Source organism: Pieris napi, chromosome 14, assembly GCF_905475465.1.
Source record: "Pieris napi chromosome 14, ilPieNapi1.2, whole genome shotgun sequence".
Lineage (NCBI taxonomy): Eukaryota > Metazoa > Arthropoda > Insecta > Lepidoptera > Pieridae > Pieris > Pieris napi.
In genome coordinates, this window is record NC_062247.1 from 9,866,425 (window position 1) to 10,005,779 (window position 139,355).

General features: G+C 33.1%; 12 protein-coding genes across 13 annotated transcripts; all 12 read right to left on the minus strand.

Moving 5' to 3' along the window:
• Positions 1-334: 334 nt before the first annotated feature.
• LOC125055839 (endocuticle structural glycoprotein ABD-4-like) lies at positions 335-8,598 on the minus strand. The gene is made up of 4 exons (XM_047658480.1): positions 8,473-8,598; positions 2,857-2,981; positions 2,252-2,426; positions 335-640 (listed from the first exon to the last, which is right to left on the minus strand). The coding sequence occupies exons 1-4, from the start codon at positions 8,482-8,484 to the stop codon at positions 542-544; spliced, it is 411 nt and encodes a 136-aa protein (XP_047514436.1). The 5' UTR covers positions 8,485-8,598; the 3' UTR covers positions 335-541.
• Positions 8,599-29,859: 21,261 nt separating this feature from the next.
• On the minus strand, positions 29,860-31,340 carry LOC125055837 (larval cuticle protein LCP-22-like). The gene is made up of 4 exons (XM_047658478.1): positions 31,206-31,340; positions 30,742-31,133; positions 30,437-30,608; positions 29,860-30,069 (listed from the first exon to the last, which is right to left on the minus strand). Exons 1-4 carry the CDS (start codon positions 31,215-31,217, stop codon positions 29,977-29,979), a joined length of 669 nt encoding a protein of 222 aa, XP_047514434.1. The 5' UTR covers positions 31,218-31,340; the 3' UTR covers positions 29,860-29,976.
• A 10,335-nt stretch (positions 31,341-41,675) lies between these two features.
• Positions 41,676-44,216, minus strand: LOC125055838 (larval cuticle protein LCP-30-like). The gene is made up of 3 exons (XM_047658479.1): positions 44,085-44,216; positions 42,543-42,772; positions 41,676-42,063 (listed from the first exon to the last, which is right to left on the minus strand). The coding sequence occupies exons 1-3, from the start codon at positions 44,097-44,099 to the stop codon at positions 41,709-41,711; spliced, it is 600 nt and encodes a 199-aa protein (XP_047514435.1). The 5' UTR covers positions 44,100-44,216; the 3' UTR covers positions 41,676-41,708.
• A 3,785-nt stretch (positions 44,217-48,001) lies between these two features.
• On the minus strand, positions 48,002-55,045 carry LOC125056207. Of its 2 annotated transcripts, none has more exons than XM_047659212.1 (4): positions 54,792-55,045; positions 54,139-54,275; positions 53,086-53,534; positions 48,002-48,232 (listed from the first exon to the last, which is right to left on the minus strand). In XM_047659212.1, exons 2-4 carry the CDS (start codon positions 54,157-54,159, stop codon positions 48,076-48,078), a joined length of 627 nt encoding a protein of 208 aa, XP_047515168.1. In that variant the 5' UTR covers positions 54,160-54,275; positions 54,792-55,045; the 3' UTR covers positions 48,002-48,075. The 2 variants fall into 2 exon arrangements, with proteins under 2 accessions (XP_047515168.1, XP_047515169.1); XM_047659213.1 differs by lacking the exon at positions 54,792-55,045 and adding an exon at positions 54,402-54,695.
• A 6,233-nt stretch (positions 55,046-61,278) lies between these two features.
• Positions 61,279-64,312, minus strand: LOC125056076 (larval cuticle protein LCP-30-like). The gene is made up of 5 exons (XM_047658993.1): positions 64,219-64,312; positions 64,095-64,138; positions 63,737-63,871; positions 63,181-63,309; positions 61,279-61,777 (listed from the first exon to the last, which is right to left on the minus strand). The coding sequence occupies exons 1-5, from the start codon at positions 64,231-64,233 to the stop codon at positions 61,378-61,380; spliced, it is 723 nt and encodes a 240-aa protein (XP_047514949.1). The 5' UTR covers positions 64,234-64,312; the 3' UTR covers positions 61,279-61,377.
• Positions 64,313-71,306: 6,994 nt separating this feature from the next.
• Positions 71,307-74,915, minus strand: LOC125056222 (larval cuticle protein LCP-30-like). Its single transcript, XM_047659251.1, has 5 exons — positions 74,827-74,915; positions 74,545-74,591; positions 73,901-74,125; positions 72,939-73,034; positions 71,307-71,929 (listed from the first exon to the last, which is right to left on the minus strand). Exons 1-5 carry the CDS (start codon positions 74,839-74,841, stop codon positions 71,392-71,394), a joined length of 921 nt encoding a protein of 306 aa, XP_047515207.1. The 5' UTR covers positions 74,842-74,915; the 3' UTR covers positions 71,307-71,391.
• A 19,156-nt stretch (positions 74,916-94,071) lies between these two features.
• Positions 94,072-94,849, minus strand: LOC125055816 (endocuticle structural glycoprotein SgAbd-8-like). Its single transcript, XM_047658435.1, has 2 exons — positions 94,716-94,849; positions 94,072-94,487 (listed from the first exon to the last, which is right to left on the minus strand). Exons 1-2 carry the CDS (start codon positions 94,725-94,727, stop codon positions 94,116-94,118), a joined length of 384 nt encoding a protein of 127 aa, XP_047514391.1. The 5' UTR covers positions 94,728-94,849; the 3' UTR covers positions 94,072-94,115.
• A 3,076-nt stretch (positions 94,850-97,925) lies between these two features.
• On the minus strand, positions 97,926-100,390 carry LOC125055815 (endocuticle structural glycoprotein SgAbd-4-like). The gene is made up of 4 exons (XM_047658433.1): positions 100,271-100,390; positions 99,494-99,633; positions 98,609-98,729; positions 97,926-98,135 (listed from the first exon to the last, which is right to left on the minus strand). The coding sequence occupies exons 1-4, from the start codon at positions 100,277-100,279 to the stop codon at positions 97,977-97,979; spliced, it is 429 nt and encodes a 142-aa protein (XP_047514389.1). The 5' UTR covers positions 100,280-100,390; the 3' UTR covers positions 97,926-97,976.
• A 1,352-nt stretch (positions 100,391-101,742) lies between these two features.
• On the minus strand, positions 101,743-105,479 carry LOC125055813 (endocuticle structural glycoprotein SgAbd-1-like). Its single transcript, XM_047658431.1, has 5 exons — positions 105,440-105,479; positions 103,984-104,231; positions 103,515-103,605; positions 102,611-102,686; positions 101,743-102,118 (listed from the first exon to the last, which is right to left on the minus strand). Exons 2-5 carry the CDS (start codon positions 104,229-104,231, stop codon positions 101,811-101,813), a joined length of 723 nt encoding a protein of 240 aa, XP_047514387.1. The 5' UTR covers positions 105,440-105,479; the 3' UTR covers positions 101,743-101,810.
• A 7,695-nt stretch (positions 105,480-113,174) lies between these two features.
• LOC125055814 (larval cuticle protein 1-like) lies at positions 113,175-114,500 on the minus strand. Its single transcript, XM_047658432.1, has 3 exons — positions 114,365-114,500; positions 114,169-114,290; positions 113,175-113,488 (listed from the first exon to the last, which is right to left on the minus strand). Exons 1-3 carry the CDS (start codon positions 114,458-114,460, stop codon positions 113,275-113,277), a joined length of 432 nt encoding a protein of 143 aa, XP_047514388.1. The 5' UTR covers positions 114,461-114,500; the 3' UTR covers positions 113,175-113,274.
• Positions 114,501-116,564: 2,064 nt separating this feature from the next.
• LOC125055817 (larval cuticle protein 1-like) lies at positions 116,565-117,572 on the minus strand. Its single transcript, XM_047658436.1, has 3 exons — positions 117,439-117,572; positions 117,243-117,364; positions 116,565-116,878 (listed from the first exon to the last, which is right to left on the minus strand). The coding sequence occupies exons 1-3, from the start codon at positions 117,445-117,447 to the stop codon at positions 116,665-116,667; spliced, it is 345 nt and encodes a 114-aa protein (XP_047514392.1). The 5' UTR covers positions 117,448-117,572; the 3' UTR covers positions 116,565-116,664.
• Positions 117,573-122,214: 4,642 nt separating this feature from the next.
• On the minus strand, positions 122,215-139,022 carry LOC125056090 (origin recognition complex subunit 3). The gene is made up of 13 exons (XM_047659027.1): positions 138,937-139,022; positions 138,791-138,828; positions 138,547-138,690; positions 138,086-138,264; positions 137,585-137,693; positions 136,453-136,661; positions 135,088-135,235; positions 134,067-134,192; positions 132,578-132,892; positions 131,430-131,786; positions 129,557-129,790; positions 128,241-128,419; positions 122,215-122,349 (listed from the first exon to the last, which is right to left on the minus strand). The coding sequence occupies exons 2-13, from the start codon at positions 138,815-138,817 to the stop codon at positions 122,253-122,255; spliced, it is 2,124 nt and encodes a 707-aa protein (XP_047514983.1). The 5' UTR covers positions 138,818-138,828; positions 138,937-139,022; the 3' UTR covers positions 122,215-122,252.
• Between the last annotated feature and the right edge of the window lie 333 nt (positions 139,023-139,355).

Below are 139,355 nucleotides of genomic sequence, written 5' to 3' on the forward strand. Positions count from 1 at the left end.
ACATTCAAACATTGTTTATCTATGTAATCTGTTTTGAATTTGTATATTGTCTAAGTGTTTCGTTTTATAACATGTATGTTAGCTGTAAGATTACTAATAAATAAATAAAAGAAATACAGCGCTTTAAACCGAAGTACGAATTTGATAATTAAAGAGAAAAATGCATTTTCAAAGCTCAATAATTTATACAATCGCTATTTATAGTTCTTACATCAGGCTATTGTCTGTTATTTTTTAATTTAACGGAAATGGCCTTAACAACCATTAACACCCCATCGATAAATATTGTCAAAGACATCTATTGTCTCAAATATGTCATCAATAAAACAAACTGTTATTTGCAATGCATCTTTGGCACTGATTTTGCGTTTAATAAATAATTAATACATAATTTCATGACATCAATATATGGTCTATCACAGATCGATTTTTGAGCATTTATTTTTGTTTTTTTTTCTTGCTTACTTATATTAGATTATGTACACGGTGCAGATTTGTATGCCCGTTGTCGAGTATCGGTTCTTTAGCGTGGGTCTGTGGGTTAAGCTCTTGATGGTGGTGGAGGTGGTAAGGTTGCGAGATAGTCCAAAGCCTTCTGTATTGCTGGCGGAATTGGTGGTGGTGTTGGTAGATGGGCACCCTGGAACATGCAATTAAGGTTCTCAAATCAAATATATGTAAGAACTAATGTAATTTTTTTAGGGTAATTTTATTTGAAATTTTACTATCGTTATTATAATTGAATTTCCAAAACTAAAATAGCATATGTTACGCGCTGCTAAACCTAATGTTTGAGGTATAGTTTGAGTTAATTTCATACAAAAACAAATAAAAATACAATAAGCAAATCAGTGGCGCTGAAACCTCTTTAGGTCTGGGCCTCAGATTTCTATATCTGTTTCATAATCATTTGTCAAAAGGCAAGTAGGTGATCAGCCTCCTGTGCCTGAGACACGCTGGCGACTTTTTGGATCTAAGGCAAGCCGGATTCCTCACGATGTTTTCCTTCAAAGTTCGAGCGAATGTTAAATGCGCACTTCGACAGAAAGTCCATTGGTGCACAGCCAGGGTTCGAACCTACGACCTCGGGGATTAGAGTCGCACGCTGAAGCCATTAGACCAACTCTGCCCACAAAAACAAATATATTTTCCATTTATCAACTTGTTTGTTAGTAACCAATACTGAATTGACCCTTAATTTAACACAATATTACATTTATATGAGAAATAAACGATGATTATAGTTTAATAGTGTAGCAATAATTTATAACCTAACACGGCAAAGTTATGAAAAGGTCTTTTCGGGACATTGCGATGAAGTTCACTTAACATTGTACTTAAACATTCGCATTGTTCGCTTCTTTAAAGGCAAGTGTTGAAGTTCTTTGTAAACATTTGATAATACCAGATCGGCACGTAGAAAAATTGGAAAAGTATTATGACTGACAATACTGTATTGGTGGTTTTAGGTATTTTTATAGGCTAGAGGTCAAGTTAACGCAAACGAGGCTAAGGGAAGCCCAAAAGCGCAATCATCGCAGACCATAGTCACCCATTTTAGTGGGTGCGTTGCCGGCCTTTGAGGGAGGAGTATACTCTTTCTTTAAACCATTGGAGGAGTCTTGAGTGGAGTCACAGTTCGCTAGATCGCTAACTAACCGTGGAAGACTTTCAGCCATCAAGATGATGTGGATGAAATTCTAAGGTCTCACCCTCGTCTAAACATCATTTTTCTCGTCTATTCTCCATGGGAGGGTGACTCCAAACAACAATAAAACAGTCGAACATTGTTACTCTTCTTTGCCGATGAGTAGGAATGTCTACCGATACAGATGTAATGGCGGGGAATAAGTGATACCTGTATCTGAATATATATATATATATATATATATATATATATATATATATATATGTATATATAATATACCTGTATAAGCATATTTTTTTAAAATAAAATAAAAAATAAAATATGTTTATTATGGAACATAAGATACATATTGTATCACTTATTTCACGTCATTAAATTTGAATTTGTAGGCATCCCTACTCATCGGCAAAGAAGACAGAGGGTGTAGGCCGAGAGAAAAAGCCGGCGTAAAAAACTCTCGGTACTCTTTTAAAATATCATTTAATTAATTTACAATTTACAATTTACAACTTTTTTATCAATTTACAACCAATGCTGTTATGATATTGAGAATTGTTATAGTTTAATGATAAGTTTATAAGTATATATTTTGAATGAGCATACCTCGGGTCTAAATCCATTTTCATCGTCAGCGACATAATTGAGATTGATGACGGTCCCATCAGGGGCCGTGTAGCTGAACGCTCCCTGTGCCACAATTACGTCGTTGCTGTCAGGGCCGCTCCCCTTCTTCAAGGTCCCCTGCTCATCAGCTTTGATGCCATTTTCAGTCTCGTAACTGTAAATTACAATAATTTACGCTATTTGTATTCATCAAGTATTACGTAACGAATTTTGGGGGGGGGTCCTTTAGTAAAACGTTGCGATGCGGGGAGGGGATTGAATTACGCCTTATGGTTAATATTATTTTCGACTTTCCAGTACTTTATACCACATAATGGTAACTTTTAGGTGTAAAGATTCACTAGGTGGTCATGAAACGCCTACCTTCTTATATATTAGATTATTAAGGATTTCAACATAGCTCACCACCGACTACCTTTGAAGGCATGCTGCTATACTGCATTCGGTCAATTTGAAATCTATCCACAATCCTGGTTCAGTTCAAGTACAATACATTAGTATTTTATAAAGAAATTGTCTATAGAATTGAAAAAGACACGCACTCCCTTTTCTATGATAAAGAATATACAATTAAAAAAGGATACCTGTAAACATAGGATCCGTCTGCTTGTTGATCGAATTCTTGTTTCAGAATTGCTATGACTTGGTCGGCAGGCTTTTGCGGTGCTGCCAGCGAAGCAGCCACCACGCACAGTAAACATATAAGTTTCTGAAAGAGATATGACTTGTATATAATATTCTTTAATGTAGAAACACATGTAAACATTTAAATACTTAAGTCTCTCTCTAACTAAACTTAACAGAATCAATTGGATACGCCTGCTAAATATTAAGAGCAAAAATGACAGAAGTAATAAACATAAATACAGTATTTATTTTTAATAAAACTGTGGAAATGTAGTAAAAATGTTTCATAATTTTTAAATACGCTAAAGCTCCTAAAACTGCTTCCACAACATTATTTACGTAATATTATTTTAATTTAGTCACGAAAATTGAACCCAGCAAAAACAATTATCTATGAAAAACTCTATTGCATTTTTTACTGAGCATTTTGGCTATATAATATATACCTAGCTGTAACTCGTGATTTCTGGATGCTAGACGTATTTCATAAATCTTCCCCGATAGACTATCCAACACAAAAAAAAATTAATTCAAATCAGTAGTACCTATGACTAGGGCTTAACATAGTGCCAAACACTTTTCTAGTTATAGTATTAGAATAGATACCAAATAAAAAATATTGACAATACATTCGTAAATCGTAATAAACAGTAAAAACATTTGAATATTTCGCTAATAGCGTCACAAACAGCATTTAGGTCACGCATGAGTAGCGCAAACATGCTAAGTCCATGCTAATTGGGACCAAGCTAAACAATAACTCGTAATAAATGCAAGAATCCTTCAAATACCATTTAAAATTATACCTAAGTGTTTTGCTTAAACAGTATTAGTGGTTAAATACGAAAGTTATGGCAGTTCGTGTAATCTATTAACAAACCAATTTATTTTTCTTTCAATGTGGCTATGGTTTGCCTTCTGTGTCTGAAACCGTGTTTCGTCGGAAAATTCGGTTATTTTTACAGTTGACTAACGTCATGTTTACATTTACATTTAAGTTCATATGGACCTATGTAAGCACAATTAAATCATAATATTAGAATATTAAAAGTACATTCTAAATCTATTATAACGACATCGATGGAACCACTTATATTTTGTCGTAATAACCGATAGTCGTAATAGCCGATGACGTTGTTATTAAAAACCTAATACTTATTATTGAATGTGTGATTAATATACTCATGTATAAAATAAAACTATATTTTATTTATTTCACATGAAAATTTTAATAAAAAGACATTATGTTCATATAATTATCATTTTTCTACAAAAACAAAATCTGTAATTTTTTTATAAGGCGGTCTAATAGAATTCAGCCGGCACCTTTGATTTTCGTCAATATAACCGGTATGTTCTAAAAGATGTCGTCGTAAACGGTTTTGACTGCATTAAATTATTAGAATTTCTTCAGAATAATTTTTCAATTGATATTTCTGCATTGGTCAACAGTTGTTACGCTACACTAGCTCTAAAGGTAGAATCGTATTCATAAAATACTTTTATAGAAAACACGTTATAGAAAGCAAAAATCAAAGAATTGTAATATAACGCGTTTTTATCAAAGTAGGTTACTCATTTAAACATATATTTTCCCAATAATATAATATTTAATTTCTTTAGTGTGGACATCGCGATGTGGATAATTCACAAACTAAAGCCAAAGTAGAAGATCCAGTATTACTCCTGACATTAAACTAAGTTCACACACATTGTAACAACTTTTGACCTTGCGCACGACATTTAGATGGATCATTAGGAACCTTAATAGAATTTAACTGAACAAAGTTAACTCAAAATCACGCAAAAAGTGGATATTGAGTTTTGGAGAACTGCCGCCATTTATAAATGCCTATTTCGTTTTGTTTATAAAGCTATAAACCGAATTGATGCACATACCACCTGATTTATACAGATTATTGTGCTGGTTTTTTTATAATTAATCAATCTGAATGTACCACTTTCTTTGCAAATAAACGATATCTTATTAATATTATGTCACGGTCCTTGTAGGTCATAATAATAATGCACTCCCGGTCACCTTACTTCAATCTTCAATTTCATAATTATTTCAAATAAGTGAGTAATTTTAATTCTTCGATTATATGTTAAATTTGCGTGAAACTTAAAGATATGTTGTCATAATCTCCAAGCACGCCGATCTCACGTGAATTTATGTATATTAAGTGTTGACCTTTTACAAAAACAATAAAGAATCGATCCAAAATTCGGATGACATGTTATATAAAGTGTTGAGTTACAATGTTATGACTAGTTTTCAAATAGCAAAAAATACAATACTTTAATTAAAAATAATACATTTCGGTACCCGCTGTGAGAATTTAGCGGTTAGTGTTAAACAACGTTAGTTCTGGCTCAGATTTCCGGCTCCATAATATTTTGTTATCGGCACCGAAAGCTGTAGCAACTCTACATACATGTAAAATATTATTTAAAAACGAGGGCTTAGGATAAATAAACAGAGAAACATTTGTCCAAAATCATAAAAAGTCATATTGACTTTATGTAATGAAGAGACGAAGAGTAAAATCACAAAATCAAAAATGGAACGCCTACATTTTTTAGAATCAAATTGTTATCAACAAAAAATACAGGCGCATGAGTTTATAAAATCAAATAACCTCTTGCTATTTCGATTAGTCCTTTTCGTTCGTTCGTAAATTCGTTGTGTTTTCAAAATATTTATTAAAGTTTTAGTAATAAAAAATAAATCAGTGGCGCTACAACCTCTTTAGGTCTTGGCCTCAGATTTCTGAATCTGTTTTATGATCATTTTTAAATCTAATAGGCAAGTAGGTGATCAGCCTCCAGTGCCTGACACACGCCGTCTTTGGGTCTAAGACATGTCTGACTCACGATATTTTCCTTCACCGTTCGAGCAAATGTTAAATGCGCACATAGAAAGAAAGTCCATTGGTGCACAGTCGGGGATCGAACCTACGACCTCAGGTATGAGAGTCGGACGCTGAAGCCACTAGGCCCACACTGCTCAGGAAAAAAAATTCAGGATTACAAATTGAAAAACTTTCCAAATCCGAGAATGCTAAACTTTGAGACAAAGTGTTGCCATATGACCTAAATAAAACGACACTATTTAATACCATTGTATTACAAGTCAATGCCCACTTGTCTAGTGCGGTATTCAAGTGTCAACTAAGAGCCACTTAATAGATTCACATTTGCAAATGAGTGGAAACGTGCAAAAACGTTAATGAGACAGAGACGGTTAATAAGCTGTTTTGTAATTTGTGGGAATAGAATTCGCTAGAGACCTTCTAAAGACAAAGGTTTTCGTCAAATTAGGCAGTCACACGCCTCAACTAGATTGTAATGTCTAATCTAAAAGTTGAATTGTTCTTAATAACGTACCATAGTTAATTAAAATAAACGGCCGTACTAATTACGCTAATAACAATTATTAGGGAACAGATCATGTGGAACATGGTGTAATGTTTGCAGCTCCTTACAAACGTTGTGTAAAAAAAAACATGGCGATTAAAAGAATGGCGGAGAGTTTATTGCCAGTTCTTCTCTTTCGTTCTACGCCCTTGATTTGAGAACTGGCACTAAATGTAAAGTTAGAGGCATTTCATACACGTATCTTTTTTTTGACGTTCATAAGTGTACATTGTGTTACCCATAATATGATTAAATGATTTTTGACTTTTGTATAAATAAAGAATTATATCGCGTTTCTACTTGTCGACGTCTATCTGTTAAAACAAATGAAAAATAAGGAATACATCACGCTTAAAATATTTTCGTAAAATTAATTAAATACTGTCCCATTTTAAAGTTATATGTTGTTATTAATTAAACATGGTCGTTTAATAATAAACCAAAGATTCTTCGTAAATTGTTATATAAATTAGTTACTGGCCTTCTAGGTAAACCTCAAAAGCCACTTATATATAATAACATATATTCAATATATTGTAATGTGGCTTCTTCAATATACAAGAAAATACTATAAATTATGTTCTTTTTTTAACATAGAAGTTTTTTAAATAGTTATTAAATATGAAAATAAACTTTTTGCACAAAATCACCCTCCGAAAATTCCGACTTTTTTCTTTTTTTGTTATGTAATAGGAAGCAAACGGGCAGGACGCTGGACAGTAATATTGCCAGAAAGCTCGCAAGTGCGTTGCCGACCTTTTAACAACCATTTTCAGCTGATGCAGTTAAAACTAAAATAATATCTGAACTTGTGAGTTTTGATTAGTAAAGCAAAGCAATAATCACATACATTTTTTGCATATTTTACCCATTGTAAGATTTAAAAGTGCAATCAGAAATATTATTAATAGTAATATTTTCCGTCGTTATATTATATTCTGTAAATTTTATGGCCTATTATGTCTTCAATATACTTCTTTTAAGATAGTATAGATTGATAACTAGCCGAAGTGAAATCGTGTATTTTGCTGTGCCCTTTACGATTGCATTTTATGTAAATAAATTTATAAGGATGAGTCTGTCAGTAAGGTAAACTGCTTGCAAAGGTTAGGTATTGTAAGTGCAATAAATGCCCTGTGTTGCGTACTCGCGACAAATGCTCCATGAACTATGTACCTACTGTAATAGGTTATTTTTATTATCTATTCGTTACGATTTCGTCTGCGCAGGAGTGGTATTTCGAGTAGCTTATATTAGCGTGGCGTTGAAAAAAACTTCTGAGGATATTGACTGTTTAAGAAAACATTTCCATCATACATGTGTAACTCTAGCGGTTTTGGCAGCGCACGCCAGAATAGCTCGCAGATGGTAGATTTATTCTTACTTGATATTTTGGACAATTGACACAGTATCTTTTTAAATTGTAGCCTATGTGTTAGTCTAATGTATAAGCTATACTACTGTAAAGTTATATTACAATCCATTCAGTAGTTTTTACGTGAAAGAATAACAAACATCCATACTAACAAACTCTCGCGTTTATAATATTAGTAGGATTACTATTAATTTGCAGACATAATAAAACCCTAAAGTACTAATTTAATAATTTATACATCTATGTAGCCCTGCAATTTATTGACGCATTAATAAACAAATATAAGACTCAGAAACGAGACTTAGCGCTTAGTGTGACTCTTCACTATAATTCGACACACTTTAAGTTTTGTTAATAATACATAATATATCAGAAGCTTGTAACAACATTTTAAAGTATTTTAGTGTAAAATTCTATCGTTTCTAACATATTTTAAAAACATCTTATATATGTTTAAAGAGATATTTGTTACCTAATTTTATTATTTACAGGTTTCGACCTCAGATAGATATAAAAAAGGAATAAATTCATAAACATTTTTGCATCATATATTAATTTTAAGCTAATATTTTGATGATTCATTAGAAAACGAACCGTCGTTTTTAATTCTTCAATTGTTTTTGAAATACAATTGAATTTGAATTAAAATATATTAGAACTATCAATATTATGACTTATGCTAACCATTTGTTATTGCCAAAAATTTAATATAAAAAAAATGATGTCTAAATGAACAAAGCAATATATTAGTGCAAGGGGTAAAATTGTATCTACTCACCATTTTTAACATCGCGATGGGTAACGCCGGTAGGGTTTATTCTATACGGCGACGCGTGCGCCGGATTGTACTTAGCATGTAATCGCCTGTCCCTTTTATAGATACGACGTTTGTCTAACTATTGCAAACAGCAGGGGGAGCCTGCAATGACTGCAAACAGGGCCGGATTCAACGGAAAATATTTCTTAAACATCGAAGGTAAAAAATAACGTCGCTGTGGAATGATAACCTCGTATGTCCAGAGAACGAAACATTAAGTACAGGAAACGAAAAAAATGTTTCATTCCGTCAATGTTTGTTAAAATATTATTATGAGTTTTTGTCCATAGTTTTAGATGGTAAAAGGATGTATTTATAACATAAATAAGTCCTTACTTCATGATTATACCAGTTAAATGACATAAGAGTCACAGATTAAAAAATAAATGTTTTTTTAACATACGCGGTTATCATGCTACAGTGACGATAATAGCAAAAGGAAAAAAAATAATCATAAACAACCTTTAATTTTTGACGTCTTATAAATCGATGGAGCCGGCTGCACGCACGAAAAAACATGACTCATACGGTGTTACCTCGCTCTGAGGCGTTCCATTTAAGGCTTGAAGTGCAAGCGAGAGCGCAAAGCGACAGAGAGGCACAATCGGACTCCGCGCTCTTCAGCGTTCGACATCTGTCTCTCTCCTGCTTGAGCGAGCGATTCGTGACGTTATCACGTTCAACTATAGTCAGTAAACCGACTTTACAGACAACCGATTTTTTTTAATAGACCTCAATTCTTCTAGCTGATCTGATCAGCCCTCTGTGCTTATGTCGTCGGTTTCTGGATCTAAGATCGCATCGTAATATATATAATATTACGATGTTTTCCTTCCACATAGATTGTCCAGATAGAAAAAGATTCATTAGTGGACTGGGATTAAAACACGACCTCAGGGTTGAAAGTCACGTTTAAGAAACTAGGCTAACTTTGCATTTTTAATATATATGTGTATGTGTGATTTACGTTCCATAAAAATAGTATATTTCTATTTATTTTAGTTGTTTCTTCTACTTTTACTTTGGGCAAGGAGACTTTTCTAGTACATAACTACTTTTTATATGTGCTGTATTTATTATGTTTCCTTATGAATGAAACTGGAGATATAATTATAATGAATTCGCAAGTTCGGTCCACTGCAGTGTTATCGCGTTCATGGTTACAATGAGTAGGTATCAAGAGCCTCATAAAATTGTAACCAAATGCCGTAAATATTACGTATGTTTAACGTCGAAATAATAGACAATTACTGCGTTCAGACGTCCCTGTACAACTATTTCAATTTACAAACTTAAGTTTATATTATTACTTAAACAGTTAATGTTTTGTCAACAAAAACACTTTAAATTAGACGTGACTATACCATGTAAGGAGGGTTTTTATTTAATTTATTTGGTTTCCAGTATTCCCACAGCCACGCTAACAATTATTATATGTACAATTAAACAATACATCTATAAACGTAGGCTTTACCCTTATTATAAATGAGCTCAGTATACATTAAGGTTAACAAAATACTAGCCTGATATAATAGAAAAAAAAAAAATAGTGACAAATGACAAGGCAAAGTGACATCACGCACAGACTAAAAATAAGAATGTTCATAGCCACAGAGGATATGATATATTTAGAATCGTGGCGTATTTTTCTTATAAATACAAAATAAAAACAAAAGTACAAAAACTGAAATTGTTTACTAATAATCTTTTTTTTACTCGGAATTTGAGTAATGTATGACGATAACATTTTAAATTTAAGGACCAACAGGGACGAAACATTTAATTTTGTATTTATTAATTTTTAATTATCATTATCATAATTACTATGTAGATTAAGAAAGTTGGAAATAAATATTTTTATAAATAGTAAAAATACGTATAATATGTGTTTATGTTTGCAGAGACTAGGAAAACAAGTACTTTAAAAAAACTTGTCTTTGTATGGAATAATGTAAATAATTGTTTTTACTATGAATAAAAAAATAAATGTAACATTATTAAATGAAGCTCATGTTAGATTTATTTGGTAGATTACTATCATTTCCCTATCAAATACGGTAACTGTGAATATAATTATAGATTAATAGGAATAATTATTTACTTAGATAGTAAAACATGACTTAATTGTCTAACATGGAGTCTCAAGTACACTTTTTTATTCAAGCAAGCACCTGAACGATCGCAAACACTGTCTGTCGGTTTGGTGGCTTTTGTTGAGTCTATCAATGTGAAGATTCAAGAATATCCATAGCGCTAAATCACCTGCATCATGAGCACACCCCACATACACACTCTCACCTACATACGCCCCCCCCCCCCCCCCCCCTCACACAATCACGTAACACAGCCGAATTAGGTATTACTTAGTTAAATGTAATTATTATTTTTATATATGTTTTCCTATCGTAAATATTTGAACCTTTTTGTATATATTATGTATTCCATATTTGGCTACTAAAGTTTTTTTTATATATAACTTATGTAAACTGTAGGATTATATATTACGAAATAAATAAGTAAATATAAAGTTTTTACTATTCGATTATATAGGGATGAATATCAATAACAAAGTTTATGCTGCTAGAAACAGAATTATATAAAATATTGGACTGGAAAACGGACTAACGTTTATATGCGATTTTTATTGTTATATGAATAGATTTATACTTTTTCTCTTGCCTATAATAATAATAGTTTATTAACATCATAATAACACAAAACAGGAGATATGTAAGATTAAATACATATTTTTTTTTTATTTATCCTAGCCACGCAATCAGGCAGATTTGTGACCGAGTGGCCAAGCAGCAGGGGAGTGTCAAAATCTCCCCTTTCTTAAAAAGGGACATTATTGCCTTAAAGGGTTGGCGTCTCCCGCCGGGCCCGGGCGACAACTACTAAACAAAAAAAACTATCAAAGATTTATTGCTATAATCTTGTCGATTGTTTCTTAAATACAAATTTAGTCTGCGCTATTGGTTTTTTTTACTTCACGTTATCAAGTAAATTCTTGCGACTATTGTACTGAATATTTAGTTAAAACAGGTCAAAATTTTACACAATAAAACTATTAATGTATTGTTCTGAAATACAAAAGGCAATTGTATTATGCATCTATGCGAAATTCATCCTTTAGAGGTTACTGAGTGATCAAATGCGTATGAAAACAATCACTGTGAATTATATATAGTGTCGTAAATAATGGTGGTTTATATTGGACAATAATAATGTATGTAAAAGTATTTTTAGTGGCATGTACTGACTAAAAATTAAAAAAAAAAATGCAATTGTTATACAACACGTAGCCTATGTTAAATTGTTTTTAAATATTAAAAAAAATATTTAATTTTACAGAAGCTATACAGTACAGTATATTAAAATTTTACTTTTTCTTTTAATTAAAGCGCTGTTCAGAATGTGATATATATGTTTTTGTATTACATTTATATATTTATTTATATTAATGAAGTCGAATGTTGTGTCGATCGATCGATATGTATCTGAATATAAAATTATGGAAACATGACTAAATAAAAATAAAAGTCACTATAACCTTTTAGGTCTAAGCCTCAGATCTCTGTGTATGTTTCGTAATCATTTGATTTTCTAATAGCCATGTAGGTGATCATATTTATGTGCCATGTGTATATGTGTATTATGTGGGTATAAGGCATTTCGGTTTCCTTATGTTTTTTTCCATTGGTGCACGGCCGAATGTCGAGGGTTGCGGCTATCAAAATAGCCCGCTCAAGCCATTAGACCAACGCTGTTCTCACATTTGTTTTAAACGAAAAATAAAAGGTAAAATCTGCCTATAGTCATGTTTTTTATCGTTTTTTTACGTTACCCGGCAAACGTTTGTTTTGTCATGTATACGTATATTATTTCTAGAAAACATTTTTATAGTGCAATAAAAGTAACTATCTACAATAATAAAAAATAGGGCTTGTTCGTAGAGCGGTGAAAATTAGGGGTTGTATGTATTTTTGTATGCTGTATCATAAAAATAAAAAAACAAAAAAATCTAAAGAATTTAAAAAAAAATTGGGGTTGACACTTAGGGGTTTAAAAGATAGATAGTAGCCGATTCTCAGGCTTACTGAATATGCATAAAATTTTCATAAGAATCGGTCGAGCCGTTTCGGAGGAGTTTATAGATTAGATAAAAAACTATACACAATAAAACATAAATCAAACCTGCAACAATTTAATATACGATGAGTAATGACATTGTCCCGTAATTTATTCGTCCAACATCACAAGAGAATCCAGTTGCCGGTACAAAAAACCTAAGTGCATAGTTGTCGCTATATAGCATGCGCACGAGTCACCTACAACACCTTCATAATCATTTATGGACTTTTTATAGATAGGTATTTATCTAAAAATGTCAGGACAAATTATATTTCAAATTGGCCTTTAATTTAATGTTAGGAATCAAACGTTGGCTATTTTTAAAAAGACCTTAAATATTGTTAGTTTGTAGCTACTTCGTCAAATTCGTTTTATAGGCAAGTAAGTCCAAAGGGATCCTTTTCTGATATACGACTTTTCTTTTGGGTTTAAGATTAGTTCTTTACGATGTTTTTGTATATTGCATTTATAATGTTTCGCATAAACAAAAAAAACTTAGCGTTATTCGTATGTATGTGTGTAGTTGAAAATCCCTCCCTTAAGGCAATCTATCGCATACGATAACAAATGGCTTATAAGTAAATTTCTCTTTTCATAAAGACACATTTGCTCAAAGCAGTTCTACTTCTGCTTAAAGAAGTTCCATATTATAACTTCTTTAAAAAATATGACTATATTTAAAGTATGAAATCTTCTTATTAATAAATTCTTCTTCTGTAGAAACTTCCATACAATTCTTACAATAAAACAATAAAGAACAATGAAGACGTTGAATCAATGTGTCTGAAAAAAAACCTAAATAATGTATTAGATGTGCCTATTATATCAACGACTAACCCTGATCTTAAATATTAATTAACACTGAGTTAGAATTGTGGTTTGCGCTTCCTTCGCACCCTTGATACTTAAACCTTAACCTACATCAAACATTTTAACTCTTCCCATTCTAATATCTGTTCTATTTACAAAAGGAATTAATATTTTTATCTGATTCGGTTATCACATATAATTGTGTGCATTTATTTTGCGGAGTTATACAATTTTTGTTTGGTTTTTACTGTTAAAGAATAAGTACTTCATCAAACGAACATATACTTTTAATATAATTAGCACTATATATTTCTTATACAGAGATATTTAAATATATAGGATAATTGGGATATCTTTGATCGTACACCAGTTGCATAATCTACATTCGAGAAATTAATTGAAACGTATAGTCCTTTTCATGAAAGAAGTCCCCCAGACGCGGCGCTGCAATCGCATGACGTAATGTTGCCATTTATGAGTAAAAAATTTACCTGTTTTATTTACATTTAGCAGATGTAATTTATCAAATAATATTATTTTCTGCATACTTCGATGAAAAAATATTTCTGTTATGTAAAAAGTACATTTTTATCTACTTATATTAGCGGTGTTCTACCTACTTACAGGGAAAAGATGAGAAAATAGGGTAAAGAAAAGCTATACAATTTTTTATTCAGAGTTTTATTGCATAATTGTTGGGTTACAATTTTTTTCGAAGTACACGCCGCTGTTATACCTTCGTCTGTAATTCTTGTTACAGTTTTCTCTGACACACCTGCAATTAAATTATGAACAATTAAAAATAATAATAACTTTAAGTTTATAATGCTTATGTAATATATAATATATGTTTTAATTTCAGTTACCTAGTTTCATCACTTTATGTATTTGTTCAATTTTGTCGCAAAAACGAATTTATATCATAAAAGTCTCATCAATACAGCAAAAAATTATTAAATGGCAACTCTAAAAAGTACCTGTTATGGCGGGAACTCTCTTCCGAACATTGTTTAGTGGTATTAAAACACCTTGATTCTTATGTTCCGCTTCACAGAACTCTTTCACCTTTAATATAATTTCTCGAGCCGAACTTTTTACAACTTTTGGCATTGTAATCAATCTTTAAAATGCACTAAGCTAGTTAAAAATTCACAAAAATCTACCACAACAAACGAACTTGATAACATCGACGAATGACAACATTGCCGACCTGTCAAATTTAGTTCCAAAAATCACCGCGGGACTTCTTTCATGAAAAGCACTATACGAATCGTTTTCAGAAATAAATATTTTATATGTTTAGTGTCTATGATAATTTTATTTTATTTATAGGTATATGTCAGAGCAATGGCACTGGTATTATCTGCCATTGTCACAGAGCTTGTAAATTAAAAGTCAAAGTTTTATCATTTTATAACTGTTAATATTTGTAATTTATTCGATTTTCCAATATAACTAGACCTACAAATTAACAAAATATTTATTAGTCTGTAGTAATGTTTTTTTTAATGGCTTTTATTGTAGTAATAGTTACTTCAGTCGTTATTATTATTGTCGCAGCAATGGCGTTAGTGTCAGCTGTCATTGTCATTATAATTGAATAACATCAAAGTCAAATTTGATCAAAACCTAACGGTTTGACAAATCAAATAAACCACAAGTATTAACATACTGGTGGTTTATTTGATTTGTCAATGTTGCTAGTAATATTGGCAAATCGAATAAACTACACATATTAAAGGTTATAAACTGATAAGACTTTGATTTGATTAATTTACGAACTCTATGACATAATGACAATGGTATGATGATATGAATGGATGATGATACCACCGCCATTGCTCTGTCGTAATTTCATCAATTATAGACACAGCTCTATAATTAGGGAAATAAAAATATCGTGTACAACAGAGCAATGGCGGTGGTATCATCTGCCATTGTCATTATGTCATAGAGTTGTACCCTGAGGTCGTGCATTCAGGAATTTTTAGACCCAAAAATCTACGACATACAATGAGAAGAGTTTTGTTTATAAAAAATAAAAAAAAACAGATGCCATTTGAGGCCAAAACGATAGAAGATAGTATTTTAACACCGCTGGATTATTATTACAAATTTGACAATTGACATTTAGGGATGACAATACTAAAATTATTAAGAGCCAGTAAACTGATATGTATCTATTGTATACTGTTTTACAATAAGTCAGTATCATATTCATACTGCAATCGTGTGGCATTAATCTGTATTTGTATTGGAGAACGCAAATACATTCATAAAATTGTCTTGCCCATCCTTGATTTATCTATAAACATGATAATAATAAGGAATGTTTTATGACTCACAAGCAGGTTAACAACAGATGCAAAGAATATTGTATTCAGCGCTAAAATTTTATACGACATATTTTTGCCCCTTGTTCATAAAAAAATAATCAGATTACACCGTTTTATTAACGTAGTATTTTGTCTTATTTTATTTCAATTTGACAGAATGAGATGAAAGACTACTAGTTATAAGAGTGCTATATGAAGGGAGTAAGTCCGTTTTTTCTATGCATTAAAATTGGTTACCATGACAACAAAGACAGTCATCAGACGTTTGAATCCCGACTTTTTTAAACCCAATGCGTTATCTCCGTATGTTAAATTAACACTTATTGGTACGATGAACAAATCTGTATGTCGAAACTGAAGACAATACAACACTTGCATCAATGCTTAAAAAATGTGTCTAGCTCCTTCTCCATTATAGGAGCACATACATTCCATACAAAATTTGTTATTTGGCCGTGTAGTCCATACATTTATCTCGATTTGAATATTTCCTCGAAGATTTTTGTGCTTAGCAAGTTGAACTATGAACTTTGTGTAGATTTTAGTAGCTAGTACTGCAGTATTTAGCCTACATAATGCTTATTCTAATAATATTCAAGAATTCTTAATTCAAACTTTGCTAACCTTTAGATAAACGCCATATCAATTTAGACATTTACTTTATGACCGATAAACTTAAAAGGCTTTTTATTACCATGTTCTTAAAACATTTGATTTCAAAAAAGTTACGTTAGTTTGTACAAATATATATTTAGTAAATACGGTAATTTACATAAAGGAATTCGAATAGGATGGTTTTTATACGCTTTATATTAGCTTCACCTGTATGTATTCATGTATGTATGTAACCGACTCCTTCGGACTCGATTTTGACCCACTTTTAACGGACAGATTTAATTCAAACTTTGCGCACCTGTCAAAGATCGATGACAATGCAATAATCCGAAAAAAAAATAATAAAAAAAATAACTAAAAAATAAAATATAAATAATAGTTTAAAAAAACTAGAACACACGCTTTATATAGAAAACTAAACTAAAACTGGGTTGCTCGATAGACGAAAAATATGGCACAGAGCGCCCCACGCTTTTTCACAATAATACCAGTATTTTTTGTTCATTACCATTTTCAGCCTAAATTAGGAATTATTTACATTATTCTTAATTAATATTTATAAAAATTTATTATTATTCAAAATGGCTTAAGTGATGTTAAATCGCCACAGTTCAGTTGCAGTTAGACGTATTTAATATTCAGTGTAAGACTAGTGGCGTAATAATAGGGTGGCAGGGCTGGCAAAATGCCACGGGTCCCCGACCCTAGAGGGCCCCTGCCCAAGAGATATTATGTTCTATGGATGAATGTGAAGTCTCCAATACGCATTGGGCTAGCGTGGGGACTACAGACCATTCCCTCTCGCCTAAGAAAGGAGGTCTATGGCCATTAGTGGGACATATACAACGTGTAATTGAGTATGCTGAAAATCTCGAAGTTTATTACCACGGGCCCCAGATGGTATAGTTACGTCACTGTGTAAGGCACAAGTTATATGTGTCACTCAATCAGATAAGGCTCTGCTGCTGCTCTGGGCGATTGTTGGGGGCGCCTTGGGGTTTTCGTGGGTACGCACAGTAGTGAGTCCCACATAACCCGCAAGTTGAGCAGTCGCGCCGCGAAGTGATATGCGGCGTTCCGAAGAATAAGCTTTTTGTTTTGGAAGCTGTAGATTAATATGAGAGAACGATGTTCTCTTCTTTCATAATCAATAATAATATTAAGATTGAATACATTTATGTATGTATATATTTTGTTTTTAACTAGCTTATCCCTTTGTTTCCTTTGATGTCTTTGGTAATTTTTTCTCGCATGTAGTATCCCTACGTATTACTTGGAACTAGAATAAACTTAAAACTATTGTCATAAATAAATAAAAGTAACGGATGCGGTGGACTAAGCCTATTGTAGCTACTATTGTACTATAATATTGTAACTACATAGATGAAAATTACTGAAGAGTATTTTAAATAAAGGATGTAGGTAGATAAAGGTAAAGATGTAGGAATGTAGGTAACATGTAAGAATATTACCTACCAAAAACGCTGCCACGAAAAGTTGCATCAACCCATTGGACTTAGGTTCTTCAAGAGCGTACCAATTATTAAAAGGCCGGTAACGCACTCGCGAGTCTACAGACTAGACTCTCCATCGGCGGCGGTATCACTAAGCACAAGGTGAGGTGCGGTGACACTGTTCAAAAATATATCCGGAGCCATGTTTTGTTTTTGAAACTCCTTAGATTTGTATAACGTAGGGTATAGGGCCAAGTGACATATTCCAACTGACAATGTCTGTTTGTGTGTTGTGTGTTTGTGTGTGTGTTTACATTATGCGGTTATCCGAGCCTCGGGGATGTTCCACCACTGCCAACTTAGTAAAATAATGTCGTTTTTAAATATCATAATTCCTTTTTTAAAATTTTTGGCCTCACCCTTGAGCTCATAGTTAAAAAATTTAAAAAAAATTATGTAAATCATTCTTGACACTTGAACACACAAATTTCATCAAAATCTATCCAGCCGTTTAGGAGTTTCATTACGAACACATTTGCTGTATAGATAAATAAAATAGATAACGACTGCAGCGCCATCTGCCGGGCTGATTTTTGAATCTAAACCATCCAGGACGCCGCCCAAACGCATACAAAACAATTCAATCAAATCGGTCTAGCCGTTTAAGAGGAGTTCAGTGACACACGTACAGTAGAATGATATATATAAAGATATATTATCGTAGATCATATCAGCACATGATTTAGAAGGGTTATGACATATTTTATTGTTTATGACATTATTAAGATGTATCTGTCCGTGAGAACATCCGCTAACATTTTTAATAAGTTTATAAAGTTAGATGTTCTATACAACCCGGACTTAGAAACTATATGTCAAGCGATAAATATACTTTATAGACAACTTTAACAGGTAGGCCAGCCTTGCGATTCTGTAACTCACTTTTCGAACTCTCACAGCGGCGGTCGCGCTCAAATCAGTCGTGAAGCAGTCATTTTACGATTTGGCATTCTGATACGGAGGGAGCTTGTAGTTTATTGTTTATCAGAATGCCAAACCGTAAAATGACTGCTTCACGACTGATTTGAGCGCGACCGCCGCTGTGTGAGTTCGAAAAGTGAGTGACAGAATCGGAAAACAGGTCTTGATAGATTTGATGATTTGAAAACAAATGAATGCTTGCTCTTTACTTCAGTAATGGTATAATAATAAATATGTGTTTGATTATGCAAATGCAAGATAAAAACTATATTACACAAGAATATTTACAACATCTCTACGCCTGGAATGCCGTTTGTTGTACCTTATATTAATGCAACTTAATTTAATTTCAAATTCACACAAGTATTTAAAATTTTCTTAAGCTACCTACATAGCAATAATTAAAAATTAATAAATAGAAAATCAAAACACATTTAAAAAGCTTGGTCCCTGTGGCAGTGTACCTTTAACAATGGCAGCATTTCCTCCAATAATTATTCGTATTAGTAGTAATTAGTATAAACATAAACGTTTTAACCTTATACTCTTATTAAAAGACGTGTGCATAATGATGTTTGACATTTTTGTGTCTGTTTAATTGACAATTGACAAACACACGACATGAGCAAGTCCTAAATTGTACAATGAATTGCTTTGCTGGCGATATTTTCCTTTAAAGTACGTGCAAGTGTTCATTTGACATTTAAAATTTGTGGTCAAAGGGGGTTGGAACTCACTGCCTCATTTAGAACAACTTTTTCCTATCGGTCCATTTATAAAATATATATATTTCAACACACTTATATGATTGCCTATAACTATCAATGATGAAATAGTTTTTTTTTTTATATTATGTTCAAAATTAATTATCTTCATTTATACAATGACAGGATTCGATCTATAATTAATAATCTGTCTCGATGTTTGACAGGTCATTGGCTTTGTGGGGTCATCAGATGGTTATAAAAGAATAATAAAAATTTCAAAGCATCAATAGCTTTAAAAGCTGAATCGATGTTTTATTGTAGTATTGACTAAATTTTATTAAACGAACGAATTCTTTTAAATGTTATTTCTGACACATCCTTGGAAAACCTCATACATATGTAATTTCTCAGCCCGGTTTATAACTTCACTAAATATTTATGATTAATTAAAAAAAAAATGTTTGGTATTAGAAGTACCTATGTGTAAGATCTGGGAAACCTTTTAAGTAAAAAATACCTGTGTCAGGGTTCCCAGCTCTTCCATAATAAACTTAATAATTGATTCCCAAACAAAGTTATATAGTTTCTGAAAGATAATATTTTAAAGCGATAAACGAAAAAATATACTATATTCTGAATTCATGTCAAATAAATATTATTTTAAACATAAATGTTCATGGAATACTAGTTGTTTAAAAATATTTTTTTATTTATTATAAATCTAGTAATAACTTTATTTATAAGGTTAAATATTTAATACTATAAATCATTTTACGAAAAAATTGTGACATTAAAACTGTTGAGAAAGATATGATATACTGCATCTTAGAATGCTAAGGTCAAACAAGATCGGACTGATTCTGATTGTATATTCTACTCGTGATGAGCCTATAGATAATAAATAATAGATTATTATCACATAGTTAATGACTTTATTATATTTTACTTTTTATACTATAGAATATACACAGGACATATATTATGAGGATATTGATATTTTCCACCTCACCAAAGATGTGAGGAAATAAATGAAGAGGCGGGAAGACTTTGATTTTATGTGATGTATTTAACATTCGCTTGAACGGTGAAGTAAAACATTGTGAGGATGACGGCCTTTGACTCCAAAAGTTGACGGCGTGTGTCAAAGAAGGCTGATCGCCATCGATAAGTGATTCTGAAACAGATATAAAAATCTGACGGCCAGACCTAAAAAAAAAGGTGGTAGCGCTACAAATTTTTTTAGATTAATAAGCGATAAATACTCATTTTTACACGGGGTATGAAGATTTAATTATTGGAAGTCGGTGCTAAGATTCCTTGGGTATATCATTTAACCCTTTAAACATCCTGATCGGTGCACAGCATTACCTATTTATAACCTCTTCCATAGCTTTTATTAAGTCGGTAAGAAATATTTTACGCCTTCGTCAGCCGTTATGCAATGTCGTTCTAAGGGTTGTCGACTCATTTCAACATGAGAACTTTATGTGTAGATAGTATTATAGAATGATAAAAAGTAATAAACATATAGAAGTTATATGTATATTTAATGTTTTTACATAATCCTATACTTATTGAAGTTGTACTTCTTTAGGCGCGTTATGAAAAATTGATGAGAGTGAAATTTTACGATTGCGCGCGCACCTATGACACAAAATTGGCAGTGTGATATAGCGTGCGCGAGCGAGATGGGAATAAGACAAACTACAAGTAAAAAGAAATAGAAAATGCGTGAAGCTAACTTCACGCATATTCTAGCTTAGCAGCTTAACAAGAATTTTGAATGACCATGACAATTGACATCTGACAATGACATTTACCTTTTAAACAAATATATAGGAGTTTTAATTATTGTTTAAAATTAATAATTATATCGCACCCCCAGATCAACACTGCACTAAGTCAAAACAGGACTTATTTGAGTATCGACTAAAAACTGTTCTCTCATGTTAGATGAAAAGTTATTCCTAGGTGTTTTAGATATTGTGTGATGAATCAAATGCTTATCAGTATGGCATTAGTTAATTACTGTAAAAAGTTCACATAAAGTGTTAAATCCTTACTTTTCAAGTTAATTCACTGTTGTAAAACTATTGAACCAATAAAATAAAAAATATTTCTATTTACTCCGTTCTTACTGATTGATTCTGAAATAATGCAGTGTAATCCTATCATATATTGGTTGTAAATATTCAGCAAAGAATTATCTGTTTCAATTTCAAGAATGTATCCTATATATAGAATGTATAAAACGGTAAATAAAATAACGATGTGTATGATAATCAGCATGCACTTTTATTATACACTGTTACAGTGTCATCAGCTATGTTATGAAAAAAAACAGTCTTACATGTTTGTGGTCGTAAGAGACCCATAGATCAAAGCAAAAAAAACACAATCTTAAACCAAAGAATATACAAAGATTCAAATAAGAAAAAAAACAAAGATAAAGATTCAAAAGGTAAAAATAAAACTTTGCTAACACTCGTGAACATGGCTGCGATAATGGCTTAGCTACCCACATAAAATAATCCAAAAACTGGACTAGATGTTATTTAAATAAAAAGTTAGCCTAATAGGAACATAGAATATATATTTATTTGTACCTATGTACAAAGAACTCTAAGAGCATACCTACTACTTACTTTAACAAGTCTTTTTAGTTTAACAAGTCTTATTTAAATCACAACAGTGTAACATCACAGGTTTACTTACATAATAATTATCTATGGACTGCCTTAAAATTACTATAAAAAATAAAATAATACTTAGATATCGAAATTAGGTTTCCTGTAAGTGCTGTGCTACTCTAAATTTAATGCTGTCTTGTAATAAGAGTTGACATAATTAGTAGGAATAATATTTTTTTCAATTAATTCCATTATATCTCTCTTTTTGTTTTCAGCCAGAGGTTGTTTTTCTGTATATGCTTTAAGCAATTGTGGAGAAAAGTTTTGATCTTTGTAGCGCCTTGATCGATTTCGAACACAAACTTTCTTAAAATCAGTCTCACTGTACGATGTTTTATAGAAGAAAATCAAAGGATGTTGCTTTTCAACGCGAAGTTGCTTAATGTCAATCCACTTGACTTGGTTATTGTCCTCATCCACATTAAAATTATTGCCCCAAGATTCCTGAAGGACTTTAAGGTCATAAAAGTCATTGTGTAAAAGTTCTTTTACATGATACGGCTGTCCTGTTTTTTTCGCAGTACGAATTAAAGTAGCATATTGCTGTGGGCAATAAATAGGACCAGATTTTAAGTGTCTTTTAATCTGTTTTTCTATTACACTGTGGACGTTGTCCCCTTCATTTTGAGAATGTCCGCGGATCAAAAATTTATGTGTTATGGAATTAACTCTTAGCATATTGTTAACTGCGTAAGCATAGACAGATAGTAAGTATTTGTTTTTTTGTTGCCCACAGCAATTGTCGCTATAGAATATGATATCCACGTCATTATTAGGATCACTTTTTGCAAGAATCAACTCAATGTATGCAAGGACACAACTACCGATCTCATTTGCACCACGCTTCGCTTCGGTTTCATCCCAGAAAAAACAAACAACATCCTTTGCATTTAAGTCGCTTACAGTCAAGTTAAGACAGTTAATACGTGATTTATAGAAAAACAGGGAAACTTGTCCTTTAGGAACCTGCATAACTGCTTGGAGGTCGTACACTGCTACAACGACATTTTTATTGTTTTTATCAGCCTCCTTTTCCAATCTGGCCAGTCCTTTTTCTTTCAGGTGGTTTTCATAATTTTCACTTAACCTAGCCTTGTCTTCACTATCGGCATTTTTATAACTTTCGCAAAGGTCACATTGATCCTTCTTTGGAACATAAAATGAAATGTTGAACTCCTCATTGAATATCCTACTAAAAGTTGAAGCTGATGCAGGGGGTAAGTTATTTTGCTCTCTGAGGTTTTTATAATCTCGATACAAGTCTGCTAGGCATTTCTCGCATGAGATATATTCTCGTGTGGTTTGAGCTCTTAGGTAATGAGACTCTATTCTTGGGATAGAGTTTATAAAATTGAACACACTATCTTTTACTTCAGAGTCTATTTTGCGCTGATTTCCATGCTTCCCACGAGCATCAGCGTCTATAAAACCGTCATCTCGTTTCTTTGAAAGGGCTGTCTTAATGTATATGTCACATACGCTCAGTGTAGCCTTAAAAAAATCTTTGCAGACCCTAATCTTCACACCATCTATTTCAAAATAATACGCCGAATTCAAAGCTCTTAATTTTTGAGAAGTAATGTACCTATATTTTGGTTTTATTTCTTGCGTGTGCCTGACAATGTATTCTCTTTGCCTCTCTAGATCTCCCAGAATCCAATATTTTTCGAAAATATCTTGCCTTGCCTCTTCGTTTATTTTAATTTTGCATTTTAATTTACATTTATCGCCACAAGGTGGACGGATTCGACGTTCTGCGATCTTTTTTGTGGGGTTTGATAGAGAAACATAAGATTTACCTGTATTGCGCAATGTTTTAGCAATCTTTGATTTCCAGGCAGCAGGGTTTCGTACTCGTTTTCTTCTTGGCTTGGGGTCTGTTGGAGCAGGTTCAATGGAAACAACTTGGGTATCTGCTGCAGATGGGCCTGGTCTATTGGATTCATTATCAGATGAACTGTTCGAGCTGCTAGAGCTTGATGACGATGAGCTGGAGTCTGAAGAGGTACTTGAGCAGGAAGACGAAGATACTCGTCTAGGTATTACAGGTGGCCGGGATTTTTGTCTTTTTTGGATAGAAAAAGTAGGATCCGTATCCGAATCATCTATAAAATCACTTTCATTACTCTTATCAGGTGTTAAAGACTTTTTTGAAGCTACAATAGGTGATACCTCGAGAGCTGATGCTGCAATAGGTGATACCGTGATAGCTGATGATGTGACTGGTGATACCACGAGTGATGATGGTGATGCATTTGCTTCATTTTCAGCACAAATTTTTATTTTTCTTTGTTGAGCAGTTGACCCAGCTTCTTTTGAGGTTGCTTCCATTGCTTTTTCAAGCAACAATAGACCCCGACCCTTCATCATCTGCCAAATAACATAAAATATTAAATTTAATTCATTAATACTGCATTATCTCTAAAAACATGTTAGATCTTCTTTTAAATAAATTAAAAAACAAATTTTCAAAAGTATTCTTTTAGTTTAGATAATAAGTAGTAATTCTTAGTATTAAAAAATAAAATATTGCTCTTTTTACAGAAATTATAACATTATTCAGATTTACCAACAATAGTGCATCATTGAACTAATTTTCACCTTTATCAAACAACACTGTACTATTTTGGAATAATTAAAAAAATATAACATACCTTCGTCACCAATACAGTATTATTTAGAAATACTATCAAATCAGCAGAAACAGGAAATTCACCAACACTGTATTAAAACTAAATAATTCGGAGTAATTTTCTATTTACATTTAACAATACTTAATTATTACGAAATAATTCACTGTTTCGTAACGTCACTACATGCTGCTTCCATAGACGAACATGTCCCAACTGGAATTAGATTCATATTCGCGGTACGACTCGGTAGTTATTAATTCACTAATAGAGACTTAGCGCGACATCTGTTGGCTGTTTTTGCAAATATAGATATGGCTGTCTTAGTGGTATGCGCGGACAAAAATTGCCTATTGTTCTAAATAAATAAGTCGATTTTGGGATTTTTAGACTTAATTCAGTATTGTTCTGGGTGTGCGATATACCTAGTTATTTTCATTATACAAAATATTTGTGAAATAATATAAAATTATGTGAAAAAACTGTGCTAACCTTCCTGAGTGCTTCAATACAATTGAGGTTAACTATCCGTATGTATTATCGAGTATTATTGTTGATTAAAACTGAAACATGAACCATTATTCATTGCTTTTGTTTATTGCGTTTGTTACAGCAACTTTTTAGAAATATTCTACGACCCTATATATCAATAATTGAGAACAAAGATTTAAGCACGAATACTAATAAGGAGAAAATGAAGGCTTGGAGCGATATAACAGAGAAGTAAACATTTTAATAAGTACCTGCATCTCAAAAAAATGACCACATTATTTAATCAAAACATCAGATTTAATCTAGCAAATATAAGGACAAGAGACAAAAAACAATTGATGAATCAGTGGAAGTGCACTAAATTGAATACAAAAAAAGAGTTGTCATCTTATCGCCGTGAAACATCAAAAACTGGAGGTGGAACAAAGCCACCATCACCTTCTCGAGACACAATGGTTTGAAGTAGATTTCAATGAATTTGATTGTGATGGTGTCGAGGTAGGAATGTTAATTATAAATATGATGTATGGTGATGTTCAAGGTTCAACCTTTCAAGCATAGGCATATGCTTACAACATTACTTTATTCCCCTACAGGGTAGTTAGAGATATTGTAATACCTCAAAACATCCATGTTGCACTTGTAGTACCGAAACTCTGTCCTGCCAGAAGTGAGCCCATTCCCACTTATAATGGACAGTGGGTATAATACACCTTAATACCTGAGTGCGAACCACTCACCATGATACTTAAATTAATAGATGTTATTTATATATTTCAGGTTATTACAAATAAAATCATTTTGGAAACAATTGATATCCCAAAAGCAAATAAAGCCAACAATGACAAGGTAATAAATCAGTTTTGACATAACTTGAATACTAAAAAAGCCAAACAAAGGTGTGCACAACAGTGACAACATAACTTAACAATTTCATTATTTTGTAGGATTAAAGAAAGGTTAAAGAAAATCATGTCGAACTGAACAACAAGAATCCCCAAACAACTCCAAAGAAACCTACAAGGAAGACACCGGTATTATATTTAAATTATCTCTATCTCTAAATAGAATAAAAGAAAGTTGCTATCCAGGTCTGTAGCATGTGCTACAAATTATATTATTAACACATTTATATAATTATATTAATATAAATGTGTTAAAAAATTTATAATATGAATTATAAAAAATTTTAAGTTTTGCATGGACAGAGCTTAAATTAATATTCTCTTATTTGTTGCAGAAAGCAAGTAGTTTTGGAGAAGCCTCGTAGATGCACAACCAAGTAATGATTAATTTAAAATTACAAACCGAAATTCTGATGAAGACATTAGAGTCACTTAAAAATAAATAGTATAATGAAATAAAAATGTTTTAAAGATAAATAGTGTTTTATTTGTTTAATGTAAGAGAATAATAATAAATATTTATTTAATTAATTTTTCAAATGTAAACTGAACTTTATTGACTTTAATGACTCCTTTTCCAGTCTTTGATTATTTAATTGTAATTAATTATTTGCATGCAATCAAAAACTATTTGTAATAATGCCAAAGAAGTATAACTTCTTACGCGCGTACATAAGTACACGCACCCTTTTTTTTTTTTTTAATGTTTATAAGTAGTTGTTAACAGTTAATAATGAATGCTAAATACTGTGATATTATATTTAAAGCTATCGACACTGGCTTATGCATCAATATCTATTTTTTTTTCAATAGTTTTATCTGTGGTTTTCAACTAACAGATGAGAGTTTTTATTTATTTTTTTATAATAAACCGAATAAAAATACTCAAGATTTGGCCTAAAGGTAGATAAAGGCCATAAACTCCAAAAAAAAGGTGAGAGTTTTCGTTTGAACTGAAATTATTCTAATTGAGAGATTTCGGGATTTACTGAAATATATGAATAACTCCACAACAATTTATATTGTCGGACGTCATGGATAAAGGATCAGATTAGTAAAAAAAAAATTAACCATCAGAAAATCTCGAGTGCGTCGGATTAACCTAGTAACAGTTAATTACATGCTAAAAAGTGTATATTTTACTAATCTGACAATTTTCAAGTGACGTAAAGAAAGCACAAGAAAGTTGTACAAAAAAACGCCATCTCGACATTCTTAAAATTAGAAGCGTATAAGTGATTTTTTACTTTTTTATGTATAGCTGTAAGATTAATTTTAAATAATTTGTTCCACGCCTGAGGTCAGATTTTAGTTCTAAAATTAATTTATCTACAAGGATCTTAAAACTATAATAAATACTAATGCTTCAGTTCATGATTTATAATGTGGTCGAAGACTATCAAACCTGTTATCCAAATTTCTGTGGAATTGCGTAATCTTTGAACTTGACTATTAGCGGTCACCTGTCTGCCCACACAAATTCACTTTGTGACATCTATAAATTCAACAATAAAACGAAGGTTTGAGGTGTATTTCAACACTAGAAATGGGTTATGGTAATCTTCTGGTGGCATTTGAAATAATCTTTTAAAAAAGGAACAACAAATTTAATATTGAATAAATTGTCTGCTTCGATGCTTTCTTGTTTATCATACGCGAATAATCAAATAATAAATAGAGGGAGTTCTGAGAAGGTCTTTTTTTTAAGGACAGGGGGGCAAACACGCAAGTTGGTCACTTAGAAATAAGTACTTACCTATTGGACACCTGCAACGCCTAGAGAAATAAAAAAAATAATGTTATATATAGTCCATATATAACATTATTTTTTTTATTTTATGTTACGGATTTTCAGATGCTATATAGAGATTATTTTTTTATAAAGCAAATAAATTATTTCGCGGTTTCGCCCGTCGGCACATATTTTATTTTTGTCGACACACGTCAACAAAAAGATGGTAAATTGATTCGAAGTCTACATTTACTACCAGTTCGCAAGTCAAGGGCGTAGAGCGGGCAAAAAGAACTGGCAAGAAACTCTCCACCGCTCTTTCTAATCGCCAAGTTTTGAGTCATACAAATTGTTTGAACTGGAGCAAATCCCAAGGATTGATATAAATTTAAATAATCGTCAAATTTATAAAAAGCTTTATTCATTAATTTACGTTTAATAATAAATATGGATATAGATATGCCACAGAGCAGTTTTACACTAGTGGCTTCAGCGTTTGAATCCCATACGTGAAGTCGTAGTCTGATCCCCGGCTGTGCACCAATGGACGCATTTAACATTCGCTCGAACGGTGAAATAAAATATCGTGAGGAAACCGGCTTGCCTTAGACCTAAAAAGTCGCCGGCGTGTGCCAACACAGGAGGCTGATCACTTGCCTATAAGCTTGACCATGAAACAGATACAGGAATCTGAGGCCCAGGCCTAAAATGGTTGTAGAGCCACTGGTTTTTTTACACGCTTTATATTAGCTTCACCTGTATGTATGTATGTATGTAACCGACTCCTTCGGACTCGATTTTGACCCACTTTTAACGGACAGATTTAATTCAAACTTTGCGCACCCGTCAAAGATCGATGACAATGCAATAATCCGAAAAAAAAAATTAAAAACATAAAAAAATTTTAACTGAAAAATAAAAAATTAAATAAATATAGTTTAATTTAGATATATGGTGCTTTCAAAGTTTTTTTTTACTCTATAAAAAGCGCAAACATATTAGATGTTAAAATGTAAAAACTAATGATCAATTTAAATGGAAACAATCGTCGGTCATGACATAAAGGTCAGTCTACTTATTAATGAGGATACAATTCGACTGATTTATCGGAGTTTTTAATCCGCCTAGAGAATGAAGGCTAACATGGATATAAATTGTGTTGGATTCATCTTTATTTTATTGCCAATACCAAAAACGTTAAGTATTTTTAATACATAAACATTTTATTCATCGGTTCTTAATATATTAAAATTATTTTTTATTTAAGTATTAAAAAAATAAGTATTGTAATACAGCGAGGAAATGCTGCCACAGGGACCAAACTTTTTAAATGAGTTTTAAATTTCTATTTATTAATTTTAATTATTATTATTATTAAGTAGGTTAAAAATACATACATTTGGACAGTTTATTTCCATATAACATGCGAATTTAGTAGTTAAAGTTACTGCGATAATTGGTGATATTATTCTAATATAGATAATGTTTCATTAATTTTTCAATATAATTTTTTTGTGTTCATTCGATAAGAACAATGAAAAAAACGAGTGAATATTAACGGACCAACTAATTTATGGTTATGACTTTAAATATTATTTAAGATTAATAGATACCTGTTAATACCAGATTTGGGATGTTCAAAAAATTCTTTATTTTATAAAACATATACCAAATAATTTGTTTCAGGTAAAATCAATTTACGAAATTTATATACTGTATCTATGGATTTCTTTAGATTATCTATGTCTGAATCTAATATGTTTTTGAAATACAGGTCATCCAAACCAGGTCAGCTCAGGCTCTGAATCATACCTGTACTCTTAGTAATTCTTAACTCAGTAAGAGTTAAACAAAACAAATGATACAGATAATTTTATAATTTATTTGTTTGTACATGATAACAGATAAAGAAAATGCAACAACAGATAAATGGCACTAATTTTAAACTAGTTGGATGTGATTGTCATTGTTGATCCTGTTTATTCCCGGGCGACGGGGGCGTATTTAGCGATGTAGGCCAGAGCGCGGGCGATCTGGGCTGGTACTTCTGGGGCTACGGGGATAGCGTTTCCCTGAAAGATGCATTAGTAACGTATAGTATTAACTTAATACATAAGTAGATTTCGAAAAGGATTCCGGTGTTTCATATGTAACCATGGCAAACAGATTGCACTACGTGATTTTAATAATTGTACAGTAAAATCAGGCTGGCTTTCAGCACGAAACACATGCCTTATTATTTACTTAGAATCAAGGTGAATATACAATTAAGTGTATCCTATTAAAAAAAACAACGGTAGGGTAGTTTTTAAAAAATGGAATCTTTTAACGGAAAGCTTAATAGTCCTTTTTATAACTTTACATAGTTGGCAAAATGCTTTCGTTTCGATCAAGTTTCTTGTTACTGTAAGAAGAATTTGAAGAGAAATTTTTACTTACTTGGGGCTGGTAACCGTTCTCATCGGCGACGTAGGTCATTGAGATAACTTCTCCCTCGGGAGAGGTCCAGGAGAAAGATCCTTGGGCCACAGCGGGGGATACTGGGGGGTTACCGGCGAAGGTACGTGGGACACCCTGGGCTTGAGCCGCGATACCGTTGTTGGTCTCGTAGCTATAAAACAAGTAACAATTTAATATGAATTTCTGTAAATATTTCGCGCAATTGCGATTCAAAGTTACTACATTTTCTTAGCGCTTATATTACTTTTTCTTAATGAATGATCATAAGAAGAATGTGTACTTACAAGTAGTTGTAGCTGCCGTCAGCTTCGACTTCGTTGCCGTACCTCACGGTTTCAGCGGAACGTGCATCAGCAGCAACCTTAGCGACAGCAACGACGGGGTATTGGACTGGTTTTGGGGCTGGGACGGGGGCAAACTTGCCGATGCTAACGGCAACTGGGGCCTCAGTAACGGTCACAGGGCGGACGGGGTAGGGAGTGGAAGTAACGAAGGGTTTGTAGGTAGGCTGGGGTTGGTAACGGTTGTATTGGTTGTATTGGCTACGTCCAGGGAATTGGTTGCTGAAGGGGTTGTACTGGTTGAACTTCTTGTACTGACCACTCTGGTCGTTTGGTACATATTGTCCCTGGTTAAATTGAGCGCTGGCAACTGCCACAACGCAGGCGATAAGTACCTGTTTCCAAAAAAAAAACACTGTATTATAAGTTCTTAATTTAAAAATAAATACAATTTAATATTTACTCACGGCGAATCTCATTTTTGATTATTTTGATTGTTGCCTAGTTTGGTTGAACTAGTTCGAATGCCGGTAAAAAATCCGCGCACGCTTATATATGGCTCAAGGAACCACCTACTACGAATACGAATTGCAATAATATTTTAATTTGTCGCGGATCAAAGGAATAGTTTTTTTTACAAACAACACTGGATTCATCTGTATAGCGTGTTATTTGATCTATTTTTAATAGAACAACTTCGTTTTTTTAACAATATTATTTATTACACTTTAAGATAAAATTATTTTAAATACGTTTTATAGTATCTGAGAGAAATAATTTAAAGTTGTCAGCGAGTATACCTTTTTTAATTATTTATAAGAGAATTAAAATTATTAACGTTTTTCTTTACCCCGTCTTATTTGTGTTCACAATTAAAAGGGTTTTCAGAGCCTTTACAACTATGGGAGGCAGAAGTATATGTATTTTTGTTTGTAATATCCTTACTTAACTACAAAAGTAATTATATTCTGAGAAAATGAGATAACTACGTACGTTTTATCTATACTAATATTATAAAGAGGAAAGGTTTGATTTTTGTTTGTTTGAAATGAATAGGCTCCGAAACTACTGGACCGATTTCACCGTTGGCAAGCTACACTATTGTTTCATATATGTTTCATTTTCAAAAAAATTTTGAATGCTTACTAAAACTTGAATAATCTAACCCAAGGTGTAAAAAAATAAACAAAAAACTTCCTTCAATCGTATGCGCTGCGAAAACTATTAATGATAGAACAAAATGATGAACATTTTTTCAGGACACATCACTATCTATCTATAAAATATGTCGCGACAGCATGTCTCTATCTTTTATAGCTACGTCACAATAAGCGTCCTTTTATTAATTTTTTTTTATTAAAATACCACTGCTAGAAAAGGTTCTTTATTTGTACCTAGGTATTGATCCTTATCAAAATAATTACCAACGTTTCACATAAGCTACAATTTAATGGCATAACCACCAGAAAAGCATGGTGGATTGGTGTTCTCCTGCCGTTTTTCTTGAATAGTTTACTACTATGTAATAGAACAAAAATCTTAGCCACAGCAATGCTTGGCCGAGTCTACTAGTCTGTAATATCTATATAATGTTATTTCATTTACCTGATACTGACATTGTTTTAAATAAACCGCTGCTACTTTAGAATTCACAGATATCTCTTGAAAATTATTATCAACCTATATTGGTTTGTTTAAATTTGATACTTGGACATAAGTGGGCGGGCCAAAGGTTATATATATGCATAAATAGTCTAGACATCGCCTCATATGAATCAAGGAGATGGTTTTTTACCTTTTTAGGTGATTTATCTTTATTTTATATTGTCATTACACACCCTAACATACCCTATTTTTTGCATAAATTGTTGTCTTTAGATAGAATCTTACAGCCCTGCGATTCTGTAACTCACTTTTTGCCCGCCGATGCGAAAACCGCTGTGTGAGTTCAAAAAGTGAGTTACAGAATCGCAGGGCAGGACGGTATTAACCACAGAATTGCAGAATTTATCTGTTTGTTTGAGGTGCAGCTGATTTCTGTAATACATATAATAATAAAGCTACTTTAATTCAATACTGTAAGAATTACATATCAAATAGGTGTTAGTTTTGTTGTTATACTCTTAGTCTTCGTTAGTAATTCTTATTTCCGTTTCTTTGAGTAAAGGCCTCCTCGTGAACTTTTAACTGAACTTTTAATTTGGATCTGTTGTACATAAAGTGTCTATATCCTTGCTATATAAATTGTACTTTTTAAATAAAATTGTCCTTTTGGATTCATTACTTAGGGAGCGTTCAAGTATTACGTAACGCAATTTTTGGAGACTATTCCCCCCCCCCCCCCCCATGTAACTCGCCGTAACGTTTGTCAGTACCCAAGTAGAGTACTGTACCCAAGTATAGTAAAACGTTTCGTGACCACCTAGTGACTCTTTAGTTACTATTATGTGGTGTTAGTCGAAAAAAATATTAACAATAACGCGTTATTTAATCCCCGCCCCGCATCGTAACGTTTTACAAAAGGACCCCCCCCCCCCCCCCCAAAATACGTAATGTAATACTTGAACGCTCCCTTATACGTCATAAAAGCTCTGTCATATTCTTAACTATTTGTAAGTTTCTTTTTTAATATTGGCGTTCATAATTTTAAATAATTACCAATGAATAAATAAATTTATTTGATTGATAATAATTATAAATAGTCCCACTAATACACGCAATGGTCATCGTTATTATTCACATAGTGACATTATTTACATGCATGGGTAATGGGTATATACATGTATAGATTCTTTATAACTTCTACAATTTTTTTTATACCGAAACATTTATATATTTATAAAAAAAAATTATGTACCTTAAATAACTATACAACAGAATAAAGAAATAAACTTTCGTTAATAAATTTAACATTTTTACACGCTTTATATTAGCTTCACCTGTGTGTATGTATGTATGTATGTATGTAACCGACTCCTTCGGACTCGATTTTGACCCACTTTAAACGGACAGATTTTATTCAAATTTTGCGCACCTGTCAAAGATCGATGACAATGCAATAATCCGAAAAAAAAATTAACTAAAAAATAAAAAATAAATAATAGTTTAAAAAACTAAAAAACACGCTTTTAAAGCACATCAAACTAAAAAGTGAAAAATAATTCCTAATTTAGGCTGAAAATGGTAATGAAAAAAAATACTGGTATTATTGTGAAAAAGCGTGTGGCGCTCTGTGCCATATTTTTCGTCTATGGAGCAACCCACGCTTTTTCACAATAATACCTGTATTTTTTTAAACTTTTTAGTTTGATGTGCTTTAAAAGCGTGTTTTTTTATTTTTATTTAACTATTATTTATTGTAATCCACCCTAACGAGCTCATTTATCATATCTTAAGGCACTTTTCTAACAATAAATACACATGCAATACAACCATTAATTTGCAAAGATGTGAATTTCAATTATCGCTCCAAGCACTTTACATTATGTGTAAATAACAATCAATTGTGTGACTAGGTAACCTTACTAATCATATGTTAGAATCGTTGACGTCTTCTAAATGTTTTTACTATAAAGTACTTGAATGATTTAAGATAAAATTGCTATTAATAGATTTTTTTTTATATAATAGAAATATTACATGTAGCAGGTACGCTATAAACCCAAGCAGGCGCTTGATTGGAACCCGCAAGGAAAGCGGAAACGTGGCCGTCCCAAGCAAACCTGGCGCCGTACAGTCGCAGACGAGGCAAAGAGAGCCGGAAAGACTTGGAGTGAGGTAAAATACGAGGCTCAAGACAGAACGCGATGGAGACTCACTGTGGACGCCCTCTGCCCCAAATAGGAGTTATAGGACATTAAGTCAAGTTAAGTCAAGTACGCTATAAAATGCTATTGCATCTTAATTTAATGTATGAATCTTATGGTTATGTGATTAAGATTATTTCTTCATTATCAGCTTCTTTTTGTGGTCCATTTCTGGACGTAGACCTTCTCCATTTTCCTCCATTATGCCCTGCAACCACTGGGAGCAAAGTCCTTGACGATGTCGTCAGTACTCCTGATTGGTGCGCGGCCGCGCGATCTTTTGTTTTGCTGAGATCTCCATTCAAGGAGCCTGCGTAGGAGATGCCCACATTCTCTTTGGCATTGAGTGTCCATGGGTGACGGTATCACTTAACATGAGTTGAGCCTCCTGCCTGATTACCCCCGGTGTTTGGAGGATTGCTTGTAAGCTATAAGATTAATTGAAATCACATTATTACCGTGTTTTATGTTTATTGTTTTCTTGTGTGCGTTTCGATATGGCTTTTAGTTTCTAGATCTGTTGATAATTCTAAAATTCTGAGATTAAAGGCAAACGTTCATCCTTTTGTGCCAAACACACGTTTATGGATCTAAATTGGGTTTCCTAACAATTTTCATACAATGTTTAAATTTTAGCCCTGGAGCCCGCACGTCATAGTTGAAAAACCGTAGAAAATGGTTTGGTTAAAGCACGAAGTCATTGTTTAGAAGCGCGGCATCTAAAATTAAACTAGCACTGATGATCAATGTAAGCCGAAAAATTTTCATTCAACGAACAGAAAGAAAAATGCATCAACACTACCTCTAATTATACACTAAATAGACAAAATTATACGGATTATTTCATAGACTATTTTTCGCGCTTCAGCGTGCGACTCTCATCCCTGAGATCGTAGGTTCCATTCCCGGCTGTGCACCAATGGACTTTCTTTCTATATGCGCATTTAACATTCGATCGAACGGTGAAGGAAAACATCGTGAGGAAACCGACATGTCTTAGACCCAAAAAGCCGACGGCGTGTGTCAGGCACAGGATTCAGAAATCGGAGACCCTAAAGAGGTTGTAGCGCCAGTGTTATTTTTTTAAATTATATATCTAAAAATGCTTAGTTTTAAAAAACCCTACAATTTAACAGTGTGTGAAGAAATTATGTCCTCCACAAGAGTTTCATCATTCGTTGACTATGTTTTATTACATGTCAGAATCAGTTTAAGTTATCATATTAATTTTAAATGGCTTCTGTCAAGGTCCTAATATTTTGAATGGATTAATCTTCAATAGTAATTAATTAATATATCATTTTATTGGTATAAATCCGTATGAGGATATTATCGAATGTATAAATCTATGTAATCTGTCCCTCTGAGATATAAAAATAATTAAGAAGTTTGAATACGATATCTTAAATTTGAATCAAAGACAATGTTTTCTTAATGAGTAGGTATTATACATTCGTATTACCTACAATTTTAATTTGAAGTATATAAAAGTAATACTTAATGAATATTATAAATCAATAACCTTAAAAAATATAATATAATAACTAAAATATATTATTAAAAGGAGTCCCTTTAGGCAAGTTTCCGAAGATACTGGCAGCGTTCCCCCTTTGACTAGCTAGACTAATTCTTTGTCCGAGGTAGCTGCCAGCTCTTAGGTCTCCTGTGATGTCGACTAGCCTTTTTACTATTTAATTAAAAAGCCTTATAGCGCTAGGACCCCAAGGACCAAGGGTCAAGACGCCGAATGGGACATAATCATATTCGGAGCCTAAACCCCAATATTTGCATACTTAGCTTTTCCAGCCGCTTCAAATTTAATTTAAATTATATTTTTGTGTTGCGTAATTATGTTAAGATTTGTTCAACGTCTTGGTGGACGGAAAACTAGGAAAAACACTAAAAACTCCTTTTGTATTAACAATATAATAATAAAAATTAAAATTCACTCTACTCATTTCAAATTTATTTAATATACAATTCTAAATTATTATTTTTTAATTTACTAATTTTTCCGCATGGATACAGATTAATGATGTCATTTTCGTTTTAATTACTTATGACTTTTATTCACATTTATGTAATTATTAATTTGCTATACGTATACGTGTGTAAATAAAAACCAATATAAAAGGTACTTATTTAAAACTCAAATCAGTATTTTATTAATAACTTTGATGAATTATAAATAACTGCACAATCAGTTATTTGACATTAGACATTTTTGATTTCACATTTATGTGAAATCAAGTCTAAGTGTAATTAAAAACTATTAAACTATTAATAATTATTTATAGTATATTATGTCAGTAAGTCAAAATCAAAACCCAAAGAACTCCTGCATATAATAAAAGCACTGTCCTTTAAAAAACGAATCCCACTTTTTTATAATATAAATTAAAATATTCAGTTCTTAATTTTGACAAAATTGCAGACTAGTAAAATACATATATTCGAATAGTTTTAAAATCAAGAAGCGTTGAGTTAATCGTTTATTTATTCCTATAACGAATTTGATACCAGTATATTTAAAATTTACGTCAAAACTTGACATGTTCCAAGGCCATATTTAACTAAAATTATTAATTGGAGCGTCTGCTTCAAATCCTGATATAATAGATCATGGTATATTTCATTTGGTCTTTGAGAATGCGGAAATGTATAAACTTATATTAATAATTTAACTTAGAATTAGGAAAAAGGAAAATTACGTTTTATTAGAAATGCATAATAAATTGGTTTAAGGTTCCAATTTATTTATATTGACCCTGAACTTGGGACAAATTTAACGTTACATTTAACCTAAGGTACTCGTTGTACGTACAACGGACCAACCACGAGTCTAATTGCGGAGAAAGGAGTCCTACTACCCTAACCTAAGGTACTGAGTTCTAGCTATCTCAACATTAGAAATACACAAAAGAACCCGCATTGGGATTATAATCTGTTATCTCGTTTATTCATGTTAAAAATTTCGCTAGAGTGATAAGGACAAGACATAGATTCATAGTATTCTTTTGTAGGTTTACAAAAGAGTTGTGAACTTTTGTGCTGGAGTCTTGGTTTTTTCTACCGATGTTACCTTTGAAAGTTAATCGTAACTAAATTTATTTATCTATTACCTGTGTGTCTATCACTTACACATTTTTAACACGCCAGAGTCATAGTTTTTAGTTTTTTTTATTATTTACAAAAGAATTGAATATTTATGCGTTATCTTAAAAAGTGTTTATTTGTCAGTTGTTATAAGGTATATTATATAAATAATTCAACCTATTATATTTAATAATAAAATGACCTTTAAATTAACAACTAACTTAAACAAAAACATCCATTCCGCAACATCGCAACACATGTACGCATCCCTATTGAAGCAGGAAAGCCTATGACCTGAAGGCCACAGACCTGCTTACGTCACAGGGCCTATTAAAGCTCCATTGGAATCGCTTTCAAAAGAAATATCTTAAACACTAAGAAATATTATCAAAATTATAGAGATTTAATCCGGTTTTCAATTCAATACGTACATAAATAAACGTGTTTCAATTATATATTTTATGTAAATTTAATGTACAAATATATTTTAAAAGATGGGCGAGTTTTAAGTAAATACCAAAGCATTATGATTCATCCAATAATTTGTTGGTCGTATCCGTTTCGCTTCTCAATTTTATTGTTATTGTATGAATAAAATACAAATATTTCCAATCTCTTTAGTCTATAGACTGCTGTTTTTTTCACTTTGTAATTATAAAGGAGATTTCCTTGGACGAGTTATTTTAATTTATTTGAATATGAAGCTGTGTCATTCCTTTTAGTATTGTATTGTACATTAAAAGATGTCACGACCAATGTTGGTCTAGTGCCTTGAGACTTTAGGCCGTGATTTCGAACTCCAGCTTTGCACCAATGGACTATTCTTTCTTCCTATGTGCAATTAACACTCACCCGTACGTAAATAAAATATTTTTTTAATTTTTTTAAATATATAATACTACAAAATATAATTATTTTATTTTATCTCACACACTGTTTTATTGTGTTTTTTTTTATATTATTTTTATTACTCTTTAATGTATAATATTCTACGGTTTCGATATTTGTAAATATGTGAGGAACATGTATACTAACTTTTTTAGTATAGTAGTTTTATTCTAAGAGTACATTGTCTTCACATATAATTCTTTAACTAATGTAAACAAAATATTGTATACCTATTTTAAAAGAGTAAGTGTGGAGTTTCTTGCCCATTCTTCTTCACACGAAACTACCTTTTGGAAGGGGCAACTAGAATCTTCTTTATATTTTATTTGACGTTCAAAGGTGCCATTTTGGGTGGTCTAATTGAAATAAATGATTTGACTTTTTACCTACTTGTCTATTAGAAAAAATCTCAAAATAGATACAGAAATCTGGCCAAGAACAAAGATTGTAGAATCCCAAGGCCATATAATGATGCAATTATAACACACACAATATTTTACTCGCATTACCTTATAATCATAATAATTAAAATATCTTCAGCTTAGTCGAAACCGCGTTCACTATTTCAAACAAACCATACTATTACAGCTTCAAATCAAAATCAGTTATTCATATAGGTAACACAATGTACACTAATGAACGTCAAACAAGAAATATATATTAAAAGCTTCTATTTTTACATTTGCTGCCGGTTCTCAAATCAAGGGCGTAGAACGGAAGAGAAGAACTGGCAATTAACTCTCCGCCACTCTTTTTAATCGCCAAGTTTTTTGTTTTACACAATGTTTGTAAGGAGCTGCAACCTTTACACAGTGTTCCACATGTAATCTTAGGTAATTAATAGTTAGTTAATAATATGAAGCTCCCAATTTTATAGTCTGATTCAATATCTATTTTTACAGCATTGCAAAATTTGTTTTTTCAGACACACGACGAACTATTATTGTGTGGCCGATAATTTAAACAGTACCAATGGGCTAACCTTAAAAAATGTGTAGAGAAAACATAGAAACAATTTGTATGTAAAACTTGATCGCTAGAAATTTTTAGAAACGAATATATATGCGTAAAGCTATGGTGAAACCTTAGCTAAATTACTCAATCAATAATGGTGAGTTCTAACATTAACAGATGAATAAAAAACCTTGCAAAAAGTTGTCTATTTTATGGATTCTTAACGAATCAATAAATCTTTTGTTACTATTGTGAAATATTATCGCATTCACTTGTTAATTTAGCAGTCCTACACAAATTTTGTATCAACTACATTTAGTTATTTATATTAAACAGGTAACACGAAAAACCTTTTTATTTATACTATACAAATAACTTACCTGTTTAAGAATAATAATCAAACTTAAAAAAAAAAAAGTTGGTTCCTGTGGCAGTGTACCTTTAATGCTGGCAGCATTTCCTCGCTGTATTGCGATACTTTTTCGTAGAGCGAGGAAAGCACCAGCTTTGGGGTCACTAATATTGTCTACCAGCCCTGCGATTCTGTAACTCACTTTTCGAACTCACACAGCGGTTTTCGCATCGGCGGTCGCTCTCAAATCAGTCGTGAAGGAGTCATTTTATGATTTGGCATTCTGAAAAGGTGGGAGATTGTAGTTTGTTGTTTATCAGGACAATCGCAGGGCAGGTGGCAACTTGAAGCTTTATTTAACGCCTGTGCACTTGAACATGACGGTCCAAGAGTCTCTACCCCATTCAAAGTTGGAATTACATATGTTCAATGATAAGAATTTACCTTAGTGAATATTGGCGTCGTTTATTTTTTTACAAATTAAAGAACTTATATATATGAGTTGACCTTTAAATCTTTGCATCCTGGGTTAATAAAAATCTTGTTTAATATTATCTTAATGCTACCTACGCCAGTACTATGTAACTTCTTAGCTATTTGAAGTTACCGGCGCTGGAAATACTGTCAACGATTATACTCCAAATTTGACTCTTTGTAGCATAGCTTTTGTATAGAAGTATTTATTTGTAAATACATCGAAATATTAAATTTATTAATGTTATTAATAAGCTTAGGTGTCGCTGATTGGATCGTTGGGTCTGGTGTTTGATTTCAAATGATTAAATTAATTGCCGTAATTTATCATTTTGCAATTTTTAAAATACAAATATCTACCAAATCCATATAAAGTATGCATAATCAAACAGATTTAATATTAAATAAAAAATTGTTAGAATAATTTAATCTAACGCCCAGTTCGTAGTCAATAATAGCATGTTTTGTCAAATTTACACCTTGTAATATTCACTCGTAACACTCGTAACATACCATTAATTAGCGTTTGTATGCTAATTAATGGTATGTTATACCATTTATAGAATACCATTTATATTTGTATAAATCTATTGTGTGATCCCTTTCAGATAGGAGGTGCAATTTTATGCAGATAATGAAGAAATTTTTAAGTTTTTAATACAAATTAAGCAATTATTATTTGATTCTGATAATTTTAGTCAAAAGTGGGTTTGTTAACTCATCTTTCAACCGTGTGTTGGAACTTCGGCTTCACACCGATGTATGAGCGCAACGAATACTTGACCAGTGCTCATACTGTTCGCAGTATGAGTATGAAAACATCGCGCGGAAACTATTACATTAAAAATTCATAGGCCGACGGTACAGTACCATTGTTTTTAAACAAGTTTAAACGGTGAACCAATTTTTATGAATTTAATATAAAATGTTAAGTATAAGAAAACATACTTTATACCACGTGCGTATATACTTGTACGAACCTAGGTACGAACCAACCACATTTTCGTCACTCAGAATTTCTTGGTTTTATAAGCTTGGCGATTTCCTAAACCATTTAGCCAGACGTAGGCACTCTCTTCAACTGTTACATTTCATTCATTCGTTTCATAGCTATTAACTAAATCATGGGAGTTACGCCCCAAGAGTATAGCCAGACGTCGTTACATAGCAATTAACATTTCATTTATTTCGCTTATATTCTATTGTACGCTAGTGGTTAATATAGAGTAAAACTTAAACCGTCTATTTAAAGCACCCCGATGACCCAGGAACAGTACAACACCTTTTAATTAACAAATTTTAAAGCCTATTAAACTGAAAAGGATAATTAATGTAAACAACTGTCCATATGTGAATAAAAGATAACATACTTTAATCGGATTTAATTATCGAATAAATATTCAAGGTAAATGAGCTCCAGTGGGATGGAAGCCATTTTCGTCAGCTGTGTAATCGACACGATAGGTCAAGCCATCGTCTCCGACATATTCGTAAAATCCACGGACCTTATTTCCTTCGTTGGCTGTCGCAACACTACCAGTTTCCTCAGCGGCTATACCATTTTCCGTTTGGAAACTGTAGCGATATCCGTTAGCGCTTGAGTCGCTGTCCTGGGTAATTATTCTAGCACTTCGTCCATCCAAGTAATGGTGGTTGGCGTATAGGGGCACATACTTGACAGCCGATGGAATTACAGGTACTGCGGTACTTGTGACAATTGGAGGTCGGGCTGTTACTACAACTTGCGGGATGTCGCTGAAAATACAAAATCAATTATAGTCAGTAATCCTAACTTATACTTCAAATATGTCCGGAGTTCACGCTTAAAAAAAGATAACGCCTTGCGTTTAATAACAGCAAATATACTCATTTTCAAGTGAGTCATTTTTTTTTTAAAGGCAATTCACACCAATTGACCTAGTCCCATGCTAAGCTGGTGAAGCTTGTGTTATGGGTACTTGGCAACGGATATACATACATATTATAGATAGATAGACATATAAATACATATTAAAACACCCAAGACCTAAGCACAACACCAAATGCTCATCACATCGATGTTCGTCTCAGCCGGGGATCGAACCTGGGACCCATGGATTCGCAGTCAGGGGTAGACCAATGAGTCATCATTAATTTTATCTTTACAATTCTTTGGGCTAAGGAAAATACTTAGTTTAAAATGCAACTCTTAGTATACACATAATACGTTTTACGAATTCCATTTTCAAATATACCTCTTAACGAAGGGCGCAACAAGTTCCTGGTAGGGCTTCAATGAGTTGTAGTAGAATGGGTTGTAAGCTGCATTGTAGACGTTCCTTCCGTAGTAATTGTTGTATCGATTGAGGTCATAGTAGCGACCGTCAGTGGTCGGCTTGTAAAATCCCTCATTCCCATACTTCTCTGGGTGGTATTTACCGTCGTCGCCTGACGCGCAACTAATCACAGCTACGAGAACTAATGCCTGAGAATAAAATACGTTTATTCACATCTTGAATACTAAGAAATAGTTATAAGGGAGATATAAATTACATTCGTATAAGCTTATTAGCTTTTGAGAGTAAGAAGAAACATTTCTGAATGACAGATTAGGCCATTGCCAGTCTATTCCAAAACATAAAAATACTTTCAGTTGGAGAGTGTATCGTACAGTTCACTTCTAAGGTAAATTATAAGAAACCTTTTTACCGCGAAATTAACTCTCAACGGTTTTATTGAAAAAATACGATAAGTGATTTCAATTCACTTATAGTAGTTGCTTAAACGTTCAAGAAAGCCTTAGTTAAAAAATCGGTTATCTGTAAAGTCGGTTTACTGACGATATTTGAACGTGACAACGTCGTAAGATAATATTGATGGAATGGTTGCATTTTTGAAAAGAAAATTTTAATTTTATTTGGTTGATAGATATTTTGTATTGATATAAAGAACGAGGTAAACGGAAATCACAATTGAATTGATCAAGTTACATTTATTTGTACGCATAAATACAATTATGTCAATTGTAACGAAAGAACGCTGCCGAACGCGGAGGCCGATTGTGCCTCTTTGTCGCTCGTTCCGCGCTCTCGCTTGCACTTCAAGCTTTAAATGGAACGCCTCAAAGCGAGGTAACGCCGCATGAGTCATGTTTTTTTCGAATTATAAGACGTTGGCACGTCAAAACGAATAATCATATTGTTATTAACAATCTATTAATAAGATTAGAACGCCAGGCTCTTGATGAAGTTATAAGTATATTTATGAAGCGTCTGATTTCCGGCTTACAAACCGCAGCAAATAAGTTTATTTATTTCAAAGACAAAGTTAATCTACTAGCGGGGGACACGTTGTTACAATTTTAAGATAATTGTCGATACAACAAAATGTATTAAATAATTTATACATTTGATTCCTTTTATCGTTAGTATGTCTATTCAGCTATTAAAATATGATTGAAAAATTATTAAAATGTATTTTTATATTTTTATCAGGTAAGTTTTTTTATTGATAAAACCAACGCTTGGCACACTGATGCAATGGTAAAAGAAACACAAAATAAAAATTTTAATGTGACAAGCACTTACAGGCAAACATGATAAACACGAAGAGATAATACAAATATTAAACAAGTCTAAGTTTAACAAGACAAAGAGTGCCATTAAAATCACTAAACACAGTTAAATCCATTATCAAAGACCCTTAAAACATACATATATATGAACACATTTACAATTTAATAAAATTACAAATACTATTCGATAATTACTGGTAAAATATATACAAAATCCACTCACCACTATACACTTCATGATTAAAGACTCTTTCAGGCCCAGAAACAAAAGAACAATGGTGATCTCTATAATCTATCGTTTCATTTTATACAATTCGATTCAAAAATGGAGTATTTATTAGGAGATTAAAAGCCCCTTATAAGTAGAAAAAGTAATTTACATCTTCTGTTTGTTAAGGTTACTACGTATTTGGATTGATCTGGTTAAAGTTGCGTCATTTAACGCGCCCATGCTCGAATATCGATCATTTGATGACATTTAACTGATATGGCTTCCCTTTATTTTATTTGTATTTTAAATATATTTAATTCCACATCAAAATGCTACTGTTTGATATACTTTTTATTGGATTAAAAGCAGTCTTAGTCTAGGATTTGTCAACTTTTCTTTTGACATGGTGAAAATGCAAATGCGCATCTCCTTGCCGCGAAAGTGGCAAGGGTATGTGGGACTCGACCCACCCCAGAGTCTCGGCTATTCAGAGACCGGGTGAGCAATACCCACTAAAACCACCTCGAGTAGTTCCTACAAAGCTGCGTTACAGAGACTCCGGGGTCGCTCTCGCATTCTACCGCTTGAAACTTCCGGTGCAGTATATACTAAATAGGAGGTAGGGGATGGGCATATCTTCTACTATTTACTCCGCGTCTAGCGGTAGGATCCATCCTATAGCGCTCTCTCTCGTTCTAGTGTCTCCTTCTGTAGACCATTTGTTGGATAACAAAGCAGAGCAAGGTTGGTCCTACCCATCACAGAATAAAGATGTTGACAAAGCTGATTCCCATCCAACGTATGCCGTGTCATAATTTGCACCACACTCCAAGCAGTTCGGTGATGTTTCCCGCCGCACGATATCATGCAAGTATTGCCTAAAACATCCAAACCAAAGTTTTATTAATTTTAAATCACATACATGATCACTTACCACCGTCAACTGACTACATCCAACACAAAAATAATTTTAACTGCGGCAAACAGCCGGTGTTTAATAAAATGTTGTTTGTTTAATATAAGGATTTTTTTTTATAGAACAAGTTGCAGGCTGATCTTATTTTAAGTGACATCAACTTCGTTGAAAACAGCATCGGAAGGAGCTGATGAAATTTTATTGAAATGACTTATTATGTACGAGAAATGCCATTATATCTCTTAATATGTCTTCACAAAACCTTTTAAGGAAATGCAGTCTGTAAGAGAATACAAATGCTTCTTTTAGATATCTCTTTCATATAAATCTTTTAATTAGTTTAGTAGACCTAAAATAGAATACACCTTTTATAATTTTCATAGCAAAATGCGCAAGAAATCTAAAACATTATAATTAATATTATGAGCACAACTGGATTTCTTTTAAGGGGCAAATAGCAGGATACTCAAATGATGGTAAGGCAGAGCTGACCGTGGCTGCTAGAGGGCTCGTGATAAGATCCTGTGTTTTTTATCCTGTTTTTTTGTTCCATTTTATTTACAGGCTCATCCTAATATGTAGTGTATAAGTAATTAATAACAAATGGGGTTCAAGGTTCTGTGCAGTTAATGTATCAGGAATAAGCAGGGCTCTTTGTGGCAAAGGATGGAGAGACTTTTTATTTGGATCGTGGATGGATATCGAATAACTCATATTTCTATAACAGAATATTTGCCTTTGTTCCTTGCTTAAGATCACCTGATACATTTTTAATGCAATGTACTATTTTACATTTATTTATTTATTATTAACAGCAAACAAATGCCAAAGAATAATTTTAATATAGACCAGTTGGGTAATTATATTTTTTTTTAAATTTAAACCAACATATTTATTTTATTGGTTTTAAAAAGAAAAACAAATTATTTTCATCCCCGATTCTTTCCCAAACTGTCACAAATATATCCAGTTCGAGTGTGGGACTAAGAAAACCGCTAAGCAGCGAATTTATACGCGAAAATGGTGACTGCTGACAGGACAGCTTTGTGAGCTCCACTCAAGCAGCAGGCCATGCTTCTGGGATAATATATATGAATAAAATTCAATTCATATATAATAATAATAATTTTTGATATCCTATTAAACATTTGTGTCTTTTAATTTAGTTATATTTATGAGTACATTCAGTACTAAACGCTCAAACCTAATAGATAAAATTTAGCCTAATTGTTTTAAATTTTGGTTCTTAAATCTTGGGTGAACCAGAAGAACTGGCAATGAACTCTCTGTCTCACTTTAAAATTGCCAAGGTTTTCTTACATATTAAGTTTGTAAGCACCTGCAACCATTACATCATGCTCCTCATCACATGTTAACGTAGTTAACTATGGTATTTAAATTAAATAATAATAGTAAATAAAGTGGACGTTCCACCTCTCATGACGATGGTTTCTTGACATTATAAATGTTATATCTAAAGCTTTTTCTTTCAGTTTTTAAAAACAGTTTAGTAGTTTTTGAGATTAGCTCGTTCAACGAAACATCTCTTCTCTTTAGCTTTATACTATATGTTAGTATCAAAAAAAAAATATAAAAAAAATCAGAGGCGCTACAACCTTTAGTTCTTGGCCTCAGATTTCTGAATCTGTTTCAGGATCATTTTTAAATCTAATAAGGAATTAGGTGATCAGCCTCCAGTGCCTGACACACGCCGTCGACTTTTTGTGTCTAAGACATGTCGGTTTCCTCACGATGTTTTCCTTCACCGTTCGAGCAAATGTTAAATGCGCATAGAAAGTAAGTCCATTGATGCACATCCGGGGATCGAACCTGCGACCTCAGGTATGAGTTTCGCACGCTGAAGCCACTAGGCCAACACTGCTCTTTGGTATATGGTATTATCTGTCCTATAATTAAAAAAAATTCACCCACTGTAATGCCTAGTATAATGGTGAATATTCTAAAGCCGTTATTAATGAACAACGCAGGCCAATAGATTCTGAGACTAACGAGTTTATACAAACGAGAAATCGACAGCTAAGTTATAGCTCCACCAACTTATCTGTGAAATGGAGAAAATGGGAACTACGGCCGCCATGTTGAAATGCCATTTGATTGTCAGTGTCTACTACATTCGGGTGTTCTGTGTTGTGTGTATATGCAAAATGCAGAATTCCTTTTTTGACGTGATAACGTCTTTAAAATCGTTTTAGTCGGGTGACATGTTCAGAAACTTGTGTCACACCAAAACCTCACGAGCGCGATCGCAGGTATAACGAGAGAGAGACGGACCGATCTCCCGTCTCATCTCGAGCGCTGCCAGTCATTCCGTGAATGTATGAAGAAAAATGTATATCATAGTCGAATAAGTAAACTTGTCATTTTACACCCGAAATTTATCATCAAAAGTGTGAATAAAACGATAGATGTAATTTAAAATTTGAAAAAATTGTTATCTTCATTAATTCCTTACTTCCCAAAAACTTATATCACCAATAAGACGTTATCACGTAAACATCTCGATCGTAAACCTACTTTACAAACAACCAATATTTATTTTTAATATAACGTCCTAGAGTGGGAAAAGGGCAAGAAGAAGAAGTTTATTTGCAAGTTATTAAATTTAATTTGCCTACTTTGCTAAACATTTAGTTTGTTAGTGGGGTACCTACATTATATCAATTGAATGCCAGAGAAAAAGCTAATGTATGTATCTACCTACATTATTTTTTTTATTTTTGAAGACTATTTAGTACTAATATTACCATTTTATTATTATAAAACAATGTTAGGTATTGTTTAAAATAATAAAATTATGTTTATATGTTTACCTAGTTTCTTATCTGACATACCCAATCATGGGTAACTTTTATTAATTTGCAACACTAAAGCGACGGTGGCGCTACCATTCAGTGCACAGATAAGTTGGTGGGTCTGTATGTTAGTATAATATGATAAACTGTATATGAAGATTTTTATTTTAATATAACTTGAATAAAATAAAACAAATTGAAAAATACTTAAATACTTTACTATAATTTAAAATAATCCTATTACATCATATTATCACCATTAAACAATTTGTGGTCATTCGGCCTCTTCAACTACTCTCACGAACACTTCATAATGCAACTTTAATTTTGTCTTTACCGAATTCTCTTCTTTACTTAGTAACTTAGTTCCCTTAAAGGTGTAAAGCGTTCCCATGTTTTCGCCTTCTTGCAACTTCATTGATGGAGGATATCTGAAAAAAAACATAAATATTTTTAGAATTGCTTAGAAAGGTAGAGGCTGGCAACACACTTGCGATTCGACTGGCAATGTAAGTGTCCATGGGCGGCGGTACCACTACTATCAGATGAGCCTCCTGCCCGTTTTCCCTTTGTCAAAAAAAACAGTGTCGCACAACCCTTGATTTTTGCCTCAGATTTCTGTTTCGTGATAGTTTATTTTAAATAGGCAGTAGATGATCAACCTTCTGTGCGTAACAGACGTGTTAAATTTTTGTGTCTCCGAATTCCTCACGATGTTTTTTTGACGATAGGTGAATGCACATTTGGGGTTTGAACCAACAACCTTCAGGACCAAGCGCATAATCACACCTATCATATATAACTAATACTTTGTATATTAATAAATACAGTCAAAATCTGTTATAACGACATCGAAGGGACTAATAATATTTGGTCGTAAAAACCGATAGTCGTAACCGATGACGTTGTTATTAAGTACCTTATACATAAAATTCAGCCGGGACCTTTGATTTTGGTCAGTATAACCGGTATGTTGTTCTAAACGATGTCGTCGTAAACGGTTTTGACTGCATTATGTACGTTACGCTAAGTGCACACGTATTAAAGAGTTCAACGCGCTTATAAAGTTCGGAAATTATATAACTCTTTGTTTAGTTATAAATGCAGAGCTTACATCACGGGAGATAGAATCTAAAAAAAAAAATATTGGTTGTTTGTAAAGTAGGTTTACGATCGAGATGTTTACGAGATAACGTCTTATTGGTGATATAAGTTTTTGGGAAGTAAGGAATTAATGAAGATAACAATTTTTTCAAATTTTAAATTACATCTATCGTTTTATTCACACTTTTGATGATAAATTTCGGGTGTAAAATGACAAGTTTACTTATTCGACTATGATATACATTTTTCTTCATACATTCACGGAATGACTGGCAGCGCTCGAGATGAGACGGGAGATCGGTCCGTCTCTCTCTCGTTATACCTGCGATCGCGCTCGTGAGGTTTTGGTGTGACACAAGTTTCTGAACATGTCACCCGACTAAAACGATTTTAAAGACGTTATCACGTCAAAAATGGTGCGTGTACTTATGTACGCGCGTAAGAAGTTATACTTCTTTGGCATTATTAAAAATAGTTTTTGATTGCATGCAAATAATTAATTACAATTAAATAATCAAAGACTGGAAAAGGAGTCATTATAGTCAATAAAGTTCAGTTTACATTTGAAAAATTAAATAAATAAATATTTATTATTATTCCCTTACATTAAGTGTAACATAAAGTCTATTATTATTCGAATGTTGTTTTTAAATTATGTCAAATCTTCCGTGGGCAACTTCATTCTGTTAATTTTGTGTCACGGTGCGCGCGCATCTTAAAATTTCACTCTCATCAATTTTTCATTGCGCCTAAAGAAGTATAACTTCAAAAATGTACTTTTTTACAGTACAAAATTTGCAGTAAAATTTTGTTATATTATTATTCAAAAAGGTAGATATTTTTTTTAGTTCTTGTAACTTAAGGGAAATCTCGCGTATATAAGGTTGTCATTATAAGTGCAATAGCAGGAACAAAGGTGCAAATAGGAAATCAAATAATACACTTAAAAAAAAATTAAACGCAAACACTAAAATTATGCATTAAATCTCTTATAGAGACGTTTTAGTTCCGACCAAATAACTTTAAAAGTATTTTTATTATGCCCTAAAATCGTAATTTACATTTTAATCTTTTTTATAAATTTAAAATACATATATTCTAAACTCCATTTAAATTACGTTAATTACTTCAAAATTTGCAATTCTAATTATTTTACATTCCATCTTCTATCGTATGGTTGTCATATTAATATTCATAATTTTATTGATCATAGTCTAAAATTATCTAGAACCAAAAATATGCTCAGAACATAATTTATATTATAAAACCTAATTTAAATAGCAACCCATTAAATATTATAACGATGATAATTAGCCTTGGAGCCATATAAACTCTTTTCAACCAAAATTCTGTTGAATTTATTACACCTCTATGCTATGTTGGCTCAGTGGTGAATGTTATATCTTCCACTTGAAGGTTGACAACTAGTTGTTTGCTATCGCAGAATTTACTGTGGTTACTAGCACATACGATAGAGCAGTGTTGGCTTAGTGGCTTCAGCGTGCGAATGTCATCCCGTAGATTCGATCCCCGGCTGTGCACCAATGGACTTTGTTTCAATGTGCGCATGTAACATTCGCTCAAATGGCGAAGGAAAACATCGTGAAACCAACATGTCTTAGACCCATAAATGCGACCGCGTGTGTCAGGCACTGGAGGCTGATCACCTACCTCAGAATCTGAGGATCAGAAATCAGATCAGAAATCTGAGGCCCAGACCTAAAGAGGTTGTAGCGCCACTGATTTATTTATTTTTTCCTAGCGCATACGGTAAAAATCATCGTTTGGAAATTAATATTCATGCCCTAGATGTCAATCCACCTCTCAAAGGATAATTATCTAAGGAGCAGATATTATGTAGAGCTTTAGGCCAACTTAAGTTTGTAGCGCCACTTTATATTTTTGTTTTCAACATGGTAATATTAATAATAATTAACGTTTAAATAGAACTAGTATTTCCGTTATTGTTAATTCCTCCAACCCACAAATTCCTCTCGATTTTCTCTTAACTGCGTTAGTTTATCAACACAATAATAGTCAATATACAGATAGGAGAGTCCTAGACTTTTATCCACTAAATATATCAGATTTTTTTGTTTGATTAAATATTAATTAATATGGTGTAATTAATTTAAATTTGCTGAGATTTATGAAGGTTGACTACTGTGTTTCCTGTGTTAAGTCTATTTCTTATTCACAAATTCAACGATAACTATGCTATATGAAATTAATAGTTTCATATGGCATATTTATTAATGAGTAAAAAGTAAGATTTTTCATTAAGTTCTAACATATATTGTTTATTGTGACATTTAATTATTTAGAAACGAGAAATATATAAATCAATATTTAATTAAAGATACATCTCACCCTCGTCCGGAATAGTAAATTTATACTTAACTTTATTTTAGAAATTATTTCCTATGACAGACTTCTTTATAATAGAAGTTATATTTTGTAAATAATTTTTGTTGTGCCTTTTCAAAAAAATGAGAAAGATTTAATTTGTTTTTGCTTGAGTACCAAGAAAGCTTAGACTTATTAAAAAGATTTCGAAAATTGCCGCTTCAACTTCGATTTCTTTAAAAAAGTCATGTTTTAAATAGTTTGCAACCCTAAAACACTACGCGGAAGATTTAGCCGATTCCCATACCGAATACCAGCAATTCTAAGCAGATTCATTAATATAGAAACCTACTTTATATTTCCATAATCTCAATAAATTACAATCATTAATTTAAAATAACCGGAATCATAAACTGCACTATATTATATTAAGACCTTGGGCGGTGACCTCAAACCGGAACATCGAAAGGTCATTGAAGGACGCTACATCTTCATAGGCTGAAGAATTCTAATCATAATAAATCACAGTTTACTAAATACTTTACTCGTATTGGAATGCTACTTAAGAAATCAACAGGCGTAATTTTTTGTGCATTCATAACCCATGTATTTAACTCGAATATTGGTTAAGTATACTGGATTTTAGACTAAAATACATATGTACATTATCACGACTAATATTATATTTTAAGAAATTAAAATAGTTTAGTATTTAGAACTGAGACAGGCTCTAAAGAATAATTGTATAATTATAGTTAAAGCTAGTCAGTTGTTATACGATAACGACATCATTATTTTTTATTTACAATTGTTATCTTTTTTACTGTTTTAATTATTGTTACCTGGTAAATATCAATTAGTATCCATAATTCCGCCATTGATCTATATTTTTCTTTTTAAGTGTATTGTTAATATCATTACTATACCTTGTGTAAATAAATAAAGCAATTTCGATTTCTTTTAAAAAGTAATGACAGATAAAGTTTAGAACCCTAAAACACTACGCGGAATAATTAGCCGATTCCCAAGAGAAAAAATAAAATGTGCGTGTACTAGTGTACACACGTTAGAAGTGAAACTTCTTTATGACCTTATTTTTCGAAAAATTATCTATATGCAACTAACTTTACAGAAATTGGTTAAATAAAGTTAAATTAATAAAGTTTAACAAAAGGCTTTTAATATCACAGACTTGAATACAAATAATACAATTATTTCATTTTACCTTATTACCACTAAGATTATTACAGAATTTCATAAATTGTAATATAATTTTTAGTATCATTGTTATGGTTATTTATAAATTTTTGTTATTAATGGTTTAGAATCTCTTCGAATCAACCGTGGTAGGGACGAGAAAAAGACGCGCGTAACGGTGAAATGTGACGCGTAACCGCAACATGTGACGCGTAACCGAAAAATGTGACGCGTAACGAAAAAATGTTACACAAATTTTTTTTCCAACCCCGATAAAGAAGTTTCACTTCAAAAAGAAAAAAAAAGATTAAAATTTCAACGCGTTACCTAATAATATTAGCGCATTCGTAATAATCCCACCGTCACGTTAGTTATGAACCGTTAGGTTAACGCAGTTTTTAGCCCTGGAAGTGTTAAGGTCATGTCTGGGCGAAAAAAAAAATGGTTGAAGGTTCGCGGGCCCCGATGACTTATCTAAAAATATATACGAAACCCACTCCTATAATGCCATATGTATGCTTACCCAGTATTAAGAAGATACGATATTTAACACAAAAATCATTGCAACACAGCGAACTTAAAAATAAATATAAAAACATCAAATTGGTTTCAATTAAAAACATTAAAAGATACGTACTGCGTCACTACTTCCGTTTCCATGCTATTTCTAGTCTCCGGATCAATAAGATTGCACTTCATTGCAACTTCTTGAGGTGATTGTACCTTATCAAAGTTATTGACTTGCCCCGACTCCGAACTACTAAACATCAGAATGTCTGGTGATATATACTTGCTAATTAACTCTTTAATTATTCTATGAACATATTGGAATCTAGGGGCATATATTTGGAAGCCAATGTAGTCGTTGGAGTCGCCCCTTCCCAAATGTTTGTATGTTCCGTCGTACGGAAACACGCCCTGTTGGTAGATATACATGTATTTTCCCTCATCTCCACGAACATATTTCCCCTCAGTTAACGGCCTGTAGTATTTCCCATCATCGTACTCGTCATATGTTTTGGGTTTATACTTTCCATCATCAAAGGGTGAACTTTGAACTGCCGACCACAATGTCACCAAGAACAACTGAAAATTAGAAAATTATTTTAACTAAACTTCAAAGAAACTTTATTTTCTCAAAGAACATTCACTTAGCGAGAAAATTATTAAGTTAGTTATACATAGTGTTATGAAATTCAAAATTCAAAAATCATTTAATCATATAGGTAACACATTATACACTTATGACTTGTCAGTAAAGAAATACATATTAATGCTTCTAATTTTACATTTAGTGCCAGTTCTCAAATCAAGGGCGTAGAACGGAAGAGAATTATTTGCGAATAAACTATATAAACTAAAAATATTAGTTTCTAACAATATGTTCAATATTTTTTACAAAAGTGCAGGTAGGTCGCATAGATGTTACAACAGGCATTATGTGACTAAAGAATAGTAATAATTTATTAGACTTTAGATTTGTGAACATATTTGTATCTAATTTCAGGCTATTTAGCTATGCAAATTGTAAAATATAACCCGATTACTGACTGTACCAAATCATAATTATACAAAATTAATTCAAAACAATGAAGGTAACATTAAATTGTTGTAAAAATGTCCAGTTATTACATATTCAGGGTTCAAAATTCCGAGCGAAATTATGAATAAATTATGTCATAATACTCACAAGATTCCAAACAGGCTTCATTGTGTTGTTATCAAAAAATTCCTGAAGTTGTTATCATAGAATTATTTGCTAACAATGGTATTTTCACGCAACCAGTATAAGTTGTTTACTCCGCTGGTTATGTTTTGGATCTGAAACTAGATCAGATAATGTGTCATAAGTAAGCAGTATTTTAGTAAGAAAACAGCCAATATTCGTCAAATCTTATTCCTCATTGCCTTAATTAACATTTAGATGTATAATAAATTTTGTTCGAGACATACCAAAAGTGGATCAGAATCCTAAAATCAGGTGTGACGAGGTCGCTCAAGAATTAGCATAGCTTTATTAATGACATCGCATCTAAATTGCGACAGTATTGTTCACACACTCGATTTAATTAAAAATAATCACAATATCAGCGCAGGAGACGAGTAACTTATAAGCGGTTTATTTCTCATGATTGGATTAAGGGTAACATCTCGCCTGCGCATAATAAACCGCCTACCATAAAATGCAGTAAAATTATCACCGCGATTGCGATTCTGACGGCCTTGCAATTAACATTTATATAAACAAATTAAAAGGATGATTCCACATCCTGTTAGCCGTCACCAGTCACTATTAATATGACGATTATCCTTTTATGGTATCCTTGTTTAATATTCACTTACATAAAAGGCAGATCCGGACATCACCGATTTTATCTTAGCATTTGCATTTGTGACATTTCGCGTAAAACATTAAAAAACACATTCAAATGTCAGATCATCATTAACACTATATAATTATTTTAAATACACTAAACTAATTTGACGTTTAGATTGATATAGCGAACCAATTCATCCAATTTGCTCTTATATATTCTTGGGTAATATATGTTTTAAACAAGTCTGAGAGGAGTGTCACTGCAGAGGAATTTACAGATACTATGTCGCGGGAGGCGAAAAATGTTCTGGAAGTATGAACTTTTGTATAGAGTCAATGGCCCATGAAATTCCGTTGTGTAATTTATACATGTCATTATGTTTGATATCGAAATGTATACAACATAACAGCACATATAAATCAAAAGATAAAATTGAGAAAGCGTCTTAATTATTTAGCAAAGGCAATTTGTTATGATTCTTTCGATATTATTTATACGGAAAGTTTTGGAAAAAAAAATTTAGAATACATTTTACCTAAAACACGTACTTCTGGTTGAAGGCATTTCAAGGAATGTCACAAATATTTATAACCAGTTTAAAAACGGATTAAATCGATTAGAAGATTAATTGTTCCGTCACGTTATGCTACTGTCTCGCCTAGTTGCCGAATACGAAGTTTTAAACGATAAATGATGATTTAAGTTTAGTTTTAAAATTTACATATTAAGACTTTTAGTCTACTTTAAACCATCATAATGATCCAAACTTTGAATTTTAATGTATTCATATTTTGGTCGTAGCTTTAAATGAGTCAATATAATATTTTTCTGCAAAAACGGAAAACATATATTTCATTATAGATGTTCAAATTACGTTTAAAGTACTTATTCGTTTTATGACAGATTCATTAATAATTATTAAATAACTACATACTTACACTTATGAAAGTGTATACACCGACAAACTTGAAAAATTATAATTAATTTAAATAAGATCACAGTCTATCAACAACGCTAAAAACGCACACTAAAAATAAAATATACAATTTATAAAATAAAAAACCTTTGTGATTTTCCTTGAAATGACGCTTTTCGATTTATTTAGAAACATTATACAATGCTTAGACTTACCCCATTATTTATAAAAATAATAAACGCATCTGTGGAGTTACTTTATAAGTACACCCCACTTTAGGTTGGTTATTTATTAAATAACTCAAGGTAAGAAATTCTACATTTATGATTTAACTAAATATAAAATATCTCCATGTAATGAAATTTTAGTAACGAGGAGTTGGTTGGTTGTCGTTCGATTCTTGATTGATTTCGGCACATCTACCTACCAAAGAGAACGTGAAATCACGCAGAAAATTGTCTCAAAACCTAAGAATTAACGGAATTTTAAACTCGTTTAAAAGTAAAACTTATAAATAATACATGAAATATTAACGATAATTGAAAGTGTCTCTGATTATCATACATCTACATTTGCTCTTGTATTTATCAAGATTTTTTTATTAATGGCGTCTCTGACAACTACTCTGGAAATATCCTCATAATATTTATGGGCAAGTCGGGACCCGCTGCCCGGCGCTACCCAAGTTGCCTTTCGTGCTATTTATGTTAGTCGCATATTTGACAATCTTGCAGCAATTTTTTCCAGCTGCGATCTGTGCTCAAGCAACATATCGGATAGTTATCAAGATTTAACACCTAAAAACTGTACAATAAAGCTTAATACAGTTTATACAACGCAGCTTATAAACTTTATTCATTGTGTGCTATACATTAAACACTTTTTCAGAACTTTGCTAAACTGTCTAAGAACAAATTCTTCAGTTTGGAATTCGTTGACACATAAAAAGGACTATGAGGATCAAGCAGTGATGGCCTAGTGGCTTAAGCGTGTGACTATCAACCCAGAGATCGTGCGTTCGAATCACGGCTGTGCGCCAATGGCTTTTATGTGAGCAATAAACTTTTACTCCTACGGGTAATAGAAAACATATTAAATGGCCATGTTTTAAAAATCACTGGGCTGATCACCTACTTCAAAAATCATCAAAGAAAGTGATGTAATCTGCAGCCAAGATACCAGATCATATACCTCGATATAATGTAATTTACAAAAATATTTTTTGAAGTGAAACTTCTTTAGGCGCTTGAGGGTAAAATTATTACGGATGAAACGTCACGAAGATGTGGTTTTTTCAGGGTTTTTGTCGAAGAAAAGGGAGAGAGAGATTGAGACGGATTGAGAGAGAGTGAGAAAGTGAGATGGTGGCAAATCCGTTGCATAACGTCTTGTGCAGTAAACCATTTTTTATTTATATATATTATCATTAGCACGTATACAGTGTGTAAACAGTGTGAATATAGATATACAAATACATGGAGTGATCATATACTGGTACATGATCATCAATTGGGGCTTTTACCTTTGTAATAATTAATTTACAAAGAAGTTTCACTTCTGACATGTGTATTTTGTACGCACGCGCTTTTTTTAAATAAATATTTACTTAGATATAGAAAATTGCAAATAATTTTATTTTTGCGATGTAAGCTGTAGTCGGTACCGTCGATCTGGTTGTTCCACAGCGATGCAAATCTTCAACCACATCTCGACTCTTTTTGCTTTATATCCCTCATAAGCAGTTGTTTCTTATAACATAACTTGATACAACTTAAGCCATCTGGAACATTTTCATTGCCAAATATTAAATTTCATATAAACTCTTTGTTCGATTATTCATTATGTAATTCGATATAGGTACGATATACGACTATACAGCAAGTCAAACTCTGCGCCATAAAAGAAAAACAATTGTGCAAGAAACAAAAGAAAAACAATGTCCTTATAAACAAATATCTATGCCCGATGCTTGACAAAATGAATTATATTTTACACACTGTACCCGACAACTAATAGTCGTAATGAAATAATATCTAATAAAGGTAATGGGACAATTATTTTAAAAATAAAAAATAAAAGATTTCAATTATAAGCGTGAAATATAGAAGATTCTAGTGATAAATATGTATACGTATTTCATCATATAATTTTTTTGCCCCTTATTGATCGTTATAGCAAAAATCCTTACAAATGAATGTGTTTTCTTTGAAGGCGTAAAGTTTTATAAAATAATATCAAATAAAACTTTATTAACTTGGTCACTTCTACGTAACAAAAAGACTTCCAATAGGTATAGTAACTAAATGTTTATCTCTATTTAAAATAACTATTACTAATAAAATACAAGTATTTCAAAGTTTATTAGACAAATTGATTGACAGGGTATTTGCTACTAGGAGGATAAAAGTATATTTTACTTTTTTTGGCAAAGAACTGGTTTCACATTGAATAAAGTGATAACTTCCGCCCACGGACCGCCCATGACCCGCCCACCTGCAACACCGGGGGTTAGCAGGTGTGTTGCCGACCTTTCAGGGAATGGTATGCTCTTTTCTTATGGACCGCCGTATCGATTTGGAAATACTTCTACAGGCAGCTGCTTCCACAAAGAGGTGGTAAGCGGCACTGCTTATAACAACCTCTAATGTTTACTGTAATAGACATCATAATTAAATTCAACCAAAATTGTCGTACCAACAAACATTTTGTTTTGTCTTTCCCAATTATGATTAATAATGTAAAATAAAACAAATGAGTAAAATATATTTATAAAAAGAACAATAAATAAGCAGTCTCAACTATATAATATCTAAAAACTAAACTAAATCTTAACATTAACTTAAATGAGTTAAGGTGAACATCAGGAGGATGTTTGGACTATCCTACCAAAACCTTTTTATGTGGTTACTTACACCACATAATTGTTATTATATGACCATATGACGTGTTTTAACCTGAAAGTTGACTACGACGAAAATAAAAAATAAATCATTTTGAATTAAACTCATGGTGCGAATACCTTGGAATTTCGAATTAAAATTGTTTTGCATCGGATGAATCTAGTAGTAGCTGGGCTACTCACGAGTCCTTGGGTGGAATGCCTGGCGAACCCCGAGGGCCCACCTTAAAGGCGTGTGAAGGGCGTGTGAGGTGTTTAGTGGGTGGGATCTCGCTACCCCTCTGAATAGCAGAGGGATTTGAGTGTAGACCCAGCCCCACAGTCCCCGCTCAATCTCGACATCCATGGCGCGAGCCTGCGTAAGCGTATTTTCACCTCATAAAAAAAAATACTCACCAGTACTAGACTACCTATGCCGTGTGATGTGCTATGAAACAAGTATATATCCAAGTGGATATTGTTTTTGTCACGAGCCAGGATTCGCACCAGATTATATTCATTATAAAAAAACAAAAGTTATATACCTAGGTATTAGGTAACACTGAAAATGTTTAGAAAATGAAAAACAACTTAATGTAGAAATTGGCCAATACTTTATTGTTTTTCGAAGTAATCTCCGTTCCTTTCTACACATCGTAACATTCGATGGAACCACTGAGAAAAGCAGTGGGTCTCTTCTATGGCATTTTCGTGCGCTTTCATCGCATCGTCAGGGCTCGTAAAGCGAATATCTCGAATTTTATATTTAGTTTTGGGTTCGTAGCTTTATATCCAGCTTTCATCACCTGTGACGATGTCAAATACAGCATTTGAGTCGAAGCCGTTGAACTTATCTAACATTTAGCGACATCAGTCCATGCGAAGGTGTTTCTGTGAAGGTGTAATATTTTTTGAACTTGACTCATTCCAATGCCTAGGCTTGCCCGTATCTGCTGATAGGTCACTCTCTTATCATCCTCTATAATGCGTCGCACAGCACTGATGCTATCTTCAGTAGTCGCTGTTAAAGGACGTCTCTCACGCGGATCATCATTGAGATTGCTATGACCACGCTTAAACTCGTTAAACCAATTGTAAATAGTGGCACGATATGGGGCTTCATTAAGAAATGCTAATCGCAGCTTTGTTGTTGAGTAAACCCACGACGAAAGTCATAATAAATCACTGACCGAAAATTTTCTCGCGTTAGGTTAATTTTCACGTGTAACAAGAGTTTAAGATTTGCCGCCAATTCACAAAAACAAATGACAAATGAATGCGATATACTACATTAGTTAGTACCAAAGAGTTCTAAAATTGAAATTCAATAAAAGTTTTCATTAGCAATGTTTCTAAGTGGCCAGTTCTAAAAATTTTCAGTGTCACCCACGTACCAACAGTTCCGCTTAACAAAAATCTAAGTATTTGTTTTTTATTTATCAGAGCAGTGTTGGCCTAGTGGCTTCAGCGTGCGACTCTCATACCTGAGGCTGTAGGTTCGATACCCGGCTGTGCACCAATGGACTTTCTTTCTATGTGCGCATTTAACATTTGCTCGAACGGTGAAGGAAAACATCGTGAGGAAACCGACATGTCTTAGAACCAAAAAGTCGACGGCGTGTGTCAGGCACTGGAGGCTGATCACCTACTTGCCTATTAGATTTAAAAATGATCATGAAACATATTCAGAAATCTGAGGCCAAGACCTTACAGAGGTTGTAGCATCATTGAATTGTTTTATTTTATATGTATCAGTTAATCAATAAATAACGGTTTGTATATCATTAAAACAACATAGAAAATGGCTTATTAATTCTCAACTAAAGTGCTCAATAATGTTCCTACAAGAAATTTACATATTCAAGGAAAAATGTAACGACCTGATTATGTAAGAAACTAAATTTAGTTTTAAAATTTTACGACTGGTAATAAAAAACCCATCCTATTTTATATTAAAGGCTAGTTATATGCCATTTTGTTTTAAAAAATAAATAATATAAAGATAATCGAATTTAAAATAATATTAAGACATTAATGGGTCATTAGGTAATAAATTTGCATAAATTATATATAGCTTCTGTTTTTCAACTTTGATTTTGTTAATTCAGTAAACACTGCGTAATTGCTGTGGACTGGATTTTATACTTCTTTCCACGAAAATCGTTATTTAGATATGAATTTATAATATCTATTGCTAGTTGTACTATTTAAATATATTGTAAACCAAATGATTGTTTAAAATAATCATGATTTTAATCTGATAAGCACAGTAGATAGTTTAGTATATTTGGCCAATTAATTTTGCGTCAATTAAGACAAGACCCCCTGCATAGCACATTATGAATACCACTTCCGAAATTAATACTAAAATCAATTTACAAGTGTGGTATTTTTATTAATTCGAAACTGTTTGAAAATTTGTTGTATACAATCGATAGCATACTAAGTGATATCGTTAAACTTTAAACGTTATAAGATAATAATATACCTTAAATATAAAAAATAAATCAATGGCGCTACAACCTTTTTAGGTCTGGGCCTCAAATTGTATGTATCTGTTTTCCTTCACCGTTCGAGCAAATATTAATTGCGCACATAGAAAGAAAGTCAATTGGTGCACAGCCGGGGATCGAACCTACGACCTCAGGGATGAGAGTCGTACGCTGTATCCACTAGGCCAGCACCTTAAATATACTTGAAAATAAATAAACAATAGAATACAGGGGAAATTGCTTTATTTACATGAATCACAAATATTGTAACAACAGGTACTTGCATACTGATGCGCATATATAATCTGTATATTAAATACTACTTTTAGGGTAAATGGGCGCCGCTGGCGATGAAGCCTCTTTCGTCAGCTGTGTAGTCAACTCTGTAGGTGACACCGTCTGGGCCGACGTATTCGTAGAATCCTTTTGTCCTCATGCCTTCGAAATCATTGCCCTTTTCAATTTGACCAGATTCCTCGGCGAGGATTTTGTTCTCTGTCTCGTACAGGTAGTGGTAGCCGTCGGGGAGGACGTCGCCATCTTGACGGATGATTCCGTATTTGTAGTCGTATGTTCCAGGGGTGACCACTTTTGGTACTACTGGGACAGGGGTATTGTACACTGGCTTGTAAGTGACAGGCACGGTGACGTAGACAGGGGCAGCTGTGGCGACAGGCGCGGCTGTTTTAACAGGCGCGGCTGTGGCTGGGACTGGCACTTTTGCGCTAAAAGTTATAGGAACTATTATGTAACTATTATCTTAATTTATCTAAAAATATTTTTTATACAGAGGGTGTACGGACTGGACATTCATCTGATGATAAGTGATAACACCGCCCTTGGACACGTGCCACGTGTGTTGCCGGCTTTTTAAGAATTGGTACGCTCTTTAATATTAATCTAAAAAGTTTCTGGAAATTTAGTCTGAGTCTGTCGGGTAGAAGTGTGAACCAATTCGACTGAGGTCCTAAAACAGCGTACTAATTTTTAAAAGGCTACGCACTTGCGAGCCTTCTGGCAATGTGACTGTCCATGGGCGATGGTATCCCTTAACATCAGATGAGCATCCTGCGCCTTTGCCCCCTTATATATATATATATATATAAAAGTGTATCTGTTGTCTACGTCTGATCTCAATGCGCAAAACTTTTCGCTACTTTAACTGATAAACAACAATGGTTAGCTTTAAGATGAGTTAAACTTTATGCAATATTCCAATGACCCTATAAAATTCTACAATAATTTTATAGGTGAACTTAGTATTCATCTATGAATAAAATAATTTGTGATAAGGCAAACTACTACGAATTTTATAACCATCACATTACCATGAAACCCATGTTAGGTCATTATCGCATTACCAATTGAAATTGAATTAGGCCAATTGTATACTTTACATACATTGGAATATTATGTCTTTATCAGTGATATGTACATCGTAATTATCTTATAATTTTATGTTCGTAGACGCGGTTATAAATTCATATGATGATCATTATTTTCATAATTTTATTACCGCACTTTGCACAATCGACACAAAAGGCAATGCTGTATTATTAATTAAATTGGTTATGGGATACATGAACACAGTTATTACGTTGAACTTTGAGAAATTTATTCTGTATGACATATTTAAGATGCCTTGACTGTAATTTACTTAGGGTCTGTTTCACAATGTATGGATAAAGTACCAAATAGCTATGCAACACAAATTATTTGGAAGATAAATTGTGATATTTGACATTCATCGGACTCATAACTTATGATGGACTTTATGTGACGAATAGCGCTATCTGACAGTCGTGAAACGCAACAATAGTGTTTATCCTACCAATAAGTAATAAATAGCTAATTTGGAACTTATGTAGAACTTATCCGTACATTGTGAATCAAACCCTAAGTATTGTTTTATTGACATAACTTTCACACATTTGATAATAAAACAATTTTTACACGCGAAACGTCGGTTAAATTTAAAATTATGAAAAATAATTGTAAATACATAACTTCAATCCGGTTAAAAATTGTTTTATAATCAAATGTAATTTACTTCTTGACAAAGCTTTTTAAAATACCTATTTGATTCGTTTTTAAATAAAATACTGACGTTTCGTGTTAACTAAATTACCTGACTTCTTTTTCGGGCCTGTACTTTTCGATGTTATCCTTGTTGCCTACGTAGAAACCTCCTGGACCTCCCTTGTCAGAGGATCCAGTGTAGAATCCACCAGCACCGCCACGGTCACCACGGTCGCCACTGGGGAAAACAGCTTTATTAAATCATCATTATATATTTAAGAAAACATATATGTACATACATTCAATCACAAAAGTCAAAATATATATATTTCTAGCGGACCCGACAATCATTGCTTGGACACACGTCTTGGATATAAAAAGAAAATCATATAATTGTAAATCTAAATCTTTCTCGAATCCAGTTGAACTTACACAAAAAGTTCATCAAAATCGCTCATGCCGTTTAGGAAGAGTTTACTCACTATAATAATAAACTCACTCCCAGAGGATTTATATATATAAAAGTATAAATGTAAAATTTAATTCTTAATATTGTCGTAGGTTTACGTGAGTATTAAATATAAACTTTCAACTTTTACGTACATTACTTACGTAATTACGTAAAAGTTGAAATTAAAATTATTTACTATTAAAACCTTGCTTACTTGTATAGTCCAGAGTTGTCTGGGATATAGCGTCCAGAATTGTCGTATTTGCCGCCTTGATATTTTCCAGATTCGTATTTACCCGATCCATATAAGTTAGGATCATATCTGCCGTCAGTAGCTGCTCTTACAGTTCTGTCGAAAAGTATACAATATGTTAAATACGGCGTGCATGATGATGGATTACCGTCGAAAACTCGAAATATTACCGCTTTTCAATGTGTTTAAAAATAAATGTAACGCCATATACAAAATCAAAACCTTAATATATTAAAGTTATCCTATAAATAAATTATATTTAGTGAAAATACAGTACTTAACTCATATTCAAATTGATTTAAAAAAACGCATATATTACCTGTATTCAGCCGCGAGGGCCACAGCCAAGACACAACCAAATACCTGAAACACCACATCACAATCACTATATTTCAATATATTATTTAATATTATTTTCGGGAACGCACATCAGCCATGCTTACCAAGAGCAACCGCATTATGATTATCTAAGAGACGAATGTTGAATTTTCAAGCATCAATGTCTTTTTATATCTTTTTCGACTAACATTAATCTCCATGATTCTTGTTCCTGCCATTTATAATGAGATGATACAATAAATATGTATGATCGGTTCTAGGTTGCATAGTGTGACATATTTAAAAACATAATTTAATGTTTAAAGGATTAAATAGTTTCACTTGATAAATATGTTGCGTCTGCGTAATGCTACATGTAAATTCAATATTTTGGAATTATACTGAATGATTCCAAAATAAATTTTTACTTTAAAATATTCCGTATACTTTACGTACTTAAAATGATTAATATATTTTCAGTAACTAATTATTAAAGTAACCAGTAAGTATCGCAATACAGCGAGGAAGCTGCCAGCGTTTAAGGTAAACAGCCACAGGGACCAAACTTTTTAAATTTGTTTTAATTTTCTTTTATTAATTTTTAATTACTTTGTAGGTTAAGAAAATTTTAAATAATGTATATTGTTAAAGTGTTGTGTTATATATTCCTGAAATCGATTACTTTAACTTTCCGTCTGATGTTCTTATCTAACAATTAGATTATTATATGTAAGGAATACATAAAATATAACTGAGAAGTCACAGGCTCCTGATATAGTTATCACTATTCAGGAGCCTCTATCTTATGAAATATGTTGTTTTTTTTATAGAACAGGGGGCAAAAGGCACCTGCCCTTTAAGCCTAGCTTACGTGGCTGAAAGCCTTACCACTGCCCATGGACACTCTCAATGCCAGTGCTCACAAGTGCGTAACCACCTTTCAAGAATTGGTTTGTTTTTACAAAATTATAACATTATGTTAGATTTCTAAACTTGTATAGTATTTTTTAAATATATTTAGCGCCGCTTCGATATTTGCAACTAAATAAAAAAATACAGGGCTGAATAGATACAAATAGTTATATGTATTGATTCGATGTACTGAATTTGATTTCAAGAAATACTATTTGAATTCAAATTTATCTTAAAAGCATCTCACGCTTCAAACTCGCTTTAGAGTCTAGTATTTTGCATAAGTAACCATAATTATAAATATATGTCTTATAACACTTAGAGTAGTGATAGCTTGGTGGTAATGCGATGACACTGAGACCGTGTGTTCGAATTCCAACTTATCGATAATAGATTTAGAATCTTTGCAATTAACTGGCTTTCTAACTTTAGGAATCGGCTTGTTTTAAATCTAAAACGTGACAAGTAGGTTGTAGAAATCTAAGAAGCTAAAAAACATTTTAACCACACAATATCACATAGTTCAAGATATCACATAGCTTATTATACACAATTTAAGGTGTTTCCTATTACTACAAGTATTTTAATATGCGTAGTTAAAAAGAATCATTGCGAAACGCTTGAACGTACATTGAATTCCAATCATAAATTAATTTAAAAAAATTAAATAATAAAAAACAATAAATTATTAATATGTCTATCACATTGGTGATAGTCCTGGTAAATGCGATTTATAAAATATAGTTAATAATAAAAAATATACTCTTAATGAAAAATCAAATCTCCGTGTGTTATAAATATCTGTATCATGTCCTACATATGACATTATCAATTAATAGAAAAAGAAAAAATCTTTTCATAGTTTTGTTTTGTTTTTAAAATCAGGCAATTATAGAAAAACTTTGAGACATTTGACATATATATGTTTACTAGAAATGATAATATATTTTGAATTTAATGGTGACTCAATCTCATTTTAAATATTTATAGTTTGCTTTAAATTACATTTTAAATTGAATATTTAAAGTTCGGAAGTTTGCTGGTGTACACGTGAATGTCCAAATAAATTATTTTAAACTTGTTACAGTTTTTAAGGTTGTGTTTTCTCACACACGATTATTGAAGTTAAAATACTTTACAGTAGGCGCTAAAGCGTCATTAATAAGGCATGTATTCTATAGACGTTCTTAAAGACCTTCTTCTTTTTTTAATTTTGGGAATTTCAGGGTCCCTCTAAAACCAAACGGATCAGTTCACCATGAACGGTGGGCATGTAACAGATTCTCTTAATCAGTGCCCCCATTAGGAGCGCCCGGTTTTGCAGCAGCTGGTTGGTTTATCAGCATCTGGGATACATTCCCGAACCCTCCTCGCCTTTCTTATGATAGCGTCGAATAATACTCTAAATACATTTTTTTTTTAAAAGACATTTCACTGTTCACACCAATTGACCTAGTCCCATGCTAAGCTGGTGAAGCTTGTGTTATGGGTACTAGACAACGGATATACATACATATTATAAATAGATAGACATATAAATACATATTTAAACACCCAAAACCTAAGCACAACACCAAATGCTCATCACATCGATGTTCGTCTCAGCCGGGGATCGAACCCGGGACCCATGGATTCGCAGTCAGCGGTACTAACCACTAGACCAATGAGAATTGGCATGGGCCGTCGTTGTAAGCGGCCAATATGGTTTCTACCACGGCGGGAAGCGACAGATCTTAATCTTAAAGCCTGATTCACGCTACACCGTGTCTCGACCGGGCCGTGCCCCGGCCGGGGCACGGTCTAACATTATTGATATACTTTTGTATGAAGTAATTCATGCCTGACCGTGGCTCGGCCGGGGCACGGCCGGGGCACGGCGTTGTAATGTCGGTGGGTATTGTTTCCCGGCTCCGGCACGGTCCGGCCCCGGCACGTCGTAACATGAACGTAGGCGCCCGGGCACCCAACGTCAAATCTTAGTGAGGTTGAATTTTTTCTATGTACGATAAATATGGCTTTTGAAATCTTGTAATTTTTTTGGTTAGATCTGGTTTTAATTTTTCAAGTAAATGAGTAAAGCATTCTTTAGATATTCTAAAATAACCATAAAACTTGCTCTCGTCGTATATTAATTCTTTGTAAAGTAAAGAAAATTCCCCTTCTGCTTCTCGCTTTCTCCAGGTTGGATGTACACCCGATCTTCTTTTAGTACTTTCGCTTCGTTTTTCTAATACTTCGTCATTGATGGCAATTGCAATAGCTGCCAATTCAAATTGTGAAAATTGCATAATTACTTAAGCGTCAAGTCTATCGACAGATGAAATCACTAGCTGACAAAAACAGATATAGTGGTGCAAGCACGTACGTGCGTACACCCAAACAGCCCGGTGTAACATGAATCAATGTCCAGGACGGCGCACGGTGGCCGTGTCCCGGCCGAGGCCCGGCCCGGTCGCGACACGGTGTAGCGTGAATCAGCCTTTATAGTTAGGCAAACATCTAAACTCTAAAGAGTGTTGCGTGATAACAAAGGCAGCCCTATTTCAAAACACTACAATATATGATATATGAAAAAATACAATAGGAATTAGTAATAAAATTCAATCTGATAATAACTAAGAAATATTTATTCGGGTCTGGGGTTCATACACCATGGGGCCGAAAATTAAAAAACGCAATGACATTTTTCTAAGTATATGCTACAATAGTAGTATCAGCTTCGCCCCGTTGGAAAGAAAATAAAAATTTAAACTTAATATTAAAAGAATGTAAAATAAATAGCGATCTAACTCATATATGAAACAGCTGCTTGATTAAAACCTGTACACATTGTTTAGTTCGGTGATTTTAGTGATTGTTCTTGATATACAAAATGAATAGTAATTATATCAGAGATTTAAAATAGAAAGGTCTAAGTGTTTTCTAATCTATCTATAATATCATGAACTACAATAGAGATAATATTGAAAGGCTGCCCAAGCCGTACGCCGCACAGTGGTCTGAAATCCCAAAAAGCTGGCCAAAGGTAGGAAAAAATATTTTTTTTTTCAGGGACTTTTCATGGTTGGAATAGTTTTAGTGGTATATCTAGTATGTATTCTGACCATATAAAAGAGGAAGCATCCCTACCTGGCTTGGGAACCCATTCCGTTCGTGAGCGTCGGGCCTGTCGCATTTTCAAGACGTTGCGTTTCAAGATTCGCGAAAAGTTACCGAATTTGGATTCTGCAAAATGGATTATTTTCCAGAAAGTAAGAACAATTCGAATGTCTCACTCCCAATGATTATTAACAATCTATAAAATAGTATTTTATTAATAAAAACAGTGGTATTTTCCTTGGTCACATTCTGAGAAATCCTGTTAAAAAAAGCTATATGTCCAAGCTCTTGTCGAATGTGGCTCTTAAACCGAATGGAAATTTTTAAATATAAATTTTTAAATTTTAAAATATTTTAGGAACCTGAAAGGCTTTGACTTTGTTTTTAGTTTGTTTTATGCACAATTTTTTTTAAATATATAATAGGGGGCAAACGAGCTTGCGGGACGACCAAAAAGGGCAGTCTTCGCAGCCCATAGACACCCATTTTTAGTGGGTGCGTTGCCGGCCTTTGAGGGAGGAGTACACTTGGCCTTTAAACATTTGGAGGTCGTATTTCTGAGGGAAGACCCCCACTGGGAGTCGATTCGACAGTTCGCTAGTTCGAAAAAGAAAATGCCTTGTGAAATGGACGTGGAAGACCTCCAATCATCAAGATGATGTTGGTGAAATTTAGAGGTCGTACGGCTCGTACGGTGTTGAAAAGAGGCAGGAGAAATATAATTTCAGTTTTGTCTACTTATGTAGGTACTAACTTAACTTGTGTTTTCTGTTTCGTATATTTTGTTAAACAATCTTTTTGGCTTTGAATATGACTAAGTAAATAAATAACATTCTTCACTCCTTTTATGGATTTATTCGTTTTAAAATAGTTTAAACACATTAAAATTAATATAAACAGGTCGAATATTTAAGTAGTTCTTCTTAATGCTTAATTGAGTGTCGTTATTTCCGAAGGTTTAATTTCCAGTTTTAAAAGATTACATCAAAATATGTAAAGTGACCCAATTAGCGAGTTAATATTTTTGTTTACCTATTTTATATTATATAAATAACAAACACTTCCCGCCACCTGTCCCCTAATTTATAAAGGTTTTTTTCACTATATAAGTCGAATGAGCATCCTCGACCAATAACTAAGCTGGGTTCAATTCGAGCTGAAAATGGTTCGAATTTGATCTCCTAATTTTAACTGGATTTTTCTCACCAACAATGTCGTTGGTATTAAACTTAATAAAAATTTATTAATTAAATTGGTCACATTAATGAATCTTTCTTCTTTTTTTAGGTGAAAATGCGCTACCGCAGGCCCGCGCCATGTCGAGCTTGACGTGGGTACTGTGGCTGGGTCTACACTCAAAGCCCTCTGCTATTCAGAGGGGTAGCGAGAGCCCACCCACTAAAAACACCTCAGCCCTTCACACGCCCTTAAGATGGGTCCTCGAGGTTCGCCAGGCATTCTACCCAAGGGACCCGAGCTTATATCCGACGTATAGAGATCATTCACGACCTGCGGTTTCGGGCCACTCGATACCGAAACCCCTGCCTTGAACCACCGGCCAATTTTCGGTCAACATCTTTCTACTTACTGTAACATTGTGTATCACGCCCTTAATGAGGTTTAAGTTTCTATTTGGTTTTAGTTATTTTTCTGTGGTTGCTTGTTTAATTTTCTCCTTGCTAGTATGAAATTTTTACGTTCTAATTTAATTGTATGTGTGACAAATTTGTGATGTCTTATTTAATTGTATTTTTTAATACATGTTGTTTTAGTAATAATTAAATATATAATACACAAAGCAATAACATTTTCATTGTTATATTTTTATTACAGTTTAATATTACTTACAATTTATCAAAAAAATCTAATAAGTTATTGTTACATCAGTGCTTAAACAGGGCATTCGTGTATGTATTAATAATAATTGTAACCTAGTCAAACGTAACTTAACCATAAATCTAGTTAAACTTATTATGTACCGTACGGAGTGAGATATACACAAGAAAATACTTTAAGCTACCAGGAATGTACTAAGAATAAAAAACGTATTGAAGTCCTATGAAATTGAATTGTCATTTTGCCAATGAAATTCATACAGGCGTTATTAACAGAAATAAAAATCATCATCTTAAGGCTCAATTCTTTTATATCCTTTTATTTATAAATTTTGACGATGTTGAAAGATGCCTCTTTTGGAAGGGTCTCTATTTTAACATATATAATCATAACATATATAAATCATAAAATAAGGTTCAGTAGTTTATATGTCACAAAAATCCGCCTATATAACCTCTGACATATTTCTAAAATGAAGATTTGAAGATTGGATACAATGCAGTATTTGTATGCTCTGGGTGCACGAAAATTGGACCGAGTTTGATGACATGTGTTCTCACTGCGGCAATAAGAAAAAAAAAGGAGTTAAAAGATCTCAAAGGTAACGGGAAAGGTAAAAAAAAGTACTGGCCATCTCGCCCCGAACACTATGGCCATCTCCCCCGGGCACTCGGTGAGAGATGGCCAGTCCTAGTTATTTTTTAAAGTTTAAAATTATATTGTTAGCGTTGTCTAAAGTGATGTATCGTTAATATTTGATAAGAATAATAAATAAAGTTTATGTTCTATACGAATTCACTGTTTTATTCATCATAATTCCTTCATAATACAGTTTTATAGTTACTAGGGCCATCTCCCCCGGAATTACCCTATATGTATATATATAAGCAAACTCCTCCGTGACTAGAGATATTTATATTTTTTGTATAACCGAGAGTTCTGAGATTCTTTACGAGTCATAAGTTCCCCAATAATTTTTTTATTTGTTTTTAAAACTTCTATATATAGTTCTAATAATATTCTAGATATATATTGATTAAGACTCTTCTACCACCAACCCTCATATTTTCTATTGATTGATTATTGCAATACTTTTTATATTATATTGAGTTTATTATTTAAATTTCACCAAAGCTTTTAAAACTGCTGTAATTACCGCAGTTTGTAAAAGCTTCATAAGATCAACGGCAACGTGCATGACACTGTTTTTGTATAAAAAATACTTCTTTTACGCTACTGTTGTAAGTGATTTAAATTATTAACAACAGAAGTAGCTACTGTTGGTAGCTGTTGTTACTGTTAGTTCTGTTCATGTTTTACACATATTACAAGATCTTTCTAAAGGTTTTGAGTAATACAAATCGTGTATTTTTTAAAGTTTTATTACTTATATCACATTATGGCCCGTAAGGCTAATAGGTACAACAGTTACTATTTTAATTAAGACTAGATTACTGAGGCAAATGAGCGCCAACGGGGACAAAACCGTTTTCATCAGCTGTGTAGTCTACTCTGTAGGTGACACCGTCTGGGCCGAGGTATTCGAAGAATCCCTTTGTCCTCATACCCTCGAAGTCGTTGGTCTTCTCAATGCGTCCAGCCTCTTCAGCGAGGATTTTGTTCTCTGTCTCGTACAGGTAGTGGTAACCGTCGGGGAGGACATCAGCTTCTTGGCGGACGATACCGTAGTTGTATTCGTAGGTGTTGGGGACCACAACCTTGGGAACGACTGGGGCTACTGGAACCACACGTGTGGGTGAGACGTACTGGGGTTTCTCGTTCAAGGAAATGTAGTAGGTACCGAGGTTGCCTGGGGCGGCCGTAGCGGGAACTTCGGTGACGGGGACTGGGGTGGTGACTGGTACGGCTGTGACGGGCACAGCTGTTGTGACTGGAACAGCTGTGACGGGTACAGCTGTGACAGGTACAGCTGTTGTGACTGGGACGGCTGGGGTAGGGAGAGCTTCGTTGGTGCTGATAATTACGACACTGAAATTGAAAGGATATTTTGTTAGAGGATTTTTAGTAAATATTTGTTGCTTTTTACAAAGTGGCTATCAGATGAATGGCGGATGAAATCATCCTCAATAGAGGGGTACTCTTATGATGCCTAGGAAGATTATGTTTAAACGAATTTCTTAAAGGCCGGTAACGCACTTGCGAGCCTACTAGCAATGTGAGTGTCCATGGGCTTATTTATCACTTAACATCAGATGAGCCTCCTGCCCGTTTGCCTCCTATTTCAAAAAAGAATTACCTTATTACTTATAAATGCGTTAATTTTTGAGCGTTCACCCCTTATAATCCACTACTCATTTTTAATATATCTAAATACTGTAAAATCTTTTGCGTCTAAAGCCTTATTCACATTGACAAAGCTAAGGTTACCACGTTGCCGTCAGGCCCAAGAACACGCCCTATAAACTTATCATGTATCTACAATAATGATATTAATCAATAATTAATAAGAAATTGGTTGCGATTGGCACTACCCCAATGTTCTTAATTTAAATTACATAACGTCACTGTAGAATGATAACCTCGTATGTCAAAAAACCAATATATTTTTATTCTTAGACGCTTATGTCATTTAACTGGTATAATCATGAAGCACGTGCTTATTGTGGAACATGGTGTAATGGCGATTAAAAAGAGTGGCGGAGAGTTTATTGCCAGTTCTTCTCTTCCGTTCTACGTCCTTGATTTGAGAACTAGCACTAAATGTAAAATTAGAAGGATTAATATACCTATAACCTATATGATTAAATGATTTTTGAATGATTGCATGATTATTTATATTAATAATAAATAAGTCCTTTTTACCATCTAAAACTATGTACAAAAACACATAATAATATTTTAACGAACATTGACGTAATGAAACATTTTCTTTGTTTCCTGTAATGTTTGGTTCTTTGGACATATGTACGAGGTTAACATTCTACAGCGACGTTGATCGAGTTTTTTACAAATAAAATTGTATATAATGATGACTTACTTAGGTTTCTTTACTTGTTCAAAGTTCAATGGTTTGTTGTTGTTTGAGTCTGGGACGTAAAATCCGCCGGCGTTTCCGCGGTCACCACGGTCGCCACTGAAACATAATACAATACATAACAACTAGAAATCCTCAACTTTACAATAATAATATGTATATTTCTTGAAGGCAAACTTTAGGAACATTTTTATAGGCAAGTAGCGTGAAACACGAACATTATTGATTGTTATTCAACATGCTGGTTTCATCAGTATGTTTTTATTTCTGAACGAGTACTTAAGTTAGTCTGACGTAATTAAGACAACTATGGGTTTCCACATCCCTAATGCCCAGACAAGCTGAGAATTGAGCGGTGTGGATGGAGCAAGTCGACGTATCGGTTAGGGCTTTTCGTGACAAACTTCAGAAATGAAGAATGTAACGAATGACTTGATAAATATAATGAATAATCCGGGGGAAGATAATGAAATCTACCTACTCTATAGAACAATCATAGAGCCTGGACAAAATCAAATTGGTTCCTGATTTTTTTGCTTTTACACATTTCTGTTATTTTTATTTTATAATACTACAAATGTAATTAGTTTATTTTATCTCATACACTGTTTTATTGTGTTTTTTTTTTTAATTTTTATCACTCTTTAATGAATAATATTCTACGGTTTCGATATATTTTGTAAATATGTGAGGAACATGCATACTAACTTTTTTTAGTATAGTAGTTTTATTCTTAGCTTAGACTGATTTGAGCGCGACCGCCGCTGTGAAAACCGCTGTGTGAGTTCGAAAAGTGAGTTACAGAATCGCAAGGCAGGACCAGAAGATGACCCTAAATTTGAGGGCCCTCAAATTCAATTCAAAAAAATGCAGTGGCTGTACAACCCTAGGTCAAATTGTGGAATGAATGAAGTGGAATTTCTTTTAACACGAAAGATAAACAAGGATTTGACGCCAACACTAACTTGTAGTTTCCAGAGTTGTCAGGCACGTAACGTCCAGAGTTGTCGTTGTATTTGCCAGAGTTGTAGCTACCGGCGTTGTAGCTGCCAGCGTTGTAACGACCAGGTTCGTAGCGACCAACTAATGGTGTAGGGTTGTAGCGGTTAGAGTAGAATCTGTTGTATGGGTTCAATGTGGTCACGGATGCGGAAGCTGTTGCACGACTGAGTGGTCGTACAGTTGTGCTCCTGAAATTTATATTTTTTTTATAGGTTTCATAACATAGTACAAAATTATGGCAACACACGATTTCCGTTGCCCAATCACCATCAAACGAAATAGAAAACATAGAATCGTCTTTTGTTTTTAACTTGTATTACATATAACAACCGAAAACTTCTTTTATTTCATGTTAACTATTAGAAAAGAATATCCTTAAACTTTTCATAACAATAGACAATGGCACTCTAGTGTAATCAGTCAATGGTATACGGATAATGTCAACTATAACATTATTTAATCTGTAGAGTCAAATTCATGAATATTATTAAAAACTTTGTTTAATCCACCAGAAAACTGATATTCACGTATAAATGAATTCTATCGCGAAACTAATTACAATGAATATATAGTTTGATCACTTTTTAGTTATTTAAAGGTAACTTACACTTGCTCCTCAGCTGCGAAGGCAACAGCCAACGCCAGGGAAAGAATCTGAAAAAAAAATACAAAAAATATTATTTGTACTAGCGCAGTACAAAGAAAATCTGTTAGTCATAGACGGTCAAGTCTTGCCAACAATATTTCTAAAACACCTCATCTGGAGTCAGTCAGACAAAAATATCTGACCTCTGGATGTACATTTCCATACGAGACCAAAATATTAAACAAAAATTGTTAATACTATTGCCAGTTAATGTATCTAAAAATAATGAATAATGTCACATACCACAAAACTACGCATTGTTGCTCTCTAAACAGCTCCAACCTAATGTTGATATCACCAAAATTCGATAGCTATATATACCTATTTTTCGTCAAACATAATTTGTGAATCCTGTCCAGTTCTCCATAATAAGTATATTAAAATTATCTATTCATTAGCAGATGTTCTCAATCGTCGCTCAATCAAGTCGTAAATTCAAAACATCGACACGCTAATGTGATTTATTTCATGAACTTGACAAACATTTATTGCTACGAAGTCAGTATTTTGTATAATCAATTGAGGGGTTATTTGGAAAAACAGCCAATGTCTATTTAGCTGAATTTTACAGGAGACATAATAAGGTTTACAATACATATAATCAAATAATTTGTAGTATACTTACTGATTTATTGTAAATACTATGACATGCAATTGGGTTGTGCTATGTTTTAATGCCAAAAGTTTTCCTGAAGTTAAGTAAAATTGAAATTTATGTTTGACATTGGTTAGTTTTCAAATAAAATCAGACAAAAATTTTCATACAAAGGCTTTTATTTTCTTAAAATAGACAATGCTTATACAAAGTAAAAATTACTCATCACATCCTTCACTATTATCGTCATCCTCTATTTCTACATTGTCATCATCATTAATATAACCATCAGAGACTGCTGCATCTGGTGCAAATTTCAGGAAGAAATCTCTGTTTTCTTGTTTTGTGACAATTACAATTATTGTAACGAAAATAATACATCAGTCTGAGGCCTATTCACTAAAATAAACTTAGGGCTTCTTAGTTCTTATATTTAGTTCTTCTTATATATTTAAATATACATGTATTTACATTTCAGTAATTGCTACAAAATGTTATTAGTTTAGTCCGTTACTCCATACTTTATCCAGAAGTTATCGGTAACTCCCTCTCCATATGAGCAGTTTTTTGTTTTCACAGTGTCAAATAGTTGATGACAGTTTCATTTTCTTAATTAAAAAACGTTTTAAATTCTTATCATGTAGATTTACTAAACCCCGCATTTACCCTGAACTTTGACATAATTATTTCCCTGTTAAGCAGCATGACGTTTCTGTGAGCAGATTTAAATAATTAAACGACTATACGATAACGTTATAATGTTTAAATTAGCGTGATTTCGCATTTTCGTATTTCAGGTATTTGTAAGTGTTTTCTTGACCATAAAATCCAGCTTGGAAGGGTGATATAACAAGTGTACCTAAACGAGTACAGAACTGAATCTTCTACACGCTGATTGGCTGAAGATGAAATCGTGTAATCAACTACAATACTAGGTATATTATAAGATGAACTTGGAACTGTAAAAAGACTATGATTTAAATACATAGTATCAATTTTCATTTGTATTTTCAAACTCCTTTTTTACGAAAAAGAGTGCGTGCGTACAAAGTACACATGTCAGAAGTGAAACTTCTTTCGCAAACTAATTTTAAGTTCTGGTTCATATTTAAACAAATCTAAAACTTTAGATTTTCGAGACTTAGAGGGAGGGAAAAAGGAAGATGTTAGGAATTTAATTGTCATTAAAATATTAAGTGTCGAAAATTAATACAAATAATAAATTTAATTTATTTCTTCGATAATAAAAACACGTGGCATTTTTATTTACAATTCGTCATTTGAGATTTCAATAAATTATTTTGCATAAAATATAAAATACTAATATTTCATAAATTTTCTTTACGAAATTTTAATTTTAAAAATAGAATTTCTATAAGGTAACTCGCCCTTCTCACTCTCTCAATCGGTCTCAATCGCTCTCTCCCTTTTCTTCGACAAAAATGCTACACATCTTCGTGACGATGCGTAAAAATGTTAGTTACCCTTATGCGCCTAAATAAAATTCACTTTTAAAACATTTTTGCCCTTACTAAATAATATTTTTCTATTACTTGTTTCAGTCATTAAATAACACAGTACTTAGTAATAAGATGATCTAATTCGCATCGTTGATTAATATCCAATAATTCACATGAACCAGTTTACGCATAACATTAAAAGAAGATAGATTGATATATTATCATTTTTCTAATGGGCACCTTGAACTATAGAATTAACAAGTATTTGATCTATTTTGAATTAATGAGTGTTAAGGTAAAAGTTCGTTGATTAGTATTTAAATGTGGATACAAAATGATTCCTTAATAAATAAATTGTATGTAGGTAAGAATTAGGTATATGTTTGCAATGTAATTTTTGGTCACCGTCGGAAATATAATGGCTTTATGCATAAAAAACTAAGTCTTATTGTTGATAAATAATTTATTTATAACTGATATTACAGCTACATTTAAACATATTATAAAAGAACAATATTAGACAATATACAAAGCCAAAACAGATTACATTGTTAAACAAAATATACGAAACAGAAAACATAAGTCAATAAACATTTAAAAAAACTGAAATTAAACACTAACCAAACTACAACTTAAATTTGTAAAGAAAAAATAAATAGTTACTACTGTGTAAAGTGTAAAGTGACGGATTTGATAGACGCTCATAGAAGCATGTGATTTTTCTAGAAAACTGTGTAATTTATGTAATTATTTTAATTTTTTTTTCAAAACAAACCCTTTTGTTTGCTTGTATGCCAATTTTCATAATAACAAAATATGATATTATCTTGAAATGGCAGCCCTGTAAAGTTTATCTACTATTTGTCAAAACCGTCACTATTCTACGACTATGGCGACTTATATTCCGATGCTAGCTAGCAGACGAAGGACAAGGTCCGTCAGCTTCCTATCTTAAGGCTACAATGAAATTGCATTAGCGAACTTAATTGGTATTTGAAACCAAGATTCCGTGCTATGCATTGAACTAGACCCATAGGTTAAAAAATAATTGCACATTGATTAACTAACACATTCAGACAATAGACGCATTTATTAAGTCAAGTTGACACATCTGTAAGCGTGATTTAGAACTTCGACCCCGGTTTTTACATTTTTAAATCTTGTTCGCCAACATTGTAACTTGATATATAACGTCCTGTTTTGGCGTATAATTAATATTTTGATGACATTCTTTTCCTATGATAAAGTTTGTTTGTTACATAGTTGATCAATTTTTTTTAACACGGTTCACGAAACACATACAGAAATGTAAGGCCCACCTAAAAGGTTGTAGCGCCACTGATTTATTTATTTTATATAATAAAATGATTATGATTGAATAAATTAAAAAGTATATTTTTAACGAGACAACTTATAGGTTAAAATCCACGACACTTAAATAATAATCCATGGAACCCATATCTCCTTTTGCGTCTTTCACTTCGTATAGGCAAATACGTGATCAGACTATGCCATACATACACGCACATGAATAGAGAGGAACAGCTGGGATTTGATGGCATAGTCACCGTGTCTATCTTAATAATATCTTCTTCTTCTCCACATCACTTCATTACTGAATGTCAAGTTGGCTCTGCCTAGCTACCTCCATTCTCCCCTGTCTGCGGTAAACCTTTAAGCCTCTGTAATATAGGGCGAAGGGCGAGGTGGGGGGTAGTAGGAGTACATTTGTAAAAAGGCTTAGCAACCAGGCTCCAGAAGATAAACCACTCTTTTGATGGAAATTGTTTTTACAACGTTTTTACAACAACCTCCCAAGCGAAATTAGGGAATAATCACTGAATAAATTCGTAAAGTAAATGTTTCATTAATTTACGTTTAACAAGAGCTTTATAAAATTGACGATTATTTAAATGATTCTAAACCTTGGTTTTGATTTGCTTCAGTTCAAAACTTTAAATTAAGAATCAATTTAACATATTTTCAACAGAATTATTGACGTTCATAAGTGTACTTTATTTTGAGTCTGAGTTTGAAACTAAGCGTTGTTCGTAACTTTAAGTAGATCTTATTACTATGAATCACGTGGAATATTATTCATTACTTGGTGATGTAATCACAGCAATAACTGGTTTATATGATAGTAAGTTAGTTAGATAGTTAATATTCATATGATTTTACTACGATTATATATTTATTACGTAAAGAGCCTATAATTTCAACACTTTGAACATTATCTTCGTAGATAAGATCCATATAAAACTAAAAACTGGTTTCAATTTATTTAGAATTTCAAAACAATTAAGCTTAATTGCACCTTTTTATCTAATGTAATCTGTCTCTTTTCATGACAGTGTAAACACAATTTGATAGAACGAGATGAAAGAGTGCTTTAGTTTGAAGAGTGAAATTAGGATAATTTAAAATAAAAATATTTTGACTACACATTATTGGATTAATATTCAAATAAGGAACCGCGAGTTTCTGTACTTAATACTCTAAGCCCAAATAGAAGAGATGGAGTGAGTGACTCATTTGGTGGTACGGCACTTTCGCATACTTTTATTTCAGCTCATTTCCTTCCTCTCCGAATTATGCAGCATTTATGCATAATAATGGCAGCGTTATTAAATAGAACTTTTTTACCCCAGGAGGGTACCTGCACTTCTAGTACAGGAGAATCCGTCCCTGGGTGTACTCACTCAGGCTGTCCCGCGTATTCTGGGGGGGACAAAATACCGCTCAACTGCAGAGGCAAATCTAGAAATAAACTCACGGTAACACAATTTAACACAGACTTTACTAACATTAGGGGGCTTCAATCTAATTTAAATCCCGTCCACTTTCACCTCGAGACGGCTAAGCCGGCCTTATTGTTTCTAACGGAGACCAAGATAGTTCCCTCGTCTGTTGAACATTTGCACTATCCAGGCTATTGTCTTGAGCATAATTTTAGGCCACAAGCCGGTGTATGCGTTTACATTCGTGAGGATATAAATTTCCGTCGCCTCTTACATTTGGAAGAATCCGATCTTTCTACCTTGTGGGTACGCGTAGAATGTGCTGACCATCCCCGCATATACTGCTGCCTTTACAGGTCACACAGCGGCAACACCGAGGTCGATCGACTTATAGAACATGTCCAAACTGCACTCGATTCCCTTCTGTCTCTATCGCCTGCTGAAGTCGTTATACTGGGTGATTTCAATGCCCATCATTCTGAGTGGTTAAATTCTCGTACGACCGACTATTCGGGAAGAGGCTTCCATGATTTCGCTCTTGCATATGCTTTAACTCAACTGGTCACAACGCCTACGCGAATACCAGACCGAGCTGACCATCAGCCTTCGTTATTAGATCTTATGCTGACTTCTCACCCAGACTTCTATGAGGTTACTGTGGATGCCCCACTTGGGTCCTCCGACCACTGCTTGGTGCGAACCGTTGTGCCAATTAGGCGTCGAACCCGCCCGCAGTTTTCGGAATGCCGTCGTGTCTGGCATTACAAATCGGCCAATTGGGATGACATGCGTCATTTCTTTGCAGCATACCCATGGTTGCAAGTCTGCTTCAAGGGTAGTGATCCTGACGCCAGCGCTGAATCTGTCGCCGATGTGGTGCTACAAGCAATGGAACTCTATATCCCTTACTCTATGGTCCCCATTCGTGGTAAATCTCGGCCATGGTTTGGCCACTCTTGCAAAGAGGCTTCCCGTCTTAAGCTAGAGTACTATAAAATCTGGGCTCACGCAATGGCCATAAAGGATCCCGATGTAGCTCTCCATAAAAAGAAATTTAACGCAGCTACCCGAACCCTTAAACGAGAAATTTTTAAAGCAAAATCGGAACATATTGGCAGAATTGGTGAAAAGCTCGCGAAATTGCCCTCTGGAACTCGAGCCTTTTGGTCATTGGCGAAGGCAACTCAGGGAAACTTTTGTCAGCCCTCTTTACCATCCTTGCGAAAGGAGGATGACTCGATGGCTCACTCGGCGAAAGAGAAAGCAGAGCTCCTTTGCTCTCTCTTTGCTTCTAACTCCACGCTCAATGACTCAGGGACCTTACCGCCCACTATTCCGCATTGCGGGTTTTCTATGCCTGAAGTTCGATTCGAACAGATTGGTGTGCGGAGGGCCTTAATCTCCCTTGATACCCACAAGTCAAGTGGTCCTGACGGCCTTCCCTCGATCGTTCTTAAGACCTGTGCTTCTGAGCTGACTCCGGTGCTTACACGGCTCTTTCGACTCTCGTACTCCTCGGGCGTAGTTCCAAGCTCATGGAAGACTGCGCATGTTCATCCCATTCCCAAAAAAGGTGACCGCTCTGAACCATCCAGCTACAGACCTATCGCAATCACTTCTTTATTTTCAAAGGTAATGGAGTCTATCATCAATAGGCAGCTCTTGCGATATCTGGAGGAGCACCAGCTAATTAGTGATCGTCAGTATGGCTTTCGCCGTGGCCGCTCGGCTGGTGATCTTCTTGCCTATCTAACTCATAGATGGGCCGAAGTTGTGGAAAGTAAGGGAGAGGCATTGGCCGCTAGCTTGGATATAGCTAAGGCCTTTGATAGGGTTTGGCATAGGGCGCTTCTTTCGAAACTACCGTCATACGGTTTGCCCGATGGCTTATGCCGATGGCTGGCAAATTTTCTTGTAGGACGTAGCATTAAAGTCCTAGTTGACGGAGCGTGTTCCAATCCTAGACCCATCAATGCAGGCGTTCCGCAAGGTTGTGTCCTTTCGCCGACCCTGTTCGTTCTGCATATCAATGACCTGTTGAATATCGACAACATCCATTGCTATGCAGACGACAGCACCATCGACACATTATATTCCGGCCATCCGAACATGTCTCGATCTGAAGTCGATGAGAGTCGCAACATACTTGTTCTCGAAATTGAGTCGATTCTGGAGAAGGTTTCTGTGTGGGGTAGTAACAACCTTGTTAAGTTTAATCCTACAAAGACTCAGGTTTGTTCGTTTTCTGCCAAGAAAGATCCCTTTGTCGTATCTCCCCAATTTGAAGGCGCTCTCCTTAGTTCGTCACACAGCCTCAGTATCCTTGGGGTTGGCATTTCGAAAGAAGTCCAATTTCGCAGTCATCTGGAAGAAAAAGCCAAACTCCAAATTTTTAAAAAACGAGCCTTCTCCTCCCTCAAAGGCCGGCAACGCACCCACTAAAATGGGTGTCTATGGGCTGCGTGGACTACCCTTTTTGGTCGTCCCGCAAGCTCGTTTGCCCCCCTATTATATAAAAATAAAAAAAAAAATACTTTTATATATACATATATAAATAGTATGAAATTATGAAGAAAATAAGGCAATTGAACTGGCGCTGGACCGGGCCCATGACGAGACATAGCAGGTTGAAATGGACATAAATTATTACAGAATGGAGCCACGAGATGGAAAAAGGAAAAGAGGAAGACAAAGCAAGAGATGGGTAGACGATATATAGACGAGGAGGCACAACTTGGACAAAAAGAGCTAACATTAGAAAAGAATGGAAGCAGCTGGAAGAGGCCTATGTGTCACAGGACACGCTGATTACCAAAACCGGCTCATTTGATGTATTAGATTTAGTTAGGTTATGTAACTTAAATAAGTGTTTATATATTATATATATTATACTGGGTGTCAGTAATAAGGGCTTAATAATAATAATAGTGGGATAAATAATATATATTATATATGTATAGTATAAAAATGAATCGCAAATGTGTTGGTAAGCGCATAACCCAACAACGCCTGGACCAATTTGGCCAATTCTTTTTTTATAATATTCCTTGAAGTACGAGGATGGTTCTTACGGAGAGAAAAATTAAAAAAAATTCAGTGAAAAAGTCTAAAAACAACACTTTTCTATATTCCCATACAAAATATTTGTAATAATACTTAAAAGTCAATTTGAACTTGAATACCATATTATAAAGTTCATGTGTTAGTGGAGGGGTTCCGGGACGGTAAATTTTTATTTTTTGACATAATGTATTTGTTGTCTTATCAACTTTCTTTTCTTATCTTACTAGCTAGACCGGTGTCCCGAATAGCAGAATAAGTATTTTAAAACAAAAGATTCGACTGTTAGGCGGTACGATGTTCGCCAGGCCAGCTAGTATAATATATATGAGTATATACACACAATAGTATCGTCAGTTGTACGAACAATATAAAAAAAACAAAGAAACAGGTTTGGATTTACAGCCATTAATAAAATTAAATAAGATTAAAATGCAAGGGTCGATGCCAGGTCATTGGCCTAACAACAAAACTTAAGCTTTTTTATTTTTGCACGTTCTTTCAACTCTACGGTACAAACTTTATAGCTGCTTCAGTTGTTTTATCTCTGATTGATGAGTGCTAATAATGGATTCCGTTAGGTTTTTTTTGGAGGAAAATTCCAAGCAATAGTTTTACAAATAAAAACCGAGCTAGTTCGGATCCGAACAATATCATTTTATACTTTCTCTAAAGGTGGGAACTGACCAAAGTTACGAGGGGTAATGTAGCATTCGCATCGAGCGTGTTACGCATCGAGCATGTTACGCTGTGTTTTAAAATTAAATTTTTTTTATTATTTTTTCTTTTTTTTTCTTTTTTAATTAATTTTCTTTTTATTTTATGTGTTTTTATTTTTTTTCTTTTTCATGTGTCCTTTTTTATATGTTCACTGTTTACATATGATTTAATGGCTTTTTTTTTGTTCCATTCGTTATGTCTAAATACCTATATGTCTTATTAATTTTTGCACTTCTTGCGCTTTCTTACCCATTTTTTTTCTCACATTGGTTGCCTGGAAGAGATCGCTCGAAAGCTATAAGGCCATGTAGCCCTCCTTTTCATGTAATTATGTCAATTGTATTATATTTCTGTATGCAACGAAGTGTTAATAAATTTCATTAATAAATAAGAATCAGAAAAAAACAATATCTACTTATATTTATCATTAGTTTTGGCGATAATTGCACCTAGAGCCGCGGACTTTTGTATAGAAATATTTAAGCACGTTTTATTGTACATATAATTATTGTTAATAGTATATAATTTTTAAGTGCTATTTATAGAGAAACAGTTACGGTTCCGTCCGTTTAAGTCCGAATACAAATATTAAAATTCGATAAAATGAAAATAAGATTAACCGATTTACTTACGGTATCTTTGACATATTACTTAACGTATACTTACCGACTATTGCATGTGTGTTTCTATATAGTTTCAGTTTTGTAAACAATTTAATCTATTAATATTGTGTTGTTTTTGACTTATACTTCTTTTGGCGCGTTAGGGAAAAATGATGTGGGTAAATTTTTACGATGCGCGCGCACACCGTCACAAAAAACCGACACCCTGAAGTTAGCAATAGTCAACTTTTTCTTCATATACCTATTGATGCTGTATTTGTACGATATTTAGACAATGTTTCTACAAGTATATTTGTATCATAAGCCTCTTGTAACTCACTCTACTGAACTCCAACCAATGGACGTGAATTACATATTAAATATCAATATGTATAAGTTGCATGGTAAAGTAAAAAATATCACTTTCTTTAATTATGTAGAAATATTTTTTGTGGTATTAAAATAAACTTTATTTAACTAGATTTGGATTGGATTAATCTGTAATGGTAGCTTATTTTGTTAATTAATAAATAAATATTGGTTAGTGAACATTCCGTGATTTGTACTCGATTTAATATCATTGAGTGTTGCTAATCACGGAAGGGAGATTCCTTTAAACTTACAGGAAATAAATGTCTCTTCCCACGCCTTATTCGGTAGATACAGCCTAAATAAATTACAATTCAACGATACAAATCTAAAGATACATACAAAATATAAAATTAATGATGTAATGTATAATATGGTATAATAGACTAGATAATATAAGGATTGACTTTGACTAATAATGTAAAAAATGTTAAGACAAATTTTCGCGCCATCGCAGAATATGCGTACGATTTACGATTGTATCACCTTAACATTTTGTACCATATTCTTGCAATAAATAAATTATTATTATTAATAGGACTCATTGATAATGTCTGATACACCAATTTTTTAAACCCTTGAATGTAGTTCGAGAAATTACGAATTCTTTATAAATTGCTAAGATATTACTAACAGTGATTTGGTAAGAATAAAACGCCTAATACTTTTTTATAGCAGAATAATGATATTCTAGTACAATATTCTAGCCTAGGATATCGGATTATCAAACCAAATCAAATTTAAAAAGCTTTTTTTGACGGATATAAATAAATTTATTACAAAACATAACAAGTATTACACAGTGAATGACTGGGTAGAGTTCTAGAACATTTCTAGATTGTTTAATCAATAAAATTGCTAGGTACATCGCTTATTGCTAACAATATATTATTTAGATTTTTCGTAATATGTCAGGAACTCATCAGTATCTACCAATCTAGTGGATATTATGAAAAACATACAGGATGTAGATTTTTTTTAATTTTAATTAGAATTGGTAAAAAAAGTCAATTTTCTTATAAAAACGCAAAATAAATTATAACTCTGCAGGGGTTGAGCTTAGAGACCTCCCCGTAGAACACCTTTTTGCAGCTGATAACCTCATCCATCCCCTATTTGCATTTGATCCACGACATTTTGGCCACCCTGCATATATTAATTTAAAAAGACCTGGGTAGACGTGTGCCTGTGAGACAGGTATTGGGTTGCTTTTGTATGGCATTTATTAACAGAAAATTAATTCAAAATATCATAAATTATTGCAAAGTATAAATAACCTTCATCATACACTATGAAGACGAAGCTACAATGAGATATGCTAATATTATGTCTATGATAACGATGCGGCAGTATTGTCGAGTCAATAAATTAAAAAAAACTAGAGAATATGTTGGCAACGCTCGGAGGCCTCTAAAACTAGTTTTGTTTAAATGTCAACGACTATTATTACCACCTCCAAGGAGGTCGTGGGGTCAAAGAATATCATCTGCAATAGCAAATCATGTGCTTTGAACATTACGTTCTATGACCTAAAATAATATAAACTGTGAAGCCACAGATTATACGCGTAAAATTAGATTGTCTTCAAGCAAGAATTAAAAAAAATACTTTTAACAGGTACTGTTTTGTCCCCTATGTTCTATTGTGTTTACGCTGCGATGAAAAGGGACAGAAATACTTAAATGAAAACGGCGCTATTAGACTGGTTTTTTTTTTTAATTAATAATGTTTGCTAAATGTAAAAACTATGCAAGCACTTTTATACATAATTTTAAGCTAAAAGGAGTTGCGACTTATAAATACGAATATAGGTTGGTTACGCTTTCACACCAAACTAATCGATTTCGATAATAACGATATTCCCACAATTAAATGAGTATAGGGTACTTATAATTTTTTCGTGTATTTATATTTAACATTCGCTCGCACGGTGAAGAGAAACATCGTGAGGAAACCGGCTATAGACTTAAGAGTCGACGGCAGGTGTTGGACACAAAAGACTGATCACCTGTTTGTCCATTATAAAAAACAAATGACCATGAAATGGTTACAGAAATGTAAGGCTGTAAGGTGTGAGGGGAAATGGTTGTAAAGTTTTGTTCAGATTTCAGAATTATTAATTGCATAAGTAATAATTAAATAGCCTATCTCATAAGTTTTGCATTATTATGACCATTATATAATCATCTTACTTGATCTGTCGTAACCCGTTTCTAGATTTGACTACCGGTGGAATTATTATTCAGTGGCGCTACAACCCTATGTTGGCTTTAGATTTTTTTTTTGATTGGACAATTCACACCAATGCACCTAGTCCCATGCTAAGCTGGTGAAGCTTGTGTTATGGGTACTAGGCAACGGGTATACATACAATATATTATGCATAGATAGACCTAACACATATAAATACATATTTAAATACCCAAGACCAAAGCACAACACCAAATGCTCATCACATCGATGTTTGTCTTAGCCGGGGTTGAACCCGGGATCCATGGATTCGCAGTCAGGGGTAGGTACTAACCACTAGTCCAATGAGCCGTCAAATTCAGATTGCATCCTTTCATTATATTTTTATTTCATAAACACCTTCTGTCTGATGTTGTCGATTTTTTATTTGAGACATGCCGGTTTCCTCTCGTGAGATGCGCATATAGAAGTCCTTGTGCACAGCCGTGGCTCGAATCTAGGACCTCAGGGATGAGGCACACTAAAGCAGACACTGCTTTCTACCGGTGGATAGAAAATTGATAAGGACAGTCTATTTTTGAAGTGAAACTTCTTTAGGCGCATGAGGGTAAAACGTTTACGGGTGAAACGAAATAATAATAATATTAGCATCACGAAGATTTGCAGCGTTTTTGCCGAAGAAAAGAGAGAGCGATTGAGACCGATTGAGAGAGAATAAGAAGGTCGAATCTCTATTCTTAAAATTAACATTTCGTAAAGAGAATTTTTGAAATATTAGTATTTTATATTTTATGCAAATGAATTTATTGAAACCTCAAATGACGAATTGTTAATAGAATGCCACGTATTATTACTACCGAATAAAGAAATTTACAAAATTAAATTTATAATTTGTATTAATTTTCGACACTGGGGTCTATCTTCTCTCTATTTATCCATACAGTTTGAAACAGACCCTAAACGTGACGAAAATTAATACAAATTATAAATTTAATTCAAATTAAAACTTGCCCTCGAACCGGGAATCGAACCCGGTACCCCTCACCTAGCTGCCACGTAATAAGACCGCTAGGCTATGAGGCCCCCTATATATTCTCTTGAATTTGATATTTATCTAAAATGTGTGTTGCCATTAAACTATCATGATCTGTATACAACTGCCTACATATTGAAATCGTAATGGAATCGTACACAGATGTAACCTAGTTACCTTTACAAAATTAATGTTTAAAAACTCATTTGCGTAATAACAGTTACGACATCTAATGCCTATTAAAAGTATTTTTAACGAGAGGAATTGCATATTTGATAATTTAGTTTCAATTTTTTTATTTTATTTTTTATTGGACAATTCACACCAATTGACCTAGTCCCATGCTAAGCTGGTGAAACTTGTGTTATGGGTACTAGGCAACGGATATACAAACATATTATAGATAGATAGATATATAAATACATATTTAAACACCCAAGACCTAAGCACAACACCAAATGCTCATCACATCGATGTTCGTCTCGGCCGGGGATCGAACCCGGGACCCATGGATTCGCAGTCAGGGGTACTAACCACTAGACCAATGAGCCGTCATTTGAATTATCAAAATGTAGTCGATAATATTCAAAGCTTATTTTTGAAGTGAAACTTCTTTAGGCGCATGAGGGTAATTTTTACGGAACGTCACGAAGATGTGCAGCGTTTTTGTCGAAGAAAAGAGAGCGATTGAGACTAAAACCGCGGTGTTTTTAATACTTATCAATATTATTATTATTTTATTTTGTAACTAAATAACCATTTTTTTTGTTGGTTTTGTAATTTTATAAGGGCCCTGAACTAAAACCTTTTTTGCTAAAACAAAGTTGGCTATTTTAGAAAATGTGGACATAAGTTAGCAATTATGATAATAATGAATTTGTTATATTATTTCGTAATTGTTACCATATAATGTAGAATGTGTGTGTGTGTTGGAATTTCTATACGTATATATAAAAATAGGATTGAAAATAAAAGCATAAAGTTTTCTAGAAATTATTTAAGTTAAGTATAAAATTATATACAAAAGTATTTAAAATAATATCACTGTAGCTCGAACTTAGCCTTATGGAGCCTCAAACTTTTGCTGACAATATTAACTATAGCTTTCGTAAAAGTTATGCCCGGTCAAACAAATAACCATTACGATATGCTAATCTGTGGCGTAATGCTTACTCGTTCGTAATTGGCTAACTCCAAGTTTGATTACTTATTGTTGTGGCTGAGGCGGTGCGGTGGCAAGGTAGGCCAAAGCGCGCTGAATGTCAGCTGGGATTGGGGGTGGTGTGGGGAGATGCGCACCCTGGGGTTGGTATCCGTTCTCGTCGGCGACGTAGCTCAATTGGATGTTGCTTCCATCGTCGCTTGTGTACTGCACTTGTCCCTGAATTTGGAGAGCTGGTTCCTCCGCTCCGATATTTCTCAGCTGACCGCTCGCATCAGCCGATATTCCGTTTCCGGTTTCGAAGGAGTACTGGAAGGAGCCATCTGGGTTGATGTCGCTGGCCTGGCGCAGGATCGGGATGGGCTCTTGTCCTTGGGGAGCCGCGAGAGCGACAGCCAGGAGGGATAAGACAATCTGTGAAAAGAAACTCCTTTTTAGAAAGCACTACTATTTGCATGATGTAATCCATGAGTCACGTGCACATAAAAATATAGTTGATTTTTTCTATATTCTCTATAGGTCAACGCATAAGGTCACAAAGCTAAGCACAGCCACTTACAAAGGATTTCATGGTACTGAAATGTCGGTGAAGGCACAAGACAATGTTGGTCTAACTGTGTATTTCGGTATATATACGGGTGGATCACGGTACCACTTACCACCACTGGGTGGTATTGCACCATACGCCCCGTCAAAATAAATCCGTTTGAATATGAGCGAGTGTATGAATGATTTTTAGAAGTCAATCAATTTGAAATCTTAATTATAATGACGTATTACATATGCATTCATGTTCGTGTATTAATTTTACATATTATTTAAAACTTAGGTGTTATTCAACTTCAGTACATTTTATACTACGTATTAATTTTTTTGTGGTAACAACTATCTATATTAGTTATATATTTATCTATATTAGTTTTAACTAGTCTAAATTAAAACAAAGCAAAAATTGTCAGTACAAGGAAAACTAATGTTACGCTGTTATTATATTTAATTATTAAATTCGTTGCGGAAATATCATACAATTAACTTAATTAAATGAATAGGAGCGATCTCTTCCAGGCAACCAATATGAGAAAAAAATTAAATTAAATAAGATAAGCAATTAGTGCAAAAATACATAACAAAGAAGAAAACAAAGCAATTAAAAGTTAAATTATTGATCAGGACAATACTAAAAAAGGACATATGAAAAAGAAAAAGTGCACTTGAATCTCGATAATTTTAGATCAGTTTCACATCAATTAGTACGAAAGAAGATAGGAGGATCTATGTGATTATGGACGGAAAGTTAATTCCATAGCCTCACTGAAGAGACCTTAAAGGATTCGACAAGAAAGGAAGAGTTATGACATGGGATTTGAAGGATATAGTTTTTAGTCAGTAACAATAATCATAATTGCATTTTTTGCACTCTTATTTAAGATCAAAACTTAGTTATATAGTACTAGTATTAATGTATAAACTTGCCTTATAAAGTATATGTTTATTTATAAGCGATACCTATATACTTTTAAATAACTTATATTTTATACATAATATTTTTATTTATAACATAACATATTTAACTTTAAGTAAAATGCTTATCTAGATGAATATAAGTTGTTTTTAAGTAGTAATAAAATGTGTTAGTAGTTTAAAGCAGTATGTAAAATAAAAATTACCTATATAATCATTGTTAGGCATGTATGCTGGAAATAAATAAATTATTATGTGATGCTTAAGATCTTTCTGCCCCATTAATTTGTGATATGAGACTTTGGCTGTTATTTCTCTGGAATTTACTTACAGAAGTCCCTATAAATACTTTAAAAACAGTCTGCTCCAGAGCTTGTAAAAGTTATAGCTCTTAAACCAATTAAGGTTACCGTAAAAGACAAATATTGTTCAAGGTTACAATAAAATAAACTTAAAATGTGTCCATTATTTTTAAAAGGAAAAAGGTTTTTTTTAAATTTAATACTTTCTTTTTCTTTTATTATTAATAAAAAAAGATTCAATTAAGTAATTTTTATGGAATTAAAAAAAGTATATTTTTATAGAAACCTACATGAACTACAAAAACAACTGAAGATTAAATAATTTATTTTAAATTTAAATGACAATTACACTTAAATTTACACTAACAAATACTATACATAGGCATAAATATGGAGTATGTTTTTGATTACATATATTTTTAAACTTTGAACAATGGTTTAAATTTGGAAAGTCAATATTTATATAATCGGTAGACAAATGTCACTTGAACTTTCAATTTGACCTTTTGGCACAATAGAAATCCAAACAAAGTATTTGCATTTCAACTTATCACTGGTGTTACCAATATTCATTTTGGTTTCGCAGAATAAAACTAATAAATGAATTATGGCAATTTTGTATGCAATGAAAGGCTGTTTATCGCGTTAAATGTCAGTTGGGAGAGATCTCTGAGTATGGGATACTATTTCGTATTTATGAAAATAAATAAATCAGTGGCGCTACAACCTTTTTAGGTCGGGCCCTCTTTGTATCTGTATCATAATCATTTGTCTATAATAGGCAAGTAGGTGATCAGCCTCCTGTGCCTGGCACACGCCGTGGACTTTTTGAGTCTAAACATTTTTTCTTTTACCGTTTGAGCAAATTTTAAATTTTAAATGCGCACATAGAAAGAAAGTCCATTGGTGCACAGCCACGATCGAACCTACGACCTCGGGGATGAGAGTCGCACGCTGAAGCCACTAGGCCAACACTGTTCTTTCGTATTTATTAGTGAATTATTAATTTATCTAATTTACTTTTTAATACATATTTTTGAGTAAAATAGATTTTAACTAGGCCTTTTATAGGTTAGCTTTTCGCATTGCTATAATATTTTACCTATAGTACAAACATTTACAGACACATATATACAGGCAAGTTTTAGGTTTCTGTGCCTATCAACTTAAAACAATTATTGTTTCGCTGGAAATCTATGCTAGGGTTGCGTTGACAATTAAGGTAAATCTCTTCTTCCATCAAGGCCAGAGTTGCCAGGGAACCCACGCTCCCCTGGTAATCAGATTAAGGTAAATCAACCGCTCTTTAGAATCCTGGTTCTGTACGTAATTACTGTATTGTCAACGACTTGAAAAAAAAAATATTTCCAACACACAAATACACACAATTTACAATATTTTATCCTACATAGTAATGATAATAATTAAAAATTCATTAATAGAAAATTAAACAAATTTAAAAAGTTTGGTCCCTGTGGCAGTATACCGTTAACGCTGGCAGAATTTCCTCGCTGTATTGCGATACTTATTCGATCAGTGAGGAAAGCACCAGCTCTGGGGTCACCGGTACTATATATTAGGCGCCAACTTAAACCTTTAATTAGCGCCTGTGCACTTGACCCCTACGGCCCAAGAGTCTCTACTCCAAAGGGCGAATTGGCTCAAAAAGTAGTGGACCGATTTTAAAAATTCTTTCACCATTTGAATGCTACATTAGCACTGATATAGGCTATTTTTATTGCCAGAAAAAATAAGGATCCCTACTAAAACTACACAAATGTTACCCAAGGTGTAAAAAAATGCCTATATAATATCTTTCAGCATGCGCTGCGTAAACTATTGATCATAGAACAAAAAGATGTTCCATAATATTAAAGAACATATCAATATAAAAATAAATGTCCATGCGTGCGAAGCCGGGTCGAGCCGCTTTTATATAATAAAAAGGTAAAGCCTAAAAGTTATTTGCATAACAGCAAACATTAGAACATCGTGCGTATGTCACAAAAAGCAAATTACAAAATATCTGCCTACTTATAATAAGATAACCTATTCAAGTCGAATTGCCATCAAGTTTTTATTGAGTAATTAACGAACGCAACGAATAACATCGTTTAATTTACAATCTTGAGCACCAAGGTAATATTTATAATTATTATAACTATAAGGTCAAAAGTTGAGAGGTTTAGTTTTTAAAGGCTTTTAATATTTGCAATATTTTTGAACTTTAAAATGGAGTTTGTTATGTTAAAAAATTTGATTAAAACCTACAGCCGGTATATCGTGGCCCGTTTTGACACCTACAAGTTAAAAGACCAACTTATGTTTTATTATTTTAATTCCTTGTCTATGTATTAGTCTTGTCCTGTGGTGTAGTCTTTAGTCTTTGTTTTGGCTATTGAAGCATTTAATTGTTAAATGTATTTAATAATACAATATAATAAGTTTGGTCCCCTAGCAGTTCTTAATGCTGGCAGCATTTCGCTATATAGCGAAGTTTAACACTTGTTACACATATGTTTGTACTATATATATGTGTCTGATTAGCGCCAGTGCAGTTTTTATAATTAACTTTCAACTACGGTTCGGAATCTAAAAAACCCGCGAAGTAGTTTCGCTAAATTCCAACATATATCATACAAACATAACAATACTTCTGAAACTGAATGAAAAGGAATTATAAGTAAATATGTTAAAAGCCAAGATTTTTACATAAAGAATAATAAAATGTAGATTTTTTATTGAAGTTTTTGTATGAAGGTGATTAGTAATTATTACTAATGGCAATACTATTTTTGACACATTTATCCATCTGTTTCATTTATAATTCATTATAAAATTAAATAAATCATCAATCGGACACATTTCTTAACCATAAAGAGCAAGTTTCAATTGCGTACTTAAACCCATCGCTGCATAGCTGGGAATCGAAAATCGACCTCAAAGTGGAGATTTCCATGGCTAAGCCACTAGGCCAAAACTATGTAAATGATTGTGGAATAGATATGTATACTTGTGAAATCATGTCAATACAGTAGATTTTCAAGTCAGTCACCAAATGTAGATCTATAAAAACAATAATTAGGTAACTAATAACGAGGATTTTATTTAAATATTGTTTCATATGAATGGAAATTAATATATTATATTTTTACGAACTACTACTTTTATTATTTTTACTCTTATTTCAACATTATTCTTATTTCTATCTATTAAGAAAATTGTAATTTGTTTAATATAAAATATTTTTTATACATTAGCGTATGTTAATTTAAGATACGTTTAATAATTAATTAGTAAATTCCGAACTTTCAAATTTTAAAATTGAAATTTATATTGAAGACCTAATGAAGTTTTTTACTTGTTATTGTTTTGTCATGAATCGACCGTAATAAATAGCCAAGGTCCGTCTAACAAGGCCTCAAGACCAATCCTAGATTTAGATTAAATGTATAAAACCATTTATAGTTTAGTAAATAGCTCGGTTTGTTATTTTAATACTAGGTTTTTAATATCATGTATGAAATATAGATAGATTATAAAATCATAAACACACTTGCACAAGTTATCAAAAGTTTCTTGACACAGAACACTTCTTAAATATTACAGAGTTTTTAAGACAGAAAAGAAGGAAACATTTACTGAAATAATAATGTCACCATCAAAACCTCCGTAAGGTTTTTGGTTATAACAATTGCCTTGATCATTTTGGACAATAATTAATTTAAGTAAATCGTTATTTAATTTTACTGGAAACAGAACGAAGTTTGGTAGAGTTTAATAAAATACATAATTTACTTAATATTATATTATACGAAAAACTAAGCTTTAATAACTTTACGCGTTCTCAGGCTGTGGAGGAGCTGTGGCAATATAGGCTAAAGCTCTCTGGATAGCTTCTGGTACTGGTGGTGCAGTGGGTAAGTGGTCACCTTGGGGCTGGTATCCATTCTCATCAGCGGTGTAAGTCAACTGGATGTTTCCGTTTTCTCCTGGGTACTGGAACTGTCCTTGAACCTCCAAAGCTTCAACATCACCAACCTTCTTCAGGGATCCCTTTTGGTCAGCGCTGATACCATTTCCAGTTTCAAATGCGTACTGATATGAGCCATCACCGTTGATTTCACTGTCTTGTCTGAGGATGGGAATTGGTTCAGTTGGGGCTTGAGGGGCTGCCGCAGCCGCAGCGACGATTAACGCGAAAATTACCTGAAAAATAACATTGTTAATAAACTTCAAACGTGACTGAGTTTTTGATAACTAAGTAGTTTAATCCTATCTCTACTGTTATCAAAGGTGGTTAGACTTCGAGATGAAATATTCAAATTTAGAATAAAGAATCTTTAGCGCCCATATGGTATATTAATCACGTTTAGCGACACAAAAAACTATTTTCACAACACTAGCGAACTCCATAACGTACAACACAACACTTACAAAAGACCTCATTGTATGTATGACTGGTTGTCAATGTATGATTTAAGTACAATGTATCGATGCTGTGATGTCCCGATTTGAGTATTTATAGTATAAATGACCACCTCCCAGCATTCCTAATTTCGTAATTCCTTGCGCAAAATCTATGAAATAAGTAAACAAATGCATTACCTCGAATTGAATGTTAGCGCAGACGTAATTGTCAACAAAGAATTTAACATTTTGACCTCAGCGTGCATGCAGTTTTGAAGTATCAAAATCCAATTTGCCTTGACTTCGTAAGGATATATTGTTTGAGGAGAATATTTCTTATGATTTATCGATTGAGAAAGTTACGGTAATTAATTAAATTTATTGTGAAGAAAGCTATAAAGAATATTAAAGCTCCAGACTAATAATTTTAGTATTACAGAAGCTACTAACAGACTCTGAGAAGTGTAATGTTAGAATAACATTTATGCTTAACCGCCCATTAGCTAATAATATGATGGTTTAAGGGAGTGAAGGAACGATACTGAAATAGAATAATTTATTTTGATTGGATTAGCCATCCTCATAAGATTCGTTATACAGGGTGGCCAAAAAGTCGTGGATCAAACGCAAATATGGGATAGATGAGGTCATCAGCTGCAAAAAATTGTTCTACGTGAGGTCTCTAAGCTCAACCCCTGCAGAGTTATAAAAAATTGATTTTTTACTAATTCTTATTAAAAATTCGAAAAAATCTACATGCTGTATCTTGTTCATAATAACTACTAGATTGGTACTGATGAGTGCTTGCGTTGGACATACGTATTGAAGATAATATGAAATTATACGATTTAATAGGGATTCTGAAAAGGTATTACACATGGTCATGAGTCGCTCTAATACTTCATTATAGATTTCGTATGTCAAATTTAGCGTACCCTTAAAAGCATAAAGTACTTGAAAATGAATCCTTCAACATTAAAGTGATATAATATTTTCAAGATAGAAAGTCTATATGATGTATTGACAAGGCATTGCAAGCTCCGGGCAGAACCATGATTGTGTATTGTTCCGATAAAAGATTACAACACATGATTGAAAATGTATCTGCTAAGATCTTGTTGGATGTAACATTATGTAATTCCATAATCATTCATGTATGCTTACAACAAAAGATTTCATAGATGTTATGTACATAATTGTGGGCAGCTGTGTAGGTTAGAATCTGCCAGTTATTTAGTTGAGATATGCGATATGTTGCAGACGAAAAATTATTATATATTTTTACTTAAAGCTCTGTCTAAGGGGCCTCATAGCCTAACGGTCTTATTAAGTGGCAGCTAGGTGAAGGGTACCGGGTTCGATTCCCGGTTCGAGGGCGAGTTTTAATTTAATTAAAATTTATCTCGGCCTTTGGGAGGGTTGTGCGGTACCGGTCGAGTGCCTAAACCGTACATGGAGGACATGGTCGAATTTCTAAGGCAAAAAGCACGAATTACAAAAATCTTATACTTGAAGCTGGCTAATTCACAAACCGTGCTAGAGCCATAAAAAATAAAAAAAAGCTGTCTAACCACCAAAAGAAATAAAATCACAGAAAGGTAAAGTACTTTAGTACGGGTTTCTTTTATAAAAATTTCAAACAAAAAAATCATTTAATTGTCAAACTAATCACTTACACACAAATAATATTTCACCATACTCGGTCCAGCTGTTTAGGAGTTGTATTACAAACACATGCATAGAAGATTTATATAAATGAAGATAATTAATTGATTAATGACATAATTCGCTTATAATTTTTATTTAACGATTACTAGTGAAGTCACTTAACTGTAGATTTTAATATACACGATTTATTTTAAGTAAAATCCAAATTAAAACAAGTTTCATTATGAATATGTTTAGTTTAGTAAAGGTTTATAATTGATAATTCGAAATTTAAATTTGGTATTTTTCGGACGCATCTTTATGAGTGATAAATAAATTTGCTCCTTTTGGGACTCTACTTGAAAATGCTTGTTTTAAAATGTTAGCTTTTTTTTCATAATCTTCTATCTATCTATGTTATTTTCAATGCATTAATGTTGTAACCAAACGTTTAAATTCTGAATAGTCATAATGTAATGTAATAATGTATAGCACGTTAGAAAAACACAAACAATACATAATAACTTATTCTATAAGATAATTTCTGTTAAAGTACTTCGAGCTTTCCTTAAGATAATAATCATTTCTCGGAATCACAATATGAAGATGTATGCTGATGTCAATGCGGTGGTCTGGCGACCTTGACACGGCGGGGAAAGTGAACTGACTGCTTGTTGAGCAAGCCAGGTCGCCAGATGACGAGCATAGAGTGTAGAATTAACACCTTTTGGCTCGTCTCGATTTCTGTGGATTTCGATGCTTTTTTGTTTTTTATTTTAAAAATAGTTCTTTATTCAAATGAGGCCTTTAGGCTTGAATAAACTGTCATAATTTTAAAACAGTTTTCATATGAAACTACTTGAGCGCTGATATTTTTAGTTATAAACTTCTAAGACTACATTGAATAGCATTATACGAGAATTTCAAAAGCTTATTTTGTATAAAATATGATATGCTGTGATAATGGCTATTATTATATCTTCGTAGTTAGAGTACATATTATTATTACAATTCTCGAATCCTTGAGATTTCATAAGTATTTTTAAAAAAAATTGTTTCTTAATCGTAAAATTAATTTTACATAATTCAATTAATTACAATGAATAAATTAGCATTTTTGGCGTAGGCGGTAAAAAATTAATAACCGATGTTCGTAAGATAAACATCAGAAAACCTTCGTTGAGCAATACTTTTAATATTAACTGACCTTAACCGCTAAACCTATCAAAGCTGTCTTCAATATCTCTTCTGCGCTTGAATTTTCTTTATTTCCATACATCCTTTGAATTAAAATACTAAAAAAAAAAAAATTAATTTTTACATGTAAGCTATTTTAAAATCCCTCACGAGACATCTGGTAGACATTCCAATCAATTCTGCTGATATTTTTATGTATTCCAGTATGATATTATTAAACCAAACCTTAATGTGCTTGCAACTACTTACTAAAAAACTTATCGATTTAATTAATATTTGCGAGACATTTACTTCTCCTGTCTTTAAAAAGCCTCAAACGGCGCATTGAAAATAAAACCACGTTAATAAGATGCCCAAAGAATTTATAATCTTTTATAAATATGTATAAATTAAAAGTAAAAAAACATATAATAAGTAATAAATGCTGTTTAAATACATTAACAATTAAATTCTTATTCTATTAAGTTCTGGACCCGGGGTGGGGAGTGTGGCGAGATGGTCTAAAGCTCTTTGAATTTCCTCTGGGATTGGTGGTGGGGTGGGTAAATGGGCACCGCGTGGTTGGAACCCATTCTCATCGGCTATGTATTGTAATTGAATTATCTGGAAATAATTATAAAATCTCATTATTAATGTACAAATTGTATTTAAATAACCTATAACTTTATTGGTGATTTTTAAACTTATTATTAACCAGATCTAATAGGCGATAAGAAATACATTTGTCAATATAACTATAGCTATATTATAATCTACTCCTAGTATACAATTTCAGAAAAAAAAAGTTCCTGAGAAAATATTAACTTTCATAATAATAGTATAAATAACTTGCGTGTGTTTACTTCGTGATATTACAATATAAAATTCAATTTCATTTATAACTACGTTAGAAGTAAGAATAATTTTATATGTATGATACTAAACTAACCTTAATTGACTCGAGATAAAAGTGTCATGTAATGTTGTAGCATATTTTTAACATTTTCTCACCCATAAGGAAGAAATTTTTTATCATTCTTAGATACACTAATATTCTACCAGTAAATTAATAGCAATAATTCAATACTACAACTTACTTGACCATCAGGCGCTGTGTATTGATACTGCCCCTGCGCAGACAGAGACTCTTGTTCAGGTATACCAGCATTTTTTATTACTCCCTCTTCTTCAGCTGCAATACCATTAGCAGTTTCATAACTGCGAAACAGAGTGGATTAAGAATAAAAAAATTGATGCTTTTGTATTTTACTGTGCGATTGATGTGATGTCAAATCTATTACTATTAAAATCGGTTTACTTAAATTCCTACTCTAAGGTTTGCCTGTTAAAAAACTTTAAGGACGACTATATGTTGTGCAAAGAGTACTTTTAAAGCACTTTGTTTCTATTATTTCTTGTGTACAACAGCATAAAATCTCCGTAGAAATTGTAAGCATCGCTCTTCTTTGCTTTATGGTATTTTACTATAAAACGATGTATTTTTTATTGATTGAATCCGCAACTGACCCTATATTACCAGTTTCATTTTTCTATACAAACGAACGGTTTTTATAAAAATCGTAGTAATGTTGACTGTCATTTTACGCAAAATAAATACCATAAAATTGCATTTGGCGCGCTCAAGCTTCTCTGAATAGTCGCATTACTACATGCAGAGCCTACAAGCTACCAACAAAGTGCTCACTAATTCTTGTGCACGCAAGCATCTTTGTATCCCATACCGAGATTTTGCCCAAACAGTGAGATTTCATCTACTGCGCAGGTTCCCACAACCCACTAAAGTCGGTGAAAAATAATATGTATTACATAAAAAGCGCAATGACTACGAATTGCTGCCTCATGAGTCATGGCTTAGTAACCACTAATGTTTTAATTTCTAGCACAGCATCCATATGGTGGACAATTTTTAGCTTCACTTAAAACTAGATTTCATAGACAACATTAGGAGTACTAATACTTACTTCCATCTATAAGAGCCATCGGGGTTTATTATCTGTTCTTGCCTTAATATGGGAATAGGTTCCGTTGTGTACACTTGCTGTTGATAATAAACATCTCTCACATCAGCCGCTACCACGCCAAGCACCAGTAATGTAAGTAACTGAAATCAAAACATCAAAGATAACATAATGGAATCCTTATTTATATATACAATCTAAATCTATGTATGTAATAAATAATGTATTAATATTATTATTAAGCCTTTTCTGACACCCAGTAATATATTAACACTTATTTAAGTAACATAAACTAACTTTATATAAATATAAAATAATGTATAAATAACCAACTATAATATTTTCCTACGAAGGCGTGGGCATAGTAACTTTCAGCCACGGGTTGAAAGCTATTATAAATAGGAGTTACAACCTTTTTTAGGTCTAGGCCTCAGATTGTATCTGTTTCGTGATCATTTGTCAATATAATAGGCAAGTAGGTGATCAGACTGACAGCCGCCGTCGACTTTTTGGGTCTAAGGCAAGCCTTACGATGTTTTCCTTCACCGTTCGAGCGAATATTAAATTACAGAAAGTCATTGGTGCACAGCCGGGGATCGAACCTACGATCTCAAGGATGAGTCGCAAGCTGAAGCCACTAGGCCAACACTGATCATTAGGAGAAAAATACTCAAGTAACCGGTCACCAATATATGTCAATCTCAAACTATTGTGAAGCAATGCGTAATATGAAAGCTCATTTATGAATATATTATCAAAAATGCAGTAAAAAATACTTACGAAGAACATCTTAAGTCCAGACGATCCTTACAAATGCAAGTAAAGAATGGTGCATTTCAGATCGCAGGGCGTATTTATATGAATTTTTTGTTGCAATTACCATGCCACGTATGCAAAATTCATATTTTATCGTCGGCAGTCAACAAAGGATAGGTTTTGAGGTGCGTCCCTTGAGAGCTGTTACGTGATGACAATATTCGAACCTGACTTGACACAGCTTTCTGAATTTTAAAGACATAGGATCTTCTAAATAAAATAATTATTCACAATGACTATTCAGAGTTAAAGATTAAAAAATATGTGTATTATTAAAATATATTTTTTACATTGAAAAGAGACATTTTACGGTTTAGAGAAAGGTAGAGCTTAATAGTAATTAAAAATTAGTTTTCTATTAATTTAAAATTAAAGGATTAATGTTAAGAAAATATATTTTGCAAGTATATAATAGTAATATACTTTACAAGTGTACTTTTAGCGATTAATAGCAAATATGTAAAACCATCTCTTATATAAAATAAATGCATATTTTTATTCGAAATTGTATGATATAGTATTTACTATAATAAATAAGCTTAAAAGGTTGTTGTAGTGGTGGTGCACTTGAATTCGTAAAACATGATTTTTATATGGTAATAACAGAAATTATTTTACGCTGTTTATTTTGCATTCTATGTAAAACATAAATATATTTTATCGTTTATACCTTATCAAACCAGTTGCAGTATGACACACTTCAACAAGGTTTAAAAGAAAATTTATACTACTGCTCATATCTTGCCTCATCAAACCTTCGGGTATCGCGTTTAAATTGATTTTTGACTTTTATTACTTGTCAGTCATATAAATCCTTATAATTGAAAGCTTATTATAATATACTCTTATTTATTAACAGTCGTAGTTAAGGTAATGCTTCCAGATTGGGAAATTAAATCAAAAGGACTGCGTATTTTAAAATCAAGAAGTGTTTAGTAAGTGTAATAAAAAAAGGGTGCGTGTATTATACTTATGTACGCGCGTAAAAAGTTATACTTCTTTGGCATCATTAAAAATAGTTTTTGATTGAATGCAAATAATTAATTACAATTAAATAATCAAACACTGGAAAAGGAGTCATTATAGTCAATAAAGTTCAGTTTACATTTGAAAAATTAAATAAATAAATATTTATTATTATTCTCTTACATTAAGTGTAACATAAATTCTATTATTATTCGAATGTTGTTTTTAAATTATGTCCAATGCCGTAGCATCTTCCGTGGGCAACTTCATTCTGTTAATTTTGTGTCACGGTGCGCTCGCATCGTAAAATTTCACAATCAATTTTTCATAACGCGCCTAAAGAAGTATAACTTAAAATATATCTTATAAGGATATCAATGTATCCAGAGAGAACAAACATATGAATGAAATTATGTCCTATGGAATAAAGTTTATGAAACGTATTATTAAAAATCATATAACACAAAATTCAATGTTACCACCATTTTATTTACATTTATACAATAATTTGTACATACTTTTTATTACGTATAATATATTATACTGTTTTCTTGATATTTTTAACATTGCGGTACGGATTGTAAGGGTTGTATCGGGCATCAAAAGGCCTTGCGGGATTGTATCTATTGAAGTTGTATGGGTTTTGATAGTTGTTAAAACCATTGTAACGTGGGTCGTAGTTATTGAAGCGATTGTGTCTAGGGTCGTAAATATTGTTGTATCCGTTGCCAAGCAACCCAGGAGCGACGCCGTTGCCTAGCAACGCTGGAGCGACGCCGTTGCCTAGCAACGCTGGAGCTACGCCTTTGCCATCAGCGGGAATGTGTACACCAGCTGGTCTAAAACCTGTATAAAAACGTAATTTATATATATTAAACAAAGAGGATTTTCATTATTTATTACATTTACCATAAAAAGCGACCGAGCGAGCGGTGTTGCCCTAGTGGCTTTAGCGTGCGACTCTGATCACTGAGGTCGTAGGTTCGATCCTCGGCTGTGCACCAATGGACTTTCTTTCGATGTGCGCATTTAACGTTCGCTCGAACCGTGAAGGAACACCTCGTGAAGAAACCGACATGTCTAAGATCCAAAAAGACGACGGCGTGTGTCAGGCACTGGAAGCTAATCACCTACCTGCCTATTTGATTTAAATATGATCATGAAACAGATTCAGAAATCTGAGGCCCAGTCCTAGAGGTTGTAGCGCCACTGATTTTATAAAACGCGAACACATAAATTACATACAATACTGTTTTTAAGGCTTTTCAGATGTCGTGATCAACGAGAAACTTATCATGTTTAGAACTCGCATTATGTAAACACTATTATAATAATTACCATTTTCATCGGCAACATAACTGACTTGAATGGGAATTCCCTCTGGAGATGTATAGGCATAACTGCCTTCAACAACCTGAAACAAAAAAATTGTAATCTTCGAACTCTAATAGAAATGCTTTCATTAGAGTCGTGTATTTGATTCTCATCAGAAAATTTTGACATATTTTTTTTTTTAATTCTATCTGCAATCAGCCTCATGGCTTTTATCAGATGACAACATCTAAGAATTACAATAATAATAAACCTCTTAAGGGTTTTGAAACACATTTTCATATTAGTGGTAATACCTTGTTTTGTAAATTGATGCAAAAACTTTTTTATACAGAACTTTAGACAGACGTTTGGCCACAATTCCACCAGATGTTAAATGAGATGTGGCCTATTGGAACACCTATCTAAACCCATATTAAACTGTCTATGGAAGATGGAAGGGGGCTAGGAGTTCCACTCTTTTGCTGTTTTTGAAGAAATTACGATCCACATCGTGCAGTGCGGCACCTCCAACTTGCTTCTATAGAAACAGTGTTTGAAACTAGGTGACCGAATCAGGTAGTTCAGCATTCTCCGGAGTGCAATTAATAGGTAAGGTTAAGGTTAAGGTTCATGGACTCATTTCCCGCACTTAGACTCATAATAGGTCCGTCGTGCGTAAAGTCCTGGCTAATTTAGCCTGCCTAGCTCCTTCCAGAAGCACAGAAGTCTCCTGGGCACTTCACAGGCTTCACGGAGCGACCTCACTGCTCCGAGGATTTCTGTACGTTGTTTAGCCACAGCCTCGCATTCCAGGACTACGTGGGTGACTGATTCCTCTGCGCTGAAACAGCCTCTGAACATGGCGCTGTCTGTCGCGCCTAGGACAAATTAATAGCTAATAATGCCTCTGATGTATGGGGTGTCTTACCTGTGTTCCTTGTGGTGATCCAGTGTTGTCAATATAGGCGTCTTTCAAAAATCCACTTTCTTGGGCTTGCTTTCCGTCTGCCGTAGCGAAACTAAAAATATTACAAATTTTGTATGAAGTGTAAAACGTCGTATAAAATAATTGTTCTTTGTAGTGTTTTAGTAATTTATTGTATCTAAAATATCTACACAATTATATATTTTAGAATACGTTTTGGAGTATTGGCGGTTTCTATCTAATCTAGAGATATATACTACTAACATTTTTCGTTCTTATATACATGTACGTATATTTTAGGTTTGTATATGTATATATAAATTATTTGTGCATTGTAAAATACATCATAAAACAAAGAGATATATAATACCAATTCAAGATAATCAACTTAGAATGATATCGTGATTTGAACAATAAGAATTTAAAAAAATGTTTAAAAGATTATACAATAAACATTTGAGTATTAAATCACCTGTATGCGTAACTTCCATCTGGACCACGGTTGTTGGAATAACTAATTATAGGTACATTTGGACTAGCTGGAGCATAAGGACTCCTGTAACCATTATATCCAGAATACGCTGGGTTACCAGCTAAATTGGGGTTCACAAATGCAGGTGATGTTGACACAGTTGGGACCGCTGGTACAGCCGCGGTAGTTGCTGGGTCACTTAAGACCACATGAAGACAGAGTCCGACACATACCGCTAATCGTAACATCTGAGAAAAAATGTTTTCCTTAATAATAGTTTCTAGCAATAATATAGTTTTTTTCCAGCCTAGTAGATAGTACCGGTGACCAGAGCTGGCACTTTTCTGGCTCAACGAATTAGTATCGCAATACAGCGAGGAAATGCTGCCAGCGTTAAAGGTACACTGCCACAGGGACCAAACTATTTAATATTTTTATTATTACGAAAATCGTAAATACTGTATACTTGATTGTAAATATGAGATATGTTTATCTATATTAATAAAATAACAATCAGTTAGTTTCTAGCTTCTTCCAAGACAGCAATCTCAAAGTTTGAAAGGGATGCTCTAAAAATGTTACATATGAGATTTGCTAAATTATGGACAGAAGATAGGAAGGCTGATTAAGCGACACTGGAAATTTTGCGAATTCCTAAACCTGAGATACTTGGGTCTAAGATTGCTCATTCAGCTGCAAATTAAGAATCGATTCTAAGCTAATTTTGATAACGTCGTCTACTTGTGTCAAAAGATCTGGGTGATTACAAAAGGAGCAGAATTATCGAAGACTTTACAGTTAATAAGAAGCATTTAATGTATACGTATATTTCTTTTTTGACATTCATAAGTGTACATTGTGCTACATGAACAAATGATTTTGACTTTTGACTATTGACTTTAAACATAGTCTGGAGTGCTAAGCCACGGGCTATATATATTTATTTATTTATGCTTATTCACAAACATACACATAACAAAATTTTTTTTTATTTTTAAATATACCAATTTCACGTAAATAAATCGGGGAATAGAAAGTCTATAATCCATCCTATCTTGTAATTATCAAGCTAAATAGGTATATGGATAATATGGCAAAATAAATGAAAATTAATTAATTTGTTTATTCTTTGTAAAATTGATTGTAAAGTTATTTTATTATTATCGTTAATAATTATTAATTTAATAAAGTTTTCTTTTACATTAAGGATATACTTATTAGGGGATTATAAAAACCTCACAGAAAAATATGTCTGAATTAATTGATTAAACGCAATGAAGCGAAACTGATACCGAATGTTAAACGTACTACACATTACTACAAACATTGTTCAACCCTATTTTGACCCAATTAATTTTAATCAAACCTACTTTACTAATTAAAACAGGATATATTAAAATTCAAACACGCAAAAAGCAAAAATAATTATAACAAAAACTTTAAACAATATTCATACCTTAAGATTTTTGGAGCACTTGTTCTTGTTGTTTCGGCTTTGTTAATGCAACTCTTTGCTACAAATAATCTTTTTATATCAGCAGGGTTACATTTTTTGCTATTTCGTTACTCGAACGTTACAATCAGCCGAACAGTCAAATTTAGATCAATTTTGGGTAATTTTTATACACAATTATTAATTATGCTTTATGTTAAATTGTTGTTATCCTGAAATGATTTTATAATAATTGAGTACACTTTTAAAAAAAGGTATACAACCATACTCAGAATCGTTTGTAACTAATGGTTACTTATATATGTTTTGTTAATGGGTACTTAAGCCAGTAAGGTAATAACTAAAAAGACTAAAAAGCTATGCTTTCATAGTCTCACTAATCGGGCATTAAATTTTGTAGATTAATTATGCTAAAGATAAGCAAATACTATTATTATAAAGCGTTTATAACTGAAAGCTAAATACATAAATATTGAATTTAATTCAATAAAAATACTTTTCCATTAAGCAATCAGCGTTTTCTGTAACACATTGGCCCCTTACAATTTCTTTCAGTTCTATATATATGTATTTAATTTTGATTATAATTCTACTATTATAAATGGCTTAAATTTTAACATTTGAGGCTTGTGAAATGGCTTTCATTGTTAATTACTTACAATATTCCTAAATAATTAAACATATGGGACTGATGGTATGTATAAGATGGCACACCAATTCAACTCAACAGTAAGTAAAGAAACGTAAAACAGAATAGATCAATTTACGTATATGATTCACAGATCTTATTTTATTTAAGAAAGGAGTGCCTGCTAAGTATTATCAGTTATCCTAAGCCCTAATACATGTATTACTCTTTAACTATAATATAGTACATACTAGCACATCGCTGGCCATGCTGCTGGTCTTTCGAATACACGAAGAGCAGGAAGCAAACGTGGCTCTGACAAAAGTTTCATTACCCAAGTCACTGACACACCCCGAACACAGAATGTACGTGGAGGATCCATGCGAAGGGATAGTGCAACTTTAAATACAAATAAATATGATACAGTTATGCAGCCTGCGACAACAGGTTGGTCGCCCCATGAAATATAATTCCAGCAGAATAAAAGAACATACATGGACATACAATAGTCCCTTTCATGTTCGGGTAGAGGTTAAAGACTCGCCTATAAATATTATGACGATATTTTCGGAGTAGTTGTCGCCCGGGCCCGGCGGGAGACGCCAACCCTTTAAGGCAATAATGTCCCTTTTTAAGAAAGGGGAGATTTTGACACTCCCCTGCTGCTTGGCCACTCGGTCACATATCTGCCTGATTGCGTGTCTGATAGGCTAGGATGTAGGGGTCCCTGTTTAAAAAAAAAAAGAGGTTAAAGTAAAATATTGAAAAAAAAAGCTATCTTGTAAGTGAAGAACGAAGAAGAACAATGGAGGTAACCATAAAGTGCAGAGTTGGCTTAGTGGCTTCAGCGTGCGACTCTCGTCCCTGAGGTCATAGGTTCGATCCCCGGCTGTGCCACTGGACTTTCTTTCATTAACATTCGCTCGAACGGTGAAGGAAATCATCGTGAGCAAACCGGCTTGCTTTACCCATTAAGTGGATGGCGTCAGGCACAGGAGGCTGATCACCTACTTGCGTATTACATTGAAAATTAGTCATTAAACAGATACAAGAAATCTGAGGCCCAGACCTAAATATATTGTAAAGCCCCTGTTTTTTAAAGCGTAATTCGTAAAGCGCATTACAAGAGGGCTATTGGTATTTAGTTCGTACCAGTTCCATTGTGTCTCAAAATAATTATGATATAATTGTCAAAACTTTATTAACATCACAAACATACGGACCAATTATGAGTCTAAGAGCGGAAACTGAGTCGACCAACCTATATTACCTATATAACATTACAAACATTACCACGAAAACAGCTTATATAAAAGTTGCGGAATATGAATGAGTGGTCTTACTGAAAAAAATTGCGTCTAGATAATCCAAAAATAAATTTCCTAAAAGGAAAATAAATATATAGTAGAATAAAGAATAAAAACAAAACTGTGTTTAACTAGTGATTATTAAACCGCACCAAAACAATGGAGATCTAAAAAAGTCATTATTAATTTAATAGATGTAAAAAAATCACATTAATCTGGCATTTGAACATAGATACAAATCTAATTGTCAATTAAAGCCCACGATTACATCAGCGATCTTAATTCTTACACAGTGCCTACTTGTTGGAATATATAACCGAAATTAACATCGCTTTGTAATTGAGTTTTTATTAACCTATAAACACACAAACCACAATTTGTTTTTTTTTTATAGAACAGGGGGCAAACGGCAGGAGGCTCATCTGATGTTAAGTTGCACATTGGCTTGAAGGGCCCTAAGTCAAATTGGTTTGGAAATACTTGTGTGGAAATGCAGTGTTCACGAGATTTATTGGTTGCATTTTTAATTTAATGGCAGGCAACACTAGTCACATGTGAAGTGATAGTTTTCGAATATCGGAATGTTTATTTAAATGTTATAACAGATGATTGTCTTCCATTATAAAAACGTACTTCTTATCTAGACACGGACAGTGAAACATCATTATACATACATAAAGTATTGTAAATGTGTAGTATTTAAGTAATATATATTAACCATGAAGTCAGTGTGTTAAAGTCAGCCACCTCCAGAGCCCAGTCCCCTCAAATGGAACCGTCAAACAATATAGCTACAAAATAACTTTTGCTGCAAGGATATTTATATATTGTTTATAAAAGAAAAAATATCAAATCGTTATTTTATAAAATTATGTCGGTTATCTTAACATTTGCTATTTTTTTACCTCAGGCGTTTATGGTGAATGTGGTAAATCACAAAACAGATTTTTTTTTTTTACTTATGTTCAAAATTCAAAAAATCATTTATTCACGTAGGTAACACAATGTACACTTGTGATTCGTCATTAAAGAAATAAATATTAATGCTTCTAATTTTACATTTACTGCCAGTTCTCAAATCAAGGGCGTAGAACGGAAGAGAAGAACTGGCAATAAACTCTCCGCCACTCTTTTTAATCGCCATGTTTTTTTTTTTTTTTTTACACAACGTTTGTAAGGAGCTGCAACCATTACACCATGTTCCACATGACATTTTAAGTAATTAATAATAATAACATAAATAAAAACAAAGACTTGTCCCCCTATCAGCAGGAGGCATGGTGAAATAGGAGCACGCACTTACATTCTCGTGGGAACAACACGCAAACACATTATGTAACTTTAAGGTTAAGGTTTATGACATTTTCCTGTGAATAATTGTAATATAGAGGGAGGGTAAAACTTGCTGAGTTTCTTGCCCGTTCTTCTCAGAACAAGGCCTCCTGGTAGTTTTGCGAACGGATGGCGTAGTCTTGCTCTTTCGCGAATTTTGTAAACGTTTTTGACATTCATAAGCATGCCAAGCAATAAACGTATTTTGATTTTATTTTTACGGTATGCCTAGAACCCAATTTTTTTAATTACACTTTTTACTACCTAATAATATACAACAAGATTACATCTATGCTAGATGCAAGATTTATTTTATAAAAAGTTTTACCGACGTCCGATACGTCGGTAAAGGCGGAAACATTCTACCAAAACGCGACGCCACACCACGCCATCCGACGCATGTCAGTACTTATCAATCCCATATATTTAATATGGTCAGATGCACATAGACAACACGCCATGTGATCACACGCGGTAACATCCAATCGATTTGGATCGGCGTGTTGTGGATGTTGTGATGATGACGTCATACGTCAATGCTTTCGAGTTTTTGACACGAATGTCAATTTATATACTTAGATATTTTTGGATTTATTTGGCGAAATGAACAACGAACAATTAATTGAGTTGGTGAAACAATATTCTGTTTTATATGACATGAGATTGACCTCAATACAAGGACAAAAACAGGGAGTTAGGATGTTGTTAGTTTAATACAAATAACCTGCTAATCAATTCAGTTTATTAGAAAAATACAGGGTGGGCCAGAAAGATTTGCGAATTTGAAAAAAATATAATAAAAAACCTAAATACAATACACATTTTTTTTTATTTCAATTAAAATAGACATCTGGGAAATTTATTTCTTAAAAATAACATCATCCAGGTGTGCACCATTGCGCTGCAAACATTCCTCGAATCTGAACCTCAAATTGGTAAAAATTTGCTGGCACATTGCGCGGGGAATAAATCAGCTAAATGACTTTTGAATTTGCAAGCGTGTCGTGGTGTCGCGTGTTGGTAATGTGCACGATGGACATCGGGTGTCGACACGACACGTCGCGTCGCGTTTTAGTAGTATGTTTCCGCCTTTAAGGCGGACGTTTTTGACATACAGGAGTCATACTTAGCTAAGTCATGTGTTTGGTAATGTTTATAATAGCTCAAGATTAAATGAATGAAAAACGTTAATATAGGCAGTCCGCCTGATTAGTTAATTATAATTTCCGTCCTATAACTCTAAGTAGCTAAGAAAGAGATATATGAATAATAGAAAAAGTGAAGTCCTACATAAAGAAGTCTTCAATAAGCTGTAAATAAATATTACGATCTGTTCGTAATATTTAATTACAGCTTGTATATGGCCAAATTATAACTAAAAATATTATACTATTAAGTCATTCTTATAAAATTAACAGACAACCATCTATTAATCTTTTCTAAATATATTTTTAAATTATCATCGAAATCAATCGAAAAACTATTAAGCTGGAAGAGTAAGCGGGGAATGGTAGCTTGTTGACGCTGCACAATGCGAGTCGAATACACAGAAAAAAGGTTTGGCAGCGGTGATAATTGTCTGGAACGTTCAGTCTCAATCTCTCCCAGCAAGTATTCCTTTTCGTTTCGTTATGAATTATGCTTAAGCGAAATATGAATCATACCCTTAAACCCCCATCTAGAAGTAAGTAGGGTAGAGGTAAGGAATGAAGTTGTACCTTCTTTTATATAAGGAACTTCTTAAAAGGGTAGGGTAATCCCTATAATACTTTTCATGAGGCAACCATATGACGCAGCTGGTTTCGAGATTTGATCTTACTAATATAGTATGCAATACATTTTATCAAGAACTAGCTATTGCCTGAGCTGTGTTCTTTCACGTACAGACAGAAAGAAGTGACCCTAAACTTTTAACTCAAAACTCAAACTCAAAATATCGTTATTCAAGTGGCTAACCAAGTACACTTATGAATTGTCAAGTTAAATTAATTGTAAATTTACATTTACTACCAGTTCGCAAGTCAAGGGCGTAGAGCGGGTAAGAAGAACTGGCAAGAAACTTTCCGCCACTCTTTTTAATCGCCAAGTATTGTCATACAAATTGTTTGAACTGGAGCAAATCAATCCCAAGGATAAGGATCATTTAAGTATTCCTCAAATTTATAAAACGCTTTATTGATTAATTTCCGTTGAACGAGTGCTTTGAATTTATTTAGTGATAATACTTTAATTTCGCTTGGGAGTTTGTAGTAAAAACGAATACAATTTCCATATAAAGAGTGGTTTATCTTTTGGAGCCTGGTTGGTCGTACACTCAAATAAACGAATGAATGTCAAAAAATATTAAACATCTCAAAATTTACATTTTGCGCGCTTAACTAGCCGGAAACTCTCAGCCACTCGTTTTATTCGCACTTTATTTGTTTACTATGTAAAGTCAAGCTTGGAACCTTACTTTGAAGATCGAGAACAATGTTGGCCTAGTGGCTAGGCATGCAACTTTGCATTCGTGATAATAATATCAATAATATCTTCCTGGCAATATGATCATAAAACGCAAAAAAAGATAGAGAAATGTAAGGCCGCGACAAAAGGTTGCGGCGCTACTGTCGTTTTAAAACAGCAAAACTTACTATTCAAGCAAGAATTCGTCAAATAATGCTTCATATAAAAGGATTTTAGTATATTATAAATTCCTATTATAGTAGTGCATTGGTGCACAGCCGGGGATCAAACCTACCTGAGATGAGAGTCGCACGCTGAAGCCACTAGGCCAACACTAAATAAATAAAAAGATTTTAGTATATTATAAATTCCTATCGTAGTAACAGACAAAAAATTTCATTTGTAATCTATGTCAATATTAACCAGATAAATAAAATCCTCAATATATTATGATAATTAGTGTCTGAAGGTTAGAAAAAATACGTTGACCTTTCACCTTCCTATATAGTGTTAATATTTAGATATCTCATATATGTTTGAGCAATTAAATATTTGGTCGCCGTAACATTTGCGTCATACTTATTACTAATGATGATCCTATTTTGCTATTTATATAACCTAGTCTGGTGGTTAAGCGCACAGGTCTCAACCTGGGTAAGTTCAAATCGGTTTTTGTAATAATAATAATAATGTTTGTATTGCAAGAATGTGGTACAAAAATGTGTAAGGTGGTACAATCGTAAGTTCGCATATTCTGCCTCACATAATGGCGCGCAAATTTGTCTTTAAAGGAATTTTAAATTTTACATTATTAGTCAAATTAATTCGTCAATTCTTATATTATTTGTATCGTACATATCATATCATACTATTAAATTTATATCACGCAAATAATCGTTTATTGAATAGTAAATTTTTTCCAAAAGTAATACTCCAAGTCGCTTTTTAAAGACTCTAGTCGGAAGATCTTTTAATTATTTTGGATTTGGTTTGTATGGAGATCGTAGCGTAGCTCCTGAATGGGCGTTTAGTTATGAGGCTCTATGTTGTGCATGGGCATGTGTTTTTGGTGTGTGCGACGATGGCTAACATTTGGTTTGCGCTTCTAATTATTTACTAAAAAAAATATAAAAAAAAAAATATATATAATAATTATCTAACTTAACTAATGTAATGTGACGTAACTCATATCTTAGATAAAAAAATTGAGTGAGGTACAGACGAATGACCAGTTCTTGTCTATAAGAATTCAGAAGGCCCAAATCAAAGATTACTGCGTTATATGAAATATCAAATCTATATAGAATTTATTAAAGATACTTCTGTAAGTACTGTGCTAATTAAACGTGTTTATATAATAGATATATAAAGTCAAAGGTAAAAAAAAAGTCTAAGTCTAAGGGTCTGTTTCACAATGTATGGATAAAGTACCAAATAGCTATGCAACACATAAATTATTTGGAAGATTAATTGTGCTATTTGACACTTCATCGGACTCATAACTTATGACGGACTTTATGTGACGAATAGCGCAATCTAACAGTCGTGAAACGCAACAATAGTGTTTATCCTACCAATAAGTAATAAATAGCTAATTTGGAACTTATGTAGAACTTATCCGTACATTCTGAATCAGCCTTGTATCTTCCTTGTTTTTTATAGCTACTAGTTTGTTTGTCGTTCTCCTAATTTATAAATTTTGTGCTGTCATGTTTTGTCTTGTTTTTGTGTTATATTTTTTATCATTGAAGCTTTTTATGGATATGTTTATTTTATGTTTTACTTTTATTTTATTTTTACTGTATACAGATGTATCCGTTTAGTTTCCTTAATAAATAAACACGCGAATGCGATTTCTTCATTTCTGATGTAACACACTACCGTCTTTGTCAAGGCTTATCGCCTGAAGTGTTTGTGTTAAATAGATCTCACTACACGTGATAGCAGATGTCAAAGGATGGTTTACGACTGGTTTATTACTCAGAATGTCACCACTTTCAGATGTAAAGTAATAATCAAACAAATATTTAGACAATTCAACGTATAATTCCTATTCAAATGTAAATCAACAGTAAAAATGTACAAAATATGGCAGTAGGCAGGGTTATACCGATTTATCAGTCAGCTTATCTCCTTGATACTGCTTTAGGGATGGAATCTCCTTCAGGGTGGAATCCGAACTCGTCAGCGGTGTAGTTGATGGTCTCTGACGTACCGTCTGATTTGATGTAAGAGAAGGTTCCACGGACCGTGACGACTTGGTGTGGTTTGTTGTCCTCATCAAGAACGTCCTTCAATGAACCGGTCTCAGAACGGGAGGAGCCATCGGAAGTTTCGAAGCTGGAAATGCCAAAATTTTTGAGTTAGATCAAAGCGTTTCATTACTTAAATAAACATTCACTAAACAACACGAAGATTTAAAGTATCTTTGACGTTTCAACTTTCAAGTGCTTTTTAGCTCGTTTGTATCCGTTAAATTAATGTGTATTTAAAAAAAAATAGCAAACATAACCGAATTAAATGTCACAATTTGATATATTGATAATTTTATAAGATTACTAGCTGACCTGGCAAACGTAATTTTGCCATGTATATCATTTATAATAAAAAATAGGGGTTGACAGTAGAGAGGTAAAAATTACGGGTTGTATGTATTTTTCATAAAAAAAATCTAAAAATAAAAAAATAATAGTTTAGGGGTGGACTACCCTTAACATTTAGGGGGATGAAAAATAGATGCTGTTCGATTCTCAGACATACCCAATATGCACACAAAATTTCATGAGAATCGGTCAAGCCGTTTCGGAGAAGTTTAACTACAAACACCGCGACACGAGAATTTTATATATTAGATTAATTAAATCCATTACAAAGAATTATTCAAGTACTACGTGAATAAAATGTGTTTGTTCACGTAGTACTTGTACAAAATCTACATCAATGGACTGATTTTAATGAATTTTTATATTCCTTTTCTATTTTTCATTTAACTTTGGTAAAAATAATAGAAAATTCTTTACCCGAAGTTGTATCCACCTTCGGGATTAGTTTGGAAATCAGAGCGAAGGATCTGTACTTGTTCGTTTGGCACGGGAACAACGGCGGCGGCGGCGACGGCCACGAAGGCAAGGGCGACAATGATCTGAAAAAAAATATGATTAAAATAAATCAAAATCGCAGTAGTAAATATATTAGTGAATAATATTCGCTACCTACCAATTTCATGGTTAACTGATTTGGTTTCGTAGCTGATGAGCGACTGATGCCGAAACGATCGGAGCAAAATCTTTTATACATTTCTCCCAGGTACATCTTCTAACGTCAACGGCGCATCTCCCTGGACCGCTGCGTCCGTGTGTGTACGCGTACGTGTGTGCGTATACTTGTGTGCGTACGTGGTTTAGTTTGCATGTGTGACAATCACTCAGTGATTTGAACTTTGAATTCGAAGGCTTTTATTTATGATTGTTTACTTTACAATTCGTTACCAAATTTGTCATCTATTGGGCGTCGATTGGTCAAGGTAATCTTTTCCTCTTCGGACATTTTTATATTTATTGTAATTTAAGCGAGGAAATGCTGCCAGCGTTTAAGGTACACTGCCACAGGGACCAAACTTTTTAAATTTGTTTTGATTTTAATTATTTATATTATTACTTTGTAGGTTAAGAAAATTGTAAATACTGTATACTTGATTGTAAATAAACAATATTTATTTGTTTGCAGTAATAAAATCAAACAATATTTTTTTTTATTTAATAAATATATTAATTTATGTTTCAAAAAAAATTAAGCTTTTAAACTTAATAATAAATAATCTAAGCAGATATAAATAGAACAGATGGCGTTTCGCTTTCGTAATGGTAGGCTGTGTTAAATGTATTAAGTATATGCTAAAATAAGTATCATGAGAGTTTTACATATGTATATTTGTATCTAATTCTGTTTCTTTCTATTCTTAGAATTATTTATTCACATTTTGATCATACTATTTCTAAAATCTATAAGAAATCTCTTTATTTAATTGACATTGTTACGAAATATCACGACAATTACGTATAAAAAACGTATTCAAAGACATAAATAAAAGAGTAATTAAAATATCAATTCACAATTTTTTATTTTAACAAGTCACTACCTGTTCAGCAAATACAAGTTTTATAGGTCATATGCAGGTACCATCCTTAGTGACCTGGTGTATGATACTAATAATTGTTTATCGTCTCGATTCAATAATTTAGTATAAAAAGAATTCTTGAATCCTTTACTAACATGATTATTTGTGGTAAAGTTTTTTATTATCATAGACAGTAAACTGTTTAGACAAATTATCGGTATTTCTTTTAAATAAAGTTTGTTAACGCTATGTTATAATACCTTCATGGTGGCTGTACACACTCGGCGAGAGCCTCTCGCCGAGAGTCTCGACCGAGAGGACCGAGAGAAGAGCGCAGCCTGTACACACTCGTTACGTTATTTGTATTTAAAACACCGTTAATAATGGACGTGGAAACCGCTGCTGCTGTTTGTCTTTGTGCAATAAGTTATTATAATTTTCTTCACGTTTACCATAAAAAAAAATTACGAAGCCATGGCGAAGAAGAAGATGGTGGATGGTTACTATGCACCGCAACAGAAATAGGTAATTAGGTTCATAAAGTTACGTCCACGGTACGTAGCCATGAGTGAATCTCGCTTTTTCTTTAGTTCCTCAATTGGGATATCCATCGGCCGGCTTATTCGCATCCAAGCATCATGTAGAGATTGTTTATTTTTGTGTCCTACATCCTTCGGATTCTATAACAACGATTCCCTTTGGTAACACTCCAAAAACTCTAATTCGCGTTCGTTAGACTACATTGTGCGATACGTCCTGTCACAACCACAGTCATCGAGCAAGTGATTGAACGAGTGTGTACAGGTCGCTCTCGTTTTACTCGCGAGACCCTTTGACTCGTGCGCAAAAAACCGACAGGCGACCGAGAGAGGCGAGACCGACTGCGAGGAAGCGAGGCGAGACGAGAGCTCTACTGTACACTCTCGCCCTCGGCCTGTCTCGGGGTGTCTCGCCGAGTGTGTACAGCTACCATTAAGCTTAACAAATTCGAGGACTTAAATACTTTATAAAAAAATTGACCAAGTGACCAATTCAAAATCTTTGTAATTGAATAAGACCTATTTTGCTGTCAGGTGTATCTGTTTAGTGTCCTTAATAAATAAATAAACACGCGAACTTAATGCGATTTCTTCATTCCTGATGATCGACACTCTCGTCTTTGTCAAGGCTTATCGCCTCAAGTGTTTGTGTTAAATAGATCTCACTACACGTTATAGCAGATCTCAGACGATGGTTTACGACTGGTTTATTACTCAGAATGTCACCACTTTCAGATATAAAGTAATAATCAAACAAATATTTAGACAATTCAACGTATAATTCCTATTCAAATGTAAATCAACAGTAAAAATGTACAAAATATGGCAGTAGGCAGGGTTATGCCGATTTATCAGTTAGCTTATCTCCTTGATACTGCTTTAGGGATGGAATTTCCTTCAGCGCGGAATCCGAACTCGTCAGCGGTGTAGGTGACGGTCACTGGTGTACCGTCTGCGTTGATGTAAGAGAAGGTTCCACGGACCGTGACGACTTGGTGTGGTTTGTTGTCCTCATCAAGAACCTCCTTCAATGAACCGGTCTCAGCACGGGAGGAGCCATCGGAAGTTTCGAAGCTGGAAATGTCAACATTTTTGAGTTATGACTATCAAATCGTTTTATTACTGAAATAAACAGTCACTAAACAACACGAAAATTTAAAGTATCAACTTTCAAATGCTTTTCAACTCCTTTGTATCCTTTAAATTAATGTGTATTTTAAAAAAAATAGCAAACATAACCGAATTAAATGTCACAATTTGATATATTGATAATTTTATAATTAAATCCATTACAAAGAATTGTTCAAGTACTACGTGAATGTGTTTATTCACGTAGTACTTGTACAAAATCTACATCAATGGACTGATTTTAATGAATTTTTATATTCCTTTTCTATTTTTCATTTAACTTTGGTAAAAATAATAGAAAATTCTTTACCCGAAGTTGTATCCACCTTCGGGATCAGATTGGAAATCAGAGCGAAGGATCTGTACTTGTTCGCTTGGCACGGGAACAACGGCGGCGGCGGCGACGGCCACAAAGGCAAGGGCGACAATGATCTGAAAAAAAATATGATTAAAATAAATCAAAATCGCAGTAGTAAATATATTAGTGAATAATATTCGCTACTTACCAATTTCATGGTTAATTGATAGCTGATGAGCGACTGATGCCGAAACGATCGGAGCAAAATCTTTTATACATTTCTCCCAGGTACATCTTCTAACGTAATGTCAACGGCGCATCTCCCTGGACCGCTGCGTCCGTGTGTGTACGCGTACGTGTGCGCGTATACTTGTGTGCGTACGTAGTTTAGTTTGCATGTGTGACAATCACTCAGTGATTTGAACTTTGAATTCGAAGGCTTTTATTTATGATTGTTTACTTTACAATTCGTTACCAAATTTGTCATCTATTGGGCGTCGATTGGTCAAGGTAATCTTTTCCTCTTCGGACATTTTTATATTTATTGTAATTTAAGCGAGGAAATGCTGCCAGCGTTAAAGGTACACTGCCACAGGGACCAAACTTTTTAAATTTGTTTTGATTTTGATTTTTATTATTTATATTATTACTTTGTAGGTTAAGAAAATTGTAAATACTGTATCTTGACTGTAAATATGTAAACAATATTTTTTTTTATTTAATAAATATATTAATTTATGTTTAAAAAAAAAATTAAGCTATTAAGATTAATAATAAATAATCAAAGCAGATATAAATAGAACAGATGGCGTTTCGCTTTCGTAATGGTAGGCTGTGTTAGATGTATTAAGTATATGCTAAAATAAGTATCATGAGAGTTTTACATGTGTATATTTGTATCTAATTCTGTTTCTTTCTATTCTTAGAATTATTTATTCACATTTTTATCATACTATTTCTAAAATCTATAAGAAATCTCTTTATTTAATTGACATTGTTACGAAATATCACGATAATTACGTATAAAAAACGTATTCAAAGACATAAATAAAAGAGTAATATCAATTCACAATTTTTTATTTAACAAGTCACTACCTGTTCAGCAAATACAAGTTTTATAGGTCATATGCAGGTACCATCCTTAGTGACCTGGTTTATGATAGTAATAATTGTTTATCTTCTCGATTCAATAATTTATTATAAAAATAATTTTTGAATCTTTTATTAACGTGATTATTTGTGGATAAAGTTTATTATCATAGACATTAAAGTGTTAAGACAAATTATCGGTATTTCTTTTAAATAAAGTTTGTCAACGTTACGTTATAATACCTTTATACTTAACAATTACTTCGGGGACTTTATAAAAAAATTGACCAAGTGACCAATTCAAAATCTTTGTACTTGAAAAAGACCTATTTTGCTGTCAGGTATGGACTTCAAAAATGGGCAATGTGAATGATTTACGTTTTATCTTTTTTTAATAAAAAAATCTCATGTGAAAGACATGTATCTTCTAAATATATAAAAAGAAAATGGTGTTCGTTTGAGGCTCTTTCACACTTAAACCACTGATCGTATCGTACATGAAACTACCACTATTCGATGCGAAATTTTTCCTAGATGGTTTATGGCTATTTATTTATTAAATTCCAACGTTCCTTCATTTTTTTATTGCTGTTTTACTTTTATGAAAATTTATCCATACGGACTTCACCGCGGAAACAACTCTAAACGTCAACATCTGTTAAAAACTCGATTTTCGAAATATTTCAATTTTCTTAGCGGGAAGTTAAAAAGAAGAATAATAAAAATATGAAAAAAAATAAAATAATGAAACATAAAATTTATTTTAATTCGTCCAGCAAAGCGGGCGCGAAACGGCTAGTATTTTTATAAGAATAAACTCTTTTAACCTAAAATGAGATCTAATTAAGTATTTGTGAAATAGTCTCTTTCCATTGTAATGTGTCACTTATAAACCATAAGCTACTTGAAATAACCAGCAGTAACTATAGACAAATACATCGAACCATAAACAATCAAATAAATCAATTTTTTCGACTGGTAATAGAATTTAAAAAATTAATATTGTCATTGTGTTAAAACTATATCAAGTTATTTTATAATAATTAAATCTATAAGTACCTGCATATATCTCACTACACGTGTTTAACTAATTTAGCAAATCTGGTTAGAAATTATTATCTCATTAAAACAAATCTATTTAATTAAATTTTATACGTAGCATTTATATTTAGATTATATCCGGGTAATTTTTCGAATTTCTTCATTCAATTGAGTACAACATTACTGGACTTATAAGCTTTTCATTTTGTAAATGCATTATCAAACAATATTTTCATTTAAAATGCGTTTCACAAAAGTAAAACGACACGAAAAAACATTATAATTCTTCTAAAAACTCTGCCTATACTTAGCAGGGTCAAGTTTTACGTAATGTATGCACACGAATGCTATCACCAACTTAACTTCTGACATTTACCAAAACATATTTTCGTCACATACTTATAACTTGTCAATCCTAATAATTTTATTAGCGCCCGCGACTCGAATCAATGTTCCTAATATTAAAATTGTCATATTTTATTAGTTTATTCCTTTGAAATGGACACGATGACATAAGTAATAGCTGCGTAAAATGTGCTTAAAGTCTATTGATGAAGAGAAAAAATTATAGACTGTTTTTTATCTATCCTTAGATATTTTTGTATAGAATCGAAATATATACTTAATTCTGTTTCAATTTGGGATATTCGACACCTCACTGCAATTTTAGATTGCCCAAGACAGAATGTATGCCTTATTTCATAAAATTAATCTTATTTTTCTCTAGGGATACCTAAAGAATAAGAGCGGTAATAAACTGAGTATGCTGGAGTGAGCTGGTGTTAGCTGCGAATGATGTCATTTGGTATATTAAGTAAAATCATCACATTATCATTCAACGAGTTTAAACTTAACAAGTCGTTGTAGTGAGAACATGATTAATGGGCCCACATAATATTAGAGTTAATTATTATTAAAAAACTTCTAGACAAATCCATTCCGTATGCTTAAATAATCATGATATTTTATGTTTAAAACATATATTTTTACATACCACAGTTATCGCTAGAATCAATATAGGAAAGGTCAAACGTCAAGAAATCGTTAAATTAAAGGTACGCTATAATTATCTGCATAATTTAAGATTTTAGAAAAACTTGTTCAGAAACAAATAAAAGTAACATCCGCAGAGGTCGTCTTTCGTGAAATTATTCAAGGTTGGTATACCTGGGTTTTGCCTATTAAGGATTTTACGAATCGAAGCAATATTTTATATTAGTTTCATCAGATCATCAATAAGCTTTCATGGAATTCTATTCTATGTAGATTTTGTCCCATATTTCTATTGATATCTCGATTTCATTCGAGGTACATACCGAGGTTATGCTATGCTAGCCGACGATATATCACTTTCATTTAGATACGCAACGATGGTGGCTAGACAGTAGACTTAAAAATCAATACAGCGACGCAGAAATGTTTCCCTACTTTGCATTATAAAGCTTTGTGCAGCCAACGTACTTGACGTATCACCTAAAGGTGCGTGGTCTCAGGATAAAATAATTACCGTCTGTAAAGCAGAGCCAATTATTATAGTATCTGATCCACAACTATATGATTACATATTTATCTAAGGCATTTTCCATGCATTTCTGTTGAATACTTATCATACTTACTTAAAATAAACTTACAACTCTCTCTGACTTTTAATTTCAGTCAAGATTGTTATTTCTCGAATAATATTTTATGTATGAAAATGAAACATTATGGGTACTTCTTTTTTATGGGACAGGAGGCTAACATACAGGCGGCTTTGTATAAAGCGGTAACTGCCGCCCATAGACACCTGTATGGTGAATGGTACTTTAGCTTTATAAAAGTCAGTCGCATGCAGTTGCAGGATTTATAATAGATAGATGTTATGGACCGAATATGAATTCAAATTGGCTATCGCTCCAATACGATTTATGCTAATTACTTCATGTTCACAGCTCTAAGGGAACCTATAACACATAATTAAGGTTTCATAATTCATTTTCACCCGTGGGGCATGCAGAAAAACAAATTTGCGACTCAAACTCAAAATATCTTTATTCATATAGCTAAACAAGTACACTTATGAATCGTCGAAAATAAGTTATATAAATTTACAGTTCGCAAGTCAAAGGCGTAGAGTGGGAAAGAAGAACTGGCAAGAAACTTTCCGCCACTCTTTTTAATCGCCAAGTATTGTCATACAAATTGTTTGAACTGGAGCAAATCAATCCCAAGGATTAGGATCATTTAAGTTTTCCTCAAATCTATAAAAAGCTGTATTGATTAATTTTCGCCTGGGAGTGGTTTATCTTTTGGAGCCTGGTTGGTCGTACACTCGAATTAGTTCTGTTTCGCGTATTATACTGGTGAAAGTCACCATTTGTTTTAAAATAGTTTATATTTTTTTGGACATACAACAAGGCTTCAAGAATATAAGAATACAACTAAGGTAATACTGGTCCGCAGTGATTATAAAAAACCTGCAGTACCGCAATTTTAAAATCTATGCGAATGCGGAAGTAAACGCGTTAAAAATTACTCATTCAATATATAATCATTAATTTTTCATATATTTAAAATGGTATTTATTTTAACTCAAGAATTACGGAGCTTAGCGCAGTTTTATCGTATTATCGTGACAATGAATAAATGTATTTTTAATATTGTTTTTTAAACACTTCTATGAAGATTCTGATAATGCGAAATGTCTCCATCTAAATATCGATTTAATAAAAGCAATTTTTTACAAAAAATCTTAATGCTGTATTAATATTACCAAATTCCGTCGATATTTAAATTAAATTAATTAATAAGCTAATATTATTTAGAGATAGGTCAGTCTACCATATTTGCATAGTAGAACTAATAAAACAACAAATGAATGCAAAACCCACGAACACTTTATTCAATACAATATCACCAAGTCAGTCTCATAACATGATCGGTCTTCCTTTTTGAGGTTTTTATGAACCCAAGAAACTGTAATTCAGCCACCGCCCGGGTGAATCTCACTCTGTAACAAAAATATATCAAATATAGTAATAATATAGTTACTATATGTAAATAATTAAATCAAAGGCGACCAATTCGCTTGAACGTGATTGGTTAGCAGTCTATAAATACAGACCAATCAAATCTAGTCCAATCACAGACGAGCGAAACGCGCTGAAATTGCTTGATTGTGATTGGTCAAAATATTTATGTGTAACACGACCGAATGCTTAAATGAAGAACGAAAGAATAATAACTGGATTTCATGTGTCTATGGAGTATTCGTGTCATAAAAAATTGTAACGGTAAGCCAGACTATTGGAAAACGTTTTCCATATCAACGTTTTTCAATTCCATCACACGTAAAAATGTGGATAATCATCTAATATAAAGGTCTCGTGTCACAATGTCCGTTCCTATACTCATCCGAAACGGCTAGACCGATTCTTACGAAATTTTTTATGCATATTCAGTGAGTCTGAGAATCGGCTACTATCTATATTTCAAACCACTGAGTGATAAGGGGTGTCCACCTCATTTTTTTTTAATTGTTTTTATTTTTTTATGTTACATACATACAATCCAAATATTTTTTTTTTATTTAGGATGGTAGATAATTATTTTTATTGAACTGAAAAAATGTTCCCTACAAATAATATACATGGCAAAAAAACGTTTGCCGGGTCAGCTAGTATTTTATAATATTATATTATACGGCTCGGGCTGGCGATCTGAGTGAGTTGTTGCCCCACATATTTGTATGGTGCCACTGGCGGTATTGCTGTGTACCGGGTTGTGCAGCTCCCTCAAAAATGGTTGGGCTGCATGAGCTATTCGGGGCATGCTTGCCGTCTGCTGGCACAGGCTTGCTCAGATCGATCTGGTTCTTTCTTCCAAAGACCAGTCCAGTAAATACTCTGCATTTGTTTACACCAATTTATTAATTTATTATTGTATTATCTGGACTATAAAAGAGACTAAGACCCCCGAGTTTGTTTCGACATTTCTTCTCAGGGCAGTCAGTTAGGAAATGTCGACTTCATCTAGTTTAGGAAGACATTGTAAAAGTGATTTATATAGTCCTACTTGCAAGAATAAACTATTTCATTTCATTTCATTTCATATGTTTTGAAGCAATTTACAATTGTTTTTGTTAGACTTTTGGTATTTCGCTTTTTAGTACAACAAAACGCGCTAATCAAATTGAAGTAAATTTGTATAAAAAAACAACCTGCAATTCCATTGAATTATTTTTTGTACATTAAAACTACAATCGTTTTGTACATACTAGCATTGTTTATTGACAGACATAATTGTGTATATTTTTTGTAGTATTTCTATCCCCCCTTTTTTCACGATTTTTGATTTTACATTTTGGATCTCTACAGGACTGTAAAAGTCATTTAAGCTTTTCTTAGGACGTTCTAAGGCAGATTTTGGGTTATAATACATCGTTATTATGTCTGTTCTTTAGCTTGGGAAATATTTTTACCCCCCTTTTAACTCAAAGACTTGATTGGCTCTTGTCAAATTTTAGAATACTAGGCTGTGCCGAAATAGAGTACTTTTGAGGGTTCTTACAACCTTTTTAAAGTAGTCACTTAACTTTCTGTGCGGCAGTGTCCAGACTCTAGTGGCTTGAACGTGCAACTCTTATCCTTGGTAGAATCGAACACCAATTTACTTCTCCGTCTAAACTTCTACTCTCTCGTATGGAGTAGGAAAACATCGTGAGGCAAATCGGCATATCTCGTACCCCAAAACGTCGACGTGTAAGCACAGAAGACTGATCTACTTCTATCTACTTGCCAAGACCTGGCACTGTCTTTTTTCTGTACATTTTTTTATGTAATATGAGGCAAACGTGCCGGAGGCTCATCTGACGTTAAGTAATGCCGCTCGCAAGTACGTTGCCGGCCATTTAAGAATTGGTACGCTCTTTTGAAGGGCCCTAAGTTGAATTGGTTCGGAAATACTTTAGTGGGCAGCTGGTTCCACATGGAGGTGGTGCGCGGCAAAAACTGTCTTAAGGCCCTATCCCAGCACGAATTGCTGTGTCAGTGTCTTGGGGTGGACTGCGGTGCGCAGTGGAGAGGCGCGTCGCGTCCGCCCGTATTAACAATTAATTATGTAAAACATTAAATTAATGTAATATTATCATTTTTTTTTCTGAAATGGATTACTTGGCTTGCGATTAATTATATCGTGTTAATTTCAAAATTATGTTCTATATACATTTTCGTCATAAAATGAATTCAAAGTGTTAAAAATTGGCTATGTTTGGATTTTTTTTTATATCGAGCGAAGTTACTTAAATCGTGTATCGATCTTTCAAAATGGATACATAAACTACTCAACTCCACCATGTATTTTTTCCATTCGCCCTACTTTAAGAAACGATGACGAAAAATGGAAAAAAACAATGTACTTTTTTGGAGTTTAGCGATAGGATAGGTCTTAAGAAACGCTGTTGTGAAACGACGTATTTAATCTCTATATCACGAAACCTTTAATTACCGAAACTATATTTTGTGCAGGACATACGGATATACAGAATATTATTTTCCTTATAATGTCATCGAAATAACAATCATATAATTTTATTAATCTTACACATTTACTAGCAAAAAATAGCTGTTTAACGACGCAAAAGCCTTGAACTACAACCTTTAATAACGTTTGTCATCACGTTGTAAAAAAAACTTAATAGAATTTTATAAATATGCTAATTAAGAATTAATTTATTGACAGACGTGATGTCAAAAGGGCACGCGAATCTTTTACGGACCGGTATGAAAATTTAAAATTCACGTATAATTTTGCGTCGCTACTTTCCCCCTTAAGCTTAGGTTTCCTAGAGAAGCGGTGCCGTTAACTAGCAGCCGTCATTTTACGGTTATTTATAACGGCCGTCTTCACTTTTTAACATAATGCAAAAAAACAATCATTTTCGCTCGTCCCAATCACGTTTGCACTCATTGTATTAATTAAATATAGGCACCGCTACACGCGAAAAACGTTGAACTAATGTTTATCACCGCTATGACGGCCGTCATGCAAATGACAGCATCGCTATTTGACGTTACGGTGACATTCAACGTTCCTAGGAAACCGATACTCCGATGTTATTTATAGACAACGTATGGGTGACGTCACCCAACGCTACATTACGGCCGTTAGATAACGGCACCGCTTTTCTAGGAAACCTAAGCTTTATCAGTAAAATTTCGTCTTTCGAATCTTTCTATCCGATTCTGATTTCATTGTAACGAAAAGATACAGACAGTACTTACTAAAACGTAAAAACATACTTAAAACTGATATAATTTATATATTTATCGTATTCCGTTATTAACTAGTTTTAAGTAAGCAATGAATTGCAGCCTAAATATTTATTTACGATAAATTTCTCTGCAGACCTTCCCCGCAACTACAGAAGCGATTCCAATTTTATATTAAGGTACCACGTAATTTCAAGTTTAGACATCAGTGCCACGGATATTATTTTTTATCGTAAAGTGGCGTCATTATTATTGGACTTTTTTGAGTAAAATGTGGCCTTGTGTATTAATTCGACAACACATCTTCACGGACCTAGCTAGACGTAAACTAGCTACTGGAATAATAAAAAATGTAATATTCTTATTTGTTTTGTCTGCCTTTTATTTGCCTTTTGCATAATTCATGTGATTCCAGTGGTATAACTATTAGTAATCGAGCGTTATGTATTTATTTATTAACAGCAAACATACTAAACTATAATTATATACACGAACTTACATACTTTAAACTACAAAAAAATACAACTAAAAAAATAAAAACAACCTGTAACAATTATATACATTTCTAGTGCATAACTGAGTAAATCGGAAACCCAGAGGTCATGTGTTCGAGTCCATATTAGTAAAAAAAACCAGACGATTTAAAAGCTTAGCCTAAACCTTATTTAGCCAACGGCAAACTTATAAGACTTGGAAAGAAACACCTCCCTGCCAGACTCGTTATCATGCTTTGATTCGCGTTCCTCATATCAACACCAACTATGCAAAAAACTCAGTTTTATATCACGCAGGGCGCCATGATCGTAGGACAATGTCGGATTTGAAAAAAATCCAAAATCCACTTTTTATCACATTTGGATACTATATTGACTAAATATTACGGCTACATTAAAAACATTCCATGTGTTTTAAATTATCCAGTCAGTAAAGTGACGGATTTGATAGAAGCATGTGATTTTTCTAGAAAACTGTGTAATTTAATGTTATTATTTTTATTTTGTTTCAAAACAAACCCTTTTGTTTGCTTGTATGCCAATTATCATAATAACAGAATATGAATTAAAATAGTTATGACAAAAACTAACATGATTATGTTATTTTGAAATGGCTGCCCTGTAAAGTTTACTATTTGTCAGATCCGTCACTATTCTACGACTATGACAATACGACTATTATTTAAGCTTTAACTTGTTTAAGCGATCGCGGAATATGCATAAAAGGAGTATTAAAAATATCCATACCTCACACACACACCCTCACGTAGCAATCATTTTCACACCATCACACAACATAGCCGAATTAGGCATTACTTAGTTAAATGTATTTAAGAATTTTTCAGATTTTTTCCTTTTTAAGTTTCGAAAATGTTTGAACCTCTGTATATATTAGGTATTCCATATTTGGATATACCTTAAGTATAAATGTTTTTTGTTGTACATCATTTGTATTAGCTGGATTACGAAATGAATAAATTAAAGAAAACCTATATATAAGCCACCCAAAAAACGCACGCGGGCCACGCTTTTTTTAGAGGCCATTTAAACAACTTTCAAAACTTTATTTAACTGGGTTTAAAAGCGCAAAAACTACACTCATGTTTTAATACCCTCTATTTTTGACAATTGCATGAACTACTAATAATAAACACTAAACCTATTTAGATTGAAAGATGCACTAACTTTCCGACAGTAAGGCCGTTTCTCCACTGCTCCGGTCCGGCAAACGTTAATTACCGATCCGATTTAGAAACTCACAACAGTACTTACGTACTTCTCCACTACTCCGGCATCCGGTTTTTATCGCTGATAACTTGCTAAATCGGAACGCGGCGTTTTATCGGTCCATATATCCAAGAATCCAAGAGGTTATAAATTATTATTCACAGGTTTATTTATAGTTTCTTTAATTTGAATGAATCTGTATAACCTGGACCAAAGCAAATTATGTTGCTATTTATATTTATATACCATAGTATTAGTGAACTATTTATTAAGTAGATTAATATTTTAAGATAGACAATATAAAAAAAGTAATAAACTTGCCAGGGCAATATTCAGAATTTAGAACGTTTTATTAATATAATAAAGTATATGGGTTTTAGTTAATATAAATGTTGCATGATAAATATACAAGTATCGATTATTGTCGGATCGGATATAGTGGAGAAGCGCAATCCGGCCTTCCGATATTTTTCTCATGACTCATTCCGGTATCCGACGCCGGACCGGAGCAGTGGAGAAAGGGCCTAACAATACAATACAGTAATACACAAATCAAATAATCCAAAAATACCTTTTTTTTTTTTATGTAATAGGAGGCAAACGGGCAGGAGGCTCACCTGATGTTAAGTGATACCGCCGTCCATGGACACTCACAATGCCAGAAGGCTCGCAAGTGCGTTGCCGGCCTTTCAAGAATTGGTACGCTCTTTTCTTGAAGGACCCTAAGTCGAATTGGTTCGGAAATACTTCTGTGGGCAGCTGGTTCCACATAGTGGTGGTGCGCGGCAAAAACTGCCTTAAGAAAGGCTCAGTTGTGGAACGACGGACGTCGAGGTGATACGGATGGTATTTTGTATTTTGCCTTGACGTCCGATGATGAAACTCATAACACTTTTCAATATAAAACTTACTGAATATTGGGGTCGTGTGCGGGATCTTCGCTGTCAGGGCACAGGATTGCGGCGAAAGCCTGGAGCCAGTCGTATAGGTTGATGTGCTTCCCGCACTCGCGGTGAAGCTTATAAGCCAGACTCACATCCGGGATTGTATCCGACACGCTCTCCAGAGACGGCAGCGTGCAGCATTTACACTGTAAAATTATTTCAATAAAAACTAAATTTTCGAACAAATACAGTAAACGTAACCCAAATTTAAATCTGTATATTTATGATACCCACAAGTAACAACAATGTATCCCAGAATGTTCCGCTCGCTAGAATGTGCAAGTATTATTATTCTGTGTATTCTAATGTTGATATTTTTCACAATAGTAGTTATGAATTTAGAAAGATTATTCGCGGTGCAGACTTTCAACCAGAATATTTTTTGTCATTAAATTTTTCTATTTTTTTGTCATTAAGTTTAATATAATATGTACATATTATATACTGTATGTAATTGTTAGTATTTGGTAAACCAGCACTGAAGATTCCACTAAAATGCTGTGTACAGATCTAATTGGACTTCAGGTTTACAAATGTTGTTTAGTGTGTAATAACTGTATGTATTAAACAAATCTGTTTTCTGTTTCTGTACCTTAAATACAAAAATAAATAATCAATGGAAACGTCAAATCGGTAAAACGTTTAATCGATAAAACGTCAAATCGATAAAATATCCGTTAAGTATTATTATAAGTATAAGTATTATATAAAAAATATCCCGTAAACCAAAAACATTATTTTATAATATTATATATATTAAATTTCAGATTATAGAAATAAAACTGATTAAAATAATTAATTTTTATTTAATACTTGTAAAATATAAGCTCAAAGGGCAAGGGCGAACAGTGTGTGAGAGAGAGGGCCTCCGAGAGCGATAGAGCCATCTAACATTGACATTCTATTAAGGCGGGAAATTTTAATTACATTTACCACAGATTATTTAAATAAATAAATTATAAACAAAATCCCTTAACAATTACTACTGAAGGAGACATTACATTACTACAATTTATTATGACGATAAAGAATAGTTCGTTGGAAATATACATTTGTTCAAAATGTTTGCCGGTATCTGTAATAATGATTTGTCAAGTTCATAATTACTTTTGCGTACATTTGTACCTGTTTCAATTGTGTTATAAAATTAAACTAAATTTAACTCGTGTTTCTAGTTGTTTAATTGTTCCAACAGCTTTACGAGAATACTCCTATAACGCGATATCCTATAACGCGGTCGGATACCGCGTTATACTGTATACTTTATCTCAAACATACATTACCTGTAAATAACACTGTGGATTGCTAAGCGCAACGTGCAAGGCGCCTCGCGGAGCTCCAACGATCTGCTTCTTGACATTCGACACCTCAGTGAAGAACAGGATCTCGTGAAATGTCTGCGTGTGAGGCGGGAGTAAGGACTTCTCAAATATCTCCTCCAAATAATTCACGAAACGGGATCGAATCATCATAAACTCTGATTGGATTCTATCGACCCTCGTTGCTTTTAGGAGTTTCTGAAAATTATTTATCGATAATTAATTATTTAATAATAATAGGCCAGTTGCCTTTCCTTTACTTGTAATTTTGTTAAATTTTTATATCATAAAGCAATAAAGTGTAAATAAATAAAAATAAATAATAGTTAATATGCAAGAATATGGTACATAAATGTTATTTAGTGTGCTTGCTATTCGCCGATAGATAGAGACAGAGATAGATAGGCATATTTGTTTATAAGAGAAATAAGCGTAAAAAGCGTTTATTTTAGTATCTAATGAGAATTAACTGGTAAATTATATTTTTTATTCATATAAGAGCAGGTGATGGGATAGTGGTTACCACTTACATCCCTAAGGTCGAGGGTTTGATCCCAGGCTGTGAACCCATGGACATTCTATGTGCGCATTTAACTCGTGGGTGAAGGAAAACATCGTGGGGAATGTTATATATGCCGGTTATAGACCCAAAAAGTTTACGGAGTCAGACACAGAAGGCTGTTCACCTAATTGACTAGAAACAAATGATAACGAAACAGATTCAGAAATCTGAGGCCATGACCTAAAAGTTTGTAGCGCCATTGGTGTACGTACATTTAAACGTACGGTCAGGACTTTCATTCTATATGTACGAGTATATTATAACAAATTTTAACTGTATATTATTAACAATTGTAAAGATTGGAAAAAACTGGATTTATTATTATAAGTTAAACAAAATTTCCTAAAGAAATTCTCTTTGATTTTCTTATGCATCACATAAAACAGTAATTATTTACTTTTTTTACACATTACTCACACATTGCTTGAAAAAGAAATGCATTTCGAGGATTCCTACAAAAAAATTATACGTTTATGTACTATTATTTTTGAGGGCTTTTGCTGGAGGGAAGGGATAAATTGCAGTTAATTTGCTTACGTAATACTTGAAGGGCCCCACAGGTTACACAGTAGAAAATCACGTGTTTCTAACAAATCCGTCACTTTACCGACTGATTCATTTGAAATTTAAAACACATAGATTTTTTTTGAAGTGAAACTTCTTTAGAATCGTGATTTCAAACCGGATGCAACGGAAAAAGCGACAGTAAAAAGAGACAGACACAAAAATTAATAGGATTTGGCGTGGGAGAGAATGAGATGGGAAGAATTGTGCAGTGTATAAACTTTAAATTGGCGTGTATTTGATCATTTTCTGAATTTAAAACAAAGATCGATGTGCAAAAAATTAAATAAGTAATATTTGGCGTGGGAGAGAATGAGATGGGAAGAATTGTGCAGTGTATAAACTTTAAATTGGCGTGTATTTGATCATTTTCTGAATTTAAAACAAAGATCGATGTGCAAAAAATTAAATAAGTAATAATCATCGAATTTCAAACTTCTATTATTTTAGTTTCTATCAAATTAAAGATTGATATTGATATTAAACTTATAAATGAAAATTTAACATAGTCCTACATTTAGTTAGTGAAAAAAGTTTAATTTACATATTATTCATTATAAAAACTTTGTTTTTGATGGTTTCACTTCTACCACGTGTGAATTGCACACATGAGTTTTTTTAATATAGCCGGCATATTTAGCCAAATATGATGGATTTTTTCAAGTCCGACATTGTTCTACGATCACGAAATATAACATAACCAAAACCAACCTCTTTCAATTTGTGTCGGCTTCCTCTCAAATCGAAATCATCATCGTCCTCCTCTTGAACCGTCACCTCAGTACTAGCATTTTCGATTTGCCGCCGAAATATCACAAAATGTATTTTAATGTTCTTAACAAACTCCTCTCCCAAGCTATTAATTGATTTGTTCAACATATTTTTCGTTGGAGATCGTAAAGGTCCGGGGGAAGTGCTTTGTAGGGCGTTATTCACGACTTTAATTGCACTTTGAATTGTCTCAAGCAATTGAACTTTGGACTGAAAGTTTATCAATTGCATGCTTTCCTTGAAAGCTTCTGTTTTAACTATGTGCTCTGTTGCGCATTTTGCGTATATTTCTCTGACCTAAAATATTACTTATTCAATCTATTGTCTCTTTTCGTTTTAGTGTATACTTGATTTGACAAAGAGAGACGGAAGAGAACTGAAGTTAAAAGGGTGCAATTAGATGGTTATCGTTATTGTAGTCTATAAAGAAATTATTTTAAAAACGATAATTTGTCATGTCATATTGTTTTTCAATAATTTATACGTCATAAGAATTGATATATTGTGTTGGCATAGCGGCTAAACTGGGATCGTTCGACCTACAAACTCCGCACTTCTGTGTGCGCATATAACACTCGGACGGGGAAAGAAAACATAGACGGCATGTGTCAGGCACAGCAGGCTGATCACCTACTAGTCTATTAGAGAAAATAAATTATCAGGAAACAGATACAGAATTTTTATACAAAATTCGACTTATAACTTCGACGTCCGTCGTTCCACAACAGAGCGTTCTTCTGCGCACCACCACTATGTGGGACCAGCCCGTTGAAGTATTTCCGAACCAATTCGATTTAGGGTCTTTCAAGAAAAGGGCGTACCAATTCTATAAAGGCCGGCAACGCACCCGCAAGCCCTCTGGCATTGAGTGTCCATGGGCGGCGTTGATCACATCAAATGAGCCTCTTAGCCGTTTTTTAAATATAAAGGGTATAAATTGTGTAGACAACGTATTAACCGAAAATTGAGTTAAGTATTGGAGATTTCGAATTTCACTCAAAGGAAACTTATTATTTGTTTTATTTTATTTCGTTTGCAATATTAGAACTAAACAAATAATTTTAAAAACTAGAAATCAAAGCACTCACCGACTTCCCCATGACGTTTTTCGGCAAATCCTTAACAAACACAGCTAACAATCTTAAAGACAGATAAAAACTAAACAAATAATCATGCAATTTGTGCAGTTCCTCTTGTAGGACCTCTTTGAAGAAATTGTCGTCTTCAAAAAGACCGATCTTCGTTTGACAATCCTGTACTTCTAGAAATGGCCTGAAGGATAGAAGACGTCTTATATTTTCCAGATCATCTGATGTTAATTTTGAGATCCTAGCGTTTAATTTCTCTCGATCACCGCATAATGATTTAATATTATCAGCATAGAAGAAGTCCATCATACAGTACTGAAAAGCAAATATTTTTTATTCATCACAAGCCCCCGCAACAGAATTGCCTTAATATTTATTTATAAAAAACAATCGTGTCTTAACAGGTGACTCTAAATCGACAAAAACCTACAACAAATGAAAAAAAAATACGAAAAAAATGTTTATTATGGAATATAAGATACAGGTATCACTTATTCCACGTCATTAAATTTGAATCGGTAGACATCCCTACTCATCGGCAATGAAGAAGGGTGTAGGCCGAGAGAAAAAGCCGGCGTAAAAAACTCTCGGTACTCTTTTAAAATAGCAAATCATCATACAAAATGACTATGTCAAACAACACTTATTTTAAAACAAATATCGCCTATTGAATAAAATTACGTAATAAAAAAAATAACTACATATCTACTATAGGCACTAACAAATAATATAAATTTTGTTAGTTCACTGAACGGACTAAAAAAGATGTACTAAATCGACCTGTCTATGAATCATATGTGCACTTTTCAGCGGGTAAGCTGTGGGCATATGAAGTATCGTCGGACGATATCTCCTTCTGACGTACCCAACAGGCACATTGAAGCTAAGACACTGTAGTTCTGCCGAATTACTAAGCCAATTCTCGGTGTACTCTAAGCTCGTAGTAGCCCACTGAACCAAGTATAAATAAGGTCGGATACAAAAGTGTACACATCGTACATACCGAGATAAATGTGCCTCAAAAATTTATTTTTTTACTGGTATTGCTACATTTTGCTATGCAATATTTTAAGTTTTTCTCTCCCTAAAAGCCTTCCTCAGCAATCAAGGAATAAATAAAAAAATACTCAAATTGCTACAGCCGTCTTTGATTTATGCTCTTAATATATTTTTCGATTCATTATTTATACAAATTAAATTTTCAAGAAAAACAAACTGTTAGCGAGGACATTTAAATTAGAAAAAAATCGGAAATGTCTTTTTTATTCCTTAAAAATTGCTTTAAAATATCTCTGAACTGTAACTTCATGGGATCGCATTCGATATCGCTTTTGTTGTTATATTTACTATAGAAAAATTTGGAAACAAAGCTTAGTATTACACATGTTATCACAGAATGAACTTTCAGATATTTTTTAATTCAAACCCACTGGCTATTTTCTGAGATTAGCACAACCATACTACATATCAACATTGGTGAAATTCATACCTTAATACTTTGAATAATTCCAGTAACAGAAAAATCGTAGAAGAGAAAAACATCCGTCAACAGCTCAAACGCTTTTCCCGATAAGTGAAATGGACTTGAATGTGTTAGGAATATATTTTCCAAAACCTGTAATAAAGAAAATGTACATACTTTATTTATTGATGAGGTTTAAGAGTGCGACCCTCATAGAAAAATAATCGTCTATAAAAATCGAAAACACTGATACAAACTGAGGATAAGATCCACATGAAAGCGTGAGCAAAGGTTGAAGCGCCATTGCAATATTATTATTAATATAAAAATTATAAGTACCTATGCGGCAATTATTACATTAAATTATCTCAAACTGATATTGAACGTAATAAATAGAAAGTCAATAAATGGCGCCAAATGCAATAGTTTGGCGCCATTTATAAACGGCCATAGATATAAAAAACCAAATTGACAACCTCCCCTTCGGTTTTTTGAAGTCAATTAAAACACTAATGTCAGAGTATAGACTATAAGAGGCAAAGTCCATTTTACATAGAAATATGTATGATATATGAGTCTGGCCGCTAGGGAACTAAATAAATCAGAGGCAGACCTCAATACAAATGTTGCGTTGAATCAATAGATACTATTATTGAATAAAGAAAACTACAATTTTAAAAATACCACATTAAAAGTTATAACAATTTGAAAATCTAGGCTATTGGTACTAAAATGCAGTTTTTTTTTATCGGCACCTACAACAGCAGGAGGCTCGCAAGTGCGTTACCAGCCTTTTTCTACTAGATTTAAATGGGTCATTAAAATAATTTTACTGACCGATTTTTCGATTCGATTATTTTATTAATTAATTTAGCTTATAATAATTATTTTAAAAAACATCTGGAGTGGCAATGTTATATAAACAGAGGCACAGAGTCATTGACCATTGTGGATCTATACTCGATCAATATCAATCATTTATTTATATTTTTTGTACTATAATAAAGGAATAGAAGACAAATTATAAAAAAAACAAAAACATACTAACTTGATTCATATATACATGAGAGGGCTGTGAATGAAATACTTTTATAAGAAGCTTTGATGAAACTTGGTAAGGAAAAGATTTATGCAACGCAGAGACAGATGTTGCCACACCAAAAATAAGTACTACCGGCAAAGTTGAAATATAAGAACTGAAAAAAAATAGAACAAAAAATACTATAAATCAATTGCAGTTTAATTAGCAGATATTGTGTAAAAAAGTATTTTTACAGAGAAAAAAAACAAATAAAATCAAATTAAATTAAATATTCCTGACATTTAATCTAACTACATATAATATTTCTTAATACATACCCCTACCCCTAACGGGTAAGAAGCATACTTTCCATTATCAATTGTTGATATATTTTATTAGTAATATTCAATACTTTATTGCCACAGATTGGTTACTATAAATTGTTATAACACTATTTCTTACTCTTTGATGGTATTGGTGAATAATCATATTGTTAGCGGACTAACGCCATCTTGTAGCAGAAACCTATATAAAGCGTAGCAACACCGGCGTTGACTCACTTTTATTTCGAGACTTCGTGCGGAACGGACTTGTTACTAACCTAACCTCGGTAGATTTTAAAAGTCTGAAGTACCTACACGTTAACTTAATGTAATCTTTTGTGTTAACTAATAATATATATATATATAAATCCGGTCTAAGAAAGTCGTGTTTGTTACAACACTTATAACTCGAGAACGGCTGGACCGATTGCCATGGTTTTTGATTTGTTGGATTTGTTTCCATCCCGAATAGCAGAATAAGCAATAAAATATCGGATAAGTTATCGAATAACAATAAATAAATTAATTAATTTTACGAATGCAAAAACCATATGGTGCCATCTGTTGACAAAACTACGCATCATTTTACGTCGAATTCGTGTCAGTTCAAGAAATTCCGATCTTGAGGTGAATGAGGAGATGCATAACCATGCTTTGATCCTGATCAAAAGATGTTGGATATCAGAAAGTGCTTAACATGCAGTATCGCCATATTGACGCTAGACAGAAGATGCCTAATGTGTAAAACTGCCATTCTTCTTTCGCAATGGCAAGCAATAAAACATTTCTGTATTTGCAAAAGAGTTGTATTAATGTAATACTTAACATTAATGAAATCCTAAAATAAGTTAAATTAAAGTAACAACGATATTATAAGGTTGTAGGGCGGAACGAAGTTAGCCAGGTCAGCTAGTATATATATATAAATCCTGTCTATTGTATTTTTAATATTATGAAGTATTCTTTAGTTTTCAACCCGGCTCGCCAGATAGCTTAGCAAAATTATATTTTGGAAACTAAACAGCATTAAAGACCAATACCAGCAAAATTAAATTAAATTTTACAATACCTTATTATCATAACAAAATCCTGTAGAACATTACAATTGAAGCTTTCAAAGTCCGGTATTATAACAACTAGAGGCAATTGTGACTTTTTCCTTTTCTTTGGAGATTTCACAAGATTATCATTGTACCAACTCTGTAAAGTCTTCATGGTACAACGACTTTTCTTTAATTTAGGCTTACTTGATTCATCTAAGCTGTCTTCTAAGTCACCCTGAAAAAGAAAATTATATTTACAGTAGTTACAATGGATATATTTAGAAATAAATATTGCAATTTTAGTCATTGTTATGCTCTTTTATTTTGAAAGATACCATTAGATCAGTTCTTTTTTTATCGTCTTTACCCAGAAATTATCAAATAAGATGTTTTAGTTGGTACAATAACTTATCCTTATAAAAAAGATGACCATTGTCTAGTGGGTAGTAACTGCGAATCCATGGGTCCTGGGTTTGATCCCTGGCTGAGACAAACATTAATGTGATGAGCATTTGGTGTTGTGTAGGTCTTGGGTGTTTAAATATGTATTTATATGTCTATCTATAATATGTATGGATATCCGTTGCCTAGTACCCATAACACAAGCTTCACCAGCTTAGCATGGGACTAGGTTAATTGGTGTAAATTGTAAAAAAAAAATATATATAATAATAAATAATTATTAATTATTAAAAGTATTGTTTGGTTTAGCATAGGATAATGGAGCATATTTACTACATAGATTTCTGTCTTATTTCATAATTCCAAAAAACAGTGTTAGGAGATTTTGATAGTTTTAATATTGGATGACAAATCAAATAAATTCAAACTACAGTTTGGATAGTTTCACACATTTGTACCTATTAAGTATAATATATTGTGGGTAGGGCAAACACATAGTTTACAATAGTTTGATATTAGAAAAATAATATTATTGAAGAGTAACATTAATTTTAATTCAAAATATGAGTAAAATAATTATTTATTTATTTAAATTATACAGAAAATCCACACAAAACATAAACGAAAAAAAAAAAAATCATATTACATATTATCTTATCACTATTAATCAATCTTCCAGGCAACCTTAATATAGTCTTCTATTTGATTGTTTGTGCTTCATAGACAGTTATTTATTAGTAAATTGATATAACATACCACTAAATTATCATCATTAATAAGCTGCCAAACTGTATTTTCTACTAAGTGTTTCAATGTTGGTGCATCTTGTGAATTTACCATAGCGACATGAGGACTCACGTCTTCCCTGAAAATATTATGTTTTTTATTAAAATACATATTTGTTATAGTACAAAAATATAATTATTAAAAAATTATTTAAAGTTATACACCCTTGTTTATAATGGATTACTTTTCCAGAGAAAAATATAAAAGTTACTACAAATGCTCATTATAAACTATGATTTATTATGCAGCTGTTGCAGTACTGACATCAAAATATTAATCTAAATGTAGAAATTAACAGTCGGAACATGTTTACATTTTACTGTTGCATGATATTTAAATGTCAAAAGCATATAGATGAAGGGTTGGCCTATTACTCAGTCTAGAAACAGGTTCACACAGTTACAGTAATAGATATATATATTTACTACTATATATACAGAAGATATATTTTTTTAATTCTACAATACTAACCTTATAAGTCCTATAAGAGATTTAAACTGATCAACATGATCAGGTTGGTTCACACCAGTTAATAATGTGATACATGGTATTATTTTATCACAACTGTTTAGTTCACAGCCCTGTTGTGAGATTTTTAAGTAACTTACTATATCATTTAAGAGCACACTGTGGGTCATTTCATGGAGTATCTGAAATATATGACATTCTAATGTATTTAATATAACATCTTTTTATAATTCATATGAGTTGCAATGTGTAATATAAATTGACCATCGTGAATAAATTTATGACATCTAATGTGATAGCAGCAACACTTTTATTTTAATATGTGGCACTGATATAAACCAACACAACTTTAAAATATAAGTAAAAGCTATTGGAAGCTTACAATTTCAATTGTTTTGATGCATAAAGATAACATGATCCAAATACTACTTTTAAACAATAGTTGCTACAACAAACAACCTTACCCTTAGCTGGTCTTCGACTTCATCCCAATTCATTTTAAATGTCCTATACCACTGTTCATTAGAAAACGTTGATTCAAATATTGACAACGACTTTTTCTTGGACTTCTTTCCATTATTGTAACCATTTGGGAATAAAAACACACCCTAAAATTAAAAATAGGTATTTGAATTATCAAATTTAAAAATATGCAGTTTAATCAAAAAACTATAATAGATTTTTTTGGATTATAAAGAGTTGACAAACCTTAGACACTGATGTTGTAGATTCCATATCCTTATCGGCTAAAAGAAACTATTATTTACTTACTTGACTACACTTTAATATTCACAGACACAATACGCAATTTGTGATCGTATTAAAATTAAAAAAAAAATTGTATCAAAATATACCCGTAAAATTTAAGTTTCCTTGGTTTCGCAGTTCGCACTGCGCACAGATTATAATTTTTTTTGTAAAATTTCGGTTCCCGCGTCTGGCTTAACAGTTTCTACATATTGTCAATATTAGACATTGACAGCAGACACTAATTCATATTTTGACTTCACGAAAATTATTGCTTAATTTACAGCCGGTTATACCCAACCGAACGATAATTATCGTACACTTGGGATTATTACATAACGACGTATGATGGTAAACTATTAATGTACGCAAATTATACGATATTTGTTTAATGGATGACTAGCAGTAGTAGTAAGGTAGAGTCATTTTCTGCACTTAGACTCACGTTTGGTTCGTTGTACGTGGGTAATTAAGCCACGTACAACGGACCGTGTTAGACCATTTACTTCCTTCCCAGGAGGCTCAG

Coding starts and splice junctions, on each gene's coding strand:
- LOC125055839 (XM_047658480.1), bottom strand. Junction 2,427..2,856: donor GACGGATCCTATGTTTACAG/GTATCCTTTTTT, acceptor TGTAATTTACAG/TTACGAGACTGAAAATGGCA. Junction 641..2,251: donor AAAATGGATTTAGACCCGAG/GTATGCTCATTC, acceptor TGCATGTTCCAG/GGTGCCCATCTACCAACACC.
- LOC125055837 (XM_047658478.1), bottom strand. Junction 30,609..30,741: donor GACGGCAGCTACAACTACTT/GTAAGTACACAT, acceptor CTTGTTTTATAG/CTACGAGACCAACAACGGTA. Junction 30,070..30,436: donor AGAACGGTTACCAGCCCCAA/GTAAGTAAAAAT, acceptor TGCATCTTTCAG/GGAAACGCTATCCCCGTAGC.
- LOC125055838 (XM_047658479.1), bottom strand. Junction 42,064..42,542: donor GTTGCGCCCTTCGTTAAGAG/GTATATTTGAAA, acceptor TTGTATTTTCAG/CGACATCCCGCAAGTTGTAG.
- LOC125056207 (XM_047659212.1), bottom strand. CDS start 54,159: ATGAAGCCTGTTTGGAATCTT. Junction 53,535..54,138: donor TGAAGCCTGTTTGGAATCTT/GTGAGTATTATG, acceptor TCTAATTTTCAG/TTGTTCTTGGTGACATTGTG. Junction 48,233..53,085: donor GAAACGGAAGTAGTGACGCA/GTACGTATCTTT, acceptor GTTTTTTTTCAG/ATATCCTCCATCAATGAAGT.
- LOC125056076 (XM_047658993.1), bottom strand. Junction 63,872..64,094: donor GCCCTCGCGGCTGAATACAG/GTAATATATGCG, acceptor ACTTTTCGACAG/AACTGTAAGAGCAGCTACTG. Junction 63,310..63,736: donor GACAACTCTGGACTATACAA/GTAAGCAAGGTT, acceptor TGTTTTCCCCAG/TGGCGACCGTGGTGACCGTG.
- LOC125056222 (XM_047659251.1), bottom strand. Junction 74,126..74,544: donor TTCGCAGCTGAGGAGCAAGT/GTAAGTTACCTT, acceptor TATAAATTTCAG/GAGCACAACTGTACGACCAC. Junction 71,930..72,938: donor GAACAAGTAAAGAAACCTAA/GTAAGTCATCAT, acceptor TTTCAATTTCAG/TGTCGTAATTATCAGCACCA.
- LOC125055815 (XM_047658433.1), bottom strand. Junction 98,730..99,493: donor GATGGCTCTTATAGATGGAA/GTAAGTATTAGT, acceptor TCTGTTTCGCAG/TTATGAAACTGCTAATGGTA. Junction 98,136..98,608: donor ACACAGCGCCTGATGGTCAA/GTAAGTTGTAGT, acceptor AATTATTTCCAG/ATAATTCAATTACAATACAT.
- LOC125055813 (XM_047658431.1), bottom strand. CDS start 104,231: ATGTTACGATTAGCGGTATGTGTCGGACTCTGTCTTCATGTGGTCTTA. Junction 103,606..103,983: donor GATGGAAGTTACGCATACAG/GTGATTTAATAC, acceptor TAATATTTTTAG/TTTCGCTACGGCAGACGGAA. Junction 102,687..103,514: donor GATCACCACAAGGAACACAG/GTAAGACACCCC, acceptor TTTTTGTTTCAG/GTTGTTGAAGGCAGTTATGC.
- LOC125055814 (XM_047658432.1), bottom strand. CDS start 114,460: ATGTACCTGGGAGAAATGTATAAAAGATTTTGCTCCGATCGTTTCGGC. Junction 114,291..114,364: donor ATCAGTTAACCATGAAATTG/GTAGGTAGCGAA, acceptor ATTTTTTTTCAG/ATCATTGTCGCCCTTGCCTT. Junction 113,489..114,168: donor GAAGGTGGATACAACTTCGG/GTAAAGAATTTT, acceptor TGGCATTTCCAG/CTTCGAAACTTCCGATGGCT.
- LOC125055817 (XM_047658436.1), bottom strand. Junction 116,879..117,242: donor GAAGGTGGATACAACTTCGG/GTAAAGAATTTT, acceptor TGACATTTCCAG/CTTCGAAACTTCCGATGGCT.
- LOC125056090 (XM_047659027.1), bottom strand. CDS start 138,817: ATGGAATCTACAACATCAGTGTCTAAG. Junction 134,193..135,087: donor CTCATGTATATATGAATCAA/GTTAGTATGTTT, acceptor TCTTTATTACAG/GTTTTGGAAAATATATTCCT. Junction 129,791..131,429: donor GCCGACACAAATTGAAAGAG/GTTGGTTTTGGT, acceptor AATAATTTTCAG/AAACTCCTAAAAGCAACGAG.